The sequence below is a fragment of the Megascapheus bottae genome, chromosome 9, assembly GCF_031878675.1.
Source record: "Megascapheus bottae isolate mThoBot1 chromosome 9, mThoBot2.hap1, whole genome shotgun sequence".
In the NCBI taxonomy this organism is placed as follows: domain Eukaryota; kingdom Metazoa; phylum Chordata; class Mammalia; order Rodentia; family Geomyidae; genus Megascapheus; species Megascapheus bottae.
The window spans coordinates 6,827,445-6,971,623 of NC_143517.1; the positions used below are offsets into that span (position 1 = coordinate 6,827,445).

Sequence of the window (144,179 nt, forward strand, 5' to 3'; positions counted from 1 at the left end):
TGTGGCCTTCACAGGAGCTGGTGACTAAGTCCTGATCCACTTTCTGGCTGGCTTCATTTATTCTTCAAGCCAGTTATGATAGCACTCTTACCACCATGATGACTATGTGATAGTTGGAATTGTGTTTGGCTGTATAAAAACTGACACCAATAACTCAAGCTTATTGTCAAATTCAAGAAAATAATCGGTTCCTTCCTTTTGTTTTCTTTTCCTTCCTTTCTTTATTTTCTATTCATCAGATGGCTTCCCTTCATGTCTGAGGGCATAATTCATTCAGAAATCGAACTCTATCATCAAGGTGAGGATCTATGAAGCTATCAGGAGGAGAAAGTGCAAGATGATTTTGCTCCATCTGGACTTCATGGAAAATGAGTCTCCAGTTGCACTGAAGTGTCTCTTTTGCTATTTACCTTTTGTGTCACATGTATGGTTATTCTGCACAATGAAAGTACACATTTATGCAATATCTGCCTTGGAATTGTTACATGCCCTACTCTATATTAAAAGGCAGTGGAAGAGGAACTGGAAGCTTCACTCAAGTGATATAAAGTGCCAGCTGTGAATGTAAAAGCTAAGGGCAAGAGAGATTTCAAGCTGGGCATGGGTGTCTCTCTCCTCAAAAAATCAGTGGGTGAGGACAAAAGCATGAGAAGGGGTATCAATGTGTGAGAAGTAATGTACCTACTACCTGGCGAATGTAACTGTAACCCCTCTATACATTACCTCGACAATAAAAAATAAACAAAAATCATTGGGATAGCTGGGTTGGGGAGCATTTGTCTATAATCCCCAGCAGCAGAATATGTTAATATTAATCCGAGTTGCATAACAAAATGGAATAATAATAATAATAATACTAAAACAGCCTAAGAATTCACTGTTGATAAACAGTTAAACTTAAATTTGTACTTCTTTCTTCTTCACTCTATAATATCATCAGACAGATCTATTATTAACTACACTTCACTTTTATTTTTGCAGAAATGCAAATAAATCATCAGCCTAAAATACAAGAGGAAGCCAATGGTAAATGTTGCCGCTGCTTTTCTCTTTTAATCACCTGATATAATCTGTTTCTAATTTTACAGTACATTCTTATTGAGTTGAAACTGCTGATTAAAAGTACTGCAAGTGAATACACTTGTAGTCTGATTTATTACAAACTAACAGGAGCAACTTTAGTCTCAAGCAGTTTTTTTTCCTTATATTTCCTTACATGTATGAAGGAAATAACTATCCTGCATGTGATTAATTTCTACGAAATTATGTTTTATTGATATGCATATTGGTGTCTATTTGAATCTTTTGATACCATTTTTCAATAGGTACTCTTCAAATCAGCCTACAATTGTGTAGTTAATGTGTTTACATTTTAAATTTTATTTTAATGAGATGGATAAATACAGGGTGATAATAAACATACAAGGCTAGGCTAATAGACCTCTGTTTTTTTTTTAAGCTACGTGTACTTCGATCAGTAAGCTGAAACTGGGCAAGGATTAGTGCTAATATTGCAATATTCTTGGTGTTCCATTGACTACAGTGCCCAATGAGATATTAATTGCCCCTGTCCTCTGTGATGACTGGCATAACCTAATACTTGCTTTTTCTTATATTAGAAATTGCACTTCAGCTTACATTTCATCATGTCATTTGTTTTATTTGGAAATAATTGTGTGGAATCTGTTTCTATGAGCATAGTTTTCCGAATGTTGTAGACGGTCATAGTATTCCCATAGTGATGTTCTAGTAATGTGTAGAATTGTGTCTTACAAAAATATCATTAGTCTAAGTAGAATAATGATCTATCACTTAGAATTTTGTGGAGAATTCTTGAGTGGTAAAGATCAATCTTTTCATTCTGGAAATGATAATTAAGATGGAAAATGTTGAAAGGATTCCATCAGTAAAATAAGCCACGTAATCAATCAACTCTAAAATGAACGTATTGAAGTTACATTGAACAGGAGAGGTATTTTCCTAGGTGGTTAGTTGTACTTTATCAAATGTAATTTCAATTAAAATAAATTGTTTGACATGTTTTATTGTAATTAATTATATCTGTTGTTCATAGCCTCATTAAAAAATTGTGGCTTTATAGTATAAAGTGAATTAGTCACAGGCCTTACATGAGACAATATTGTTTGTAAGTGATTCTCTTTTATTATGTTTTTAAGTTCTGAGGAATATAATTTTTAATATTTTGGCATATACGTTTTGAGTTTTGGGGTTATACAGTTGAGCTAAGTTGTGCTGGAGAAAGTTAAGTAGCAGAGCCCATTGAGGCTGAGACCATGAAGCAAGGTAAAGAGTGCTGAAAACAAATTTGACTTACAGGCTTTGAAGACTGTGTGGAGAAAAAAGACCACCACAGTGCTGTACAGCATAAGAGTAGAAGAGAAAAAGTCAGGCATGATGGCTCACGCCTGAAATCCTAGCTACTTACGTGGCTGAGTTCTGAGGATCATGGTTCAAAGCCACTTTGGCACTAAAGTTTGTGAAACCCTTTCTTCATTAATCACCAGAAAACTGGAAGTGGCGCTGTGGCTCAAGGGGAGCTGAAGAGCTCAATGACAGTGCCCAGGCCCAGAGTTCAAGCTCCATGACCAACAAAAAGTTAGCAAGTTCATTTTAATTTCATCATTAACACCAAATATAATTATGAGTCATTCCTAACTCATAACCATGCTTAATTCCTAGGATTATCCAAAATGTATTTCTTAACTTTGACAACATGTAATCCTATTTATCTACATACTTCACATTAGAACTAACTGCATTAGTGAGTTACACTGAACTTCATTGTGAGCCAATATTTTTCCTGTGTAACACTGAATTGAAGCAATGCCTTTTGCATATTGCCCTTGTATCTTGCTACGATACTAAGCCCTCTCATTGAACTTAATAAATGTATGTTCTATAATAGATTTACCTGGCTTCCTACACTAACACAAATGGCAAATACAAGACTCAGAATTTGAATGCAACTAGTTTGTGTTGTTTTTAGGCTTTCTAGTCTGTATTGCCTTATGTTGAAGGAACTTCCTCAGACTTGGGACATAGATGGTATGTGTAAGTACTCATGTTCTATGTGGTTGTCTTTTTTTTTTTTTGCCAGTACTGGGGCTTAAGGGTCTGGGCGCTGGCTGTCCTTGGGCTTTCTCAAGGCTAGAGCTCTACCATTTAAGATACAGCACCATTTCTGGCTTTTTCTATGTATATGTGGAACCCAGATCTTCATGCATGCTAGGCAAGCACTCTACCACCAGGTTAAACTCCTGGTCCCCATGTGGTTGTCTTTATTTCACTGTGTTATTTTTTTTATATAACTCATTGAACTAGATATTTAGAGCTTTGACTTTCTGCTTTTGTCCTGCCCAAATAAAATGTTTTTAATTGCTGTTCTTTCCAGATTCACTTTTTATTGTTAAGTCATTCTTGTTCCTACAGAGACTGTATTTTTGCTAAGCTTCCCTTGCTATCTCTTACTTGGAATCCATATTTTGTCCAAGGGTTCACCCCTTGTGGTTTACTTCCTCTTATGGCCCCAGCTTCCACTTTTCTAGGTTGAGAGCCTTAGTATTGTTGACAGTGGTGATCCCAGTTTTCTGAAAGCTCATAATTTCTATTTCTGCTAATAGTACATGTTATGGTTATTATTGTTTTGGCAGTAGGGGATTTTTCTTTCTTTCTTGAGGCTGGATGCTCCAGATTCTTTTATAATTTATGAAGATTGAACTGCATTACATAGTGAGGAGGGTCAGAAATGCTATCCTAGGAAACTGACTGAGGAGCGCAAAACACTTGTGTGAAGTGAACAAGTCTGTATGGAAGAACCAGTACTGGAGTTCAGCTTTTCCCCACAATGCAAAGCTGCTTTGTACTCATTCTCAGGGATCTCTGACTTAAGGAACTTTAAAATTCTTAGCACACTAACCCATATATTTAAGACAATGAAAGACTCTTTGTAGTAGGATTAATAGTAATTTGGTGGATTGTCTGTCATAAAGATTGTTAAAGTAATTTCTTTTCATTCTTCATTCTGTTTGCCCATCCATGCTTGGCTGGCCTCACTACCCATTCTGCTCAAGGAAGGAAAACTGAATTCAGTGATTAGTCGCAGCTAAATATAAGAGCATAAAAATATCCTAAACTAACATCATGCATTCCCAATCAAATGTAGATGGCTTTGTGTTACTCTTTAAGCTCACAGTTTGCATTAGTGATATGGAGAATGACCAGATCACTGCCTGGCCTCCTGGGTTTTGTGTCTTATGCCTATTGCATCGGTCTTGTTTCCTGCCTAGAAACATACCCCTGTGGATGCCTGGAACCTGGGAGAGTCCAAGGTCAGTGTCCAAAACTGGAGAGCCAAGAGCTAGAGAAACATTTTCAGAATTGTCTCATCAGTCTCAACATGCATGCCTGAATCTAGGTTAACAAATCTAATGGGGCTTCATGTAGAAAAAAGGTAATTTGTGAACAAGTTGGAATCAAAAGAGAAGGTGATGCTCAAGGAATTCTTAGCAGGAGCCAGTACTTTGCTGTGGGTAAGAGTTGGAGCTTTTGGCATGGGTAGTCAGCAAGGGTTAAGTGAGATACCTGGAGGATATTCAGTGTTTCCAAATCCCAACTTAGCTTTGTTTTTTCCTAATATTAAATAGCTAGTGCTTATATGAGTATAGTATACTAGTATTCTATATATACAACTAATATACCATATGTATACTATATACATATATATATATATAGCATCCTAGCTAGTTTTTACTAGCATTATACTACTTCTAGAACTAGTGTTATACTAGTGTTCTAGAACAGCAGTTCATGAGTTTTCTTGTTTTAGACAGCATAATTCAACATAGTAGCAGGATGTATGGGTTTGACATTGTAACTATGATGCTATCCTCTCAGAATCTGCCCAGTATGCATAGCCTTGCAGAAGTTTTGCCACAGACAGCTACACCTCAACCCAATTTGCATTTACAGATAATTCACAAAAAGGTGATATGATATGAAGCAAATAAGATTACTCAATGAGAATGAATCGAAGTCAAAGTTTCTCAACTTTTGGACTGTTGACATTTTACTCTGGATAATTCTTGGTTGTAGAAAACTGTTAACCTTATAGATGTCACAGCATATTTGCAACATGCCTGGTTTGTGCATACTAGATACTAATGAAGCACATATACTCTCTCTCTCTCTCTCTCTCTCTCTCTCTCTCTCTCTCCACACACACACACACACACACACACACACACACACACACACACACACACACACACAGGAGATAAAGGAGAGAGAGAAAGGAGGTATGTAGCTTGACATCATAAAATGTCAAAGATTGGTGAAGACATCTCCAAAAGATGCTGAATGCCTGTGAGGTAGACTAGCCCGAGACTTGTTTATTTATGTCTATAACTGTAACAGCACTTTCTATCATGTGCTCCTTTAAGACCTTGACCATTCTGAATCAAAAGATGGAAAAAAACAGGCTGGGATTGGGGTTGTGACTCGAGAGATGAGGTGCCTGCCTGATAATCATGGGGCTGTGTGTACACACCTTAGTACTGCCCCCACCATAGTGACAGTGTATCAGGAAAGATAGAGGGTCACATAAAGGTGATACCATGCCTGGCTGGCTCACTCTCTAAAAATGTTGCTCCTGGGCTCATCCTCTGAGGAAGCCCAGATGATATGGAGAGGTTGGTTTGGAGTAACACCCAAGGCCATCAGCCTGCACACAGCCAGCAGCCACCCTACCCAGCCAGTCATGAGACAGGGTCACCGTGGAAACAGATCATCCTGTGCACAACTGAGCAGCCTCAGTTGACACTGTAGAGCAAAGAAGACCCTTGCCAGTACTTGCTACACTGCAGATGCATTGGTAAAATGAATGTCTGTTTGAAGTAATAGCATTCAAGGCTGTTTTGTTACACAGCAGTAGGTAACTCTAGTGGTAGAATTGGGTATGTCAGTGAATGTCAGCACATAGACCAAGACTTGGATCCTAAATAAGCTGAGTTGTGTATTGTTACCCTGATGACAAATGCATCGTAACAGGATTCTGAAAGTAGATTGCTTATGAGTATGGGGCACACATAAAAAATATTTACAAGAAGATCAAGGAAAGTTTGGTGATCTAAGAGGAGGGACCTGAGGAAGGGTAGACATTAAGTAGGAAAGATAAACTTGAGGTAAAGCAAAGGTAGAAATGCCATTGCTGAGAAGCTGGAATCCAGATTGAGGGAAGTCCCTGGAACTGGAGAACTGGGCAGGAATTTTGGTATGTATATGCTATCCTCCCTAGCAGCAAGATTTGAAAAGGAAAGGAAAGCACTAGGCAGAGAGGCACGTATTACATGGTAAATGGAGCCAAAGATTAAGTATCCTACTTCAACAGTGATGTATAATAAGCTGCCATGTGTGGGGAGACTACTGGATGTCCTGGTTAACCGGGGCTTAGTTTGGGGAATCTCTGTGCCTCACTTTCCTCTGAGTGGTAGGCAGTATTGGAAACTCTTAGGTGCTCAATAATCGTTAGCTGTATGGATTTCACTGTGTCGTGATGTACTGTGGTCTTTCACACTTAGTCATGGTCCTACTACATGCACAGCTGGGCCGAAGCAGGCAGAGGTGCCGTGTGTTGCTGCCTTTACCACTCATCTTGGTGTTCTCTGATCCCTGTAATGTGGGTTATCTTTCTTCTCATCATAGAGTAATAAATAATAAACTATATCTCTGGGTGATAAGGGAACCACCTGAAGTCATATCTAGATAGATTATTTTCTCATTGTGTTTTTGTTTTCTTTTGGTTTTTTGTTGGTCATGGGACTTGAACTCTGGGCCTGGGCACTGTCACTTAGCTCTTCAGCTCAAGGCTACCGTCCTATCCCTTAAGTCACAGCACCACTTCTGGTTTTCTAGTGGTTAATTGGAGATAAGAGTCTCATGGACTTTAGTGCCCAAGCTGGCTTTGAACTATGATCCTCAGATCTCAGCCTCCTGAGTTGCTAGGATTACAGGTGTGAGCCACTGCGCCAGGCTCTCTCATTGTGTTCTTAATGATTGTTTTCTGGGAATAAACTAGAGAAAATTGAGCATTGTTGTCAACCATTTTAGGAAGCATAATCGTTTCAAATTCCTTGTCAAATTTCTTACTCCCATGGTCATCAGCACATAATTTCTCTATCACTTTACATGGATAATATGATTATTGTTATCTGTATTTTGAGATAGTAAAATTATTTGTAAAGTACATTATTTGTAAAGTAAATCCCTTGGTTCTCTTATAAGGTTTTATTTTGAAAGACTTGTGAGGTTAGATACATCGGATTATATAAAGATGAAATTATTTAAAAATAGAACAAATTAAAACCTACATTTATGGTCTTTGCTAAAATCTGCCTGAAAGGTATTTACATGCCTTTCAAAATGTGGTGATACAAGGCCAATCTCGCTTCCATTATCTTTGTGCTAATAATACAACTGATTATGAGGCAAATGATAATATCCTTGTCCTTTGTTTTGAAAATGACATTGATGACACATCATCTGAAAGACCTATTCTTTGTTACTTGTGAGGTAGTTGTATGTTGTGCTGAAGATCTCAGTCAGATCTTGACCGTTCTTCCTTAGACGGTAGCCTGTGTTGCTCAAAATACTGTGTGTGTGTGTGTGTGTGTGTGTGTGTATGTGTGTGTGTGTGTGTGTGTGTCGTGGGGCTTGAGCTCTGGGCCTGGGCTCTGTCCTTGAGCTCTTTAGGTCAAGGCTACCACCCTACCCCTTGAGCCTCAGCGCCACTTCCAGTTCTCTGGTGGTTAATTGGAGAGAAGAGTCTCACGGACTTTAGTGTCCGGGCTGGCTTTGAATAGCAATCCTCAGATCTCAGCCTCCTGATTAGCAAGGATTACAGGCATGAGCCACTGCGCCTGGCTTCAAAATACTTCTTAACAGCCCCCTTAATGTTCTTTGTACATCTTCACTGATTCCTTAAGAGGCTGCTTGTGCACCTCTTGCACTTGGCACTGGAGGTGTGGAGACACATTAGGGCAGAACTTGCTCTGGGAGTTGCTTCCATTTTGTGGATCGGGAGGAGAGGTGGACTGGGCCCAATCTCTGATCTGCAGAGTGCTTATTTGCATGGATAAACCTGGAAGTGTGACTAGGTGACTGGTTCTAGTTAGAGGAAAAATGTTTGTAAGTGCTTTTATAGAGGAGATGACCTTTCAAACTGTACATGCAGACTTGAGGTACAAAGTCCTGGAGGTAGGAAGGCACCCTTCAGGATGTGAGGAGGTTGTCACATGGCAGGTCACTGTGTGGGAAGGAGAAGGCAGAGAGACAGGAACTGCTCTGTGATGCATCAGTGTTATAAAAAGGACTAGAGCAGGTAAGGTAGCACACATATCTACACTTCCAGCCTTCCAGGCCAGCCTGTCCTACCCGGCAGGAGACCCTATCTCAATAAAACAAACAAGTACAAAGCTAGAATGAACTTTTGACAGTTATGCTAATCTGGCAGTAATGTCAAAATATTTCCGTGGATACACTGAAGAATGTTTATCTTGACCTCTCTAACAGAGCAGAGTGTGATGGGTTCATCAGCTGACGTCTGGGGGACTCTGGAAAGGCTTCTGTAGCCTAACTTTAGGGCCTTTCCCTCCCGAGTTCTTCATCTTTCCCCACTGAAGCACTCAGCTTCACCAGCCAAGTCCAAACAAACATTTCATGCACAGTGATACTTCTCTTCTCAGGCTGCACCCCCGCTCTGATTTTAATCAGGAGGAGCAGGTGGGCAGATGCTGAGGCCCAATTGAGAGCACACAGGACCCCGCCTTCTGTCTCCTGTGAGTGTGGCAAAGCATGGCTGTTCTGTAGTTTTTCCTAGATATTCTGGCATCTTAAGGTAGGCACCAAACTATACAATTACTAAACTATACAATTACCAAACTGTACTAAACTATACAAAATTGTACCAAATTGTACCAACTATACACTTACCAAACTAACAATTACACAATAAGAGCTTTATTTGTCTGAGTTGTCAGTGGGTCATTGCCAATTAACTGAAAATGTTTCTAGACACAGGATGTTTTGTATCTAACAACAGCCTTAATTTTCCGAGCAAAGGCAAATGCATGTAATCCCTGCAGTGGAATGTGTAGAGTAAGGTACAGATACAAAGTGAAGAGTTAGGAAAGGATTCTAGAACTTTCAGCAGCTACAGGGATCCACATAACTCACCAGTAACACACTGAAATTCAACAACCTCCAATGCACTGAAGGAAAAGGGTTTCTCCTTTGCTTGGGACATATGAAAGAGGGGATTCAGTGCATATGTGCTAATATTCAGATCTTGTGGTGAAATTACTAATGGTATTCATAAGTTAAAGAAAAGGAGAAGAATGAATCCCTATCAGCAAAATGTTTTTCCAGTAACTATTTGAATTACCCCCAAACTTAGTGTCTCCACCTAATATTTTGACGGGACCTTCCTATTTTCCATGGGTTGATTCATCAGGGCCTCTTGCTTGGAGCCTCTCCTGTGGTTTTAGTGGGGGTGGTGCCACAGCTCTGGACAGTGACGGAGGTGGTCAGGCTTCCCACCTGCTTTCCCAGTGTTGTCTGTTGATGGCCTGGCAATACACAGGGCTTTGGCATGTGCCAGGGTTTTCCACAGCTTGGTTGCTGAGGTCGAGGATTGTCACTGAGAATGGGTAAGGGATTCCCTTCATGTATCAGTTTTTATTCAAAAACCCACTCTGAGATCCACTCAGAAAAAGCATTACTAGGTGTCTCACAAAAAGGAGAGTCTCACAGCATAAAAAAAGGTTTAGCAAGGACTTATGTTAGTGTAACAGAAGATAGGGAGAAATGGCAAAGAGAAACAGTTCCTTTCCCACACGGGAAATGGGAATTAAGGAATGAAAACAGAGGCTCCTATCTGCACACCTTTATACTTTTTTTCCCTGCCAGTCCTGGGACTTGAACTCAGGGCCAGAGTACTGTCCTTGGGCTTTCTCAAGACTTGAGTTCCAGCACAACTTCTGGCTTTTACTATGTATGTGGTACCAAGGAAAGGAATGGAACCCAGGTCTTCATGTATGCTAGCAAGCACTCTACCTCAAGGCTAAACTCCCTGCCATAGCCTTTATACTTTCTAAGCTGGGAGCCACCCCTGGTCATGTCCTCTAGTAAGCCCAAACCATCAAGGAATGGCTCTGGGTGGCCAAATTGGGTGCTGTATATTGTTCTAAAATATGGTGATGTGTTAGGATACAAAGCACAGGGAAAATCAGTGAGTAGTGGGGCTTTCTTTGCCCAGATCTGATTATTACTTCTCCACCTCTATTCATAGTTTGCAGCTCTTTATAGTTCTAGAAACAAGTCTGATTCAGTTAATCTTGTAAGCCTTCAAGTTCCTGTTATTTAGCTTTTAAAAGGCTATTTTTCAATTTATTTCTTGATTTCTGCTTTTCAGTCTGGCCATGTTGATACTTGTTAAAAATAATATACTTTCCTAGTCTCCTCATCTGTCCATCTTTGTCAGGAGGAAATGTTTCAGGAGAAAGAGGTCTCTCAAACCCAGGCAGACTTGGGGACTCAGAGAATGAGAAGTAACTTCTGCTGCATTGAATTGAGCAAGGACAGCCCGGAGTCTTCAAAACGGGGAATAGATTTCACTTCTGCATCTATTAGTAAAATGGCCACCTTGAAAAAGAGCAAATGGGGTTGGGAGATATCAATGAGGATGGTTTTGAATAATGTAACCTGTCACTGCAGAATAAGCCTGGTGTGTCAGGTTGCCTGTGGTAAAAAAAAAAAAAAACAAACCAACCTGGTATTTATGGTTTGACAGGGGCATGGCTAGAGACTTCTGTGAGCTGGAAAAATCAATAGCATTAAACCTTTGCTTCCATTACATAAATCCTGCATAGAGAATCTGAACCAATCCCTGCTCTAGTGCATAGTAGAGGACCTATTTTGAGGTATATGTGTGGTCTGAGGGATGGATCAGAAATCTTATAGGCTGCATCATATGCATTTTAGGCTTTGTGTATACTACATGGTTTTATTTTTATTTTTTGGTAGCACACAAGTTGGAATATAGGGCATTGATCAACTTGCTTGCCCAGCTGGTTCTACAACTTGAGCTATGCTTACTGCTTGGCATTTTAGTACTTAATTGGAGATAATGTTTCACAGATGTTTTTACCAGGGATGGCTTTGAACCTAATTCCATTACTGTTATAGCTGTGAGTTGTGTAGTGTTTTTAACCTTGCTGTGATAGTGTGAGAAAACCCATAGCACCAAAATATAAGCAAATGAGTATAGCTTTGTTTCAATAAAACTTTGATTACAAAAGCAAGTTACAGACCAGGTTTGGCCCAAGGAACATACATTGTCCAGTCCTAGTCTATGATCTCTTCAAAGGAAGACTACTTGCCCTTGTCTGGCTCCTGAATTGTTAGTAATCTTGGTATTAGGTAAGATCTCACAACTGTGAAATGTCTGATTTGACAATGGAACTCACATAGCCCCTCTGACTTCTTGAGTAATCAACACACTACTTCCTCAAAATATGAACCCTTAACATCAGCTGATAAGTCAGCTGATCCATATGTATTAATTAATGTCCCATGTTGACATAACAATATGCACTGGCATTTAGGATTTTTTGCCTGAATTACACTTACACTGATTGCACTTTGCTCCATGAAGATGGAACTGGCAGAGAACCTTCTTTTCATTGTAAAAGTGAAAGTTCCTGTTCAACTTTACTACATTGTGGAGAAGAAATCCAAATTTGTTATGAGACACCTGGAGGATCTGTCCAAATGAAGCTACTGCCACAATCTCAGGCTTGAGAGCCAATAAATTAAAAAATGAAATGGGACAGACTAATGTAGATTGGCGGAACCAACTGTCTTTTAAAAACCCTTTCAGAACACAGATAAGTATAAGATAAATGTTTAAAGTTCAATTACAAGGATTTTTTTCTTTCTTCCTTTGAGAGCTGTAAGTAATTTTCTAAAGAGATTTATAGACAACAGTCCTTTTTGATATGAGGCCTTGGGACTGAAGAGATAAATAGCTGTTTGGACAGTGAAAAAACAAACAGCAGAAGCTTGTATAGACAAAATATTTGAACTTTTTTCTCTCTTTCTCTTTCTTTCTTTTGATGTGTGAAAGTTTTACATTAGAAAGTTACCAGCAAAACGTAACTTTGAAACATAAACAAGTAGTAAAATGAGCTGCAAACATAATTTAGCTGTTATAAATAGATAGTGGAACTGTTTTACTTAAATATATACTTAAAAGGTTTTCCTGTGTTATTGTCTGCAAATGTTATGTTATTCATTTGAGACAGAATCTCATGGCTTGGGCCAGGCTGTCCTTGTGGAGATTCTATTGCATTCGCCTTCTGAATAGTGGGATTTCCAGTGTGTGTCGGCACACTCGGCCACAAATGTTCTTAATTATTTTGTATTGTAAATAGTGAGACACTAAAAGTGTGTCTAAGCTTTCGAAGTAAAGCTTTAAATTATAGTTTTGTAACTGTGCAGACTGGCTTTGATTTAACAGGGCATTCTGTGGGGATGGTGCATCCTGCTCAATGTCGCCCCTTTCATTGTTCTTCCCCATCTCTCCCAACCCCGTCCACTCCCTCAATTTACTTAGTTCAGTTTTCACACATGTATATCTAATGAGAACTCTTTTTTTTGTTTTTAGAAATCTGGAATTTGTTATTGTTTTGTTGAATCAATTATATAGGATCAGTTGCAACAAATTGGAAAAATCATAGATAAAATAAATACCTATTAACGTGCAAAATTGTAACTTTTTATAGTGTTGCAAATCCACATAGCAATTTGATCTCATTTTGTGAATTTATATGATACATTGTAGATACAATTCTATATCAATAACAGTTTGAAAAGCAAAACACGTTTGATCTTAATAGGATTGATGGTTTTTCCTCTCATTTCATTTTTAATTTTTGTATAATTAAATACCTAGATTCTATAATGCTAAAAAGTTCCTCTTAATATATAAAATAAGATAATTCATGAAACCCAGAGGAATAGCCCACACTTGCAATCCAAGCTATTCTATAGGAAGCAGAATCTGAGCTAAGTGAATGGAAATAAAAGAGGCTGGATGAGGGATGTCTGAAGTGGTGTATGGCTGGTCCAGTATGCACCAAAACCTAGCTTTAGTCTCTACTACCACATAAATAAAATCTAATGAGAACTCTTAAAGGGGAGAAGTAATCTGATTTTTAAAAATACATTATACAGGGGCCGGGAGTTTGGCCTAGTGATAGAGTGCTTGCCTAGCATGCACGAAGACCCGGGTTCAATTCCTTGGTACCACATACATAGAAAAAAGCCAGAAATGGTGCTGAGGCTCAAGTGGTAAAGCTCTTGCCTTGAGAAAGTCCAAGGATAGTGCTCAGGCATTGAACTCAAGCCCAGGACTGGCAAAAAATACATTATACAATGTATGGAAAATAACATATTTTTCCCAGTTTCTGAGAAGAAAAATATGCCTAGAAATCTGGGAGATCAGCCAAAGTGATGGTTGAAAGGCTTCTTTAGTTATTCCTGCATTATAGGAATGGTGACAGTCTCATTTCAAGAGGAGGAACACAGAAGTGTGATGTGAATCAGTGATCTGGCTCTTTGTGATTCCTTTCTAGTTTAGTGAACAAGACATCCAAGCCTCTATGCAGGCTCATGCCTCTCTCTTCCCATGCTTGCAGAAGATAATCCAAGGGCTGGCCCAGATGGCAAGGAAGGAGATAAGGAGGAAGGAGGAAAGGAGACCTAAAAAGGGGAAAGAGATTCTTTAGCTTGAATTATGCATCAAATCACAGGTGTGAGGTTTCCTGTAAGAATGAATATCATTTTAAGAGTCTCGATGAGATCATAGTTTGAAAATTTCAGGATTCCTCTTTTTCCACAAGAGTCCAACTTTCTTAAAGTGAAGTGGCTAGGAGGTAGAAGCAAAGGAGATTACTCCTTTGGGTTCTATGATTCCATCTGAATTTTGTTACCTGATTTGAATGCAAAGTTTATTATGATGTGAGTTTTAATCATACTGATCATAGAGATCTTTGAAAGACCAGGTAGGGTGATCCAGGCCTATAATCTCAGCTCCTGGGGTGGTAAAGCTGAAGAGGATCAAAGTCTGAGATTAATCTGGGCGGGGATTTTTAATAACAAGCTGGTCATGGTGGTGCATATCTGTAATCAGCTACTCAGGTAGGAAGATCTCAGTCCAAATTTCCCCAAAGGCAAAAAAAACCCCATTGAGACTCTACCTGAAAAACAACTGAAGCCAGAAGATCTAGGACATGGCTTAAGTTATCACCCTGAGTTCAAAACCTAATAGTGTTAAAACAGAAAAGCAAGCAACAAACAAATAATGATTCTTATGGATATATGGGAAACAGAAAGGAGTAAAATCAGCGTAGTAAGAGGAAAGATGACATCTGTGTAGAGAACTTCCTGAGACCCAAGTGTTTGGAAATGTAAAATTTATGCACATGGCAGCAGGTGTTTATAGAGCCTCTGAAAATAAGAGTATAAGTGACTTCAGATTGCTTCTGCATCCAGGGGTGATGTGTGATGGGCAGAGAAGCGAGTGCTACATAGAGTTCTAGCAGGTAGGCCTGGATTCTGGTAATGCTTGATTGAATGATAGTGATCCATTGCAGGGGAAAAGGGGGAGTTCTTACTGCAGGGTTTCCCCCAAAAGTACACCAAATGCTAGAATGAAAATGATCTCACTTTATCTTTCTAAGTAAACCAATCTTAGAACAATGCACAGATAATTTTAAAACATGCTTTCTGCCATGTTCTGCTTGCCCAACCTTTCTATGCTTCTGGCTTCACCGAGGCAAGAAACTCAATTATTTATTCTGCTTACACAAAACATTGTCTTTCTCTATTTCCAATGTGCTCTCTCTTCATCCTCCCTGCCCTAAGCTTAACTCCTTCTGCTAGATTCTATTTATCTTGTAAATCATTCCCCCTTACTTGATTCATTCTAACTCTAGAGGAATTCCAGCATTTTTCATGAAAAAAAAAACTTAAGTCCTTTTTTATCTCTTGTAAATGTTACCATTCTTCTGCTAGACTCACCAAACTGTCACTAACCCCACATTGACAGGGCTGTCCCCTGGTGTAGACAATGCTCTGACATCAGGCTATTAACAGGCTATTTACCTTAAAAGTTGGACAGCAATGCCTAATCGTTCAGCTGAAAACCAGGTTCTAAATATCTGCAAGTCAGTTGATTTGCATCTAATATCTTTGTTTCTCAAGAGTTCACTCCTATGCATTTTGTAATTAAAATGCTGAACTATTCCCTAAACTTTCCTACATGCTAGCTTCGAAAGAGAAGGTTCATCAAAAGCAATTATTTTAGTACTTCTTGATTCTACAAACTATTCATTTCCTAACCAAGCCGGCAGTGTAGATTTCTGCATTTTCCTATCAGTGGGGCTTTCCTTTGTTACTACCTACTGGTTTTCTTTTTCCTTTGCAGATGGAGACTGGAAAGTGACTGTTATCACTGGAGATCTTGAGAATGCAGGCACCACAGCTACAGTATCCCTTTATGTCTATGGAGGAACAAGATGTTTGGGGCCTATTATTCTGGGATCAGGAAAACACCAACTGTTTAACTCCAACAGTGCAGATATATTCAAGGTAAAATTGGTGTGAACTGTGAACTTCTTGCTAAGGTAAATTACAATACACATTCCTAAAAATGGAACTGAGAATAAAACTTTGTTTATTTCAGTGTCTTATTTGCATTAACATTTCTTTCCTATTGTGGGCACTAGAATTGTGGTTTATGCTTTGCATACAAGCAAAAAGTGTCACTTTTTACCACAGACCCATGCCTTTGAGAAAGGATCAGGCATCTTTCCCCATAATGCACCTGAGTCTGATTTGCTCATTAGTTTTCCTTGTAGGTTAGGATTATAGTTACATTCAACTGCAGCTGCTCATTATTGAGAGGGGATCTCATAAACTTTTTCCGTCTAAACTGGCCTGGAACTGGCGTCTCAGCAATTTCAGCCTTCTAAGTAAGTGCCCAATTAAATTGTCTTGATATACATGAAATCTTTTATCCTATATTAGTTAGAAATAGTAGTATAAATAGAAATACATGGTTTTGGTTCTTTCCTCTATTAGTATAAAGCTAAAAAAGTCAATCTTATAAAGTTTAAAGACTAGAATGGAAAAACTTTACTACTAGTGCTGCCAGCCAGTTTTTTTTTTAAACATCTGTCTTATTCTTGTTTAAATCCATGCTCACATTTTTTTCTTGTTTTATTTTTGAACTAGGGCCTTAGCACTGTCCTTGAGCTTTCTCACAGCTAGAGAGCTCTATCACTTGAGTCACAGCACTACTTCTAGCTTTTCTATGTATGTGGTACTGAGGAATCGAACCTGGGACTCTGTGCATGTGAGACAAGCACTCTACCACTAGGCCAAACTCCCCACCCCTCTATGCTCATTTTACATAGCACCTTTATACATACTGTACATGAGGGATCATGATGCTAAGTGGAAGGGTGCAGCATATTCTCAAGGTGTTATATAAACTCCAAATTACCAAGGTTTCAAGGCTACTACTCAGAATCTTCATGACACACATGTGGTTAAATGTCTCTGTGCAGCCATTTCCTCAATAGCCTTTCCTTCAAAGGCTTCTAATGAAGATTCACTGAATCAGTCCTCATTGTAGGGTCTCAAATGCTCAATATACAGTTGCATATATTACAATTTATACAAGGAGCTGTATAGTCTGCCTGGATATACCTTTGATTTATTAAATATTGAGTATAATGTCATAGATTAATGGGATATTTTGATATTATCCAACATGTAAATTGTTTCTAGGTTTTTCTTATTATAAATATGTGTGCAAGCATAGTTTTAATCTTCATAGCCTTATTTTTCAAACTTAAGCTTTCTTATTTTCATATAGTAAACTCTGAGAAATGGGATTATTCTTGATCAGTTTTGACAAATCCCTTTTTAGAAGCATCTGCATTATATAGCACAGTGCCTATCAAGACACCATAAGCAACAGGTACATCTTAGCTATTACTAGTCATTACAGCACAGTAGATCTTGGTCTATTCTGGCCACATATAGTAATTAATACCTTCTAGTGAAAGTTTCTTGGTCATCATGCGAGTTCAAGTACGTGACAAATTCTGGAAGTTATCTTTTCATTGAAAGAGCTTTTTGAGATTCAACACATATACTGTAATATTCACTCATCTACAGTGTCCACTTCATGGTGTTTAATACATTTATAAATTCATGCACCTATCGTAACTAATATTAAAATATGTTCATCGCTAAAGAAAGGCATATTCACTCCCCATTTTCCAGCTTTTTAAGAAACTAGCAATGTGCTTTCTCTCTATGAATTTGGTTATTGTGGATATGCCATATAAATGGATGTGTGCAACATGGAGTCTTTTTTTTTGGTATTTTTTACAGCTTTATTAGACAGATAGTTTAAGAACCAATGACAAACCTCAGTAATGACAAAGGAAAGAAAACAGGCTTTCCTTAGGAGAAACCAAAGAGCACAAAATAAGACTATTTCCTTGTGTATAGTCTCACAAGATTAGGCACTCTGACCGGATTAGGCAAGATTCTTGGTGTAAGATAAGACAGAGGCACTTTCATTTGTAGAGTATTGTTGATTCTAATTCTGAAGGTTAGGTATTATAAAGGTCTTTTAAGAACTTGCTTATCACTTCAGATTTCTGGCCCCAACACAAAAGTTTTATTTCTCCTGATCTTTGTTCATATACACATTGAAAATAACTTAAAAACAAGAATCTAGAGGGAACATGGAGTCTTTTGTACTTGACTTCTGGATTGTCCATGCGCTTTCAAGGTTAACTTATGTTGTAGTTGCATCAGTAATTTTCTAAATGTCTAAATAATATTTTACTGTGTGGAAACATTGCATTTATCTATTGATTGACATTTGGGTTGTCTCCACTTTCTAGCTATGATGAATAATATATGAATAGCCTCATGCAAGCTTTTGTGTTGGCATACATTACCATTTCACTGCGATATATACCTGGATTTGTTGGCTCATATAGTAATTGAATCATATGATAACATTTTGAATTTCTTCCAAACATTTCCAAAATGGCTACACTATTCCCCATACCCACCAAGACCACACGTTCACCAGCATTCACTATTGTCTGATTTTTTGTTTTTGTTGTTTAAAAAGACATCTAGTGGGTGTGAAGTGAGATCACAATGTGGTTCTGATTTGCATTTTCCTGATGACTAATGGGGTTGAGCATTTTATCTTGTGCTTGCTGTACATTTGCTTATCTTGGAGAAATCTGTAATCACATCTCCTGCTCATTTTAAATTGGAATACTTATCTTTTTGTTAATGAGTTTGAGTTCTGTTCATATTTTGGGTAAGAGTCTGGAGTTCTTTCTGTATTCTGGATAAGAGTCTGGAGTTCTTATATTCTGAATAGGAGTCTTATGAATATTTTTTGTTTGTTTTTTTCTCACTTGTTGAAGTCTCAGTGATATACATGTGTATTATTTTCTAGTGTTCTTTCAAGTAAGTTTAAAACATTTTCTTTAGGATTTTTTTTTGCAGCACTGATTTGTTCATGATGAATTATGGTTTTCTTTGTTTGGGAATGACTTGTTTCACATATAGAATGCTTGACTGGTAGTTTGTTTATTTTCAGTACTTTGAGGGGACCAGCCTATGGCTCGTTGGACTTCATGGTTTCTGATGAGAAGTCACCTGCTAAGCTTATTGATGATCCCTTGTATGTAACAACTTATTTATTTACCTGCTATCTACAAGATTCTCTGCTTAATTTTGTTTTAGCAATTTGACTATTATGTCTGACTGTATATTACCTTCCTATTGTTTGATTTTATATGAGTACACAGTTTCTGCAAAGGGTATTATGGAGTTGTGGATGTGGGAAGTAGCTCAAGTTATAATGCAGAACTCTTCTTATCTTGTAGTTTCCATTGAATAAATGCTCCTCAGAATGGTACACACTTTTGACTAATTTTTAGATGTGTAGGAAAATCAATTTCAATAATATTTGTCATTGCATTTGTGAAAGAGCAGATGGATGGACGGCTTCAACCAGCCACTTCCAAAATTATGCTTGACTTCTTATTTTTAATCTGTGTGTGTGTGTGCGTGTGTATGCCCGTGCTCACACATGCATGTGCGTGTACCCCTGGATACTCTCTCTAAGGTTTTGTTCTACCACTTGAGCCACAGTTTCACTTCATTTTTTTGGTGTTTAATTACAGATAAGAGGTTCATGGAATTTCCTGCCTGGACTGCCTTTGAACTGCAATCCTCAGATTTTAGCCTTCTGAGCAGCTAGGATTATGGGTACAAACCACTGGTGCTTGGACGATATTTATTCTTCCATTAAATCTTTTATTTGTGAATATGACTTCTATAATCTGTTGAATTTTGGTTAGAACTGACCCTAAATAAGTTTAGCTTTGATCCTGTTATGTGTCCAAATATTTGAACTATAAAAGCAACTTGTCAAGGTGTTGTGGAGATTTTGACTATTTAGTTAATGTTAGAACTGTGAGAAATTGCCTTTGACGTATTTGGTTCATACAGCATGTGGCAAAGTAGAACAACTGCCATGTTTTCCAGATTGTGAAGGGTATCCTGATTGGTGGACTGGACAGTGACTGAAGAAGGATGTAAACTTCAAACGGCCATGAGTTTGGCCTAGTGGTTAAAGTGCTTGCCTAGCATGCACGAAGACCCAGGTTTGATTCCTTGGTACCACATACATAGAAAATAAGCTGGAAGTGGTACTGAGGCTCAAATGGTAGAGCTCTGGCCTTGAGAAAGTCCAAGGACAGTGCTCAGGCCCTGAGTTCAAGCCTAGGACTGGCAAAGAAAAAATGGTTTGCAAGCCAAGCACTGGTGGCTCATACCTACAATCCTAGCTACTTGAGATGCTGAGTTTGGAAAGATTGTGGTTTAAGGCCAGTCAGTACAGAAAAGTTTCCAAGACCCTCCCCCCTCTCTTTTCAATAAAATCTGGATTCTGGTGTACATTTGTTACTCTAGCTATGACAGGAAACCGAATACAAATACCCACTCAGGCACCTGGGTAGGAAGTGCGAGCCTATCTAAAAAAATAACAAATTGAAAACAGGACTGGACATATGGCTCAGTAAATAAGAGAGCCAACACAGAAAATGTGAAGCCCAGAGTTCAAAAATAAGTTAAAAAGTATGATTGAAAATAATGTCAGTGGCTTTGTAATCATTTTGATAATTGTCCTTGTCAGATTATAGTCATCTATATGATACCTACAATGTCACCAAGACTTCTCCAGGCTGAAGGAAATGAGACATCATCCAAAAGACAATTAAGTCCAATTAATGTAAGATGAAAAGGTCCATTGCAGCAGGAAATGTAGAGAGACCAGGAGAAAGGAGTTCCTAGAGGTCAGGGACTGGCCTTCATTCTGGTCCTTGCTCTTGAATCTTATCCACTGCTTGGTATAGACTGGAAATTAATGAGATATATTAGATATTCAATGCATGAAAATGACTTGTTTCATATTTATTGATTTATCCTGGGACATTGTTGAATTTCTTGTATAATCTTTCACTTTGAGGGTCGCGTGAAGGGATCTCAGGTATCTTACATGGTTGCCATTTACTTACATGCATGCCCAGAGATTAACTGAGGTTATTTACCACACTTTTGCAAGTGGAAACACCACTTTTTTATTGCTTGGAAAAACAGCCTGTCTCTGGTTGTACAAAGTCAATTTTGTACATGAACTAGTTAAAATTTATGATGAGCTTATGGAGAAATTGTATATTCATTTGATATAGATCTTATATTCCTTAGGATAGACTGAATAATGCCTTAGCAGGGCACTTCTATATTATAACATCACTCATGGATTAAACAAAATTATTAATACGAGCAGATTGGTCTCAGGAACTTAACTAGAAGTGCGAATGTCTATCTTGTCGTGTACCATATGATTGAACGGGTCTTATATGGCCTGAAGGTTGACTATTCCCTACCCCTAAGGGGAAATGGACAAATGACTTACTTTTTCCAACCTTTACTTTCCTTTGCAAAACTAGGGACAATATACCATGTATATCGAAAGATTTAGACATTAAGACACCTTATATGAAGTCTAAAACATCATTATACTGTTGAGACTAACTCTTATGATCCTGCCCACAAATTTGGGTAGGCTTCCAATGGAGTAGAAGTCAAACAGTTTTTCAGATGAATGAAGGCGGGAAGGCAGCTCTGGCAGATGGTTAGTAGGTGGCTATTGCTGGCACAGGATCTGAGTAGAAACGTCTGGAGGCTAGAGTAGGAGGAAGGAACAGAGAGAGCCAAGCCTCAGTTGGCTGTGCTAGAGCAAGCCAGTGAATGCCTAAAGTAATTTCAGGAACATTTATCCTGGGCCTTTGAAAAATGTTTAGAAGTGAGATGTCCATGTGTACCTACACATTGCTAGTCAATAAGAAAATGCATGGCAGCATGTCATTCTGATTTTGGTACAACTCTAGCTTTTTTTTTCTTTATGTGCCCTCTTTTCCCTTCTTTATTTTCCCCCCCTTTTAATGTTTAAGTGGACATAAAACTTGGCGTTTAGTAATATGTTACTTCAAACCGTTCAGCAGTTTAGAAATAGCAGCAGTCGGCAGTGTCGTGCTGACACAATGACTTTTCTGGGGATGACAGATCTTAAGGACGATTTAACTTCATTGTTTTCCCCAGCCACACCGTGACATCTTCTAAATCTGAACCGCCAAATTTTAACTTACAAAATCTTTTCAAAAAGAGTCAATGAAACTGTTCCTCTTCAATATATGATGAACTTGGAAATCAAAACCAATGCAGGCAACTTCAGAAAGATGGCAGGAGATTGGCAACTTCAGTACCCTTCCAGGAAGACCAACTAGGAACCACCCACATCCAAGAATGGTTGTGTGAAAATTCTAAAAGTAGGCTGAGGGGCCCCTTTGGATATAAAGCTCTGGAGCCACCACAGTGGGGGAAGTTGGGAGGAGCTTTTACTCCGCCTCAACTGACTCTGCCTCAATTGAGCTTCATTGTGCTAGGACATTTTGTAAGAGATGCACATTTGTCTTGCCTCAGAGGGAACACCAGGTCTAGAATAAGCCAGGAATAGATGCAAAAAGCATGGCTTCCAGTGATTAGTTCACTGACTTTGACAATGCCACTTCATTGTAATCAACCAACCAGAGAGCTCAGCCAGTGGCTCTGCTCACTCATCTTGCTGAATGATCAATTTTGTCCAGAGATTACCATATCTGGTTCTACAGCTTGAGGCCCCAGTCACTGGTATGGGCTGGCCCCAGAGCCCAACTCACAGCCCTGCTTGACCAAGAAGCCCAGGCAAAGATCCTGCCTAGTCATAGATCTCAGCCTGAGACTCTGCCAAAAAGAGAGCTAAGCCAGCGAAGTTGCCATATGGTGGGGTTACCTTGTGGCCTAAGTGCCCACCAAATCTTCCAGGTCATGGGGCCAGCCTACGGTCTTGAATGATCACAAAACCAAATCAAGGGACCTGGTCATCGAAGCATATAGTCCACAAGCTCAGTAGGTTAGAGAGTCCAACTAGTGACACCATTCTGCTGAAATACAGGCTACAGTCTGTAGACACTTCCTCTCTGGGAGCCCAGTAGGAACACTGACTGACTATACAGTATTGATAGGAAATGTGTAGAAAGAGAGTCTAATTAATGGTCTTATATATTTATAAGAAACAGACTTTAGCCCTGCTTGATTGCAGAATGCAGTGTATAGGTAAGCACAGCATCAGAACCCATCTTGTAATTCTACTTGAATGTAAATATCAGCAAACAACACTGCTTGGCCGGTAGCACAGCTTAGGGTCTTACCTAGCTAAACATAGTCATACAGCCCAGTTTGCCCCAACCATTCATGAATTCAATGAGTTACACTATTTAACCAGTGGTTCTGTCTGACCACAGAGTCTGACTAATGGCTCTGAATGACCAAAGAGCACTTCTGGCAGTCCTGCTTATCCCAGAGCCCAGCCAGTGTCCCTAACTAAAGCACCAAGGTACCATTCCTACTAATCTCAGAGAGCTTGATGGGGAGACCCACATGCCTGTAGTTCTACAAGCTGGTTCATCTAGAAACCGAGACAACAGTCAGTAATCTTTTTCTGCCAACATAACCTTAAAATAAAATGCACAGAAACTAATATAATGATGTAAAGATCAGAAGTAATCAGGAAGTACAATGTCACCAAAGGACGCTGAACTGACTAGCAAAAAAAAATTTTAAGTCCTAAAGTAATTCAGTGAATTTCAAGAAAACAGACAGCTACATGAAATTAAGAAGAGCAATATATGCACAAAATCAGAGGTTCAACAAAGAAGTAGAAATCATAAACTAATCAAGGTGCCTTGTATTCTTATAAACTGGCCTGTAGAATTAAAACCCATTTTGTATAATTACTTAGAGATAATAAATAAAAAAGAAACCATAAACAAAGAAATCATAGAAATCATAACAGTGAAGAATAAAATAACAAAACAAAACTGCAAGAGAGCATCAAGAGTCAATGAAGGAGAAGAGTAAATGAAGTGAAAGACAAGAGATTTGAAGTCACCAGTCAAAGGATTAAGAAAGAAAAGAGGATACAACATAATGAAGGAAACCTAAGGGATTTATGGGACACTATCAAGTGGTAGTGATTATATATGCATTTTCGAAATTCTAGAAGGTAAAAAAGGGCAATTTATTTAACAAATGCCGCAAGTTTGAGTATTACACAGCAACATTCATGAGACCCCAGTGTCACCTGGAAAGTTATATAATGAGAAATACTATAATTAAATTGTCAAAACTCAAAGATAGAACTTTAAAAGTAACAGGAGATAAATAACTCACTGTAGACAGGATAGCCACCATAAGATAAAAAGTAAATTTCTAAGCACCTCACGTTCTTGCTACATCTCTTTTCAAACATAAAGTAATTTTCTTATGGACAGAATTTCTTTGGATGATGTTTTGTGTATGTATTTAGCCACCCTCCTTCTGTCTTCTCATTTCAAGGATATCAAGGTTTTTCTTCTGACCACCAGTGTATGAACTAAAAATCAGTAACAGGAAGATAATTGGACATTTTAAATATGTTTGAAAATTAAACATATTATTAAAGTAGATCAAAGAAGAAACCAAGGAGAAAATAAATAAACTTGACCAAAATGGAGAAAATTTACCAAAACTTAATAAAATAAGATAAATAACACAACAAAGACAATCTTAAGCGCAAACTATATAGCTGAAGTCTTGCATCTAATAGAAGAAAGATGCATAACCCACCTCCAACTTCTTTCTTTCAAGAAACTAGAAAAATAGAACAAATTCATCCCAAAGTTAGTAAAAAAACAATGCAAAAATTGCAAAAAGAGAAAGGTCAGTAAACATTTTAACAATATCTTTACCTATACGAACCAAAGAAAAATAAGAAGAATCAAATAAAAAAATAATAAATGAAAGTAGAAACATTATAAATGAAACCATAGAAATACAAAGGAACATACAATTCTGTTGTGAACAACTGTGTGCCAACAAATTGGATAATCAAACAAAAAGATAAATTCTTATACACATGCAACTGATCACAACCAAACAGTGAGAGATAGAAAATGTGAGCAGACTCAAATTTGACTCATTAGTCAACAAAGAAAATCTCAGGACTTGAATTGAGATTGTTGAACTCTCCCAAAGAGCCAAAGAATTAATGCCAGTCCCTCTCAACTTCTTTTGAAAACATTAAGGTAGAGAAATCAGAATTAGAGTAAATATTTTCAAAAATATCAGGCAGAAATGGCCAGTATATGAGCAGAAAATCACATACTGACATCCTTGAAGAACATACATGTAAAACTCTCAACTAAATACTAAAAACCAAACTCTATCACACAAATTGAGTCAGTGGAGCTTATTCTTGGCATGCCAGGACAGTTAATATGCACAAATCTCTAAGTGTAATATGATCCATTGAACGAAGGTAACAATCACGTCATTTCAATAGAATTTCATAATTCTTTTATGATAAAACTCAATGCAATTTATTTCAATTTAATAAAAGGTAAATATGACAAATTCATGGTTAACAGTTATGATGAAAATATAAAGCCACTTCTGGTGCCACATGTCTATATTTCAGCACTTGGGAGGTGGAGGCAGAAGGATTTAGAGTTCAGGACTAGACTGTGCTAAAAAGTTCTAGGCTAGTCTGAGCTACATAGTGAGACACTGTCTCAAAAGTTTTAAATGTTGAATGTATGTGTAACTTGGTGATAATGTATTTGCCTAGTATATGCAAGGCCCTGTGTTCAAGTCTCAGCCATGGATAAAAATTCTGAAGTCTTTAGGATCAGAAACAAGACAAAAGTATCTAATCTTGCCATTTGTATTCAATGTAAGGTGGCAAGTTCTACTCAGAGCAATTATGTAAGAAGGGATAAAATTAAATTCATGCAAGTAAAGTTGATTATGTTTGCAGATGACATGATCCTTATATGGATAATTCTTAAAATTTCACGACAGCACTGTTAAAATGAATTAGTAAGCATATTAACTGGCAAGATACAAAACTGACACTGAGAATCAGTTATATTTCTATATGCTAAATATAAACTATTTAAAAACATTCCAGTGTTAAATACCATTAATCATCAGGAAACTAAGTCAAACTAGCTTCCCCCCAACCCTGATAGGACAGGTGACATTGAAAAATAAAGAGCGATCCAGGCATAGTATATCAAACCCCTTGGTAGGATGAAATCAGGAGGATCATGGTTTAAGGATAGCCCCAGATAAAAATCTGTGAGATCCTCTCTCAACCACCATTGGCATTTCAAAAGTGTACATGGGAGGATTTCAGTCCAGGCAAAAATGAAGACCTATCTCAAAAACAACCAAAACAAGAACTGAACGGGTAATTCAAGTTGTACAGCACCTTCCCAGAAATCCCGAGGCAAAGTTCAAACAGCAATATTCCCCCAAAGAAAAAATGATAACAGGTATCAGTGAGGGTGTGGATCAAAAGAACCTTTGTATACTATTGGTAGAAAGGTAAATTGTACAGTGACCATGAGAAACAGTAGGAACAGTCCTCAAACAATCTATGTACACATCACAGGATGAACAAAACAAAATGTAGGATATATACATAGCAAAATATTATACAGCCATAAATAAAAGTATGGATACCTTTTGTTAATAACATAGAGGAAACTTCAGGGCATTGTCCTTAGCGAAATCATGTTGAAAAGAGAAGGACGAATGTATGATCTCATACGTGGACTCTAAAAGCATTTTGTGCATAGAAACATAGTACAGTGGTGTCTACCAGCATTCAGAAGGATAGGAGAAATGGAAGATATTAGTCAAATGATAGATGTTTTTGGAATAAATGAATAAATTCTGGATATCAAGATGTATGGCTAACGATGATAGTTAACATGTGTTGCATACATAAATTTTACTATGAATCAATTGTACTTGAAACAATTGTACATGATATGCATAAAAGGTATAATTTGTCAATTATGCATAAAATAAAGCTAAACCTAATTTAAAAATAAAACCACCAAATAAAATACTCTAAGTTGTGGTAATATTTTAAGTTAAAAATATTTGGCCTTAAGCCAGGCACAGTGGCTCACGCCTGTTAATCCTAGCTACTCAGTAGGCTGAGATGTGAGGATCGTGGTTCAAAGCCAGCACTAAAGACTGTGAGACTACAATTACCACTAAAAAACCGGAAGTGGCACTGTGGCTCAAGGGAAGGGTGGTTGCCTTGAGTTGAAGAGCTCAGGGACAGCTCTCAGGCCCAGAGTTCAAGCCCCACGACTGGAAAATTTTTTTTTTTGCCTTAGATGACAGTCTTTTATATTTGTTCGAGCATCTTGAAAAGAATTTGGCCTGCATGGCCTGGCCTACTCTTTAAGGAGCAAAAATCCTTTATGTGGAGAAAAGATTAAGAATGCTGATGGATAAACTCTCTGAAATGAATGCTAGAAAATTAGTCCAACTAAAGCCTGAAAGAGAAATAGTGCTCTTTTCTAATTCTCTCCACCCCTTTTTCTGACCACTAACTTAACTTCATTATATTCTGTCAAGACTATGTATCATCACTCATTTTTGTATTCTTTTGTGCAGTTTGAATGGTTCTATTTAATACTTGCCTTCAAAGAACCAACATATTTACATCTTTCCTGCTCTAAAAACGAGCCATACTCTAGTCTTAAACTGCTGAACTTTCTCCCTTCTTCTGTGAAGTCTGTAGTTGTTTCTGTTTTGTCCTGTATCTTTTGGGATAGTTTTGCTATTGTTTGCTTCCACCCTCTCCTCCCTCCCCCATCATTATTAAACCATGGTTTCAAAGACCAGCAGTGAAATCCTAATTATTACACCAATTCAATTGCTATCTGGTGTTGATAGCCTCAGACTGACTGGGAAGGCAAATGGTGACGTGGTAAGTGGGTACTGTTTTCATCTATTGGCTGGGTGAGTATCTTGAGTGTTTATGAAGTGATACTCTATCTCTTTAAGCCCTATGAAACAGTCAGAAATAGTTTAATCTCTCTAGGACAGATGCTGTGGGGATTACCCCTCAGATACGCTGAGAACTTAACTCTTCTTTCTGTGGATCTGAACTTCTTGGGAAATGGGCTCTTTACTAGATGTCCTTGGCCTGTAAACTAATATGTGGTCATACTGAAGGAAAGGTCTTTAACTTGACATGTCTGGTGCCTGTTAGAAGAGAGCCCCAGCAAGGAGTATCACATAATCAGTGATTAGAAGCAACCCCCAACTACCACTACCACTAGAAGCTAGAAATGGGCCAACTAGGATCTCCTCAAAGCAGCACAGACGGCCTGGCCCAGTGACCCTTTTGGACTTCCAGCCTCCGGAATGGTGAGAGAGCACATTTCCATTGTTTTGAGCCACCCAGGAGATGGACCTTTGTTAGAGAAGGCCTAGGCAACGAATGCAAGAATCAAGTGTCAGGTGCTAATCTGACAGGGGAATGAGAGCTGCTAAGAAGGACAGATTTCAAGTGAAGGCATACTAATGCCTTTCTTTTTTCATATATTTTTATTGTAATTAATAGAAGGGTTACATGACATTTGCCAGATAGAAGGTGTATTAATTCACATACATTGATACCCTTTCACATGTCTTGATCCCCATTTCCCTCCCCCATACTAATACCTTTCTGAAGAGCCATGTTACAGATCTTGGAGTGATTACTGGACATTAAATCATCTATTATGGTACACAGATAAATGGGGCCCTAGACATGAGTTACTTGAACTTCAAGTTACTAAAGAGAGACAGGTGACTAGAGAGAGGACTCAGCATAGTGCAAGGTAGGACTTTACTCAAAGGAAGAAAAATCATGGAGTTTTGAATGGAAGGAGATGGTGGCAGTGAGAACATTATTGGAGAAATGAGGTAAATATTAGAATCAGGTATGTTCATTTAACTATTATCAAGTATATAGTTAAAATAATACTTTTTTGCCAGTCCTGGGGCTTGAACTCAGGGTCAAAGCACTGCCCAGGGATTTCTCAAAGCTGAAGCTCTACCACTTGAGCCACAGCACCACATGCGGCTTTTTTTCCCTAGGTATGTGGCATCGAACCCAGGTCTTTATGCATGCTAGGCAAGCACTCTACCACAAGGCCAAACTCCTGGTCACAAAAAGAATACTCTTTTATTAGAAGAGTCCTCCTCATCATCTTTGAGACTAGAAATGAAGATAAGAAATAGATGTAACAACAGATGTTAAGGTCAAAATAAAGTACAATTCGTTTGGCTGTAATTTTGTTTTGAAATGAATTCATTTGAACATGGTTGATGTTTTAAAGTAAAATTCGAGCATAATTGGGATTTTCCAGTTTCTCATGGGTGGTCCATGAAGACTTGCCCAGCAGAGCCAGGTGAAGTAGAGCTGCCCAAGCCCTACCTATGCACACAAATGCACATGTATGTTTACACTTCAGAATCCATGAGCTACTTCAGTTTATTATGTGTCTTGTAAACTGTATTTTTCCTCCTTCCTTCTAGTTCCAGATAGATCTTCTGCCACTTAACAGTAACTCACAAACTTCAGTCCATTCCATCTCCTTCATAGACAAATGTTGAATCTTTTCTAGGTAAAATACCACATATTTGTAGTCTTCACATATTTTGTTCCTTCCTTCCTTCCTTCCTTCCTTCCTTCCTTCCTTCCTTCCTTCCTTCCTTCCTTCCTTCCTTCCTTCCTTCCTTCCTTCCTTCCTTCCTCCCTCCCTCCCTCCCTCCCTCCTTCCTTTCCTTTCCTTCCTGTCTCCCCCTTCCCTCCTTCCTTCTTTCTTTCCTCTCTTCCTCTCTCTTTCTTCCCTTCTCACTTCCTTCCCCTCCCCTTTTCTTCCTTTCCCTACTTCCTCTTTTCTTTCCCCCTCCCAGCCCTGTGTTGTCCTGTCCTGCCATCTTTATGCTGGAGAATTTGCCCAGAGGCCTTGTGTTTGCCTAGCAACTACTTTACCACCCTCAGCTCCTTGTTCCTCCTTTCTAAAGTTAAAGACTCCAAAAGATGTTTCTAGAGGCTATGAAATAAATGAGATGACAAGAATGAATACATACACAATGGGGATTACACAACGTTTCCAATTAGTGCACCATTAAGGGTTATGGCTGCAGATGCTATGGGGGCTCATGAAAAGTATTTACAGCTCTTTCCTGGGATTGGATGAGGCAAAATCTATAGTAGTTAGGTTAGTAGATCTTTCCACTGGGATAAAGATAAGTTGAAGGTGTACTCTTTGAAGTAAGGTGACTACCTACTCTTAATCTCAAGAGAAAAAAGAGCTTTGACTTTCATTACACACATAGCTCATCTTTTTTCTTTGTGATTTTAAATAAAATCCTCAACTTCAAATGCAGACACAATTATCCCTTTGTGACTGTTTCCTATGTCATCTTAAATTTGCCAGGCAACCCAGGTTACAAAATATTATTTTAAAAAATCCACCAAACATTTTGTTTAATCTAATCTGAGCTCAGTTTTCAAATGAATTTTCAAAGATGCTTTGGTTATTTATATGATGATGCACAGAGTTAGACTTGTGTGTTCCAAGCTGTCTCACAGAGAGGTCTAGATGGGGATACCTGCATAGGGTTTTGAGGTTGTTGGTCAGATAATTAGATAGTGTAGATAACCACAAAAAAAGGCTTGGGGAGCAGGGTCTCCTGAGAACTGTGAAAAACTAATGTGATTCTTATAGAAGTCAGCTGAATTGACGTGACTATGAGGACATATCAAAGAAATTTGAGTGTCCAGGGAAGTGTGACCAATAATGGCATTCACATTCATTGCTAGTTAGGGAAAGTGTTGGATAATTTCTTAAAATGATTGCTTATAACAATTGAGATATATTCATATGCATATATTCTTTAGTGAAAAATTAGAGAAAACATGCAATTTCTGTAAGAAATGTATTATCTGAATACACACATACATTACACATAAATGCACCTATAAACATGTATTTATATGAAAGCCTGTTATATATAAATACATCTATATATTTATATATAAACTAAATTTATATATAAACTAAATTTATATAAAACTAAAGTTGTACATATAATAAACCATATGATAGTAAATAATGGGATGTATGAATGATAGGAACTAGTTAAAGAGTTGGGAATATAAGTTAGACTGAAAAAATAAATTTATGGGCTGGGAGTTTGGCCTAGTGGTTGAGTGCTTGCCTAGCACGCACGAAGACCTGGGTTCAATTCCTCGGTACCACATAAGTAGAAAAAAGGCAAAAGTGGTGCTGAGGCTCAAGTGGTAGAGCTCTAGTTTTGAGAAAGTCCAAGGACAGTGCTCAGGCCCTGAGCTCAAGCCCAGGACTAGCAAAACGTAAAAATAAAATAAATTTATGGGTCTGGAGTTTGGCCTAGTGGTAGAGTGCTTGTTTAGCATGCACAAAGACCCAGGTTCAAGTCCTTGGTACCACAAACATAGAAAAAGCTAGAAGTGGTGTTGTGGCTCAACTGGTAAAGTGCTAGCCTTAAGAGAGCCCAAGGACAGCACTCAGGCCCTTGAATTCAAGCTCCAGGACTAGCAAAAAAAATTGTTTTGCCACTTTGATTTGTAAACATATCCATTTAATGTAATATGTTTGAAGTGATTGTATGTACATCTGAAAAAAGTCTTAATAAAATCTACTTAAAATTATTTTAGGAAAGTTCAATAAAGAAGGGTTAGGAAGATGGAAGCAAAGAAGGAAACAGAATCAAATACACAATGAAATATCACAATGAACCCCTTTCTTTGTAAAATTAATATATGCAACTACTTCTGGAATTAAAGAAAAATAATCTTTACAGGTGAAAAAAGAAAAGATACAGATAAACCTGTATGTATAGGTGATGCTGACCATGCATTCAGAATGTATTTGGAATCACACTGGAGTATGTAACCTAGTGTTAGTAGTTTGATATGGGGAATCTGAGACTAAACTTTGTATAGTGTGGGGTAGATTGCATGAATAGTTAATTATGTTAATGCAAATGAGGACCATTTCCAACTTTTCCAATTAGTTCAGAAAAGCTAACAACTAAAGCTTGTGGACAGTGTTTGCCAGGTGAAAAGAAACAATAAAATAAGCAAGAATTGTAGTTCCAACAACAAAAGGTATTTAATGTGAAAAACCACACTTGGTGATTCTAAAAACCTTTCTTTGATGCAGTACCAATAAAACTACAGGATTTGAATAGAAATCCAATAATAGTAAAAGACTTTAATACATAAATCTTCAAGACAGGTCAAGCAGAACAAAAAAGTAAGAAATTATATTTAAAAATTAACTACGTAATAAATAAGTTAAATCTTCTGTTTCTATACCAAATTTTACATCCCTAAAAACAAAGGATATTTGCTTTGTAAATCCACAAGTTGAAAAAAATTGGGTACCAGTAGGAACATTGGCATTTTCAAGTACAAATGCTTGGGTTTTGCCCTAGCAGGACTTGATTCCTGGTCTGAAAAAAAAAATCTCATGTTATTCTTTGCTTCATTGACAATGGGAGTTCACCCACAAAGGAGACAAAATCAATACAGTACACGGCAGTACCTGAGCTTTGCGAGAAAACTTAATGGCATGTTCGATGCAGAAGCATCCCTGATTATTCTCTGCCAATGTTATTTAACCATTTGAATACCCTTGCATAACTGTGCCCACATATTTGTTTTCTATTATGGATTAGTTGTACCTGGGTGGTTATTTCTAATTTCTAGCTATCTCCTAGGTATAATATCCATCTTTTGACAGAATTATTGACATCCTTTACAAAGTTTGCATATTGTGTTCTAGCATCACAGTAAATAAAACTTGTGCTCTCAAATTTTCCACAAAAGCAGAAGAACAAGCAAAATGCAATAATATGGCACATAACCTCTTCTACCCCATGGCTATTCTTCTAAAGGGTTTTCCTCATATATTATAATCAGGGAAAGATAATTGGATGCTGTTTCAAGAAGTGACAGATTATACAACTCAGCAAGATGCAAGACAACCTGGTTGAACCCTGGGAGTTTTGTGGGTCCATTAGTCATAAAATCCTTGCAACGCCACTAAATGCACATTCAGTGGTGGAAATGTTTCTCATTGCCCCAGACTTTGCTCATTATCTGCTGGTGACACCGAAGGCAAGTGACTACTCTCAATGATTTCCAGGATGCTAGAGAATCCAGTCCTTGCATAAGGCACCTGAAATGTTGCAAATGATGGCTCCTTATAATTAGCTAAAATACAGAATGTGAGGGGCAGAGTCCCTGTTAGAAGTGATGGACATGCATGTGGACTGAACTCTGTCAAGAGTCTCCTGTTTCTCATTGTAGACCAGGGCAGGGCGATATCACTTGTCTTTCAAAGGATAAACATTGCTTAACTGGGAATGATGTCTTCCTCTTTGTACTTAGTGGAAATTATGGCAGCTACACGGTTACAGCCTTACATAAATAATTGAAAATATAAGATAGATGAGTATCTTACTATATCCATTTCCTTCTTCAGGCACATCAATGTAAGTGCAAGACGAATTTGTATGCCTTTCTAATGTTTGTCTAGAATTTGGTCTTATCTTTTTTCATATGTTTTATTGTAATTAATATAAGGGTTACATTATATTCACCAGATAGAAGGTATATTACTTCACATACATTGGTAGCCTTTCTCATGTCTTGGTCCCCATTTCCGTCCATACACCCCACCCCTCATCTTGTTTTCCTCCCTTTCCTATCCTATTTCAAATAACCAAATAAACATATATACAATATAACAGATAGCAAGGTAAAATACTGTAACCCTATGCGATAACCAAGGGACAGCAAAAGAGATGAGAGATAACATAGTACAGTAAGGACAACGGTCCTTTCATTTAGCATCATTCTATATGGCCTTATGTATCTAGGTTTTTCTCTATTGTAAATCTCTCTTAGGAGAGCCCAAAGTTTCTACTGATTATGACAAATGAGGGAAACCATCGAGCCTACGTTCCTTTGAGTCTGACTTACTTCACTTAATATGATTTTCTAAGTCTTTCCATTCCCTTACAAATGGGGCGATGTCATTCTTTCTGATAGCAGCATAGAATTCCATTGTGTATAAATACCACATCTTGTTGATTCACTCATCAACTGAGGGACATCTGGGTTGGTTCCATATCTTTGCTATGGTAAATAGTGCTGCAATGAACATTGTTGTGCTAGTGGATTTAGTATGTCCTTGTTTCTGGATGATTGGGTAAATGCCAAGTAGTGGAATTGCTGGGTCATAGGGGAGTTCTATGTTTAGCCTTTTGAGGCACTGCCATACTGCTTTCAATAGTGGTTGAATGAGTTTGCACTCCCACCAACAGTGTAGTAGTGATCCCTCCTGGCCACATCCCTGGAATTTGGCCTTATCTTTAAAACATTTTTTTTAATTAAAAAGAAATTTTTGAAACATGATCCTTGAATATCAAGTTCCTGATTAGATAATATTATGGGTGTAAGATGCCAGTGTATGGCTCATATAGAACTTTATATTAAAGAGATGTCCCTCAGTTGATGAGTGGATCAACAAGTTGTGGTATTTGTACAAAATGGAATTCTATGCTGCTGTCAGAAAAAACGACATCTACCCATTTGTTAGGAAATGGAAAGACTTAGAAAAAATCATATTAAGTAAAGTAAGCCAGACTCAAAGGAACATAGGCTCAATGGTTTCCTTCCTTTGTCATAATCAGTAGAAACCTTGGGCTCTACTAGCAGAGACCTGCAATAGAGCAAAACCTTGATACATAAGGCCATATAGTATGAAGCTAATTGAAAGGACCTCCAGGATATTGAAACAAAAGCCATATAACGAATGAGTGTTGTCCTTAATGTACTATGTTATCTCTCATCTCCTTTGCTGCCCCTTGGGTATCTCATATTGTTACAGTATCTCACTTTGTTATCTGATATATTGAATTTATTCGTTTTTGGTTATTCGAAATTTGATAGGGAAGGGAGGAAAACCAAGACGGGGTGGGGTGGGGTGGGGAGGGAGGGTAATGGGTACCAAGACATATGAAAGGGTATCAGTGTATCTGAATTAATGCACCTTCTATCTGGCAAATATCATGTAACCCTTTTATTAATTACAATAAAAAATATAAAAAAATTCATTTTATTTGTAAAAGATGTAGTTGCAAGTCCAAAATGTATAGGGTAGGCTGACATACTTGAGATGCAAAGCCAGTCTCTAGCAGAGTATCTTCTGGCTTGAAAAAGGTGAGTCTTCGTTCTGTTAGAGCCTTGAGCTGACTGGATGAAGCCCACCTATATTATGGTGCAAAATCTGCTTTATTCAAAGTCATCAATGTCATCTAAACATTACTTTTACAGCAATATTCAGAATAGCCTTCCACCACATATCTGAGCCATGTGACCCAGCCTGGTTTACATAAAATTAATCATCATAAACTTCCCTCAAATATATATTATATATGTATATAATATGTATATATACATATAATATATACATATATTATATCTATCATATACATATATTATATATATCTCCAAATGATGAGAAGTTTAGAGGATGTGGGGTTAATCGATAAACCAGAATGCCTCCTAGAATCAGGATGAGGAATATGGTAGCTACTTAATGATTCTTCGAGAAGTTCTTTGTCCTCAATAAACTAATGTCCATTGCACAGAGCTTTACTTCTAACCAACTAACCAGAGTCGCCCATAACTCTTTAGCAGAATTTTGTAGACTGTCCTGGGTGAAGGGAAGATTATATTCAGGTCATTGTGTACCCCTCAGCTATGAGCATAAGAATGGACATCCTATGTCCTGTCACATCCTTTTTGATTTCCAAATTACTAAGCTTCAAGTGGCTAAGATTTAATGCTGGGTGATTGGCTTGTAGGAGTGGCAGAATTGTAGCTATAATCCTGTCTAAGAACCCTTGGCTATATTTTATGGAGCAAGTTTTTACAGATCATTAATATATTACTAAAATTCCTAATATATAAAGAAAATATGAGCACAATTTTATTTTCATTTTAACTTGACTATTTCTTTCCACTTATTTTTTTTTTGCCAGTCCTGTGGCTTGAACTCAGGGCCTGAGCATTGTCCTTGGACTTTCTCAAGGCTAGCACTCTACCACTTGAGCCACAGCACCACTTCTGGCTTTTTCTATGTATGTGGGGTGCTGAGGAATCGAACCCGGGTCTTCGTGCATGCTAGGCAAGCACTGTTACCACTAGGCCAAATTCCCAGCCCTTTCACTTATTTTTTTTAATGTTACTTCTCCATGAGTGGATTCCCAATAGAATTTGAGTAAATGATGGTTATTCCCAATTTTCTAACTTAATGGATGAGAGCTGTGTGAGAGATGAGTAAAAGACACCTCCAGGCATGTCTGTGAGAGGGTTTCCCTCACAAGGACTGACTAAGGGGAAGACCTACCTGAGAATGGGTGGCAGTGTCCCAGTGTCCCATAGGCTACAGCTTGGATGGAATATAAGAGAAAAGAGAGAAGTCTTTCTAGCATAGGTATCCTCTCTGCTTCATGGGCACGGTGAGGTGAGCAGCTCCTACTTCCATATGTTCCCACCACCATAATGTTCATCCTCACTTTGGGCCCCAAGTAATCTGCTACCATACTGAAACCTGCGAAACTGTAGCCCAAACTAAATCTTCCCAGTTCTTTTTTAAAATTGTTCCAGTGCAGAAATCTGGATACCGCAGAAAACTTCTACCAAGAATAAGACCATTGTTGTGACTAAATCTGACCACATGACTCTGAAGCCTTTGTAGGAAGAGCGAGCTGGAGAAGCTGTAGAGTGCTGTAAGCAGAGATGAATGGGTCATGGTGGAGGGTGTTCAGAAGACCAGAATGTCATAGGAATAGGCACTGTGAAGTATAATTTCCTGAGGCTTCATATGGGAATGAGTACTCGCCTGGGAATTCACTCTGAGGCCATTTGTGTTATATTCTGGCAAAGAACTTGCGTACATTTTGTCAGTGTCCCGAGACTTTGTAGGAGGCTCAGTTTAAAAGTGATTGGATTATTTATTTGGTGGAATAAATTTGTAGTCTGTCTAGCATCTAAGTTGTGTTATAGTTGTTCTAATGTCCTTTAGCCAAGTTTATAATGAAAATTTGGAACAAAAAAGCAGATTAAACAGACTTGTGAATTGGTTGGAAAGATCACGTAAAATGGGGATGAAGGAAAGCATGACTTGTAAAGAGATTAGTGCCATTATAAAAGTCAAGTATTTTAGCTCAGCACAATACGAAAGATGCTCCCTGCCAAATGGAATTGTCATCCTCCACAAAAATGCAGGTATAAGGGTATGATCAAGTAAACTCATTTGAAAGACTTTGAAAAGGGAGCAGCTTTAGAATGCCTAGCTCCAGGACACTTACTTGTACAAGGAAGTTGTTCCCCAAATTGATTCTACCGTAAGCGGATGCCTAGGCACTCAGAGATTCCTACAGCGATGACCTGGGGCTTCCAAGTTATTGCTTGGCTGGGGCTAGTTTAGCATTGTGCACATAATGTGGATTCTGCAAGCATGCAGGACATGAGAATTCTGGGATCATGGACGTTACCACTCAGACTTCAAAAGAAGGCCTGGAAGGGCAGATGATGTGTGATAAGGATGGAGTCCCTATGGACAGTCTCTGAGAGGGCACTCTGTGAAACTGAGGGGGTAGATCCTAAGTTGCAGTTGACATTCCAGAAAGTCAGAGACATCAGCAAGAAGGAACCTCTGATAAAGAATTACAGGCAACAAGTGGAGACAAAGCAAGAGACAAGACGTGGTACCAACAGCTATTCCATAGGGGAAGAGGCGTCCAGTTCTGTAGAAGCTCATAGCATGCTATTTCATGCACCAAATGCCTAGGAGATTCATAAGGCATACCCCGGTGTGTCAGTGAAGTTCTTTCCACACAGTAACGAGAGGGGAAAGATGCCATCAATATGAGCAACCCCATCCCATAGGTTGGGAGCCCAGGTAGAATAAAAGGAAAATGGATAAAATTAGTTGGTATAGCATTCTGTCCTTGCTCTCTGACCACTACCATATAATGAGCAGCTTTCTCCCACATGTGCTTTTGCTGCCATAATGCTCAGCTGTGCCTCAGTCCCAGAGTAATGGAGGCAGCTGATCAGTGAACCTTCTGAAGCCAATTTTCTTTCTTTAAGTTGCCAGGAGTTTTTGTCTCAGGGATATAGAGACTGATTGACGTAGGGTCTGGTGAATGGGTAGAGGAAAACAACTAGAGTTACTTCTTTATTTTTGTCTTCCTGGAAACTGCTCATTATTCCTCAATGAGCCTCACTTAAGTTTGAAAGTTTTCTATGGATTCCAGTATTATCATAAAAATGAATTATCTATGTATATGTGTTTGTGTGTATGTTGTGTATATGTATAGATTTTATTTATTTTTCTTCTGGTTCTGAGCTTAAACTCAGTGCCTGGGTATTATTTATTAGCTTTTTAATTTCAATTCTATGCTTGCATTCTACCACTTGAGCCACATTTCCAATTCTGAGTTTTTGGTGGTTAACTTGGAGATAGAATCTCAGGGACTTTCCTTGCTGGGCTGGTTTCAAACCCATTATTTTCAGATCTCAGCCTTCTGGTTAGCTAGTATTACAGGCATGAGCTATCAGCACCAAACTAACAGTATAAAATGCTAATAAAGATGAGATACCTAATTTATACACAAAGGAATTCTATGCAGCCATCAGAAAGAATGATATCGCCCCATTTGTATGAAATGGAAAGACTTAGAAAAAAATCACATTAAGTGAAGTAAGCCAGGCTCAAAGGAACATAGGCTCAATGGTTTCCCTCATTTGTCATAATCAGTAGAAACCTTGGGCTCTCCTAGCAAAGATTTACAATAGAGCAAACCTAGATACATAAAGCTATATAGTATGGTGCTAAATGAAAGGTCCTCCAGGATAGAGAAACAAAAGTCATATAATGAGTGATTGATTGTCGTCTTTAATGTACTATGTTATCTTTCATCTCTTTTGCTGTCCCTTGGTTATCTCATATTTTATAGTATTTTACCTTGTTATTTGATATATTGTTTATATGCTTATTTGGTTATTTAATAGGATATGGAAAGGGGAAAACAAGATTAGGGGTGGGGTGCGGGGAGGGAAATGGGGACCAAGACATGAGAAAGGATACCAATGTATGTGAAGTAATGCACCTTCTATCTGGTGAATATAATGTAACCCTTCCATTAATTACAATAAAAATATATGAAAGAAAGAAAATAGACCTTCCCTACGATCCCACCATACCACTCCTGGGCATCTCTCCTGAACATCATAACCCAGGATATGATAAGGACACCTGTTCAGCTATGTTCATCTCTTCTCTATTCACAGTAGCCAAGTGATAGAAACAATCCGGATGCCCTACTGCAGATGAATGGATATAAAAATTGTGGTACATATATACAATGGAATTTTACATAGCATTCGCTGGGAAGTGGATGAAACTAGAGCAAATCATGTTGAGTGAGATAAGTCAGGACCAAAGGAACAAAAGGCGCATGGTCTCCATGATATGTGGATATTAGATCCAAACAGTACAAGAGTGATGACTCAATATTTGGGTACCCAAGTTTGTGGACATAAGTACATAGACATAAAAATATATGATAGGATATAGATTCTATAGACATAATATTATAAAGATTGATATGCATCTATGACATAAAAACCCTCAGCTTAATTTTAATTATGTTCTAAAATCTAAGTGCCGGTGATTGCCTATAGAGATTCCCTTCTTGAATACTTGTTTGTCAAACATGGCATTTGAAATACCATCAAAAATCAGTGCTAATAAAATCTTTTAAAGAGTAAAAAAGATGAGATGCCTTTTCAGTTAAAAGATCTAATTCTAGCAAATATTTAAGTAAATCACTATGTATCTAAATTATTTAAGTTGGTACTTTAACCTTTATTATTTAATTGTATCACTTATTGTGTAGCTTTCTAAAATCTGAGCAATATTATTTACTTCCTTCATTACCTTTATCTAGAAAAGAATCTAGGTTAACACAAGATTGAATTTGATTTTATTTAACGTGCATATCTTTCTAAAGTTTAGGGGTTCATACAACTTAATGTCACAAACTCTTATGCTGTCATAAGTAAAGAAATCATAGTATTGTTTCTTCATTTGCAATGTTTCACTTGGGTCACTGTGAGTGTCAGTAGGAGTTAGATTTGTGTTTCCAAAAGAGGCCTCAGTCTCAAGTCTATCAAAGTAGTCTGGTGAGATGGCCTCTGTAATAGGGGCTCAGCATAAGTGATATCTGAATAATGGAAAAGTTGGACCTATGTAGTATATAAGTAGTTGGGGCCTGCATTGTTCATAAATGCCTTTTGTCACAAATGTATGCTGACATAAAGATAATTATTGATTTAGCAATCTTTGTACTGTAAAAGAAATAAGAATCAATTTTGTGTTTAGTAGCTTTTCTTAAAAAAAAATGGTACTGTCTGTTAGGGCACCGTGTGTACAACATACCCTTAGTGCAAGGATTACAAGAATGCCATGTCTAATGCTTAGGTCAATGCGGAAAATGAGGTGACAAGTTGTATTACTTAAGGTGGGAAGGAGAAAGTCATTTGTGATGCAGTGTGATCATGAGAGCATTTTCTTCTAAAGTACAGTGTTGAAGGAAAAGCTGAAAAACGTTTGACAGTATTCCAGTTGGCAGGCGGTAGCATTTTAATAAGTCAATACTGCCGAGAGTTCTATGTGAAAGAGAAATATGGATGAATGTGCAGAGCAAAGAGCACTTTTTCCTCCTCTAAACAGGGTGTGCACATGTGTTTGGAACACATGTGAGCAACCTTTTCGAATAATGCATATACCTGAACATATGCTCTAGGAAATGTCATTAAGATCCTTGCCACGGCTTTTGGAAAGAAAGAAACATCATTTACATATGGCACCAACATGAATTTGTAGTTATTTTGGAATTAAAAAAATGACACTAAGCAATATTTTAAAATGTCTTGCATACTGGAAAAGACTTGTTTCTCATAAAGCAATCTGTGGTGGAGGATGGGACTTAGCTGGATTTGTTGATCTCAACACCAAGGCTTTAAAAATACACTGAATATTTGCAGCACTTGGACCTTTCCTATGGGCAATCATTTCCTTACATGTAGTAACTGTATAAATAAATTGTTAAAAGTCTACCATTATGTTCTGATTCCAACCTATTATTAGTAGTCTTATTCATTCTTGAACTTGAGCAATGTGGTCCCCAGAGACTGCCCAAATTCCTTTCCTAGACGTGAAGTCCCTCGAAATTTATCATACACCGAATTAGTTTTTTCCTCTGTTGCGAAGTATTGTTCCAAGTAAGTTCCACCAAGAGTGTCCTTTTGTAGAAAGATAAATTTCACATGATGGCAACAAACGAGTTGTGATGCTCACTCTTTTGGTGAGGAGAATCCAGGCATGGATACTGGCACTGGCACGGCTGTTGAACCTGAGTGAGCACTAGAGAAGAGGATGGATTTGACAGGGGTGATAGAGACTCTCAATTGTAGATCACCACCGTTGAGCCTAGAAACGACACGTAGAGAAAAGCTCTGCTTTTTTGGTGGCTCATCCTGTAATTCTAACTACTCAGGAGGCTGAGATCTGAGGACTGACTATATGGTTTGAGGCAAGCCTGGGAGAGAAAATCCATGAGAGTCTTATCCAATTAACTACCCCCAAACCAGAAGTGGTGCTGTGGCTCAAAGCACTAGAACTCAGGCCATAAGCAGAAAAAAAGCTCAGAGTAAATGCTTGAGTTCAAGACCACAATTGACAAAAGAGAAAAGAAAAGAAAAAAAAAAAGAAGAAAGCCCCATGGTACCACTAGCTTTAGGAAGAATCTCTGAGCAGGCCAAATGTAAGTGGTTTGAGTCCATGAAAACCTGAAAAAGACTGAAATATGAGCTGAGGGCCAAGCACAAAGTGGTAATTTGTGAGTATTGTGAAGTACCTGATGGCATAGAGAATTCAGAGATAAATGTGAATACAATATGGAGTTCTTTCCTCCTTTCTTCCTTTCTTTCTTTTTTCCTTCCTTCCTTCTTTCCTTCCTTTCTTTCTTTTTTCCTTCCTTCTTTCCTTCCTTCCTTTCTTTCCTTTCTTTCTTTCTTCCTTCCTTTCTTTCCTTCTTTCTTTTTTTTTCTTTTGTACTGATACAAGGGCTTAAATCCAGGCCCTCAGGCTCTTGCTTGGCCTTTTCACTCAAGGCTGGTGCTCTACCACTTGAGCTACACCTCCATTTCTAGCTTTTTGCTAGCTAGTAGGAGATAGGAGTCTCTCTCAGATTGGTCTTCCAGATTTAGCTTCAAACAATGATTCTCAGATCTCATCCTTCTGAATAGCTAGGATTACAAGCATGGGCTACTGGTACCTGGAAAAATAGTGGGTTCTTATTACATACTTCAAAGTTTAGATATGCTAGCCTTTTGTTTTTAATGGTAAAATACAGGGATTCTAATGGCTGAGTGGGGGACACAATCTCTAAAGTTTGCATATTCTAATTCAAGTTTATACTTTTCCCTTGACCTTTGGACTTTTTCACTAGACTCAGAATCATAAAAATAAATTCAAATTGGTAACTCACAATGTATTTCCTTCCTTCCCAGTCGTCTGCAAAGTTCAATTTCTTTTTCCTTTTTCTTTTTTGTCAGTTGTGGGGCTTGAACTCAGGGTCTGGTTGCTATCCCCGAGCCTCTTTGTGCTCAAGGCTAGCGCTCACCACTTGAGCCACAGAGCCACTTCCCAAAGTTCAGTTTATAATAGTTCCTCATCAAAGGCCAAAGACTCCACCTAGAGTCTTATGAAAGTTGCTGAGTTATAATAACATGAGAATAGTTTATCAATGGACATTACTTGTGGAAGTTTTAGTATCCTTATCTCTAAAGTTTGCTGATGCACAACAGACACAATCATACTATATCACTTATGAATAAAACACAAATGCCGTTAATACAAAGAAAAATGCAAACTTCCGCTATTTTCTTGTTAAAAATGAGAATATACTCAGAAGGCTGAGATCTGAGGATTGCAGTTCAAATTCATCCTACGAAGGTAAATCTGAGATTCTTATCTCCAATTAATCAGTAAAAAGTGGAAGTGGAGGTATGGCTCACATAATAGATTGCAAGCTTTTGAGCAAAAATGCTCAAGGACAAGTCCTATGCCCTGTGTTCAAGTCTCAGGACTGGCACAAAAAATGCATATGTTTTGTCAGCTGTTTTGATCAAAGCAGACCACACATGTATTTATGTCCACATGTCTCATCCACATGTATAACTTTACAACATCAATGTAGGAGGACAGAAAATGTTTGATTTTATTATGAATACTTATTTCTGAATCTAGTGGGTTTTTTCCTTTTTCTTTTTGTACTCGTCCTGGGGGGGGCTTGAACTTGGGGCCTGTACACTTTTGTGCTCAAGGCTAGTGCTCTACCACTTGAGCTACAGCTCCATTTCCAGGTTTTTGATGGTTAATTGGAGGTAAGAGTCTCACAGACCTACCTGCTTTGGCAGGCTTTGAACCAAGATCCTCAGATCTCAGACTTCTGGAATAGCTAGAATTACAGGCTTGAGCCACCAGCATCCAGTTTTCAATTCGGTTTTCCTTTGCTTCATAAGTGTATGTTAATTTTACCTTTTTGAAATTCTGCTAGTATAAGAGCTCATGCCTTATGTGTAAGCAGATTTTCATTTACTTAATTCTAAATCTCTTTTCTCCTCTCCCTTTCTGTCTTCCCTTTCTCATCTCAGGTATTTACTGAATTAGAAATTAAGAAAATAGGAATAATATTTCCAACAATTCTCCTACAACTCATGCAACTCCCTGCTACAGTAATTTCCATTTCTTTACCAACTGGGATAATTCAAGTCCCCTAATCTATGTAGTCAACAGCTTTTTATTGGTATTAACCCTTTTGTGCTGCAAGTCAAAATTGAGCTTTTACTCTCATTTTCTGGGAGAATCTTAAGGGTAATGAAAATCGTGCAGGGGAAACTTAGGGCAGTGCAACCTTCATGGCTTGTGAGCCAAGCAGATGAGTTACAGTTCAAACATGAAAGTGAAGCCTCAGGCATTGAACTCTAATCACAGTTAAATTGTCCCCAGCACATTCCTAAATCAAGCTGTAGGGAATCACAACAATCCCTATAGGATTCATATGGAATATGCCATCTCCTTTGGCTGGATTCAGAGCACGTTACTTGGCAACAGGCAACCAAACTAAGAAAGGAATTCTGGTCTTGAGTTTGTCACATTATGGTGTGTGTGCAGGGAGAGGAGAAGAATTCTACTATCATCTCCCAGATTCCAGAGATGCACTGCTCACTGCCCAAATGTGCCTTCTCCTTGAGAGCCTTCTGCTGCCCACTCCTTCTCGACAAGCCTGGAGATCTGGTTCAGAAGGTTTCTATTGTGTTCATTTAGTTTAATTTTGGCATCACCATGACTATGTTTTGAAATGTGACACAGCCTAGTGTCAGCATTCAAAAAAATGGTCAATCTTTGCCAGTAATTCAAATAGTCATATGTTTCTTTGTAAAACCAGACCACTGATAGAGAGTGAAAGAGTTGTTGAAGGCATATTGCCAGCTTACCCAGGAAAAAGGTGGGGAAAACCCCAACAAACTTTACCGTTCTGCAAGAGTAAAGGACATTTTGAATTTTATCAGTTCTAACATTACTTTATCACTTGCTCTTGTAAATGAAACATGACATTCTATGGAGAGCTCTAGAATATTGGCAAGTCTTTTGATGGAGTCCTGTATACATCCTTGTTCAGAGCATTCCTACACATTCCTCTGAGCGACACAGACTGTTTCCTCATGTGAATGACCATGTAGGAATTTCACGGGCGAAAAGGATGACTCAGGGAACTATTTAACAAACATCTATGACACATGGAGATTTACTCTTCCAATTTTATTTCTTTTCCTCTGTGGCAGGTTCTGATCTTGGGACAAAGATGCTGTTATGTGCCAAAGGATTGAGAGGACATGGTTGTAAAATCTAATCCCAAGATTAGATTTTGTTCTGAAACTTAAGGGACCTAGGGCTTGGAGAAAATGATATAATTTTGCAGAAGTTGTGTTTGTTCTTTATTCTAAAGAGAACTGTGTATACCTCGATGTGCTCCTGAAAATTTTCAATAGCATCTGTGATTATTTGTTAAGATTCCTTCCCTTCACAATTATATCTGTTACTCTTACACTTTGATTTTTATTAAACTATATGTGTATCTTGAGAGAACACTGAATCCTAAACATTGGACCACCAAGAACCTTTCAACAAACACATTAGCTCTGAGCCTGGTTTTGTTATTGGCTGGGTTAGTTAGAAGTGAAAGGCCAATATTCTTTCTTTTTAGTTTTAATTTATTTATTAAAGAATTCATTAACATTGACTTTTGCATCATATTTCAAATGACATCTTTAACAAACAAGTATTCAAGAAGAGAATCTCTATATACAATCACTGGCACTTAGATTTTAGAACATAATTAAAATTAGACTGAGGGTTTGTATGTCATAGATACATATTAATCTATGTAATAAAATATTTTGTCTATAGAGTCATAAATTGTTATGTCTATGTAGTTGTGTTTATATTCCCAGTACCATGTCCATAGCATTGGGTATGCAAATATTGAGTCCTCGCTCTTGTACTGTTTGGATCTAATAGCCACATATTAAGGATACTGTGTGCCTTTTGTTGCTTTGGTCTTGATTTGTCTCACTCAACATGATTCATTCTACATTCATCCACTTCCCTGCAAATGCCGTTATTTTATTTTGTCTGTTGGCTATGAAGAATTCCATTGTTTATATATATATATATATATATATATATATATCACATTTTCTGTATCCATTCATCTGCAATAGGGCATCTGAGTTGTTTCTATCACCTGACTATTGTGAATATGCAAAGATGAACATAGCTGAGCAGGTAGGTGTCCTTATCATATCCTGGGTTATAATGTTCAGGATAGATGCCCAGGAATGGTATGGCGGTATCGTAGGGAAGGTCTACTTTCAGTTCTTTAAGAAACCTCCACACTGCTTTCCAGAGTGGCTGAACTAGCTTACAATCCCACCAGCAGTGCAGTAGGGTTCCTTTTTCTCCACAACCCCACCAGCATCTGTCATTGTCTGAGTTCAAAATCTTTGCCAGATGGTAGGTGCATTATTTCTCATGTTTTTGTCCCATTTCCCTCCATCATCCCCTCCCAATCATCTTGTTTTCCCCCTTCCCTTTCCTATTTCAAATAAAGAAATAAACATATATACAATATGACAGGTAACAAAGTTAGATACTGTAACAATATGAGATTAACCAAAGGGCTACTGAAGTAAAGAGAAATAGCATAATACATTAACAACAATCACACATAATAAAGCTCTGTTCCCCTATCCTGGAGAGCCTTTTATTTAGCCTCATCCTATATGACCTTATGTATCTAGGTTTTACACTATTGTAATCCTCTGCTAGGAGAGCCCTAGGTGTGTAGTAATTATTACAAATGAAGGAAACCATTGAGCCTATGTTCCTTTAGGTCTGGGAAATGCCAGTATTCTTATCTGCATCATGCACATATGTAAAAGCATTTTTTCCTCTTTTTCTTTGATGGTCATGGGGCTTGGACTCTGGGCTTAGGCATTGTTTCCTATGCTATTCAGCTCAAGTTTACTGCCCTATCCCTTGAGCCACAGTGCCACTTTTAGTTTTCTAGTGGTTAGTTGGAGTTAAGAGTCTCATGGTCTTTAGTGCCCAGCCTGGCTTTGAACCACGATCCTCAGGTCTCAGTCTCCTGAGTAACTAGGATTATAGGCGTGAGCCACCATACCCGGCTAACATTTTCTTTATGTAATTCTGAAAATGAATGGATCCACAAAACTGTCTATGATGATCATGGAATTCAACAATGAGCCTGTTAGTGACATCAGTCAGGAATGAATGAATGCTCACTTCATTTTTATAGGAAAAACAAACAAACAAAATTCAGAATAACTCGTAGTCACCAGATTGTCTTTTGGAAGTATTTCAGACTACTAGAGTTTGGATATTGAATATTGCCTAAAGACTAAGGCGTTAAAGATTTGGTTGTAATGATATTATTAGGAGGTATGGAATTAGGAGGGAGTAAGGCCTAGTAAGAAATGCCATATGGAAAATCATTAGAGCATATAAAACAGAGTTTATCAAGGAAGCTCTGTTGTGCATTGGTCCTGCAACGCAGTGTATGATGTTGCCAGAGGTATGGGATGTGGAACGTAAATTTCTGATTTGCCTGTGTAGTAAAGGCCTTGGTTGTGGTTCTGGTGTGCTGGTTACTTAAACCCTTTCATTGGTAGAGTGCTAACTTTGATAAGCTGACATCAGTTAGGGCATTGCTTTGGGCATTTTATTTCTGTTTTTAGAGAAGTTTACCACTGAGCACAAAATGATAATGTCCATTAAAAAAGGAGGGCTGGGAGCATGGCCTAGTGGTAGAGTGCTTGCCTATCATGCACAAAACTCTGGGTTTGATTCCTCAGTACCACATATACAGAAAAGGCTACAAGTGGTGCTGAGGCACAAGTGGTAGAGCACTGGCCTTGAGAAAGCTCAAGGACAGTATCCAGGCCCTGAGTTCAAGCCCCCCAGGACTGGAAAAAAAAAGTAGAAATTGCATATATGAAAAAAACCCTCAACATATGGCTTGTGGATAAGTACTTTAGCAGGCGCCAACTGCTCTTCCTTATCTAATTTCTCTATCATGAACATTGCCATGAATTTCTATTTTTTTGTGATTCAGTTGTTCTTTTATAAATCAGATGTTTTACAGAATTATGTTCAAGATGTTTTTAAAACATGCTTGTTGAATGACTCTTAGTCTTAGAAAAATCACTTAAAAGTTTGAAGCTTTAAAACGCACTTCTTTTTAAAACGATGGGAATGTTTATTAGTTTGATATGGTAGTGACTTCATGGATATAAACATATTCCTGTGTTCAACAAACGATATGTGTTAATGATAGACAGCAGTATGTATCAATTCTATATCAATAAAAGCTGTTGTGGTAAAAAAAAATCTCTGGGGGATTCTCAAACGGTGGTCTGCAAATGGCACTAGAGTTCCCAGTGTCTCCACAAAATGGAAGTAAAACTGCAGAAATGTGAGGCCAGAAAGCAAACTAGAGGAGAATGCCTGCAAATGTCTAGTTAGAATGTCGCTAAAGAAACTCTAAATTATCAAACTTTAAGTCTTTTTTTTTTCTTTTTGCCAGTCCTGGGGCTTGAACTCAGGGCCTGGACACTGTCCTTGGCTTTCTCAAAGCTAGTGCTCTGTCACTTGAACCACAGCACCACATCCAACTTTTTCTGTGTGTGTTATACCAAGGCATGAAACCCAGGGTTTTGTGCATGCTAGGCAAGCACTCTACCACTAGGCCACACTTCCAGCCCCCCAGCTTTAAGTCTTTATAAGAAAGGAGAAAGGTAAGCTTCAGTTCAACATAAGTGGAGCATGATCTGTTTCTCTTACTCCTCCTCTTATCCTCTTTTTTTTTTTTTTTTTTTTGCCAGTCCTGGGCGTGGGCTCAGGGTCTGAGCACTGTCCTTGGACTTTCTCAAGGCTAGAGCTCTACCACTTGAGCCTCAGCACCACTTCTGGCTTTTTTCTATGTATGTGGTACCGAGGAATTGAACCCGGGTCTTCATGCATGCTAGGCAAGCACTTTAACCACTAGGCCAAACTCCCGGCCCCTCCTCTTATCCTCTTATAACAGGGATTTTTCTTCTTTGTTGGCTTGGACTTGTTTTCCTATTATGTCTCTATTTTTTCCTCTCTTCTTCTGTCTTTGTCCACACATGGCACCTCATAATCAAAACTTCTTTACAAATCTCTAGAATATTGGACAGAAACTGAAACAGAATGGCCGCTATGTACCTCTTTGAGGTCAAATCAACACTGCAACCAATCAAGTCTGAAAATAATGCTACCCAGTTCAACATAAAAACAGGACTATCTTAAGCCCACAAAAACAAAACCTCGAGAGCAACAGCTCTGGAATAAGAATCTGCTCATCTGTCCTTGGGCCTGTGAGTTGAGTGCAGCTGACATGGCTACGAACACCATAGAGGAGATAAAGGATTACATGATTGTAGCTAGAGCACAGCATTTTGTGCTTCAGACATACTCAACCTTTTCCCCATCCAAAGGCACAGCTCTTGAAGGCTGCATCAGCTTGGGCACTAAAATGTCCATGAGACTCTGATTTCCAATCAATCACCAGAAATTCGGGAACAGCACTGTGGCTCCCACTTTCACATCTTTACTTTTTTACATTTTCCTTTCTCTCGTCAATCACTAATAATTATTCCCTCATCCATAATTTATCTATATACTGTTACACTAGTATTTTGTACTTTTTACTATCTAAATTTTTTAACTCCTACACAATTTTTTAAAATTTTATTTATATATTTATTTTGTTTGGGTGTGTTGGTCTTCAGGCTTGGTGTTGGTCTTCAGGCTTGAACTCTAGGCCTGGGTAGTGTCCCTGAGCTCTTCAGTTCAAGACTGGTGCTCTACCACTTGAGCTACAACACCACTATCAGTTTCTGGTGATAAGAGTCTCATGAACTTTTCATGTCTGGGCTGGCTTTGAACCACAATCCTCAGATCTCAGCCTCCTGAGTAGCTAAGATTACATTGTAAGTCATCAGCGCCCGGCTCAGATTTTTTAAACCACTTATTATGTCATGTAAGAACGTTAGGTTTCATTATATATAGCATGATTGGTTGTGTAGCTAAGGATAGAAATTATATTTTACTTTATATAACTATTTTGTTTGGAATCGAATTGGGCAATTTGTTACTTTTGAGCTCTATATACAGACCAGTGATGAGAAATGATATATCAACCTAACCAATTCCTAATTCTGCGACAGCATAGGAAATAATTCAACAAGACATCAGACAACTAAAATCTTAAACCACAAATTGAGTTCAAGTGAGAAAATCTCAACACAGAATAGACATATGACAAAAAAGACAATATGACCCACCCTGCCCAAGTTCAATAGTCAAACAACAAAGGATCAGAATGACAAGGAAGGGGATAAAATCTTAAACATTGAGCCCTAAGGAATGATAACAGGATCACTGAGAAAAGAGAGGGGACACATATAAACAACAATGAAATTGAAGAGAGTGCAGTAAACAAACTAAGTAAAATCCAAGTCAGTACAAATAAACAGCTGAGTGGATTTCAAGAGGATACAAATAAATAACTAAAGACAATGAGAAAGTCAATAAAGACATGGAAAGGAACTAAATAAAATATAGAAATCCTAAAAAAAATCCTGCATCCCAGAGATGAAAAAATACAGTTGAAAGCCTCTCCAGCAGACTAGAGGAAATAGAAGAAAGAATTTTCTATCTTGAAGATGTAATGGACAGAAAAGTCAGAAGACAAAGAAAAGATATTCAAGAAGTTTGTAAGGAATCTTGAAGACCTTTAAGACTTTTTAAAACAAATGTATAAATCATAGACATAAAAAAGTATTAGATCAAGGCAATGAATCAATGAAACTAAAAGTTTATTCTTTAAAGAGATCGAGGATAAACCCTTAGCTAATCTGACTTTAAAAAGACAATAAAAATAATACAAATAGGACTAGGAGTGTGGCCTCTTGGTACAGTGCTTGTCTAGTATGCATGAAGCCCTGGGTTCAATTTCTTGGTACTGCATACACAGGAAAACAAAACCCCAGAAGTGCAGCTGTGGCTCAAGGTGTACAGTGCTAGCCTTGAGAAAGCTCAAGGACAGTGCCCAGGCCCTGAGTTAAAGCCTCAGGACTGGCAAAAAAGAATTCAAATAAATAAAATTAGAGATGAAAATGTACCCATTTGTATACCATGACAAATCAAAGTGAAGTCTAGAAAGATCAAGGGGAAAGACTGTACTTTACAAGTTTACAATAAAAGAAATTGGAAAATGTAGAAGACATGGATACAATTCTGGATGTATCTGACTTACCAAAAGTGAGTCAATAGATCTGTGGTAACAAAAATAAAAATTCCCTCAAAAATGGAAAGCTGAGGGCCAGATATATTCATGATTGAATTCTACCAGGCCTTCAAAGTACAACAAATACAAATGTACCATAAATTCTATTTCTATTCCATGAGATACAAAGGGAAGGAATGTTAGAAAACTCATTATATGAAGTCAGTATCTCACCTATTTCAAAGCTAGGAAATAGAGAGAGAGAGAGAGAGAGAGAGAGAGAGAGAGAGAGAGAGAGAGAGAGAGAGAGAGAGAGAGAGAGAGAGAGACAGAGAGAGACAGAGACAGAGACAGAGACAGAGAGAGACAGAGAGGGGGAGGGAGGGAGGGAGGGGGGAGGGAGGGAGGGGGGAGGGAGGGAGGGAGAGAGAGAGGAAGAAAGGAAGGAAGGGAGGAAGGAAGGAAGGAAGGGAGGAAGGAAGGAAGTAGGAAGAGGAGGAGGAGGAGAAGGAGAAGGAGGAGGAGGAGGAGGAGGAGAAGGAGAAGGAGAAGGAGAAGGAGAAGAAGAAGAAGAAGAAGAAGAAGAAGAAGAAGAAGAAGAAGAAGAAGAAGAAGAAGAAGAGGAAGAAGAAGAAGAGAGGAGAAAGAGGTTTGATGAATATAGACCCCAAAATTCTGAAGAACATTTCAAGTGTAATTCAAACAATATATCAAAATGATTGTGCACAATGAAAGCATGGTTTTTATTGCAGATAGACAAGATTGGTTCAGCATATGTAAATCAAAACAAGTAATACAGCACATAAACAGAATTAAAGACAAGAATCACATGAAGGTCTCAACTGATGCTGAGAAACCCTTAGATCCTTTAGGATAAAAAGCTCTGAATAGAAGTAGTATACCACAATACAAAAAAAAATCAATAAACTTTTATCAAACATCATACCAAATGCAAACACAGGGAATCCCATGAAGTCAGAAAAGAGCCACCTTTATCTTTTGGAAACATATTATTTCAACACAATGAAATTACATATGTGTCTGCATGTGAGTATGATAAGGAGAAAGACAGTTACAAAGAGAAGGAAAAAAAAATCCCATGTCAATATTTTAGATTTTAAGAAGTGGTGTCTGTACTAGTGTTCGATTTGCTAATGTTAATTTTTTTTCTCAGAAAGAGATCTCATATTTGACTCAATTGTAGCTAGTTATTATAATGGGGATTAACTTATGTCTAGACATGCACATTTTGCCTTTGCTTCTTAGAATCTTATTACTTCAGAAATTTTAAAACAACATGAATATGAGCCAGACAATATACAGGCTTCTCCCACTGTGACCATAGTACGACTTGAATGTTAGAGTCCCATCGTCTGATAGCTGTGTGATGACTGCTGCGTCTGACTCTGCTCTTTCACAGGTGTAAATGTGAAACCTTGGGGGCTTTGGCTTACAAGGAAGGTAGAGTCTTAAAAATGAAACGCTGCTGCTCCAATTATAAACAGTTGCAATGAGCAAAAGGGGAACAGTATTTAATAGAGGCTGTAACTATATAAAGATTTCTTGGACAAACTAAAACTTTGAAAATTGTTTTTTAAAAAGTATACAGATGGGCTGGGAGTTTGGCCTAGTGGTTAAAGTGCTTGCCTAGCATGCACGAAGACCCGGGTTCGATTCCTCGGTACCACATACATAGAAAAAAGCCGGAAGTGGTACTGAGGCTCAAGTGGTAGAGCTCTAACCTTGAGAAAGTCCAAGGACAGTGCTCAGGCCCTGAGCAGAAGCCCAGGACTGGCAAAAAAAAAAGTATACAGAGGCAATGTTTAAAAGCTTTCAAAGATGGTTCATTGTGAAGTTAGGAAACATTTATACAACAAGAGGTATGTGGAAACAAAGAGGGATGTGATGGAGGAAGAGATTTCAAGAGATTGTGTGACAGGAAGAGGTACTGAATCCTGATTCGAACTTCAATAAACAGTTTCTAACTTAGAAAGCAATGGCATTTTAGTCTAGGAAGAGTCTGAGTGTGCACTTAGATAAAATAAATGTAGATTGACTCAAAAACAGCCAGATCAACATTTTGCTTCCTACAACACACTTGGGGTCAACATCTTCTCTCACCTAGATCAATGTATCAGTCTCATAAATATTTACTGGTTTCCTTGTAATCCTTCTTTGAAGAATATCAGGAATCACTTCTAAAATACACAAACCTAATGATAATTTCTCTTGCTTAAAGCTTGGACACTCCAAACTCTTAACAATAGTGCCTTTAAAAGATGATGGAAACAGGTCCTTCTGTGTCTAATAGTTCGGGTCCTAATATCTGTCAACTGCAGATTCTCTTACCATTCAGGTCTTATCCAGAATATCAACTTCCTTGAGAGACCTTCTCTAGCCATCCACCTAGCATGATCACTTATCTACGTTCTGTAGAGGACTGCAAACATCATTGCCTCTTCTCTCATTGGAATATGTTATCTCTCTCATCCTATTAGAAGGTATCACCTTATTTACTTTACTCCTTACTCTCTTCTCAGTGGATAGAATGCCTGATAATATTATAAGCACTCCAACTTTTTATTTACCATTATTGTAAAGGTGACGTACAGACTGCTTACAGTTACATAAGTCGTTTTTTTTATTTTCTTTTTCTCGATCTTATTTATTTACATTGTCTTTTATTGTCGTGGTGATATATAGAAGTATTACAGTTACATTCATCAGGTAGTAGATACATTACTTCTTGAACATTGATACCCCTTTAAAATACAATGTTGCCTGTTTCTTTGCTCTCTTTCAATTTTTTCCTCCCATCCCTACCTACGAGTTGTATAGTTCATTTTCAACATAGTGTCTAGTGAGTACTACTGCTATATTTGCTCATACTTTGTCTCACTATTTTTTTTGTCTGTCATGGGACTCGAACTCTGGGCCTGGGCACTGTTCCTGAGCTCTTCAGCTCAAAGCTACCACCCTACCACTTGAGCCACACACCACTTCCGGTTTTCTGGGGGTTAACTGAAGAGTCTCACAGACTCAGTGCTCGGGCTGGTTTGATCTGCGATCCAGAAATCTCAGCCTCCTGAGTAGCTAGGATTCTAGGGGTGAGTCCCCATGCCCAGCTTGTCTCACTATTTCTGTGCTCCCCTTTAACCTCTCAAAGAAAGGTAAATGAACAAGCAAAAGGAAATGGGAAGCAACAGCAAAAAAGAGGGGAAAAAACCCTCTTATCTCCATTTCCTGGTGTTCATTTAGATAAAATTATTTTATATGGTTAAATGCACACAGCTATGGGCCCTGTGTGTTCCTCTCCTAAGAATCCCCTCCTTTGGTCTCACAGGCCTCGAGACCTGTATCATTTATCATGTCCTACACCACCCAATATGTTTACCCAATAGATGTATTAATAGGCACATTCTAGTTACTGAAAATGAGGGAAACCATTCAACCTATATTTTTCTGGTTCTGGCTTACTTTGCTTACTATAATTTTTTCCAAGTACAAACCTTGAATAAGGGCTTGAACAGAAGATTAGTAACTGGAAAATGTAGGCTAGAACTATGGTTCAATGGCAGACTACTTCCCTAGCATGTGCCAAGCCCTATGCTTGACTTTCTGTGCTATCAAGACACACAAAAAGCCAGGTGCCAGTAGTCTACACTTGTAATTGTAGGCTAAGATCATGGTCTGAACCCAGCCCAGGGAGGACACACTTGTTGAGACTCTTATTTCTAAATATGCACCAAAGAGGTCAGAAAGCGAGCTGTGATTCAAGTGGTAGCATTTTAGCCTTGAGCAAAGAGTGCTCAGAGATAGGCTCTGAGTTCAAGCTTCAGGACAGGACTGGCACACACACACACACACACACACACACACACACACACCCTATCACACACACAAAACAATAAAAACACAACCCCATGAATCCAAAAACGAAGTACATGATGACAAGTTAGGGCTGGTGTCTGTGGGATGTGTTCGGAGGTGGTGGAGTTGAGCTGGAACTTTTGTGCTTGAAAAGGTATAGGAAGGACCTAGGTACCACATTGTGGGAGCAGACTGCGGGCCAGAGAATGGGAGCACAAAGATACTGGTGTAGAAAGTTCATAGTGTATGTAGCTTGTGTTGAATAAGACATTTTAAAATGCTAAATGGGTGGGGATTTTGCATGGTGTGAGGTGAGAGAGGTCAGGGGCATTTGAAAACAAGACAGAAAAACGTTCTTCTGTGAATATATTTTTCATACAAAAAGCACATATTTTCATACAAGCTAAAAGTAGGTTCTATGAAAAAGGAATTATGTCACAATTTGTTCCGAATTATGTCACAATTTTTAAAACAATGTCCTTACCAATACAGTACAATTTTGTGTTGTTGTTCGATGATTCTCTAAAATGCCTTGTTTCACTCCATTCAGATGATAGTCATACATTTATCATGGGGATAATAATTTTCTCCTCTGTAGAGAAATAACTTTCATTCCCTATTTGAACTGATTGTACTTAGGTTTCAGCATTAGAAAATTCTCTCAGAGAAAGTTATGATTAATATCAGCATACTTCCATTTATTTTCACAAAGGAACCAGGAAAATCATTTCAAAAATTCAGGAATGTGACAATCCCTTTTAGAGGTTGTATTTCCTATTATGAAGCTTGACCCAAACTAAAAACTATTCACACACAGAGTTTTTCTACAAAATAAGAACAATAAAAACAAGAAAGCTCCACAAGCCATAAGTCCAAAAATCTTCAAACTTTTAAAAACTTCACAGATTCCTTTTATTCCCAAACGCTTAGGTCATTTTTATAACAAGGTCACTTTAAGCTACCATGCTTAGGCGTGAAGTTAACTAACACTTTTGAGCTGAATTTCACTGGAGGCCAGGATTCTTCTTTTGCTTGCTTCCTGTACAATCTGGAACTAGCTACTTTACCTCAATTTGCTCAACTATGAAATGGATTCGGTAAATAGTGTCTTTACAAAAATACAAGCTGAAGTTAAAATAAGCCTTATGCTAATGATGGCCTGTTCTGACAGATTTCTTGTCTTCTCACTTCCATCGACTCTAAGGGATACTTTAAACAAATACGATTTATTTAGGTAGAGAATTTTTGTTCAAAATGGCCTCTGTTTCACATCAAACACACAAACAGTGAAAATCTCACCATAAGAATCCCAAAACAGACCTCTCTATACAGAACTTCTAAGCAGAACTGAAGAGTTCAGGCTCTGACAAATGCCTCCACTGTGAAAGTGGTGGAGAGCTATCTTCCTGCTCAGCTCCTATGAGCCTGGAGTCTTAGCATCCATGCCCCTGGGCATGCATGAACACCTTTTCCTATCTTTCTCCCTAGGAAGAGCTATGTTAGCAGGTGAATTGATACTTGCTGGGTTGTTGTGACAGTACTGGGGCTTGCATTTGGATCTGGCACTCACCCTAAGCTTTTTCACTCATAGGTGGCTATCTTCTAGTTGAACTTCGCTTCCAGTCTGGCATTGTGCTGGTTAATTGGAGATAAGAGGTTCAACAACTTCTTCATGAAGTTCATCTTTGAACTTTGATCCTGAGAGCTGAGCCTCCTGAGAAGCTAGGACAACAGGCATGAAAACTGGCACCTCTCCTTACTGATTTTTTTTTCAAATCAGGCTGCAAAATATGCAGAAAGCAGATATCACAAATCCTACAAACCACACAGACAAAACTAGGAGGAAATTGACCGGGACAACCACTTTTCTATCAGGCCAGGCCTTTAGGAGGAAAGTGAAAATCGGGGGTTGAAGAGAGAAGTGAGAAAGCAATGCTCATTGCCTTAGGATCCAGCAGGGAATCTGGGCATTGGAGAGGAGTCTGGAGGGGACACACAGGAGTTCAGTAACATTCACTTACAACCAGGATCAAAGGCCACACATCCAGAGACATGGTGGTCAAATTTTAGATACTACAATTTCCCATCCAAAAAAGAACACATCTTCCCAGGTGTCTAAATAATTTACAGAAGGTGTGAAGGGGCTTTCATTGGATAAATACAAATATGATAATCATAGCAGTGATAATCATCACTGTAGATAACTGAAGCAAGTTGAGACTGTGAAAAGCCATCAATACTAGTAATTATGTTCAAGAGAAAAAAGTGAAGGTAAAAGGTAAAAAATGTAGTTGTAATATAATGAAGGTTATATACAATAGTATATATTTAATTATTTATTAATTTAATAAGTAAAGTTATGTTAATAAATGAGATTCCTATAAAGCTTGGTGCCATTTGAAATTTTCATAAATCCAGTTACACAAAAGGTGTAAACAATCTGCAAAATGACATAGAGAAAAGTTACTCAGAGAGAAGGATGTCTGATTGCAGAAATCTCATTTCTCAATAGAACCACTGGGATTCTGGATAATGATCCTGCTCTTAGCCATTACTGCATAGTTTTTATTATTGGAGTATAAGAGAAAGAGATTTAGAAAATATGATCATTAACAATTCAGTTTAAATAATGGGTAAAAACCCCTCTCCTATGTTTTACAAATTGTTTATGTATTCTACATATGCAAAAAATCAGAATGCACATTTCTTTTTGAATAGCTTAAATATGTATTTTGCTTCTCATTTTCATTATGTTTCTGCTTAGGTGTACTAAAGTGTATCTGTTTATAAGTACAAAAGTTATCTGTTTTAGTCAGTACAGTGACATGGATCAAGATCTTTGCACTCATAAAAACTGCTTTGTGGAAGAGCGGTTTGATACTCTCTGTGACGGCAGGGAGGGAAAAATACAGTTGTGAGCAATTTAAGTAGTCTAGGCAACATTTGCAATTATACCAAGTTGAAATAAGACTAACCCAGCCCCTCACATATCTATGATAGTCAATTGGAAGGCATTTCCTACCTGATCAAAATTGGTGCCTTAGCCAGATAGATAATTAAAGGGGAGATTGTTATAGGCCCCGTCTCTCATCTCCCAGAAATGAATCTCCAGATGGCACTATGACTTATAATAAAATACTAAGAAATACTTTAAAATTTTTATTATTATTTATTTATGAGCTTCTTTAAATTTTGTAAGTTTTACTAATGTATTAATATTTATTGCACAGTTACTGGGGCTTCAGCTTAGGGCCTTCTCATTCTTGCTTAGCTTTTCTGCTCAAGGTGGGCACTCTTACATGAGCCCTACTTCCACTATGGTCTTTGTGGATTAATTGGAGAGAGGAGTTTCTTGGATTTGCATGCCCAATACACTGACTCTGAACCTTCACTGTCATATCCCAAGCTTCCCAAGTAGCTAAGATTGCAGGCATGAGTTAACAGATCCTCATGTCAACTTTATTTTCACTAGTGCAAAAGCACAAAAAGCAAGCATATTATCTGGTGACAGTGGCTCACACCTGTAATGCAGCTACACAGGAGGCTGATATATCAGGATTGAGACAGCCTGGGCAGGAGTCTGTGAGACAGTTATCTCTAATTTCTACAAAAGCCAAAAAGAGATCTGTGGCTTAAGTGGTAGAGCACTGGCATTGAGCATAGAAAGCTCAATGATATTTTGGTACCTGGTGTCTTGTATGTATGTTTATTTGAAATAGGGAAGAGAGGGGAACAATAAAATGGTGAGACAAAGGACGAAGGGTGAACCAATGCAACAGGGATACTCACGAGACAATCTGTTGGAAATGAACTATACAACTTGGGGTTTGCGAGGAAGGAAAATGGGAGAAAAACATGGGGGGCAGTAAACAAAGTTGAACAAAAAGTTTACTCTATACCTTGCATATGTACCTGTAACCCCTCTGTACATTATCCTGACAATAAAATTAAATTAAAAAAGAAGAAAGCTCAGGCCTGACTTCAAGCCCCAAGATTGTCAAGAGAATAAAAACAACATACTCATGGACAAATGATGTTTTGACACACGGTCACATTGTGCAGAACCAGAGTAAACATAGTTACCTTTTCAAACATTCATCATTGTTTTGGGTCAGAAACTTCCAAAATCCTTTCTTCTAGCTTTTCAGAATATATAATTCTTTGTGTTAATCCATATTCACCCTGTGTACAACAGCATACCACAACTTCTTGCATGCTTTTGGGTAGTAGCCAGGCACAGAAAGACAATGCCTTATATTACCTGTGAAATATTATTACAGTATTTCACTTTGTTATCTGATATATTGAATATATGCATATTTGGTTATTTGAAGTTGGATAGGGAAGGGAGGAAAACAAGATGAGGGGTGGGGGTGGGTGGAGGGAAATGGGGACCAAGACATGAGAAAGGGTATCAATGTATGTGAATTAATGCACCTTCTATCTGGCAAATCTAATGTAACCCTTCTATTAATTACAATAAAAATATATGAAAAAAAGAAAAATTCAGCCAGGTGGTCAGTTTTCTCCCTCAAAGTGTCTGTTTTATAAACCGAATCTAAAAGTAGATATTGCCCAAGCACCAATGATGCATACCTATAATCCTAGTTACTCAGTAGGGTGAGATATGGAAATCCATGAGATTCATTTTTTTTGCCAGTCCTGGGGCTTGAACTCAGGGCCTGAGCACTGTCTTTGGGCTTTCTCAAGGTTAGAGCTCTACCACTTGAGCCACAGCATGATTTCCGGCTTTCTCTTTGTAGGTGGTACCAAGGAATCGAACCTGGGTCTTTGTGCATGCTAGGCAAGCACTCTACCACTAGGCCAAACTCCCAGCCAAATCCATGGTTTCTTATTCCAGCTAACCAAAAGTCTAGAAGTAGAGCTGGTGCCGAAGAGGTGGCCTTGAGCCAAAAAAAAAAACCTATGCTGGTGCTGGCATTTCAAAAAATGTACAAATAAATAAATAAGTAGATATTTAAAGAGAGAAAACTTTTCCCTATAAACTGCTTATATGAATATTCATAGAACATGTTATTTGGCCAGGAAATATAGTTATTCCCCTACCTATATCAATCCATCTACAACTGAGATATTTGGAAATGCTATTGAAAATGGGGAGTGTACATTATACAGTGTCATTGAACAAGGAAATGTGGTTTATTGAAGTTAATATTTTTTAACTTTTGAGAGTCATTGCTCCTATTACTTGCATTAATACTTCACTTTTCACTAACACATAAAGATGTCCTTTTCTTTGGTTAAGTTTTTTGGAGTTTCCCTCAAATTACTATGTGATTTTCCCAACTGGTTCAATCAAATGAGCTGGATGAAATGAAAAGTTCTGGTGGTCTGAACATGATACACCAGAATGTGTATGTTTGCTGGCTCCTCCCCTCCCTCTGCCCCTCTCTCTCTCTGTCTCTGTCTCTGTCTCTCTCTCTGTCTCTCTGTCTCTGTCTCTGTCTCTCTCTCTCTGAATTTTAAAATTTCAGAAACAAACCAGATTCAATAAGTATGATCAGTCTCTTTTACCGGGCTTCACGTATGCTAAGCAGCTCTGCAATTGAGCTACAGTCTCGGTCCAGGTTCCTTGTCACCTGGCTTGCACCTTCTTGCTGCTGCAGAGATCGGCTGCTTATCCTCAAAGTCCAGATGCCTACGTCTCTACTGTGTGCTGAACCATCTCCTCATATGTTCTTAGACCACTGCTCTGCTTATTTCTCCCTTTCAAATGTATCCAATCCATTTTTACATACCTGTTTTCGCATAGGGATTGTAAAAATCTGTTTTTCCCCATTTTTATACTTTCTTAGAGCAGGGTTTATCTATGAAATGTTCAAATGGTTCTATCTACTTACTATTTCAAATTTTTTTTATCTACTTACCACACTTAGTTAAAATGTTCTTGGAGTATTATTTGTACGAATTAGAATTACCTAAAATGTGATATACAAAATACTTCATTCCTCTCTTAAATGCAGTACAGACCTAACCACTTTGTGTCAGCAGTCAATAGCTCACGCCTATAATTCTTGATACTCAGGGGGCTGAAATCTGAGAACTATGAGTTAGAGCTAGCCAGGGCTGACAAATTCAAGAGAATATTATCTTCAAATAACCAGCAAAAACTGGAAATGAAGATTATAGCTCAAGTGGTAAAGTATCAACTGTGAGAAGCTAAAAAGCCAAGTGAGATGTGAGGCCCTGAGTTTAAATCCCAACATTGGTAGACACACACACACACACACACACACACACACACACACACACACACACATTTCAACCAATGAAATCCACTCATAATTCTTTTCTCCATGTTCAGGTTAGGTGGTGGAAGTTAATTGGTACTATTTCAGTATGTCACGTTAGAACAACAGGAACGCACTACATTTCCAGATTCCTCTGCCTCTCTCTTTCTGGCCCTTTGTTCCTCAGGTTGAAAACAAGTTTATTTTCATCTGTGCTCCTGCCCCACTTGCAGCGTAATTCTTTTTGTGGAGGATACCTGCACGATGGCATGGTCCATCTTCATGATGAAAGCTCTCCTACAGTTTGCAGCCACAGTCCTTTTATTTTCAGATGTTCAAAGTTCAGTGTGGGGATGAAGAACTTTAAAGTACAAGAATAATTTCTTGCCATGGCATATATTTTATTTGACTGAAACTGAGACAAAGCTTAGGTTGACTGTATACAAGTATAACTGAGCCAGTTTGGTTAATGTGCTAGACCTACTTGTGAGCAATCTGTTATAGCTCTAGCCAAGGGTATGGTCATCTTAATTCTAGCTTTAGTTGGTAGTCCCAGGTATATCATGACAAATTAATTATTTGGCTCCTATAACATTGCCTCATTCAGTTATTTACAAATTTCATTTCTACCAATAGTGTTAGACAGGACTAGAAATTTCAGTTTCACTTATGATGGCCAAACACTTTTATTTTATTCAGTAAGTGCTTGGCTAGTATCCTTCCTTGTCTTTATATTATAGTTACAGTATTCACTTTTAAATTAGCACCAATTTCTAGCATATAGCACATTACCTGCTGGCAATACTGAGTGATATAGTTTTTTATAAGAAACCAAAAACTTGGAATGAAATGTTTCAGATTTTAGAAAAATATCTCTCTCCACTTAAAGACAGATGAATAGATAGCCTAAACATGAAGTTCATTTATATTAAGTGATACATATGTCTGTCTTTATCTATCTATCTATCTATCTATCTATCTATCTATCTATCTATCTATCTATCTATCTCTATTTACCAGATATGTACAGATAGATAAAGATAGAAGCTAGCTGGATGGATAGATAGAGAGGGATGGATGGATAGATAGATAGATAGATAGATAGATAGATAGATAGATAGATACTCTGGAGATGGAATCAAAGCCTAAGAATGAAGCTTATTTATATTTTATTTGCATCATATATACTAATATAGTATTTTCATAATTTTGTGCATGAAACAGTTTCATGACATATAATTTTTCACTTGTGTTGTCATGTAAACATTCAGAAAATTTTGTATTTGGAAGCATTGCAGATTTTGAACCTTTAGTTTAGGGATTCTCAGGCTGAGCTATAGTGTTTGGATGAACACACTGACACTTAAGTGTTGAGAAACCTGGGTGAGGTAGTAATCCTACTACTTAGGAGACTGAGATCTGAGGCTCAGTGGCTCAAAGCTGGGCAGAGTACTACAGTATGTGAGACTCTTATCTCCGATGAACCACCAGAAAATCAGAAGTGGTACTGTGCCTCACAGGGTAGGCTGGTAGCTTTTAGCTGAAGAGCTCAAGGACAATGCCCAGGCCCAGGGTGCAAGTCCCATGACTGACCCTCGCCCCCCCCCCAAAAAAATTGAGAAATGTGATGCAGCTTGAAGAATCAGCAGGGAAGGAGAAGCTTTCAAAAACAATTCTGCCTTTGATATCAAAACTGGAGTTTTGTCCACTATGTGACTTTTCCTTTGTGTGTCTTGTGGGTTGTGGCTACTGATTTATTTCCTATTTCCCACCATCTGTGACTTTGGAGAGAATATCTGGAGACTGCTGATAGTGGTAAAAAATTTCTACATAGTGCAATTTCTGTACACAATTTGTTCTAGCAATAATAGGAGAGGACCAATTATGTAGCTGGACAGTTGACTTCTGTGTCTATGCACCCTGACAAAGAGCTAAAGAATAGAACATGTATCACTAATAGATTAGCATGATTTAGTAGTACCAGGTATGCATAAATTCTGTGGTAACTTGCTACTGTGAATATTTGTGGTAATATCATAAGGGAGAAAAAGATGTAGTGAATGGATCTGGAGACAAACATGACAAAGCAGATCTAATTTTTTAAGTATAGTGTATGTTAGTAAGATTATTACTATTATTATTTGAACGGAGCTAGAGTTTGCATTCAAGACCTTATGCTTGCTTGGGTTTGTTTAGTTTGGTAGTGGTAGAGACTCTAACTTGACTTTGCTAGTTATTTCAGAGATGGAGGTCCACACATCTTTCTGCCCAAATTGACTTTACATTGTGATCCTCAAGATCTCAACCTCCCCAGTAGTTAAGATTATAGTGTCCTGAGCCTGGCCACAAATTTTGATCTCCTGATCTTTAGGCTTGTTGTTAATATGATATGATTGATGACAAAGAATTTAATTATTATAATTAAGATTACAAATCATGTGGCTGTAAAAGGCCTCCTTAAGGCTGGGCATTGGTAGCTCACACCTGGTAGCTCACACCTGTAATTTTAGCTACGTGGGAGGCTGAGGTCTGAGGATTGGAGTTGGAAGCCAGAATGAGCAGGAAAGTCTATGAGACTCTCATCTCTAAGTAACCATCAAAAGCTGGAAGAGGAGCTGTGGTTAAGTGGTTGAGTGCCAGCCTCAAGCAAAAGAAGCTCAGGGAAAAAGACCAGGCCCTGAGTTCAAGCCTAAGGCCTGGCAATAAACAAACAACAATAAACAAACATAAAAGGCTTCCTGAAGTTGAGAGTTAGCCTGTTAAGCTAAATCTCATGCAACCCTAGAATTTTTCTCCTACTGATAGAGTTCTAAGCATGAAGTTTGCTGTGCCCTTGTTCTGGGAGGAGACAAGGTCCAGGTGCTAAGGAAACAGGGATTCCCTCCTATATTCACAAGGATCTGGACTCTTAACAATAATCGAAATATATTCAGGGACCACAGTCCCTGAAGAGAGGCCAATCTAACTACAATCATGACCCTGGCCCTGAGCCACTGTGCCCAGAGTTCTGTCTCATGGAACTGAGGAACAGTGTAGTTCTGGCTTTACGCCATTAAATTTGTGTTGGTTTCTATGGAAGAAAGAGAAAAATGAGTGACATATTACTTTTTCATGTTTTCGTATGACCAGTAGGAATTTTCAAAAGAAAATAGTTGCTTATTTCGGGTATTGAATAATATGCTACAACATTTATTATACCCTCTGATTAGTATTTGGAAGGGGTGAATGGGATTTAGTCACATTGCTAACGCTACTGCAGAAATACAGGCTTTCCAATAAACACTTTGCCTGTTTTAGGTTGGGCTGATGAATCCTTGTTTGGATCCAGTAGAAGATTTGATGCCTGTTCCCTGAGATCTTACTTAAACAGCAAAATTTAATTAAGAATAACATCAGATAATTGGATTATCTTATTTTTCAGCCTCACCATGGAATAAGTAGCATATATCACCAATGATAATAAAACATTTATTTTGAAAGATAGTAATGGTGACTTACTAAAAATATGATGTCATCAGAGATAACTAGATTTATTCTTTTGCTTTATTCATGGTCAGAGGATCTATTTTCTCAGTGACAGAACATTATTTCATGATGGTATAAATAATGAGTTCGATGAGAACTTAATTGTGATCTTAAAATGTAGGTTTTGAGTTCAAGGTAGAATATAAACGTGGAATTTGAAAAACCAAGTCAGAGACACAGAAGTTTACATTTCTTCCTTGGTTTTTGCTTACAGATTAATCTTCAAGACACTGGGGACATCTACAAGATACGCATTGGACATGACAACAGTGGGAAGGATCCCAGGTGGTACCTGGAAGAAGTTAGACTAGAAAACATAGCCACATCTGAAGTCTTCTGTTTACCTGTTGATAACTGGCTGGCTGAGGATGAAAACGATGGAGACACATGGAGAGAAATGCCCATTGTGAGAGCTGGCGCAGTGCCATTGCCAGGTAGCTAAATTCAACTCCTTTGTGAGGTTTGCTTCAAAATTTGAATAATTGAGATGGTTCAGAAGAGCGGGTGGCCATATTTCTGTAAAGTGCCAGGCACTCCATATCTTGCAATCTATGGATAAAGTCTTTATCAAAGCTACTCCAACTCAACTCTGCTGGCACCACAAGGCAGCAGCTGTGTATGATTTAGAAGCAAACAATGGAATTGGGTGCCAATAAAACTTTATTTTGTAGACATTGAGACTATAATGTTGTATAACTTTCATTTGTCAATAAACATTATTTAAGCTATTTTGACAAATAAAAAGAATTTTTACCTCCTGAACTGTACAAAATTAGGTAGTTGGCAGATTTTTGCTCACAAGTAGTGTATAGTTCTCTATGCCTGCCTTAGAGCTGGAGGCTTTGTGCTGTATAAGGTGGAAAGGTGTGTATACAAGTGTTTGTGTATGGCCCACTCATCTTTGTTTAAACTGCCTTGCTATCATTTAAATGTGACTTTCTTCTTAGTTAAATCACATTAATGAATGTCATCAGTCATGAACTTAGATGTACCAGACTTCTCCTCCTGAATATTCTTTGTTGTTGTTGTTGCTTATCTCAAGTATTGCCTTGAGTTTCTCCCTCTTTTTTAAACAAATTTAATTTTATTGTCAGGGTAATGTACACAGGGGTTACAGTTACATGCATTGTTACTCCTATCTCCCTTTTCTCCCGCTACTCCCCTCCCCCAAGTTGCAAAGCTCATTTCCAACATATTGTCTTGTGATTATTGGTTCACCCTATGTTGGTTCACACTTTAACCCTTTCTCATCGTTTTGTTGTTCCCCTTTCCTTCCCTAATTCAAATAAATGCGTATACAAGACAGTAGGTATCAAAATCAGAAACAGTGACAATGAGATAAACCATAAGGGGAAAAACAACTTCATATAGCACATTAAAAGCAACAACCACAAAGAAAAACCTCTTTGTTTCCATATCCTGACCATTCTTTCCATTTCTGGTAACCACCTTTTCTCTACCTCCAAAACCAAAAATGTGTCTGTCAGTAGACATCGATTCCATCATTATTAGAAATTAGATGAGGCTATGTGCATGTAGGTGTACATGTTTGCATTCATGGATGTATATTGTATACATGTATTTGTGTATATGTGCATATAAGTGGGTGTACATACCCATTTATGTATATTGTATGAGAGTATGTGGATATGTGGAGATAAGTTTGTGTACATGTGAGTTCTGAGTATCTCTGGCCTCTCTGTTGTATTTGGCCACTCCGATGATCTCTCATCTGAAGAGCCAAAGATTTCTAAAAGCTCTCAAAGCAGACCCACTGGGTTCTAGTTTTGGCTTTGTTATGTGCTCAGCTGTACTCCCATTGATTAGTGACCAAGCCTTTATTTGTCACCAATATGCCTTATGTGAAGTGAGGATTTAAAATAATGCCTACATCATAGGGTTGTTTTCAGAAAAAAAGATAATGCACTTAGAATACCCAGGAAAACATACACAGCAGTGTTTCTGGGACACATAGTAACCACTCAAGAAGTGCTAACCATTCCCACTGACACTTTACTATCTCTTGAAATTTCATCTTCAGCAAATGAAAGCAACCTGGTTCTTGGGCTGTTTCATTGTATTTGTGTGTGTGTGTGTGTGTGTGTGTGTGTGTGTGTGTGTGTGTTTTAAAGGTAAGCACAGTCTTATTTATTTGTGTGTTGCAGCAATCTAAGAAATATTGTGTACTTTTAAAATCACTGTTTCCATTTGCTTCTCTTCTGGGAATTTAAATGTTTGATTCTTCCTTCTCTTTTCGCCTCTTCCTCCCTTGTGCTGTTTCCACAGAGAACCATGTCTTTCTATTTCATCCTTGTCCTCTTTTGTGTGAATAACCCACCTAATTCCATTAGATGCCTTACCAGTGTGCCGTCCACATGCACCATAGTTAATACCCTTCATTCACCTGCTTTGTTCAGATGAAGATGGGCACCTGCAAGCATATATTGATAGTGTCAGGGATACAGCGTATGCCACAGTGATGAGCAGTGGAGGAAAGAGTGATGGTTCAGAGAGTGTTCTAGATCTCTGGAAGTTACTGTGTCATCAGAGTTCCAGTAATGATCTCTTCTTTGTGCCCTAAGTGAAGGTAATTTTTGTCAATTCCCCCACAAGTCTTCTTTCTGTGGCTTACTGAGGCTTTGGGCTCAACATAGTCCCAAACTCAAGTGATTCTTCCAGAGACTCCACTTCATGCTGGTTTATTGTAAACTTCAATTGGGAGTCTAGTTTTCTCCCTGACACCTTATTGATTAGGCAGCAGGGGCTCTGTCCTATATAGTCTCAAACCTTGTTAGAAAGATTAATGGAACTGGGAACTTGGTTATGGACAGGAAAATATGTGCTGATTAATTTAGATATGACAAGAATGATTTGAACTAATACCAGCTTAATGAGAGAAGAAATCTATAACAACACAAATTCTTTATATCTGCTTATATGTTAATGGTTTACATTTTCTTATATAAAAATTTCACTGCGGCTGGGTACCAGTGTCTCATACCTGAAATTTTAGCTACTCTGGAGCCTAATATATTTGCAGTTTAAAGCCAGCCCAGGCTTCAAAGACCATGGGAATCGTATTTCCAATTAACCATAAAAAGCCAAAAGTGCAGCTCTGGCTCAAGTGTAGAGTGTCAGCTTTGAGTGAAAAAGCTAAGGTTCAGCATTTAGGCCCTGAGTTCAAGTCCCAGTATTGCCCCTTGCCCCCTCCTCCCTGCCACACACACACACACACACACACACACACACACACACACACACACACACACACATTGAATACATCAGGTTCCAGAAGCCTCTAATTCTGACTGTCTTAGAGAAGCCATATAAGGGTCACAGCATTATTCAAGCATGTTCAGAAGAAGCTGAGATGGAAGATGTGCAGATGTCCTAAAATACAGAGCACTCTGGTTTTTACTCAAACCTATTGTATTCATCCAGTGCTAACATCTGCTATGAATTTGCCTCTACTTTAAAAAGTTCTATTTATATATTCAGAAAATGTTTAGATGTTGAGAAGAAAATCGTACAGATAGAAACTAAAGAAAGAAACCTTTTTGGCTTGTTATATCATGGTTTCACACTTTCGTAGCATCTTTAAAGGCTACATTGTTTTAAAATGAACTTTACTTAAATTCCGTTAGGCAACTATTTTGTATTTCTTCCAATTGCCTCTTATTTGATGTATTCATAATTCGTTACATGCAAAACCGTGTGGAAAACAGTCACATAGGTTTAAAAAAAACTAACCTACAAAGGAAACTACATTGTACTTTAAATTAACTATTGATTTTGGGCTCATTTAACTTGAACAGCAGTAAAGGCTCAGCATGTCTCCTTGAATCTTTGTTCCTCCTTTCTCCAAACTAGCTAATGAAACTGCATCCATTAGCATTTCCGATTTCAGGGGGTAATTTCTGAGTGGAAGCACACTAACTAGTTCATAAGGCATTTGTTCCAACAAAATAATATAATGATACTTAGACAGAAGCTGATCCAGTCTTAGTTTTCTCTGTTTCTGGAAAAACAATTCAGCCATCTCTTCCTTAAATTGAATATTTACTCATTTAGATGAAAATGATTAAAATAAAAAAATGGAAAAAAGTAATGCCACCTCAGTGTAACTACAGACAACCACTGAGACATTTAGACATGTCAAGGCGACCTTCTTGGTGCCACAAAGGGCTTCATTTACCATTCCTTTGACTTCAAGAAAACCCACAAACGATTCACGCCATTGGCACTGAACTGTAACTTCCTCTGGTCTCTGAGTTCAAGAGAGGGAAGGTGACTTCACGACATCCATTATCTTGAGATTGTCCACCATTCAACATTGTGAAACTGGTTCTGAGAAGAACATAAGAAATGATGAGGAGAAGGAAATTTGTTTTTTGTTTTTTAACATGAAACCATTAGCGCTTATCTCTGAGCTTAGTGGAGAGAGTCCTAGGCATACACTGGAGAGTGATAGTTTTTAAGTTTAGTGGTTAACTCCATGGAGGTAGCACTTTCCTCATGAGCTGATTTTGTGACTTTGCCTCCTCTTTTTGAAAGATAACTGAAATGTTTTTTTTTTTTTTAAAGGAAAGGCTATTCAAGACCATTAGTTTATAAATCATCATACTTTGGTAGCTGATCCAGCTTGTTGGTTGTTCAAAGCCTCTCCTCGCAGACCTAGCACTGCTAAGCTAAGCTTGTTTCACACTTTCCTCTGATTTATTCCACATCTGCCATGTTGGCAGGCTCAGGCACCAGGTCGCCCTTGGCCTGCTGTCCTTAAGAATCTTTAGTTTATGGCCTGGCAAGGGCACCCAGGACTGGTAGAAATGCCGACTCAGCTTATGGTGGTCTCCATGCAAGTTTTAGCTCCAGCTCTCAGCAGGAGGGATGGGTGGTAATGGGAAATGATGTTTGAGGCTATATTTGTGGGTGAGGAAATGTTTGATGCTAGACTTTGGCAAGCTGGCAGAAGGTGTATTTAGAGGATTATTCCAACTCAAGAACTCACTCTCTGAAAATACACAGAAGCACTACTGTAATTGAAAGGTACTTGTTTCAAAATACTTGACTTTAACAGTCTTTAAGCACTTATAAGAACATTGGAAGTTTCCCAGTATAAAACAGTGGGGACTTTTATTTGCTTTAATTTTTTTTCATTAATTAGAAAATATTATTTCTAGGAGCCGGGAGTTTGGCTTAGTGGTAGAGTGCTTGCCTCATATTCATGAAGACCTGGATTTGATTCTTCGGTACCACCCTACATAAAAAAGCCAGAAGTGGTGCCATGGTTTAAGTGGCAGAGCTACAGCCCTGAGAAAGCCCAAGGACAGTGCTCAAGCCTTGAGTCCAAATCTCAGGACTGGCAAAAATATTTATTTTTAAAAGTGAGATTTCCTTTTTTTTTTTTTGTCAGTCCTGATCCTTGGACTCAGGGCCTGGGCACTGTCCTTGGGCTTTCTCAAGGCTAGAGCTCTACCACTTGAGCCAAAGCACCATTTTTCACTTTTTTCTATGTATGTGGTATCAAGGAATTGAACCCGGGTCTTCATGCACACTAGGCAAGCACTCTACCACTACGCTAAACTCTCGGCCATTCCTTTTTACAGTTTTAATTTAATTTTTAAAAATATCTTTAAGGAGCTGTACAAAAGGGATTTTTTTATTTGACCTCTCTGTTCATAAGGACAATGCATCTTGATCACTGTCACCTACTTATTCTCCCCTGTCTCTCCTAACCCTACTCATCTCTTCAAGTCAGCTGGTTTGACTTTCATATACATACACTGAGTATTATGAGTACTCACTCACCCCTCTCTCAATTCATTTTTTTCCCTACCCCTGAGCGAAACAGGTCTTTCAACTTTCTGGTATTCAGTTTGTTAAATCATAATTGAGTTGTTCAAAGGAGTTATATTTTTGGAGTCCTCCTCTAGAGATACCACAGTGTAGTCGTATATATTTTAACAGATGTTTATAATACAGATCTAACTTCCACATATGAGAGAAGGAATACACCCATTGTCTCTCGGAACCTAGCTTGCTCCACTTAAGACAATGCTTTTTAGGTCCAACTCTTTCCTTGCCAATGACCTAATATTATCCAAGTGAGCATTCTTTAATGCTTTTGCCATTATCACCATGTCCATCCATGTCCAAAGGCAGATATGACTTCCAGGTGAAACATACCTTGGCATCCAGAGGACAACTGTGCCTCAGATGAGTAGAATCTGGCTTTGCATGCTAGTCTCTGTCCTTGACTTTGAGACTTGGGTGAAATGACTAAGATTTCTTATTTGATTTCCCTGTCATGTATCATCCAAGCCTGGATCTTTGTGAGAGTGAAGAAGGCTCTATTAATAATCACACCAACCCAGGAACATGTTGAGACTATTTCAGGAAAACTTGAATTGTGATCATTTTTTGGGGTTCCTTAAGAGCAGGTAAGGTGTGTGTCATGAAGGAAATTCTCAGGCTAAACTAAGTTTTTCTCCTTTCCTGTTATTTTTTCTTCTTCCCCCTTTTCTTTCAGATTACTTATGGTCAATCACAAGAAAGTGGTATCTCAAAGAATACTTCAGGATTAGTGCTTGCTATTCTCAAACACACAGCCCTAGTACCCAGCTTAAAATCACACACTATGACATTCTTGGCCTTCAAACATTAGACGTTTTCTTATCTTAGAATAAAAGCCATAGCTGTCACACTACTCTACAAGGCCATACTCAAGTCCCTGCCTGTTCCCCACTCCAGTCTCAGTGTTACTTGGGGATGTACATGTTGTTCCCAAAGCCTTCAGGCCTCTGCCCTGCCAGTCCTATGTGTAGTCCATCTGTCGGCAGGCCTCTGTGTGACTGGCTTCGGTACACTCAGCCCAGTCTCTATCCCAGGGAACTTTTCAGCGATGCCTTCTTGGCAACTTTTTATTAAATAGGAAGACATTCCAATCCTTTTCTGCTGGCCTTCTTTTTTTTTTTTCTTCATAAAACCCAAAGGTACTTCCTTTTTAGCAGAAAGATAAATATTGCAAACAAGAGACACAGGCAGCTTTGTCCCTGGATTGCCAGCCATCACATACAGTTTTGAGCCACAACCTTCAGTGCAGGCTGGAACTCAAATTGTCTGTACGTGTTTAACACTGACTTTCATTTACCGTCTGTTTCTGAGCTCTGATTTCTTTGGGCTGTTTGTATCAACAGGATCACACCACAGTGAGTGCTGAGAAAGCTTAATTCTTAGAGACTGAAAGAAAGCACTAAAGCAGCTCATTAATTAAATCAAATGAAAGATTCTGCCCAGGAGTCTGACTGCAGGAAGTCCATCATTACTGTCCCTTCCTAGATAGTATTGTGTATCCCCTGGTCCTCGGGCACTGTGTGCAGCTGCACATATACAGAAGAATGATCCCTTGCAGGGAACCTGGTAATTTAAGGTATCTATAGGACAAAAATCATTCAAAATTTGAGCATTACAAACTGAAGTGTGAAGACTACAAACAAGGGTATAGGGTACTTCCCCTAATACAAATAACCACATTTTCCCTGCCCCTTTTTTTTCTGATTATGAAAGTGTCCCAGATAAAAAACAGCCCCTGAAAATACTGTGTGTTCTATAACAAAGATTAGGTCATAAATGAGTGCTTGGCTTTCTGGCTATCTCCTTGGACTTCCTCATTAAGCGATTTTTGTCAAGTGGGTAGACTTGAAATGTGTTCAGAGCTGGTCTCCCAGGTGGAGCAAAGGGTATTTAGTGGTCATGGCTCAGAATAATTTGCCATCTAGAGTACTGGAAGGCTGACTGGCCCAGAGAACCTTTGGCGCCAATCACCATTTCTAACTTGAGGAGCTATTTAGAGGAGGGCCTGAGAAAAGACTCTTCCAGTTAGGGACCTACTTGAAATATGATTTCCACTAAATGGTAATTGTGATTTTCCCTAGCGCAAGGCTCTCAGTTATGGAGTTCTTGTGTGTGTGTGTGTGTGTGTGTGTGTGTGTGTGTGTGTGTGTGTGTGTATGTGTGTGTGTGTGGACTATGACTATGCAACATATTTGTACAAGGTTAGTATCTTCATGGGTCATTTCCCAATGAAATATGAATATGTACCTTGTCAGGAGAACGTAAGTCTACAACATTAGGGACGTTAGTTAGATTATTATTTTTTATGTGCTGTGCATTGAAGCCAGACCCTGCTTTTGCTAGAGAAGTGCCTTACCTTAGAGCTATCTCACTTTACCTTGGAGCTATATCACTAACTGGCCTTAGAAGGATATTTTTATGTGCTTCCATTGTTTATTTGAGAAATAATGACATTTTTGAGAGCAGATTGGGAGATCTGCTCTGAAACGGGAGTTTTATACATCCCTAAGTCCTACTATCTGAAGAAGATGAGAACACATTTTAAATGAATTCCTCTAGGTGGAACAGCTAGGCTTGTGACTGGTGAGTAGGGAATGTTGTTTATTCTAGTTCCTCTTCATTCATTTATTTCATAGGTTAGTGAACAGCAGTTATTTGAGACAGGTAAAGTATTGTGTGTAGTATAACAGTAAAAATTATAACAATAAAAATTATAACAGAAGTAAAAATTATGATGTCTACTCCACTAGCACATAAGGACCTGAGATTAGGAGATGCAGCCTACAGGGCAGAGGCTAGAGAGACTCTTAGATAAACTAGGGAGCAAGTGAAAGTTGAAAATGAAGAGACAAGTGTGGGTTACTTTCATGATGGAGATTGCTTTGATTTGAGCTATCCTTTGAGAATAGTGTTTGGCAGTCCTGGGGAAAAAGCCGCCAGAGAACACTGGATGATTTCCCTTGTGTAAGTCTTTGGACAACCAGTAGAGAGCAGGAAGCAACCCTTCATGGTGAATAGATGAATAGCATTTCTTTGCATACTCATGGAGGTCAAGGTTCAAACCTTTCATAAAAAAGACATAGGCCCTGCCTATGAGGTTTAGGAATGGAAAAACCAAGATATTGATTCTTCCCAACCGCGGCAGGACTCGAACCTGCAATCTTCTGATCCGAAGTCAGACGCCTTATCCATTAGGCCACGCGGCCTCCCGCAAGATATTGATTCTTAATGCTGAGTGAAAGCAAAGACACACACAGGAGTGGCGGGGGGAGGGCGGTGGCCAGATGGGGGAAGGACTCCTTCAGTTCCACATACAAAGTTGTGATGTATGAGTATTTATCCCCCAGTCCGCTCTGTGCGTGGTGGACCTTATTCTTACTTACTTGCTACCTTCACTTCATCTTAAATGAGAAAGAAATGGGTTATGGAGGAAGTGAATTGGTTCTTGACTGTATGGGAACTTACGGGTTGAGCTTTTGAATGAAATTTAAATTCAAATCCCACATCTATAACAAATATAATGCATGTAATAAATTCCATTCAACACAAGTATCTCATATGAGAGAGTGTTTCTAGATGTGGTCCAGGTTTCACCCTAACTGCTCTGTATTTGCCCTTATTCAGTAGATATTAAGCTTCACAAAGGTCACTTTTAGGGAAGCCAAAAAACATACCTTTTTAAAATTCTCAGTTTCTTGTGAAAATACAGCCCTTGTGAAAGAATGCTTTGATGGAAATATCTATCTACCTATCTATTGATTTACCTGTCTATCCATCATGTATCCTGATTATGGTAAGAGTTACAGGACTATATTTACCCAAATGCATCATACTATACAGCTTAAAAGAGTAAATTTTAGAGCTGGGAGTGGTGGCTCACACCTGTAATCCTAGCTACTCTGGAGGCTGAGATCAAAGATCAAAGCCAGCCTGGGCACAAAAGGACCTGAGACTCTTATTTCCAATTAACCTCTAGTAAATGGGAAGTGGGGCTTGGCTCAAGGGTAGGGTGATAACCGTGAGCTGAAGAGCTCAGGGACAGTTTCCAGGCCAAGTTCAATCCCCATGACCCATCAAAAAAAAAAAAAAGTAAGTAAATTTTACTGCATGTAAGTTTTCCTTCACCAAATCGACTTCAAAATAATCAAAGCCCTTATAACTACTGAAGCTTGAAATTGTAATGAATTTAACTTACAAGCCACTCAGTCATTTCCAATATGAGGTTTACTTTCTTTTGATCTAAAGCTGCTCCTTTCAGGCTCTTTCCTTCCTGGTATGAGGGTCACCTACTGTTCTCAGTGAGTCTCCACAAGATGCTTCATTCTAGCTGCCCTTGGATGCCATGTCTCCTCTCTGTGTGCTGAAGGGAAGATGTGGCTCATCGTGGCTTTGGTTTCCAGGCCCATGAGCTCGTTTTGTCAGAATGAAGGCCATGACTCAGTGAGCTCATTATTCAACCTCAGCCATTTGAAGACTTTTCCTGGGAGCAGGACTGATAGGGAGCTTGGTTGCCTTTTCCACATTCCTCCTAGCTGCTCGGACCACTGATTAACCTATCACTCAAACTTTAGTCATCCAAGAGAGAAGGGATTCTGGGGAGAGGGGATAGAAGCTGGTGAGTGGAGAAGATAGAAAAAAATGTTTTGTGGAAAACAGAAATTTTTCTCAATAACTTCAAATTCAGGTTGGTTCTGGTAGCTTACACCTGAAATTCTATTTTCAGAAGACTGAGATTGGGAGAATCATGTCTATGGGCCAGCCCAGGTAGAAAAATCTATGAGACTCAGTCTCAGCTGAAGAAGTTGGGCTTGTTGGCATGAATTTGTCTACCCTATAGGGAAGTAAGCAAGAGATACACAGGCCAGGCACGTAGCTGTGCAGGAAGTGAGAACCAATCTCAAAAAACAAACAAACAAAAATCAGTTCCAAAAAAGAGTTGCAAGCTGGGCGACAGTGGCTCATGCTTGCAATCCTAACTATTCAGGAGGCTGAGATCTGATGATTTAGTTTGAAGCCAGCCTAGGCATGAAATTCTGTGAGACTATTACCTCCAATTAACCAGCAAAAAGCTAGCAATGAAGCTATGGCTGAAATGTTGGAGAGCTGGCCTTGAGCACAAAAGCTTAGAGACAGTGCCTAGGTCCTGAGTTCCAACCCCAGGACAAGCACACCATACACACACACACACACACACACACACACACACACACACACACACACACACACACATACACCACAAGAAAAATCCCTTTAATCCTGTTCAGAAATCAATGGAATTCTGTTCTAGGCTTTCCAGAGGACTACCTTCTCTCAAGCAGTAAGTGTCAGTCCATGGAAGGTCTCAAAGCCCTCTGGGCAAAACAAACAAAAAAAAAGAATGTAGGAAAATCTTAGTTACAATGTCACGATAGTCTCCTGATACATTTGCTGGGATTATGATAAATAATGCCCTTTTGACAAATCCAATCCAATTCTTTTTCTTCTGGTTTTGTACAAGGCTGGAACTCAAACTTGGTATCTGAGGCTTTTGCCCATTGGCTGGCACTCACTCTACCAGTTGAGCCAACCCCCAAATTCTAGTTCTGAATGGGGAGAAACAGGGCTTCGTCCTCTTGTTTCAGTATGATGTGTTTCTTCCTGGCCTTATACAAGCCAGGTTTGGGGATGAAGTCTAGGAAGCATTAATGCCCCACTATGAAAAACTGGGAGTCTTAATTTCCCCTCGACTGGTGGACTCCTTGAAGTCTAATAAGTACCTCCTGGTACATCTCTTCTCCCTGTATTTGAAGACAAGGTCTGATCAAGTGCCTATAAGAGCTGTAAGAAGAGATAAACTATGGTTTTCTGGTGATTGGCTAGTCATGCCATGAGTTCTGTACCTATCTTATTTGGTAAGGCCAAAACACATAGCTATACAAGACAAAATTTCTGGTTTGGAGCTCTTTCCTCACCCACAGTTTTGGAGAGAGGATTGGACCATGCAGAATTTATGAAGTCTCTGCTCATACATTGCTATTTCTTCATAAAACAATAGCTCCAAAAGAAAACCAAGAAACTGGATTATGGATCCAGTGACACTGTGGTAAAGAAGCACAAAGATCTCTTTTTTTCCCACATGTTTTTATTATAATTAATAGAAGGGTTACATTATATTCACCAGATAAAAGCTGCATTTCTTCACAAACATTGATACCCTTTCTCATGTCTTGGTCCCCATTTCCCTCCCCCCACCCTTGCCCCTCATCTTGTTTTTCCCCTTTTTCTATCCTATTTCAAATAACCAAATAAGCCTATATACAATATATCAAATGACTAGGTGAAATACTGTAATAATATGAAATAACCAAGGGACAGCAAAAGAGATGGGAGATAACATAGTATATTAAGGACAACAATCACTCATTATATGGCTTTTGTTTTGATATCCTGGAGGTCCTTTCATGTAGCATCACACTACATGGCCAAAGATCTAGAATGAATATTGTAAAAGAAACTGAGATGTTTGTTATCAAGAACAGCTCGACCCTCCTCCCCGAACTAATTTTCTAAAGAGGCTTTCTAAAGACTAATAAGAGATCAGTAGGTGGGAACAATGCACATCTCAGCTTAACATTCTTGAGTGGGCCAAGGCTGCCCAGAATGCAGGCAGGGGTAAGGAAGTAGGAAAGGTGGATGCAACTCATATGTGCACTGTTACATAAACAGGAAAACCAGTGTGTGTGCTGTTTTCCGCCTTCTAATTCTTCCCCCTTCAACAATGAACCGAACTTTAATCAAGCTTATTCATTTCATTGAAGTTAGCCTGGACCAAAAGAAAATTAAGTTTTTCCTGGAATAATGTTTTACCAATCTCCTCCTACAAATTTCTCCTATTATGAGAAAAATATGAGGAGAATTTAATTCAGCTCATTCCCTGACAAGCATGTAGCATATTGAAAAGGTCCTGTGATTAAAGAATGATATGTCCCCAGGAAAAGTATGTAGTATGTATAAGTTATTTTTTGAAACTCAGCAGTTGCTGCAGTTAGCAGAGACTGAGGAATACAAGAATTAAAGGGGGCTATTTATAGAGATGTTAATGCTTTAAGCTGATGCTGATAAATCATCATTAACAAACACTTGTCAACGATTCTAGTCCACAATAGTATTTGAAAATAAACCCACAAGTGAAGATTTTGAAAGACTTTTTTTGTCACCAAGATGTGTACAATATTACTGTATCAACTGTATTTATAAGCCTGAAGAATAAAGAAGAGAAAGAAAGCAGGCATAAAAAAAATGCTGAGCTTTGACACAGAACCACCTGCTATGCTATGCTATGCATTGCTTGAGTGATTTGGATGCTGTTGTGATGAAAATTAGTAGTAGATAAACAGAAAAGTGAGAGGGTTGAAGATGATGACATTGCAAACATCAGTGCAAACTTGGTAAAACTGTGCTGATGACGGTTGAGTTGGATGACATTGTGATAAGAAGAAAAGCATTTTGTTTTGTGCTCTGTAGATATGATCAAAGTGAATAAGCAACTGAAGTTTCTAATTGTCAGAAAGAAAAAGCTATGGCAAAACGGATATTAATAGCTGAATGCTTCTGGCTCACACCTACAACCCTAGATACTCAGGAGTCTGAGATGTGAAGATGGCAGTTTGAAGTCAGCTCAGGCAGGAAAGTTTGTGTAATCTCAAATATAATAATAATAATAATAATAATAATAATAATAGCTATAAGTGCAATTGTGGCTCATATAGTAGAGCAAAAGAAATCTCAGAGATAGTGTCCAAGGTTCAAGTTTAAGACTCAGACTGGTACAAAACAAAACAGAAAAACAAAACCCAAAATATAATATTTCAGGTGCATACAAGTGGACATGTTAACTAAGGAATTTTATTTTTATTTTTTTCTGGTATCAGTGAAGCCAGGGTCTTATGTGTTTGCTTGTCTTGCTTGCTTGTCTGATGCTCTACCATTTGGGCCACGAGTCTCTCCTGGCACTGTACTAGTTGATTGGAGATGGAGTCTCTCAAATGCTTCTACCTTGTCTGGCTTCAAACTGTAGTGCTCTGGATCTCAGTCTCTTGAGTAGGTAGGAGTACAAGTAGGACCTGTTGTATGTGACTTAACTAAGCATTCTCTAAAATTTCCCTTTGGCTTAATCTAGAAAAGGAAAATTTTTGTATGGTCTTAAAGATCATGAAAAAGTCTAGAGTTGGCTTTTTTTAAATCATGAATTTATCAGTTTTTTTTTTTTTTAAAGAATCTACGCACTGTTGTTGAAGTATAGCAACTACTTCTTTCTAGAGTTTTGTCTCATTTGCTGCTGTTTGAGTTTAAACTGGCCAGTAACTACTTTTGAGTATGAGCATATTTGACCTGGTCAATTTATAATTTATGGTATATTCTGGGTAGAGGCTGTTAGAAAATGCGAGATCAACTGCAGATCAGCAGAGGCCGTTTAGAGCATCTGGACCAGGCTAGGTGTTGTTCTTAGTACTGTGTAATATGGTTTATACCCTGCATTATTTTCAGTGTGTGTCAGTACTGGGATGTGCTGGGTCTTGTGCTGTCATTTGGCTTTTTTGTTCAAGGTTGGTACTCTACTATATGAGCCCCACCTCCACTTCCAACTTTTTGCTTTTCATGACTCTCATGGGATTTTTTTTTTGCCCTGACAGACTTTAAGCTATGATCCTTAGATCTCAACATCCTGAGTTACTAAGATTACAAGCAGTTGTTAATTATTTGACTTTATATGCTTTAATTTTTCCTTTTAAAAATTATAAATAAATTAATTTTCTGTTTCAGATAGAAAAAGTTATCAGTGTTAGGAAGCTTGGTAGAAATTACACTTGACAGAGAACTACAAGGATATGAAAACATACATTTGCTTTTGTGAAGATTTCCAGTTTTCACTTAATTTGTGGCAGGCTTGTTCTAGTGGTTTTCTGACCAGCCCTTCTCTATCAGTGGTTTGAAAATTTCTTTGCTTGTCCTAAATTCATGAGAAGTGTTCTAATTTTCTGCTTAAACTCTGCTGGGTTTCATCTGGGGTATTTTGGAATATGTAAGGCTGTACAAAGAAACTGATTTATCTTTTCTGCTTATACCATTTCCTGATATACCACATTTGTCTTTTTAAAGGTCAAATGTGTTAGAAACAGACGAAGTCTCTCACTTACCTTGTTTTCTTACTTGCTAGATTTTCATGTCTGAGTACTTTGGAAAATGTGAACATGGAATTCTATAAATGCAACTGCTCAGTTGCATAGAAAATGATTTATAAAATGCTAGAATTTTGAAATACAGTGCTCTTATTGGTTTTATTAGCAAGAACAATCTCTTTTCTAATTAGTGACTATTACCCAGTGTTTCAGAAATAGCCTTAATTCTAAGGTCAATTGTAGTGGGTTATAATTTGTTAGAACCTCACTGGGCTCTTTAAAAAAATATATTTAAATTTGTATCTCCATAGGACCTAGTAATTTTTCTTTCTCAAGAGAGTTATTTTTTTTCATGCTCATTATTGGACTAGTAATCTCCAAGATCTAGCAGCATGAGTGACCAGCTGTGATTGGAACAACCAAGCTTTATGGTAAAATTTGCCACATTTATCTAATTAAAAGAGAGAGAGAAGAGTTTAAAAGAAAACACACATTCTTTTTTTTCTTTTTTTCATATATTTTTTTCTTGTAATTAATAGAAGGGTTACATGATATTTGCCAGATAGATGGTGCATTGATTCCCATACATTGATACCCTTTCACATGTCTTGGTCCCCATTTCTCTCCCCACCACCCCTATCCCCGTTCCCTATCCAATTTCAAATAACCAAATACAAATATATCCGATATATCAGGTAACAAAGTGAGATACTGTAACGATATGAGATAACCAAGGGACAGCAAAAGAGATGAGAGATATCATATTACCTTAATAACAGCAATCATTCATTATATGGCTTATGTTTCTATATCCTAGAGATCCTGTCATTTAGTGTCCTATTAATGGCCTTTTGTATCAAGGTTTTGCTCTATTGCAAATCTCTGCTAGGAGAGCCCAAGGTTTCTACTGATTATGACAAATGAGGGAAACCATTGAGCCTAAGTTCCTTTGAGTCTGGCTTACTTCACTTAATATGATTTATTCTAAGTCTTTCCATTTCCTAACAAATGGGGCAATGTCATTGTTTCTGACAGCAGCATAGAATTCCATTGTGTACAAATACCACATCTTGTTGATCCACTCATCAACTGAGGGACATCTAAGTTGGTTCCATATCTTTGCTATGGTAAATAGTGCTGCAATGAACATTGTTGTGCTGGTGGATTTAGTATGTCCTTGTTTCTGGATGATTGGGTAAATGCCAAGTAGTGGAATTGCTAGGCCATAGGGGAGCGTTATGTTTAGTCTTTGAGGAACTGCCATACTGCTTTCCATAGTGGTTGAAGGAGTTTGCACTCCCACCAACAGTGTAGTAGTGATCCCTCCTGGCCACATCCCCTCCAGCATCTGTTGTTATTAGTTTTCTTGATCCTGGCCATTCTAACTGGAGTGAGGTGGAATCTTAGAGTTGTTTTGATTTGCATTTCTTTTGTGACCAGAGATGTTGAGCATTTCTTCATGTGTCTATAGGCCATTTTTGTTTCTTCTTCAGAGAAGACTCTCTTTAAGTCTTTGGCCCATCTTTTAATGGGATGGTTGTTACTTTGGAGATTAGTTTTGGATTGATTCAATTTTTTGAGCTGTTGATATATTTTAGATATGAGGCATTTGTCTATTGTGTGGTTTGGTGAAGATCTTCTCCCACTCTGTAGGCTTCCTAATTAGTTTACTAGCTATGTCCTTTGCCATACAAAAGCTCTGCAGTTTAATGTAGTCCTATTTATCCAGCCTTTCTCTGATTTGTTGTGATTCTTAGTCCTTATTCTGATTATAATGTGGTGGTGGGATGTCTTCTGGTCAGGTCTGTTTGGCATTCTAAAAGCTTCTTGTATCTGGATGGGCCTGCCCTTCTGGATGTTTGGGAAGTTCTCTGAGATGATTCCCTGAAGTATATTTCCAATACCATTGACCTCTTTTTCTAGACCCTCCTCAATACCAATTAGCCTTAAATTAGGCTTCCTAATTGTATCTTGGACCTCCTGTAGAGTTTTTTTATATTTCCTAGATTTGGATTGACTCATTTTCTGTTCTTTTTCTATAACAACTAAATCATCTTCAACCCCGGAAATTCTCTCTTCTGCATTGTCTAACCTGCTATCAAAGCTATCTACTTTATTCTTCATCTCCCTTGCTTCTAATTGCTCATTTTTGATTCCTTGCATCTCTTGTTTTAGATCATGTATGGATTTCTTTAGCTCCTTGATTTCCATTTGAGTGGTTAGCTCAGTAGCTTTATTCTCTTTGGACATTTGTTGGAGTTCAGTCACCTTTTTGTTTGTGGATTCTATGAATTTGTCCATTTTTCTTTGAAAAACCTTTATTATGGCTTCCTTTATGGCTTCCCCTTTTTCACATATCACCTTGTTTATGGTTTCCTCTTGTTTGGCTGTGGCTTCCTCCCTTATCTCTTTCTTTATGTTTTCACATTTTTCATTAATGATGTTAATTAGTTGCATTTGTATAGCACATGGAAGGCTCTCCTCTAGATTTGCCACTGACTGCTCTATTGCCTGTTTATGTTGGGTGGGAGATGCTATTCCTTGATTTCACATTTTTCTTGAGTTTCTTGTTCTGCCCATTTGAGGATGGGAGCAAGATTAATACTAAACAAGATTATAATTTTTCAGATATAACCAACCTAGATCTTTTTAGTTGGCTGACAATAGATATTAGCTCTTTTAGATTGGTAATAACACTCTCTCTTTCTTTTTGTACACTTACATACAAATCTAATACAATCACAGATGACCAATTTATGACCAAAACAATAAGCCCCTCAATCCATTCTCTATTGTATTTAAGTCCCTCTGGACCTTGAGTATAATTGAACACCTAGATACACAGATTGCTCACCAACCATCAAATGTAGATCCATGCATTATAAGAGTTGAAGGATGAATAGAGGACCAGAGATAGAAAAATAATATGAAAGATGGCAAGGGAGGTAGGAAAAGAATAATACAGGAGTGTAAGAATATTATAGTAATGAAGAAAGGGTATCGTCTAAGGATAACTGACCTAAGGTGATATACAGGTAGAGTATTTGTGTAGAAAGTTTAGATCAACTTAGATAAAACTTATCAAAATAAGAAGAGTAATAAGAAGAATATATAGAGAAAAGAGAGAGGTTGATATAGGAGATTTCAATGATACCAATTTAAGAAAGAAAGAAAAAGAAAAAAGAAACAAAACAGCAACAAAATAAAAGAAAACAGAACACACACACACACACACACACACACACACACACACAAAAAAGAAAACAAAAACAAAAAAAAAAGAGAAAAGGTGGGGGGAGATTCCTCACTGTTCTGAGTTCTTACCCAAGAGATATTAGGGTTGAGAACCCAGAGTTTAAAAAGCAGGTGACTGTATCAATATGGATATCATTTTTATTCAAACTGTACCCAGAGCTGACCACAGTGACAGCAGGATTGTGGGAAAAGAGAGGAGAAAAAAAGAAAAAAAGAAAAAAATAAGGAATGAATCATAACATTAGAAAAAAAGGTGTAGGTTAAGTGGCAAAGAGAAAAATAAGAACATTTAAAAATGCAAATGGTGGGGGGAGAGATTAGGAAACTTGTGTCTCCACTAAATTCTGGATCTAAACACTTCACAAAGTCTTTTTCTCTTGTGATTTGGCTTTGCAGTATTTCGGATGAGATTGCTTGATTGGTAAAACAAAGCTGAAAGATCCATGGGCGGCTTTGTTTACCCAGTCTGTGGTGGGTGCAGGGGACAGACTTCAGCAGCACTGGGGTAGATTTCCAGCTAAGGGAGTTCTGGGAAATCCTTTGCCAGTTAGAAAGGTGGCGCTGTCAGCAACACCTCTCAGGCTCCAATTGCTTTGGCCTGGGTCGTTGCCAGCAGTCAAGATGGCGCTGCTATCAGCTGGTGGGGGAGGGGCTCCCTCCCAATGCCGTTCCCGGAGCAGAAGTGGAATCTTCTCCTTGGAGGTACTCACAAATTGCTGGATTGTCCAGTTCCGTGAGGCTGGCAGGTCCGTGCATGGCCGGGTGTTGGCTCTGGGCTCGCGCAGGCTCTGTGTGGCTCTGTCTGCAGCCGGCGGGTCTGCGCCACTGTGGAGAGCTTTCTCTGCTCTGATTCAGAAGAGCCTTTGTCTCCTGGCTGCTCCATGGTGGAGCTCCAGGCTCTCTTTTTGCGCTGGTGTTTTTCCTTTTTCCCTCTCTGTCTGAGTTCTCTGTGGTCCTAAAGCTTGCTTAGGATCAATTTCTGGTAGAGGACTGTCTCCTGCACTGCCAGTACATGAATCTTGGCAGGAGCTCAGTACGTCTCACCCTGAACCCCCGCCATCTTCCGCCGATCTCCAAAACACACATTCTTATAATAAGTGTGAATATGTAGTGGTTCATGAAAGTGCATAATTGCTAACAATAATTATTTTGAAATAGTAGTTTGGGGAATAGCTGAGAGCCTTATGAATGAGGAAACAAGGCAGTCAGGAGTTTTTGTGTATGGAGGAATATTTAATAAAAAAGAGTCAGGGCAAATATGGTAGTGAAACTCCCATTAGCTAGATTAAAGAACGTTCTCATTCCCTTTTAGTTTCTAACAACATTCAAGTACAAATGAGAATGATGATACCCTATTTCTGGCATTTCAGTTGTGGTTTATGAAATTCACATCCACACTGGCAGAAAACCAGGAGCAGAAACAGACTCCAATGTATTTATCAACCTCATTGGAACCAGAGGAGACTCGGGGAAACGAAGACTTCACCAATCCAAAAGCAACAAAGCCAGCTTTCAGTGTGGACAGGTAAGTAGAAGAGTCCCATTAATTTTCACATCCTATCCTTGCTCTAATTTCTTCCACAAATGACATGTAAACACAATTTCCCAGATGATACCAACCACAAGGCAGGTGGAATCCAGGGTTGTGAATATTTATTGGTACTCATAGTAAAATTGTGGAGTTGATAGGACATGGATTTAATCAGAAATAAGGCAACCAGAAGTAAGTCCAGAGTACTCTATTTTGATTTTTTTTTCTGTTAAGAAAGAAGAGCAACAACAACATCCTAAAGGCTATACTTCTAAATAGGACAGACTAGCTTGTAACAAAATGAGTGACCTGCTGAGAATGCATGGAAATATTTAACAACATATCTTACCATATCTTTTTTTAAACAACATATCTTTCACCTGGGTTTAAAGGCTTTAGAGAGTCAAACAAGAAATTAGGATTTGAGAGTCCAGGATTTTGGAGGAAAAGGCAATGCAGAAGAGAGTCTGGTATCAGCAGACCTCATCATTTGTAAGAAGGAACTTAGAGGAAAGAAGCCAGTGAGATAGGCCATGGTGGGGGGGCTTAGAAAGTTGTGCAAAGATTGATAAGGTAAGTGGGTCCTCATAAATCACCTTCTATAATGTGAGACCTTCCTGAGAGGCCTCTCAAATGAAAGGGGAGATAGGTCCTGCAGGATCTAGAAGAGGAGGTGACATCAGGAAGCACTGAAGGAATGAGGGGGAGATGGGAGAAAAGAACCACACAAATGTGCATTCTAGAAGCTATGGAGGTTCTCAGCAGGGCCTGGATCCCTCTGAGACCCCAACCCACAGATAGGAAACCATAGCAGATGAGCTGGAGCAGCCTTAGGGTAGGACCAGAGTCCTGGAACCATAGATGACAGTCTCCATCCCGGACACCACACATACTCCATCTATGAATCCACTGCACAGTAGGCTGTGGGATGGCCAAAGCCTGACTTTCACATGGAACATTATAAAATATTACTGAAGACATTTTAAAAAATGTAGATATATAGAGAGATATGCTGCATTCCTTGATCAGATGACTCATTAATATGGAATACTTACTTCTGTCCAATTGACCTGCAGTTTTAAAACAAAGCCAGTCAAAATCCCAGGAAGGTTTTCTTAAAATAAGGTTTGGCAACCTAAATTCTAAAATGTGTGTAGAAATGAAGAGTCAAAAGCCCACAGAGTGGGAGATCTTCACTAGCCATACAATAGACAAGAGCCTTATATCTAAAACATACCTACAGCTCAAAAAATTGAATCTCTCAAAAACAAAACCTCAAAGAAACAACCATCTCATTAAAAGGTGGGCTAAAGACTTACAGAGAGACTTTTCTGAAGAGAAAAAATGGCAAATAGACATATGAAAAAATGCTTAACATCTCTGGCAATAAAAGAAATGCAAATCAAAACAACTCTGAGATTCCACCTCACTCTAGTTAGAATGGCCATGATTAAGAAATCTAATAACAACAGATGCTGGTGGGGATGTGGCCAGAAGGGAATGATACTACTCTGTTGGTGGGAGTAAAAAGTCATTCAACCACTCTGGAAAGCAATATGGCATTTCCTCAAAAGACTAAGCATAGAACTCCCCTATGACCCAGCAATCCCACTCCTTGGCATTTACCCCAAATGTCCAGAAACAAAGGCAAACTAAACTTACTAGCCCAACAATGTTCATTGCAACATTATTTATCATAGTTAAGATATGGACAGATGCCCCTCAGCAGATGAATGGATCAAGAAGTTGTGGTATCTATACACAATGGAATTCTATACTAACAAAGAAAAAAGAATATCACCTCATTTATAAGGAAATGGAAAGACTTGGGAAAATCGTATTAAGAGAAGTAAGCCAGACCCAAAGGAACATAGCAATGGTTTCCCTCATTTGTAATAATTATACACATCTAAGACTCTTCTAGCAGAGGATCACAATAGCTCAAAAGCTATGTGCATATGGTCATATAAGATGAGACTAAACAAAATGAACTCTAGGATATGGAAACAAGAAGTTTATCTTTGTCTTTGTCGTTCTTATGTACTATGTGAAATTATTTCTTTTCTGTTTTATCCCCTTATTGTTAAGCTCATGTGGTTACTGTATCTGACTTTGTTGCCTGGTATATTGTATATCCATTTATTTGTTTATTTGAAATAGGGAAGGGAACGGAGAAAACAAGATGATTGGGAGGGGTGGGGGGGGAGGAAATTGGGAGAAAAACATGGGAAGGGCTATCAGTGTTCAAGAAGTAATGCATCCACTACCTGACAAATTTAACTGTATCCCCTCTATACATTACCCCGACAATAAAATACAATAAAAATACTCCTAAAATTATCTTGCAAAAATAAGAAAATAGAGGACACACAATACTAGATCTCAAGAGTTAAACAGTTATGATCGTTAAGGTGGCACAATTTGTAAAAAGCAAAACAAATAGAATACGGTCTAGCACTGGATGAGCATCTGATGTGCAATATCAAAGATTGTAATACATTTTTAAAGTAACTGGTGTGTCATAGGAAAAAGAAATCATGACTGCACTTTGTACCAACCCGCCCAAAGTTTAATACAAATTTAGGTCTAAATTTGAAATGTGAGAAATAACATATCTGGGAATAACAGAAAATCCTCACGATCTTGGTGATGGTGGGCTGGAATAAAATTTAAAGCTTTTTAATATGCTTCATACAAAATGCATCTCTTTAACTAGTTTTTATTTGTGTTTTTATCTGTTAATTTTTTTCAGTGCTGTGGTTTGAACTTTGGGCTAACATATTTGCTAGACAGACACCATACCTTGATCTATGCCTTCAGCCCATAGCCACATTTTAAAATGACCTAATATTGACACATACATTTTAAGCATATAGTTCACTGATGTTAACTGTATTTGCATTATTGTACACTTATCATCATCATCCTCTTCCACAATTCTTTCACCTTGAAAACTTGAAACTCACTTAGCATAATACCCAAAAGTTCCATGCATGTTATAACATGAAGCATGCATAAAGTTTAGTCCTTTCTGTTTTCTTTTATCATGCCTTTCTGGGATCTTTGAATTCAATGCCTCTCATTCCTTGCTTTGTCAGTCATGGCTGGTACTCTGTCACTTCAACCACTCCTCCAGTCCTAGCTGGTTAATTATGGATAAAAGTTTCTCAGGCTGTTGCAAAGTCTGATTTCAAAAATCAATCCTTGTATCTCAGACTCCTGAGATTATAGGATTGGCTGGGATTATAGACGGATAATTCCAGCACTTGGCTAGGATTTTCCCTTTTATAATGCTGGATAATATTCCATTGTATTAACACTTATTTGTTTAGGCATTCATTCACTAGTGGACAGTGGTATTTTTCTATCTGCTAGCAGTTGTGAATAATTTTTTTCTGAACATGTTGGACAATTAAAAACCAAAAAAAAATAAAAGCAAAATAGAAAATACTAAGCATAAAGGGGGCGAACGATAAATTACACTATTTTAATGTTAAAAACTTCTATTCCTCCAGACACTTCAGGCAAGTCAAAAGGCTTGTCATAGTAGGGGAATGTACTATACAATATGTACTGGAAAATTCTTGCTTATACATCATAAAGATTGAGATTCCAGTGCAATCTATGGGCACCACACTTTACTATATACTTTACAGAAGCCATTTATCCACACCAGCAATAAATATGAAATGGTACTCTTTCTAATCAGTAATCAGGAAAATACAATGAAGCCTGTAATAAAATGTCTTGTGCATACCCAAAGGTACAAACTTAATAGGAATGATAATAGCCAAGTGTGCAAAGGAGCATTTAAACTTTCAGGTACTTTTCACACAGCATGTACATTGGGGTCAGTGTTTTTGAAACAGATTTGCATGAACGCTGAGCATATGAATTCCCCACAATCCAGCGCTTTTACAACAGAAATGAATACAGATGTGAGAAAGCATGTTCAAGAAACTTCAACGGGGCCAGATGTATGCATGCCCATAATATCAGCTCCTCAGGAGGAGAGGCACGAGGCCTGTTTTCCAAGTTATCATAGAGAAAAATGCAAAAGTCTAACTGTGAAACAAATAAAAATGGACTAGGATGGAGATTCATGTGATAAGTCCCTTACATAGGAATAACATGGCCTCTCATTCAATTCCACAAAAAAGGAAACAGATCCTGAGAGATATATTCCAGGAACAATATTACTCATAAATGTCTATGAATTGTTGAATACATAAATATTTGGAAAAATAATCATGAAAATGAACCAATTGCTTCAAACCAAGTAACACAGAGTGAAACAAGCCAGACAGGGAGAGAACATGCTATGTAACTTTATTGACGTTTGTTAACTTTGTTGACTGGGGGGAAAAATATAAGGAACAGTGTACAAGGTACAAACTAGTGGTAGCACTTGAGAAGACAGAACCATGGTGCAAAATCATAGATGCAACTGTGCCATTTCTACTTACAGATGAGAGGTGTGGTTCCTTTCCTTAACCATCACAAGGTCACATCTTACAAAGATAAGATGATCAAAACAGTACATTTATTTCAAACCTGATGTCACACTCAACCTTCAAAGAAGACCCAAAGGCCCTGAGGAAAATCATCCTATTTTATTTTTAGATTATGAACGGACATCACTCATACAGAAATACGAGTAGACAAAAACTTGAGATGGAACGGGACTCCTTTGGCACGATGGGTCTTACAACCTATCTATCAGACAAAGCAGAATTTCCTCATCGTCAACTGCTGCACAGAAAAATAGAGAAAGCTAGAGCAACAATTTGGAGTTTTTATAGGTAGCTACTGGGGAGAAAACTTCAGTTTCCATTACCTTACTTATGAGAAAGAATTCTGGTCTTTATACCTGTTTTGGGTAAGAGGTGGCAAGAAATGGGAGGGAAAGACACGATCAGAGAGAACTTGTTCTGAAGTTTCTCTGAGCCTTTTAAAGTAGTTTTCTTTGGAATATTGTGCTCTGAGTTCTAACAAGTTCATCTATGTGTTTGTTGGGTGTGCACTTATAATTCAACCACCTTCTCTTTGTAGTTTAGTATAAAGCTTCACATGTGTACATATGTGTATATACCTATTTGAATGCGCATCTATATGGAGAGACAGGACAATGGTAGCAAGGTTACGTCCTTGGGGAGGCTTCCTACCTCTGTCACCCAGTAGACAGACAGTGACATGGGGCAAGCCATTCTAGACTGTATGTGTGCTGTTGTCTTCCCCGTAAGAGGTACAGGTGAGTTGTGTTTACCTCAGTGGTGATTCTAAAGTTTCTGTCAGTTAAGGCATGAAGATTCTCACAAGAGTCTGGGCAATATGAATAGTTACTGTTGTTAGTAGTAATAGATATTTTAATAAATGTCTTGACTCAATCTCTGAACTCTTTTTACTGGACTTTTGTCTGAGAACAGTAATTATAGGGAACATATTTGTGGGTCTTCCACAAAGTATATTATAGAACCTTCCTCATCAGTAGAAATAGTAATTCTATGGCAGTTGTAGTAATATTAGCATAATGATAAGATACAGCAATATAATAAAGTAGTAATGAAGCAATAATAGTAATATTGGGTTTTTTCCCTACAGAAAGGAAAGATCCTAGTGGTAATGAATTTACTTTTTTCATTGCACAGGTTGATATTTTTTCCATTAAGGCTGTGTCTCTTGGAATATTGAAGAAAGTTGTGATTAGTCATGATGGAACTGGTCCAGGTAAGACTTGGTTTCTTGGGAAGAAATTTGTTCTGTAAATTTATTTAGAGAAGGAGGAAAACAGGGATAGATGTACAGCTGATGTAAGACCCGAGATGGGCAAATATCTTTCTGTTAGATAATATGCAGACTTTGCCAATAACCAGGCAGATGTCCAGGTACAGGGAACAAAGGAAGAAGGTTAATGCCAGGGGGAAGAGGGACAGGCAGGACCTTCTCACATATGTGCACATGTGAGAAGAAGTGCTGCCTATTGTATGGGGTGACGTATATAACCCTTGGAGTTTAGGGGATGGAGAGAAGGTGCAGACTCTAGGGTGGACATGAGGACCAGGGATCATAGTGGACTAAGATTTATGGATACTTTCCAAATGGCAGATAAGGCGTCTGCAGCTGGCCAGGTCAGCTGCCCAGAGAAGGGCCATCTCAAGCTGAAGGGGAGGAGGCTGGCTACTTATGGCCCCAATGAAAGGGCCTAGTGTTGCTTGTGCAAGGAGCACAGCAAACTATGGGAGAGGAGGTCACTGGCCTACACCATCACCATCTCTTTAACAAATTGTAACGAAGTGAAATTGTGCTAGGTTAGCTTATCACAGAATTTTCAAAAACAGATTGTTATTATTAAGGGAATTTCCTGGAAATATCCAAGTATAGGAGAGTAAAAGAGAAAGCGGCAAAGGGAGAGAGAAAGGGGGAGGGAAATGAGATGCAGGAGAAGCGGAAGATGGGAAGGGGGAGAGGAAAAGATGGAGGGTGGGACAGTAAGAGCTCAAATATTTTGGACAGTATTCACAGATACCTCTTCTCTGACCATCATCCCACAGCTCTTAGCAAGCTTCCAGCTTGGGGATCATCCTTGGTCTTTTTCTCCTCCTCTTTATCTTTTACTTCTGCCACAGCTGTTAAGCAACTCCTAGCAATTCTATTCCATGACTACCATCTATTTGCCATTTTCTTATGTTAAAAATAACTTGCAACGTTGGGGTGTCACCTAGGGATAAAGACACCATCTCCAAAGTAACTCGGCAAGCAAAGTTTATTTCTGCAGAAGTGTGTACCATCAGCCAAGAATCTGTCAAGCAAGTCCCCAGAGCCCGCAGGCTGTTCCCTTTTTATCCCTAACACAGCAGGCCCTGCCCCCTAATCACATTGGTTGAGTTCACGTTCACAGTCTGCAAAAGGATGTTGCTTAATTAACAGGAAGTAATTGATAGTCAAGGAGCTTCTAACAGGATGTCTTAATTGAAGTGCTCAGAAAAAAAAAAAGATGCATGTAACTGCAAAATAATTATGAGGGCCAAGCCAAAGCAGCAACCCTTCAGGAAAACCATTCTCTCAAGATTAATAGAAAGGATGCAAACTACTTTTATAGAAAAGATGTTTTTCCATGCAAAGGGGTATCAATGTTCAAGAAGTAATGTACCCACTACCTGATGAATGTTAACTGTAACCCCTCTGTACTTCACCCCAACAATAAAGTTTTAAAAAGACAAAAAAAAGAAAAGATGTTTTTCATCGTATTTCTAACCATTAAATTTACTTTGGTTTGATGTTAGAATATACAATCTTTAGAGCTAGCTACAGCACAATTGAAAGTATCAACTTATAGCATTTACTAATGTATGCTTTTAATTGTTGTTTTGTGTTTGGAGACAAGGTCTTTCTATGTAGCTCACATTGGCTCCAAACGCACAATCTTCCTGCTTTTGCTTCATGAGTATGGCATCCCAGGCATAAACCAAGAATTTCCCTATTTACAACTTGAGCCTGCTCCTCAGTCCTCTCTTCTGCTTATGTTTATGTCAATAGTCTCTTTAAATTAGATTTTGAGTTATAAAAATCTGGAATTATTCAGGTTTTAACCTTATTTTCCTGGTGCCTGGTATAGAGCGTGGCAGTATAGACAGTTTAATTAATGACCATTTATTGAATGAATGGTCCAATCATCAAACAGACTTTCAGTAATGGTTTCTAAAAGGAGTTAGGAAGGCATACAATACTTATCTTGAGCGGGAAAGAAAAAGAAGCATGTATATTTTTGACAAGACCCAAAGAGAATGGAAGCAGGAAGGGGAAGGTAGAGGTCAGTAGAAAGAAAAGTGACCCAAAGTAAATGAGTTCAAGGTCATTTGCAATAAATTATTAGAAGGAAGCAAGAAATGGGCAATTGAATAAAGACATTACCTGGCATGCTGCCTTCTATTGGCATCACAGTGGGCGATATCACTGAGAGGTATCAGTCACTGCAGTGCATTGTCACTGTGGAGTGCTGAGCCATTACATTGTTTTCATGATGAATGGAAACTTAAAGTAATTTCCTACTCTTGTCTCAGATCCTTTTGTCAGTCAGGACAGGACTGGGTAGAGTGAGGGCTGGGATGTGGGCATGGATCTGAACAGAGCAGCTGGCCAAAATTTTAGGCTTAACTAGCTGTCCTTAAAAAAAAGTCATTGAACCCTCTGTTGGAGATGAGATCAGGAAAAGTTGGTAGAAGATCTAACCCATGCCATGAGGACACAAATTAAAGTACTAAGTGACAAGAGACTCAGCCATCTGAGTCCTGACAGGAACTATTGCAGGTGAAGGAAAGATCTGTTGATTTATGACAAGAAATAGAATATTCAAAGGAAAGATGCTATAACTCCAGGACTGGCAAAAAAATAAATAAAGAGTTTTGATAGAAAGCAAGCAACAAATTTCTAAACTACTGATTTTTTTCTTTCAATGAAATAATCATCCACAGAAGTTTGCTGCAGGTATGGGAAAGTCCTCAGTAAAATTCTAAAGGTTTAATGTTTTTCCTTTTTATTCATTTATGTCTTTCCTCGGATAAGTCTACTTATTCCACCAAAGCTGTCCTTGAACTCTTGATCTTTTTGTTTTTACCCCCTGTATTCTGGAGTGTACCATCATCACTGGCATCCTTACTACTCTTTAAAAAGCAGCCATGCACATGAACACAGCCTGTCTATAGGTATCTGTCCAGAAAGTGGACAAACTATAAAATTTCAGAATATCTAGGCTTTTTTTTTTGCCAGTCCTGGGGCTTGAACGCAGGGTCTGAGCTTTGTCCTTAGACCTGTTTTGCTCAAGGCTAGCTCTCTATCACTTGAGCCACAGCACCACTTGGGGCCTTTTCTGTGTATGTAGTTCTGAAGAATCAAACCCAGGGCTTCATGATGCTAGGCGAGCACTCTACCACTAGGCTGCTCTCCCAGCCAAGAATATCTAGGAACTATCTGAGTTTCTGAAGCACCGAAGATAGCTATGTGGACCCACGTGACCCAGGGAGTTGGATTCAGTCAGTACTGGGTAAGGAGAAGTATGCAGCTTTTGTTTGTTTGTTTTAATGCACTAGAGATCCTGATTCACGTGGTCTTGGACTGAGTCCCAGAGTTGAGCTGTTCCTAAACGACTGCTTCGTGCCAGGCAATTTGCCAGGGGCCGGGCTTGAAAAGGTGGACAGAGCCTATTGGTGACAGACACAAAGGAAATAGTTATTAAATTTATAAAGTATTTAGTAAATATTTGCCATTTGGTTAGCTCAGAAGAACTCCCTCCAGAAAGCCTGGGAGGCAGGCTAGAAAAAGAGCTGGGTGTCACTGGACCCTTGAGATTTTGACATGATTCTCTGTTGGGATTCGGCTATTTGAAACTCAGGGAAAGTTGCCAGTAATTATATAACATGGCCATTCAACTTTTTTCCTTTGGTGGCACCAGGTTTTGATCTCTAGGTATTGCACTCTTGAGGCAAATATTCTACCATTTGAGCCTTATCTTCAGCCCTTGTTGCTTTAGCTGGTTTTGTTGTTGTTGTTTTGTTTTTCAGAAGAAGGATTTCTTGGGCTTGAACTCAGGGTCTCAGTACTGATACTTTGCTTGAGCTTTTTGCTCAAGCTTATACTCTACCACTTGATCCATAGTTCCACATCTGGCTTTCTGTTAACTGAAACTGAGTCTCATAGACTTTCTTGTCCAAGTTAACTTCAAACCATTAGCCTTAGATCTCAGCCTCTTGAGTGGCTAGGGTACAGGCATAAGCCACTGGCACTCAGTACTTTAGTTATTTTTAAGATAGAATCTTGTGTTTTTTTTTTATGGGTTGGCCTCAGGAGACAGTCCTCCTAATTCTGCCTCCTACATGTCTGGGATTACAAACATGTCCCATTACTCTTAGCCCTCGCCCCCAATTTTAACTAGTATATATGCCCTTTATTTTGCATACTATATGGTAAAAGAAGAGTTTTGCTAAAATAAGCAGAACATCCAAGATAATTTAAATTTTTTTTTCTTTTCAAAATATATACTAGTTACAAGTTCTAATTTAAGATTAGAACATTACCATCTCAAGGGATTCAAACTGCAGTTGCTTTTCTTATTCTTTCCCAATATATCCATTACTGATTTTAAAAATAATAGTTTGTTTAAAAATATCTTTACAGCTAGGTGTGGCTCAGGCTTGTAATCCTAGCTACTCAGGAGGCTGAGATCAGAGGATCAAGGTTCAAAGCCAGCTCTGGCATAAAAGGACTTAAGATTCTTGCTTCAGTTGACCTCTAGAAAATGGGAAGTGGGGCTTGGCTCAAGGGTAGGGTGGTAGCCTTGAGATGAAGAGCTCAGGAACAGTGCCCAGGGCTATAGCGTGGTAGCCTCAATTTGAAGAGCTCTGGGACAGTGCCCAGGCCGTGTTCAAGCCCCATGACCCACCAAAAAATATCTTTACATGAAAAAGGTTTTATTAGTATTGTTGACATCTTTAAAAACATTTGTTTTGCTTTGTGAAAACTGTGATTTGTGGTAGTCTTTTATGACTTGATTTTTTTCCCCACTAAGTTTACATTTCAGAGATTCATTCTCTTTCATGTGTAGTACTTCAAATCTTCAAATGATTTATTTGCTCAACGGTGTGATATTCTACTCCATGCTTATACATAATCAGTAGATCCAGCTCTGGTTAATGGACAATTCTTTTGCTGCCAGTTCAACGCTCATCAAAGAGCTGAGATGTCTCAAGCACTGAAGTAAAACTTCTGACATACTCAAGTGGTCATGGCTTCTAATTGGGGGTGAATTTGCCACTTCTAGTCCTGAGCCACTTGGCAATGCCTAGAGGGGTGTGTGTGTATGTGTGTGTTCCAACATTCCTAGGGACATGAAATACTGGTAATTATCTTACAGTGCATAGGATAACCTCATAGCAAGAATTATCAGGCCCTAAAAGTACCAGTAGATCTGGGACATTAAGTTAAAAATCATTGAAGTCAGTTGCTAGGTTAAAGGATGTTTTTCAACTTTGTAAGTCATCTGTTTCAAATATAAGCTGCTTCTGCTTCTTTTTTGGTTTTCAGTACTGAGGCTTGAACTCAGGGTCTGGGCACTGTCCCTGTGCTGCTTGCTCTTTCCTTCCTTCTTTCTTTCCTTCTTTCTTTCTTTCTTTCTTTCTTTCTTTCTTTCTTTCTTTCTTTCTTCCTTCCTTCCTTCCTTCCTTCCTTCCTTCCTTCCTTCCTCCCTCCCTCCCTCCCTCCCTCCCTCCCTCTCTTCCTTCCTTCCTTCCTTCCTTCCTTCCTTCCTCCCTCCCTCCCTCCCTCCCTCCTTCCCTCTCTTCCTTCCTTCCTTCCTTCCTTCCTTCCTTCCTTCCTTCCTTCCTTCCTTCCTTCCTTCCTTCCTTCTTTCCTTTCTTTCTTTCCTTTCTTTCTTTCCTGCTTGCTTGCTTGCTCCTCTTTCTTTCTTTCTTTCTTTCTTTCTTTCTTTCTTTCTTTCTTTCTTTCTTCTTCCTTCCTTTCTTTCTTCCTTTCTTTCTTTCTTCCTTTCTTTCTTTCCTGCTTGCTTGCTTGCTTGCTCCTCTTTCTTGCTTGCTTGCTTGCTTTCCTAAAGATTACTGCTTAAGCCACTGCCCCACTTCTGGCTTTTTAGTGGTCAATTGGAGATAACAATCCCACGGACTTTTCTGTCTGGGTTGACTTCTAACTCTGATTCTCAGATCACTACCTCTTACTAAGTAGCTAGGATTACGGACTTATTGCAAGGTGTAAACATATAAACTTATTTCATATCAAGTAACAGCCCAAGGTGCTGGATCATGTGCTATTTCTGTCCAGCCTGCCATCGGAGACACAGAGTCCTTTCATCTTGTTATTGTCCATTACTTCTTCATTATCAGGGAAGGTCACAACATACAGAAAAGAAGGAAAGCCCCTGGCAACCATGTCTCTTAGTCAAAGGAGATGGGCACTGGCCACTTTACTTCCACAGTTCACCTGCAACTTGGAGACACTTGGAGAACATGAGAACTAATTTCACAGATGTAGAAAGGCTGGAGCCAGCTTGCTGGACTGCCACAGCAATTCTGCTCTGTAGATCTTTGGTGATGAGATCTTTAATTCTAATGCTGCTTAACTTAGCAGCAATGTTTTAAAGTTGATCAATACATTCTGTATTATGTATTTGTATTTTGTATTATCTATCTTCTCTGTTCCTTGATCCCATTCCTGGTCAAATGTTTATACACAGAGATCCTATCTATTTTAAACCTAATATTTAAGATTTAAGTATTTGATCCACCTGTAATTGATTGTTTTGTGTGACATGAAAGTGGAAACTACTTTCACTTTTTCCAGAAAATATGGGAAAATACCAACGATACCAGCACTGTTAATGAGTTACTTGTCTTTTCCTGAGCACTCTGCAAAGTCACCTTCGTCATAGGCGAGTAGTTTGTGCTTTGCATGGCTTCTGCATACATAAATTTTAGTTAGGAGGTTTTCGTCACTTGAAGCAAGTCCAGCCACCCCATGGTTCAAACTTCAGTTACTGAACTCCACTAATTTTAAATATTTAATGTATCTACACAAAGTACAATCTGCTTCCAGCATCTCAATGCACAAATGATTACATGAATAATATACGCCTTTCCTGACCAAATACACTGCCTCTTTCAAAGCTCATCTGTTAGTCACTCCACTTGTTATAAGACAGACTCAAGGTATGTAATTGTATGGCCTTCTTGTCCACTGTGGTAAAAGCAGGACACTTTGTAATGAGGTCTAACTGGAGGATAAATTCCCATCACAGAATGAAAATGGTAATACAAGAAGTGAAGTGCCATTCTAACATAAATGGAACTATAAAAGAAAATGATGACCTTGGAAATTTTGACTGTACTATGCTTAGGCAGCTAGTGAAAAATTTACACTACAAATGAGAAAAATAATCATGACAAAAGGATGAAAGTGTTGCTAACACATGTAATTAAAGGATTCCCATTGAATTATCTGTCACTGTAAATATAAAGGATAAGATGTCAAACATTGATACAAACTTAACAAGAGGCTTAGCACATAGGGAGATGCTTACTCAGCATGGCAAATTAATTGACAAGAGAAATTACTATTAATTCAAATTACTATTAAGTGTTTTTGTTCTTGCTTTCCCTTTAATGAAGAAATAATACCTTTTGATTTTCAGTATGTCTAATGTTTTAAATGACTATATATTGAATATTAGTGCTAGTTTAAAATTCATATACATTTTAATTAACAGCAAGGGTGTTTTTGATGCATCTACAAAAATGTTCCAAGGTCATCAATTTTCCACATTGATCATTATGTTCATTGGCATGATTTCCACTTAGAGCTCTGTCAATGGGTTCACACTAGCTAGGCAAAGCAAAGACTGCCTGTGTCTAGTTTGAGTGATGGGGTATATCAATTTCAAATCCTTTCCTTTGTTCTCTTGTCAATTTACCTGTGTCAGCACTAATTTCACATTGCTGTGATTACTAAAGATGTCTAATACATTTTGTTCAGTTAACTCCCAATACCTTACTCTAATTCAGATGTTCTCTTTATGTTCTTGAGCCTTTACCATCCACATAAATGTGGTCATTAGCCTGGTGATTTTCTTATAAAACACCCTGGTGAACTTGGTTGTTAATTATATTGAACTTATAGTATAGTTCATGTGGAGCTGGCATCTCTATTATAATTGCTAATTATGAATGTGGGATAGTGGTTTCATTATGCTTCTTTACTGTCATTCTTTAAGTAAATTTTACATATATTATACTACATATGTTTCATATGTTTTAAGATTTGTTCCTTGATTCTTAAATTTTCACAGAAATTTGATATTATACCTTTCATTGGGTTATATAAAAACATAAAATAGAAATGCACTGGCTTTATATGTGTGTATGTGTGTACACATACATATTATATGATTTACCCCTCTTTTCTCTCTTATTCCACTAGACTCAAATTCTCTGGGTTTTTAATTTAGTAAGTCATATCATTTCTGACTAATGACAGTTCAGTTTACGTCTTTCAAGACGTCACTTTTATTTCCCCTTCCATTTCTTTCCTTTCCCTTGTCCTCTATACCCTCCACTCTTCCTTTCTCTTTCCTTCTTCCTCTCTTCTCTTATTGTCCCCTTTCCTTTTCCTCTCTACCCCTTCTTTCTTTATTTCATTTTTCTTTCTCTAATTGCACTGACAAGTGCCATCAGCAGTGTTAACTTCTAAATGTTCACATTAACAGTGATGATTGATTATTACTTCCATTATTGCTAAAACATATCAATCTTCTATACCTGAACATAGCTGACATCCATTTATGTGCGTATGCTTTTCTCTTTGTTCTTTTCTCATGTGCATTTAATTAATTTTAAGAACTTGATAGAGAATTGGTTTCCGTAGTAGGAAATCTTTTCCTCTATTTTTACTACTCTGAGAAATTAGGTCACTCATTGATGCTTTCATTTCTCTACTGGTATAATGAAATGTACAGACTTCTATTCCCAAATCACCTGTCAAATGTACTTTAGAAAGACTATTTGGAGACTGCATGAATAAAATCACGATACTAGTATGTTTTATACTGAAGATTTGAAGTAATACCTTCTGTCCATTTACACAGGTAACGGATGGTTTCTTGAAAGCATTGTTGTTAAGTCTGAAGAGGAAGAGAACAGTTCAGAAGTGCTGTTTCTGTGCAACAGGTGTGCTTTTATCTTTATGCACAGCCATGCAGGATGGTGTCCCCTCCATCCCGCTCTTCCACCCTCATCCAGTGTACTTCCTCCCAGCTGCTGAGCTGTAGTTCATCCTAGATAACCTACTTTACTTACGACGTGCCCCTATCAACACTAGTCATTCTCTTTTTGTGGTACTCAATATCCATCTCTTCTAGAGTGAAGTTTGCTGAGATGGAAAGAAACTTGGATGAGTACTAGAAAGCATGTTCTTGATTTCAGACCTCAGATACTTGCAAAGTCCCTTACTAGTTCTGAAAACTTGGAAATTACTCTCGATTTCACTGAGATTCTATGTCTTCATGTCTTAGTTTATTTGAATCACTTAACATGCAAATTTAGTTATGTGTTCGAACTCTAAATTCTCATCTTTTGTAGTAAAATATTATAGATCTAGTAAGATAATTAAATTCCTTGGCCAGATGGTCATATGTGAGTCACTTAAACTCTGATCCTCAGTTTTCAAGTTTTCATGATAAAGACAAATATTCTCTACATACTTTAATGAGTTGTCATGAATAGAATGTCAGAAGTACCTTAAAACTAGAAATTATAAATCAATATCCATGCACTACCAGAGCTGATCCTCTCATTCAATCTCTGTATAACTGGTCACCTATTCTGTTCTGTCATGAAGTAGAGTAAACAAGGGAGGCCCAGCAAGAAGGCAGTTCTAAGCTGCCTCACAGGGAACCGACCCCTTACAGAAGCACGAATGCTACTGTCCTCAGGGCAGTGATAAAGAGTTGCATGGGCCGTGAGGACTCAGGAACATATTCCTTGAATATAGAGAACTTGTGTATTGAATTGTATGCATTAATTGATTCATTTGTTTACTTATATAAAGTTATTGTAACCTGACTAGATAGAAGGTACTATCCCAAGCCTGGATATACAGAGATTCAAATCATAATAAAAAGCGCCTTGTCTTCCAACATCTCTTCCTTGAGAAGAGATATAAGCTCTAAGTGAAGCTGAAGAGTCATGTGTGCTGACTTGGCAGGTGTTTTGACAACACTGTCCCCTAACTTGGTGTATACTCTGATAGAATTTAAGAGAGATATATCGTTTGACAGACTGGATTTTATTTTGTTATTATTTTTTTGGTCTTGATACTTGTTTTGATTCTAAGAGATATCCATTCATTTGAAACTTAGTAAAGAATTACCATGAGCAAAATTTACAGCACATCACTGATCTTCTATTTGCTAAAATGCATGTACATCAGAGCACTCATCACCACTTATGAAATTAAAGCTCTAGGAATAAACCTCTTATTTTTATTTTTTCAAGAATTTCTTTTTTAATTAATGAAAAATAGATGGAACAAAGATTGACAGTTTTCAAAAACACATTTGAATTACAATTCATCATCAACTACTTCTAAGGTCATTCTTATGTAAAATGACAGTAATGATTTTTTATTTTTCTGGGCTTTGTTTGAAGATGTCAAAGCATAGCATAATGTAGTTACATAGATGTCTTTCAGTTATTAGAGACTACAGGATGGTAAATGTCGTTGTCATTAAAGCAATATCAAAATAAAGAAATTTTTTGACAGAAGGCCACACATGCAAATGTTGGAAGAAAACTCACTTTTGTTTCTAGATTATATGTTAAGTATTTTGAATTATCCAAAGAACTGACTTTTATTTACTTTAAAAAAATCTGGTATCTTAACAATCCAATATGGTAGACATTAGCCACATACGGCTAATTAAACTTAAATTAATTAAGGTCTAATTAAACTAAAAAAAATCAGTTACTTGGTTATACTAAGCTACATTTTAAATTCTCAATATACACAGATGGTGGGTGACTACTAGATTGGCCAATATTCATACAACATTTGGTTCTATATTACTTCTAGATATTGTTATCATGTGAAGCTATTTTTATTATACAGTATAGTCTTATTGCTTTACATGTGAAAGGGAATATGGAATAAGAGAAAAATAACTAAAAGATAGCTATTTCTCTCAATGTATGATACTTAACAAAATCAAGAATTACTCAACCAGTGACAAGAATCATATTCTCATCAGAACCAAATTTTTTTTGCCAGTCCTGGGCCTTGAACTCAGGGCCTAGGCACTGTCCTTGGGCTTTCTCAAGGCTAGATCTCTACCACTGGTGCCACTTTACCATTTCTCACTTTTTTTTTCTATGTATGTGGTACCAGGGAATCAAACTCAGGTCTTCATGCATGCTAGGCAAGCACTCAACCACTAGGCAATACTCCTGGCCAACCCAAATTAAGCTGGGCATGGAGACCTTATGCTACTAATACTAGCTTCTTAGGAGGCTGAGATTTGACAATCTTAGTTCAAAGCTAACTCAAGCAGATCAGTCCTCAAGACTCTTATCTCCAATTAACCAGTGAAGAGTGAAGGTGGGTTGCAAATGGTGGATTGCCAGCCTTGAGTGAAAAAGCTAAGCAAGAGTATTAAGCCATGAGTTCATGCCCCAGTATTGAGTACAAAAAGAAAGAGACAGAAAGACAGAGACAGTGAGAGAGAGAGAGAGAGAGAGAGAGAGAGAGAGAGAGAGAGAGAGAGAGAGAGAGAGGAAGAAGAAGAAGAAGAAGAAGAAGAAGAAGAAGAAGAAGGAGGAGGAGGAGGAGGAGGAGGAGGAGGAGGAGGAGGAGGAGGAGGAGGAGGAGGAAGAGAAGGAGGAGGAGGAGGAGGAAGAGAAGGAGGAAGAGGAGGAGGAGGAGGAAGGAGGAGGAGGAGGAGGAGGAAGGAGGAGGAGGAGGAGGAGGAGGAGGAGGAGAAGAAGAAGAAGAAGAAGAAGAAGAAGAAGAAGAAGAAGAAGAAGAAGAAGAAGAAGAAGAAGAAGAAGAAGAAGGGGAAGAGAAGGAGGAGGAGGAGGAGGAGGAAGGAGGAGGAGGAGAAGAAGGAGAAGAAAAAGAAGAAGAAGAAGGAGGAGGAGGAGGAGGAGGAGGAGGAGGAGGAGGAGGAGGAGGAGAAAAAGAAGAAGAGGAAGAAGAAAGAAAAGAAAGAAAATCAAAATTAATTTCACTGGTAAGACAAAGAAATAGAAGTAGAGGTGACCTATTTCTAGTCCTATATTTCAGATTCAAAACATTGAGCATTAGATTTAATTAAATACCAGATCATCACTATCAGTGCAGTTATCTATCCAACTATGGCAATATTTCTATTTTCCTTACTCACTGCCTTTGAGATCGGGGGATTAGAGAAGTACCAAAGAGGAATGTGTTCTTGTTTGTCCTTCAGAGATGGAAGAAACTAGAGTTAACATTTGGTTTCATACCTTTTTTGACACATGGAAAAACTGCTGTAGAAGAGTTGAATGAGGTGTGGCTACTGGCAGATGCAGCTGGGAAGCCAGGTTTCTAAGTGCCCTAAGTACTTTGAAAAGTTTAATTCAGTATGTATCAATCAGTTGTTTCCATCATAGTTTTGTGAAGTATTCATTCCACTAGGAAGAGATTCCTTAAAAAATGTTGAATTTGCTACAAAATCATTTTGTCTGAAAATTATCCTTAGATTTTGGAGATTTTAGAACACATGAATTTTACTATTTTCTCAAGATAGAGGATCAGATATTTAAACTCAACTCCCTTTCTAATTAGAGCAAAGAAAGGTCTTGGGGCAAGAATTTCTTTATCACTTTATTGTAGAGTTTAAAAACAAAAATACACAGAGAGACCCATTCTATGATGCACCATCTAAGTTTTGCTTACCTTTGCTTGGCTTCGTCTGTAAGCTAGAAGGAATGTTCTAAGAGCTCTGAGCTCTTCCTCAGAAGCTGGCTCCATGGTGGAACCAGAATCCCACCTAAGAGCTCACTTGATTGTCTCAGCAAGACTAAGGTGGCTCTGTGGCACTTCTACCCACAGTCAAGGAAGTACAGAAAAAATAGAGAAATTTCTTAGTCAAATACAATTGGTAGAGTTAGGATTCAGATCAAAGCTTGTCCACTTCCAGAATTATAGATCCCAGCAGTGTATATCTACTGAACTCATGCACTGTGGTCAATGTGAATTCAAATATGCTACAAAGTACAAAGCGTACACCATGTTTCAAAGATGTAGCACTAAAAAGTCATACTATTTTATGTTGATTGCATATTGAATTAATCTTCTGGAGTTATGACAATAAGAAATATTGAAAGGTGTACCTTTTCTTACCACTTTTTACATGTCTTACTTCATGATGTAGTTTTTTTTTTCAGTGAGGAAGATTTATTTTTCCATAATTTTTTTTTGTTTTTTTTATATATTTTTATTGTAATTAATAGAAAGGTTACATGATATTTGCCAGATAGAAGGTGCATTAATTCACATGTAGTTTTTTAGTGTTTTAACAGACTCAGTTTAGCACTGAGTATATACCAACAAGTCACATGACTGGAAAGGAATAAAATCTACTGCAAAGAGCATACCAAATGAGAAATATTTACCAGTGTTGTATGTGGGCATGTTGTGTGTGTGTGTGTGTGTGTGTGTGTGTGTGTGTGTGTGTGTGTGCTAGACCTGGGTCTTGAACTCAGGGCCTGGGTACTGTCCCTGCGCTCAAAGCTGGTGCTCTAAAACTTGAGCCATAGCTCCACTTCTGGCTTTTGTTAATTGGACATAAAGGTCTCATGGACTTACTTCCTGGGGCTGGCTTCAAACTGTGGTCTTCAGATCTCAGCCTTCTATGTAGCTAGGATCATGTGCTAAGCCACTGGTGCCCAGCTATGTTCACCAATTCTAAGATATACTAGACTATTTGCAGAACTAACAGAGGAGTCTTCCAAACACCAATATTTTAATGTAGAGCAAACTGACCTCACCAGGTGAGTACAGAATAAATATTTCCTAATTATAATTTAGTGTGTCTATAGGTCTTCATTTTTAATGCTACTACAGGGTCTTAAAGTCAGTGCCCCACCACTGATCTCTTGGCTTTTGCATTCAAGGCAGGTATTCTACCACTTGAGCTATACTACCAGGTCTGGCTTTTTGCTGGTTGATTGAAGATAAGAGACCCTCCTTTCTGGGCTGGCATTAAACTAGTGAACAGCAATTCTCAGATCTCAGCCTCTCGAGTTTACAAGCATGAGCCACTGACAATTTGGCTTCAAGTGCTTTTTATAAAAATTAAAGTGCCCATTAATCTTTCGCATATTTTACTTTTCTTGTCAATAATCACACCCTCTTTCAAAATTGTCTCTCTTTCATTGTTTTCTCTTTCCATGACAGATGGCTAGATGAATATCAAGATGATGGCAAGACAGAGAGAGAGTTGATCTCAGAAAGGCATCACAGGGTAGGTAGAGGATTCCGACCAAATAATTCTTTCATGCAAAGTAACTGTCATTAAGTATCTACTTAATTACATGTAATACATTTAAAACTCTTTAATGATTATATATGTCAACTTCAAAGTGTAACATTAGATGATGATTTTGATGGTAGTAGCAATAAGAAAATGTAAAAAGAAGTCAATCAATTATGTTGTGATTGCATTGTCATTCAAGCTGCCCCTCAGGGGACTACAACTCACTACTGTGAGTTGATGAATGGGTCCTGAGGCAGACAGGATGAGTGCCATGCAGGTAATGATTTGAGGTAGACTCTGGAGTGCGTCAGCCATGGTTTTCCACCCAGTCTCTAGTCCTTGGCAGCATGAGTCTATCGGCAGCTTCCTGCAGTGCTTCATACTTCCAGGGTTTTTTTTTAAGGTTATTTTATTTTTTATTTTTCTCACTACAGGAGTGTGAGCACAGGGGCCTCACATTCACATTCACACCTGGCTGCCTTGCTTGGCTTGGTGATTTACCACTTGAGCCACATCTCTAGCCTTGATTTTTGTGGGCTACTTTGAAGATGGAGTCTCATGGACTTTTTCGATTGCTCTGTCCTCAATTAACTATCCTCTGGATCTCAGCCTCCAGAAATAGCTGATTACAGAAGTAAACCACTGGTGCCTGCTCCGAATGGCATTTGATATCAGAGTTACCTGTGCTTCAGTCTATTTCACCACCACAAGGTAGATTGTTAACATTCACATTTTTTAAGGTAAGAAGACTGAGACTTGGAAACAGCAAGTGACTTTCCCAGGCTAATGGAATGAAATAAGTAGAAGCACAAGGATCTAAACCTAGTGGCCTGGCACCAGCCATTGTTCCCCACCAGTTGTCACTAGCACTGCCATCTTCCTGTTCTGTCAGCATCCCCTGATGTCACACAGCTGGCTCAAGAGTCAAATCTCCAAAAAAAAATCCACCTTCATGATCTTTGACATATGCAACTTTGGCAAACCAACTGTATGCACTACTATATATTCATGTTTTTGTTAGTATGTGGTATTTAAATCAGATTACATAACAGTAGAAAGGAGCTTCTTCATCCTAAACCATATTAAAAGTATCCATGAAATCAATGACTTCACAGCTCATTATAATTTTTCCTATAACATATAAAAATGAATATCTAACAAAAATTTAGGGCTAACCTATATGCTGGAACCATACCACTGTGTCCATTTCACCATTTGGAAAAGCACTGAGAATATATGTCTATCACTGTATCCATGTCTATGTATGTGTATATATTACATATGAGTATAGCCTGAGCCTAACATGTCCTGATGAACAAGTTACTTTCCAGTTATTACCATGGTTTACCTAATATTAAAGATTACTCTCATCTTGGAAAGAATGTATATTGTATCTAAGAATGAATACACACTGAGAACTTTTCACAGTTTCATCTTTAATAGCTTGTTATAGTTTAGTAACTTGAATATTTCCCAATGTCCACATTTTAAAGGCTTGGTCCTCAAGCTGGCACTATTTGGAGGCAGTGGGAACAATAAACTGAGGATCCTAATTGGAGGTTTTGGGGAGTGTGCACTTGAAGGTGATTGTGGGATTCAACATTTTATTTCTGTGTCATTCACTTCCAGGTCATGAGACGAACAGTTTTGTTCCACCACCTGCTCTACCATGAAGGCACAAAGCAACAGGGGCCAAAGATCATGAACTAGATCATTAACTAGGGCTTAGAAAAGCCCTCCTTTCTTGAATAGACAATTCTTGTTCATTTCTGAAGGCCAAACTTCAAGTTCTCCACTTGAATCACAAATAAGAAAATTAACCCCTCCTCCCGTTTTGCTGCATTAAAATATTGCCTGTCTTCCTTCTTAGTGTAATGGTCATTTGCATCATGGGTGTGTTTCTTAGCTCATAAACTCAGAAATGTGGTCAATATTACTTCTTTTATTTTCTATGTATCTACTTAATGGCGGGTTCCAAATGCCTATTACTTAGCCTGGTAGAAAACCCTTCTGGATCTTACTTCGCTCATTCTCCTTCATGAAGGGCAACAGAACCCTAAAGGCTTATCTTCTGTGTGGAAATGGAAGGAAATGCCCCTCTTCCTAGAATCTAACGTCTCTCCTGAATATGCTTTCTTCCATTTCTAGGTCACTCACAAAGTGCCAGAGGGGATTTGGTGAGGACTTGGTTCCCTCTAAACAGCCTTCTCCTCAGAAGCCTTTGTCCCTAATGTTTCCATCTCCTCTGATGCCTCCTCACACAGACACAACAAAAAGAGGCGTGAGTGGCCAAGTGGTGCATGTCTCAGAGATGATCACCAGAAGAAACTTCTAGAATGAGTGGGGCCAACCAGAAAGGACAACTGTGGATTTTATTTGTACAGGCACCTGAATGAAGGCTGATGAGGCCTGAGAGAAGCTGGGTAGTGGGAGAAGTTAAGAGTAGGAATTGAGTTGAAATGGATGGATTGAAGAGGTTTAAAGGGAATATCTCTTTTATGATGTCTCGGTATCCCCACCAATAAACTTGCCAAGGAAAACAAACGGAACACAGTAAATACAAAGCTAATGTGTAAATGAAAACGAAGAAGCAGAACCAGCTGTGCTGGCTTGCACTTGTAATTCCAGCTACTTTGGAGACATGCATAGAAAGATTGTAGTCTGAAGACAGTCTCTGCAAAAGTATGAGACCGTATCTGAAGGATAGCTCAAGAAGGCAAACTTGCCTAACAAGAAAACCAGGAAGCAAAATTTAAGGAAGCATTAATGAATAGCATTAAAACTAACAAATAGACAACAGTAACAAGTGCTTCCTCTATAGAAATTGTCAACAGAGATGAAAAAAAAATCAATGGTGCTGCATTAAACAATAAGCAAGAGGTTTATTAATATATGCTAGAGTAGAAAACAATAAAATTAGCCTAACCAACTGAAAAAAAACCAAACATACACAAGACTTATAAAAAAAAGATCACAATGCTTAAAATTTCAGTCTAGTTGTTTGTTTGTTTTTACCAGCAAGTTGAGTTCAGTGGAAAGGAGAACATGTTCACCACAACATAGATCAGATGAAATTTTCCTGAATATGGTGGAGAAGGGTAAAGAAATAACAAATGCAAATTAAAGCATGTCAAACATGACAAACCACAGTCACACAATGTGTCCATGTCCTCACTGAAGGAAGTTCCAAAGGAGGCACATTGGGCAGGAAGAATGTGAATCTAGAAGAAAAGATGGCAAAGCAGAGGGAATTATGACTCCAAAAGTGGAAAATATGCCAGCAAATTTAAAATAACATTGACTACATTGAAATAATAATCCTGGATTAAATCTAAAATGAATTAAGTTGGATGGGGTCAGTGAAACTGTCTTCTAAAGAAAGCCAGTGCATGACACAAAAAGGAAGGAAAAAGGAAGGAGTGATTGGGTGAAATGTGTTAGAATTTCTGGTATAAACACTGAAAGAATAAAAACAGAATAAACTTTCCAAACAAGTATAGTGGGATTGAAGTATTTAATTCACTACAAATATATAATTTTAGGTTTACGTTATTTGTAATATAAGCTCAGATGACAAGGAGTCAAAATAAACAAATACAAGTCAAAATAGATACATAATAATATTGGAAGAGTTTTTAAAGTACATACAAACTCTCGGTAGTTGAGATAAATAAGAATAGAAAGGGGGAATTCAAAATATTAAAGGTTTTCCTTGGTGAGATTACTACTGTATTAGGATGTCTATCTGTTTAAAGTGTATGCTGGAACCCTAAATCTCTGTTTCGTCAGAGATACCTATAGAGTTTACTTGTACCTGTTTCATGTAACTGTAACCCCTCTGTATATCAACTATACAAAAAAGTATATATATATATTTTTTTTTCTTTCCTAGTACAGGGACTTGAATTCAGGACCTGAGCATTGTCTCAGTTTTTCTGCTTAAGGCTAGTGTCCTATCACTTGAACCACAGCTCCATTCCTGACTTTTTGGTAGTTAATTGAAGATAAGCATCTCATGGGCTTTCTGCTCATATTAGCTTTAAACCATGATTTACAGTTCTCACCCTTCTGAGTATCAAGGATTGTAGGTGTGAACCCCTGACACCTAGCTCAATAACATAAAAGATTTATATGGTACAATTAACAGATGACCTAGTCCATATGAAACCCAACATCCAACAAATGCCAAGGTACATTTTTTTTTCCTGAAATGTATGTGGGACATCAAAAAATGTGGAGATATATATTGGGCTATTGTATAAAATTAAAATTGAATGAACGGTAGCTGTATCCATAATATTGTTAAGTGTTATAAAATGATGCTATACAACAAGTTGACATGAAAAATATACAATTCACAAATATAAATAATCACACTTATGTAAATGTAAAAAGCATTTATATTCATAATGCATATTATTATATAGAGAGATTAAAATATTTTTAAGGTCTAGCCAAAATGGGAAATTTATTGCTCTTGAGAAAGTCTGTGGCCTGGAGACAGTCACAGGAATACCTGCCATGCAACTCAGATGACTCGCTCATGGTATTTTTGGTAGTTACATGAATATTCATTATACAATTATTCTTTTAGCTGTTTGTACCATTTTCTGATAAAATATGCATAAGAGGGAATGTTGAAAGGGTGATATTGATCAAGATGCATTGCATTTATAAATGACTTTGTTAAATAGCAACTTATTTGTACAATTACTTAAAGATAATGTCTTAAAAAGAATGAACAGAAAAGAAATGTACAGCTTGAACCATTTTTAGTTGTATAATTCAGGCAAGAATTAGTCACAGGCACAGTGCTGTGTGACCATCATTTTACCACATCCAGAATATTCTCATGGAATATCCGTAAATGGAGGATCCATGTCCATCAAAGACCCCAATTCTCCCTTTCTTCCAGCCTTGGAAGGCTCTGGCCTACTTCATGTCTGACCAATTTCTCTATTCTGGACACTTGGAATAAATGGCATCTTTCTTTTTAATGTCTTTCTGGATTGAGTTTTTTTTCTTTATTAAAGGTAAATCCATATTGTACCCTGTCCTAGACTTTCATTCTTTTTTCCATGCTGTATAATAATCCATTGTATTGTTAGGCCACATTTAAGTATTATCAGGTGTACTTTTTGCACCTTATTATTATTTCTTAGGATAGAAGCATCAGTCATTCATTCCTGTAACTAAAGCAAGGAACTAATGACAGAAACATCTGTTATTCATTCAAGGAACTAATTCAAGTGCTTTATTGAGCCAATGCTCTTGCTCGCTCTGTCCTCTTCCTCCCTCCTGGAGTTCTCTTAGACCGCCCTGTTGACCCTGTCCCCCACTTTCTATCACCCCAGCATTTGGTATGTATGCTTTAAAAACAATTTCTTAAATAATAAGGTCAATTTCTTTTTTGCTGCTTTTAAATTTTTTCTGAAAATTATATGAAAATAAGATTATCTAATTAAAAAAAAAGAAAATGGTACCTACTGTATATTTGCCATAGAGCCAAGGAGTAAGTTAGCTTCCATGTGTGGGCAGAGGCTTGAAGCAAGCAGAGAAGTTGGAATGCCTTGCAGTGGAAAATGGGAAACGCCAGATGTGCCCTTCCTGAGAGAACTACACTTGGACGAAGCTGGAGACAGCTGACTAGAAGCAGGATGGCCTATGGGGCTGGTTAGAGCTGGGTGTTTGCCTTTACCTGGTTACTAAGTTACAAGGAAAGACTGAAGTATAGAATCTGGACTTTTGGAACCATTGTCTATACTTGGCTTAGGTTTTATTTGCATTTAAAACATTTTATTTGTTCTTATTCACAAGCTTTTCCTTTTGCTGCAAATGCAAAAGTGGAAAATGCTTAGAAATAAATTTTCTTCCTAAACTACCTGTTAAAAACAGGAATGTGGCCTAGTGGTAGAGAGCTTTCCTAGTATGCATGAAGCCCTGGGTTCGATTCCCCAATATCACATACACAGAAAAAGCCAGAAGTGATGCTGTGGCTCAAGAAGTAGCGAGCTAGCCTTGGGAAAGCCTGAGGACAGAGTGCAGGAACTGAGTTGAAGTTTTGTTTTCATAAATGAGAACTATATTTTGGTTGCTGTCGGTAATCTGGGGTTACACATGAAAAAGATTGTTAAAACCCTTTGGAATCTGTTTTCTGCTTCTGAATACCTTTAAAGGTGAGTCTGCACCAAGACCATACAGGTTTTCTCCCTCCCCCATGTGTTTCTGATCAAGGCATCTTCTCAAATGTGTGTGTGCTGCAGAATAACCTTGAAAGATTCCTTAAAATCCACACCCTGTGTCCTACTGCAGAATTAGTGCCCCAGCCTTGTGGAGGCAATCCAGAATGCTTTGAACACTCACTGGCATGGAAGTGTCCTGAGTGTGACACAGCCTGGCATGTATGGGCCCCTGGGCAGGCACTTAGAAACTGCTGAAGTCAGAATTTCCCTGCTTCATGTTGGGGACACTGACATGGTCTCACCTTACATTTCTTTCATAGATGCGCCTTCATAGGCATAGTGTGATGTTTCTGACATTTGGAAATTGTACATGTGCAATGTCCCATTTAGTGTGTGTGTGTGTGTGTGTGTGTGTGTGTGTGTGTATGCGCGCGCGCGCGCGCACGCGCGCGCGCGCGCGCGAGAGAGAGAGAGAGAGAGAGAGAGAGAGAGAGAGAGAGAGAGAGAGAGAGAGAGAATGAGAATTAAAAAAACCTATACCTTGTAAGGGAGATAAGGTTCAAACAAAGCATGAAAGGGTGAAAGTTCACACTGGGCCAGGAGCATGACTTAGTGGTAGCACTGTGGCTTAAAGTGGTAGAGTACTAGCCTCGAGCAAAATCACTCAATGCTAGGGCCTGGGTTCAAGCCCCATGACTAGGAAGGAAAGTGCATAAGGCTCATCTCTAGCAACCAAAATGCAAGAAGTGAGCTATGGCTCCTGTGGTAGGCTGCTAGCCTTGAAGAAAAAGAAAAGCTCAGGGGCAATGCAGCCTCTGAGTTCAAGTTCCAGGATCAACACACACGCACACACACACACACACACACACACACACACACACTTTAAAATAACGAATGAAAACTAATCATATTAATTCAGGTTAATTAAAAAATGTAAGACAGAAGAATGCAGTTGCTTTAGCCTATCAGCACACTAAAAGAACAAAATAACTGAAAATGAGCTGGGCACAGTGGCTCACACCTGTAATCCAAGCTACTCAGGAGGCTGAGATCTGAAGATCAAGGTTCAAAGCCAGCCCAGGCACAAAATTTGGACCTGAGACTCTTATCTCCAATTAACCTCTAGAAAATAGGAAGTGGAGCTTGGCTCAAGAGTAGGGTGGTATCCTTGAGCTGAAGAGCTCAGGGACAGTGCCCAGGCCAAGTTCAAGCTCCATGACCCACACACAAAAAAGTGGAACACGGAAGTTGCTTGTTATTATTGTGATTGTTTCTCCCATTAATTCTGTCAATGTATGTACTTTGATACTAGGTTCATAAATAATCATAAATATGGGTTCCTGATGAGTTACCTCTTTTGTCACATATAATATCTTTTTTGAGATAATCTTATTTCTTGTGAAAACTTTGACTTAAAGTGTACTTTCATATAAGTACAGCCACTCACTTTCTTTTTAAATTCTCATTTATATGGGATATTACTTCACTGGCATGCACTATGCTTATGTCTGTGTTCTTAGATTTAAAATCAGTCTCTTGTTATATAAGTAAGTCAGTCAGAATATCATTCGATCTTTTTTTCTAAAACAATATTATTCATAATATTTATAATCTATTTTTGGCAAGATTAATTTATGTATAGTTAAAATATTCACTCATGGTAAAGGAATTGCTGTTGTCTTTTAGTTAGCTTCTGTATGCTTTGTAACTTTCCCTATTTAATTTTCTTTTAAAACTTCTATTAGTGTTGCCTTCTTGTTTTCATAGTGACCTGCTTTGGCTATCTCTTTCCATTTTATATATTCTATAGATATTTTGTAGATCAAAAATGAACATATGAAAAGAAACCATATATTATTCTTTCTGTGTCTGGTTTACTTTGCTTAGTATAATGATCTCAATTTTTATCTATTTTCCTGTAAATGATATATTTATACATTCCAAAGGTTCTTGTAGCTTCAATTATGGAAAATTAATTCCAAACACTGTAAATAAAAGGAGTTAAATAAATGGATAGATATTCTCTGGGCCTATTCTCTTTGGGGTATACTGTTTGCCCTCATTTTACTTTTCTTACCATATTGTATCTGATGCTTCCAAAGTGTGCTTCCTTTCAAGGAGAGGGATGGCCTGTGAGTTTTCTCATCACACAGCTAAGCACTCACCGTTCTGCACCACGGGTGTGGGGAGGCCCTCACCCTTACGGCATCCAGCCTCTGCAGAGGCACATTGTGGAGGCTCTGAATTTCATCTCTTCTACAGTAATGGTTGCTTAAAGCTGGGACTGGCACACTGTAACCTGAAGGCTGAAGTTGACCTGCAGCCTATTTTTGTGTAAAAATGGTTTTTGGCTTTTTAAAGAGTTGCAAGATGAATATATGATCCAAAATGAAGAATATGTGACAGACACCACATGTGGCTTGCAAAATCTAAAATATTTACTTTGTATCCTGCTATAGACTGACACTTGCCAATTCCTATTTAAATTTCCTAGAACAAGTTAGTCACTATCTTATTTTGTTTTAGTATACTGTAAAAATAAAATCAGGCAGCACATAGTGATATTTTGGCCAATGACAGGCTGCATAAGTGACAGTGACCCCATAATACTGGAGCAGCACTCTAAAAATTCCTTTTGTCTAGCAACATTGTAACCACCCAACTGTCAAAACACACTGAATTACTCACATTGGTGAAAATAAACCGACTGTAATCCAGTACTTTAAAATCCAGCGTGCACACACACAATTATGTACAGTGTAGACCTCTGAGTAATGAACAATTATGTTGCTTGTTTATGCATATGCTGCACTAACCATTCTTCATTATTTCAGAGTATAAACCTTGTACTTATTATAAAACACCATGCTGTACTTAGCCAGCAATAGTTCTGTGCATCTATGTTTTCATTGTTACATCAGTTTCTCTTGTGTTTCTCTTTGTTATTTTTATTTTTCTGGTCCTGGGATATGAACCCACAGCCTGGGAACTGTCCCTGAACTTCCTGATCCAGAGCTCCACTTCTGATTTTCTGGTAATTTATTGGTGATAAAAGTCTCATGGGCTTTCCTTCCCAGAGTGGCTTTGAACTTAGATCCTCATGTGTAGCTAGGATTAGAGGCATGAGTCAGAGGTGCCTGGCTTTGTTTGGTTTAATCTTAAACTGTTTTGTTCACTATGGCCTTTGGAACACTATGCAATATTGTACTCCCTCCCTTCTCTGTCTCTTCTCTCTCTCCTCTCTCTCTCTCTCTCTCTCTCTCTCTCTCTCTCTCTCTCTCTCTCTCTCTCTCTCTCACACACACACACACACACACACACATACATTTTTCTCTTTTTATATACATACATATACACATATATAGATAGCTATAATCTAGGTATCATCTGGCTTCTATCTACCTACCTATCTTCTGTCTGTCTCTCTGTCTGTCTCTCTGTTTGTCTCTCTGTCTGGTCTGTCTGCATATCTACCTACCTATCTAGCATCTATCTACATAATATCTATATAACACACTAGATATATAAGAGACAATCCAAATACTTTTCAAGAATGTAGATTCTATGATACTCCATCAGAGCAATTAAAATGTTTCATTAATATCTATTTGAGAATTTGTCTATATTGTTAAAAGATGAATGATTGTAGTTTGATAATAAATATGGAGAGGGGTAAGGCTAGTGGTGCATGCTTCTGGTCCTAGGAAGTTAAAAGTGGCATAGAAGGATTTTTGTCTGAGTTTGGACCACGATAAAGCATGACACTGTCTTTGAAAAACAAACCAAGTGTTGATGGCATTTCTCTTAGCAGTTCCCTTTATACAGCAGGATATGCCATTATTCAAGGAAATCCAGAGGAGCCAGGAACGAATGAGTATGAACTTTCGCCTCCCAGAGAATGATAGAATTCTTCATGGCAACAGGACACCTGCCCCTCAATGGAGAAGAGATGTCCTCAGAACTCCAGCCCTTCAACAGGATGATCTGATGGGAGTCTGCACCTTAAAATAATGTCCCATGGCAGCAAGAAGTAGCCAGAAAGACAACCATCGACCACTTTCCCTTGTCTCCCATCTTGGCCCAACTATTTTATGTATCCAAAAGACCAACTATTTTATGTATCCAAAAGACCAACTATTTTATGTATCCAAAAGACCGTATAAGAAGGATCTGCCTCTTCTCTCTAGGCCCAATCGTTTTATCCATCGAAAGATGGAATATGAAGGATTGAGTCCTGTCTTATTCCCCAAGGTCAAGCAAAGCACCAGGTGCATGCTCATTTGCTTATCGGCAGTCAACCTTGGTCCGCGGGAATAATGGCCCCCACACCCCAGGTGGAGCATTCCACTGTGAGCCGGCCAAAGACACCACCCAGGGGCCCCAGAACCATGACCCATTTTTCATTTTTTGCTTCCTTGTTTAGCCCTATATAAGCCTACCCCCAAATCCAGTCCCAAGAACAACCTCCAGTCCAGAGGGAAGGTTTGTGCCCTTCCTGTTCCTCAATAAACAGTCCTCTCCTGTTAAACAAAAACAACAACAACAACAAAAACCAAAACCAAAACTGAGTTGGGAGCAGAAATCCTGTGTTAGTGTTTTCTTAGCAAGTTTGGGGCTTTAGGAGTTCAAATCCCAATGCCATCAATGTGTTGACAGCAAAGAGGCATTGCAATACAACACAAGACTGGGAGTTCCACAGGAGGTGACGACTCAGTCCTGCCATCAGCTTGCTCAGTGCCTTATACCAGGATAGTCGCATAACTGAAAAGAATAGTTGGACCATACCCCCTCTACTCACTTAGGGGGTGGGTCCAACTATTCTTTTCAGTTAACTTCAGAAATTCCAGTGCAGGGCTGGGAGCATGACCTAGTGATAGAGTACTTGCCTAGCATGAAGGAAGTTCTGGGTTCAATTTTTTGGTACCACATACAGAGAAAAAGCTGGAAGTGGTGCTGTGGCTCTAGTGGTATAGTTCTAGCCTTGAGAAAGCCCAAGGACAGTGCCCAAGTCCTAAGTTCAAGCTCCGGGAGAGGAAAGAAAGAAAGAAAGTAAGAAAGAAAGCAAAAAAGAAAGAAAGAAAGAAAGAAAGAAAGAAAGAAAGAAAGAAAGAAAGAAAGAGAGAGAAAGAGAGAGACAGAGAGAGAGAGGGAGAGAGAGAGAAAGAAAGAAAGAAAGAAAGAAAGAAAGAAAGAAAGAAAGAAAGAGAGAGAGAGAAAGAGAGAGACAGAGAGAGAGGGAGAGAGAGAGAAAGAAAGAAAGAAAGAAAGAAAGAAAGAAAGAAAGAAAGAAAGAAAGAAAGAAAGGAGGGAGGGAAGAAAGAAAGGGAAAAAAGACAGGAGGGAAGAAAGAGAGGAAGGAAGAAAGAAAGGAGGGAAGAAAGAAAGGAGGGAAGGAGGGATGGAGGAGGGAGGGAGGAAAGGAAGGAGGGAAGGAAGGAAGAAAATAAAGTAAAATAAAATCCAGTGCATTTTGAAAGATGGCTAGTTCAGTTTGGATAATGGTGTCTGACACTGTTATGATTCATCTTTTCAAAACAAGATTTCTTACAGAATAATTTATGTAAAGAATTGTAAGTGTGAAATCTACTGAGTGTTCAGATCAGTTCATTATATAAGCACTGCCACAAGGAATACATAGAATACTTATATTACACACAAATTTTCCTGTGTCTGTCTGTCCCCTCATTCCCAGCTTTTGACAGTCATCATTCTATTTCTGTCTCTGTATGTTTGCCCTTTAATTACTAGCTTATCAGTGGAATATACAGTGTGGAGATTTTTGTGTTTTTGTTCTTTCACTTAAAATAATGCTCTGGAGATTTGTTTATATTGTCTAATGTATTAATGTTTTTTGTTGCTATATTACTGTGCATTATATGGCTATACCTTAGTTTTTCATTTATCAGTTGATGGACATTGTGTTTTTTCTTTTTATTATTAATAAAGCTCCTATAAACATATGTGTATAAGACTTTCTGTGTTTATCTGCTTCATTTTTCTTAGATATGTATCTATGCGTGGGATTTATATGGTTTATTTACAATAGACTGCAGAGTTGGCTTCAAATGTAGCTCTGCCATTTTGCATTTTCAGCAACCATGAATGAGAGTTCTAGCTACTCTACCTTCTTGTCCACCTATTTTACTGTTAATTTTCAAATTTTCATTCCCCTAATGGCTAATAATACTTAGTATCTTTTGGATACTTAGTTTTATGTCCATCTCATCTTGGATCATGTATCAGTGCAAATATCATTCTCATTAAGTTAAAATTAATTTTCAAATGTCTTTTCTTATTTTCCAATATCAGTCAAGGAGAAGATATTATTTTCCTCTACGTCTTACATTTTTGTGAGGGTAAACTGAGCAGCTTTCTTTCTTCTAGCCCTTTTCTACTTATTAAGTAAGGATGAAACAAAAAAATCATGTGGAGTAGCTGGGAATATGAGAAGGAATATCCCTAATCATAATGCGTCCTGAGAAGCTATTTTTGTATCCTGTATTCTTCACTTACTCATTTCCAAAGGATGGAGTTTGACACCACCAACTAGTGGCTAACAGGAGAAGAGAATGACCTTCCTGCTCCTTGTTAGCAGGTCTGGTTTATAAGCAGGTGGTCCTTCTGCCTTTCTCAACCATCACTGTTACTTACGTCTTTGTTCTCACAACTCAGCCAAGAGAGATACAGTGAGAGATGACCACTGGGCTAGCTCAGGAGTGTTCACTGGAGATCACGTGGTTGAGATGCTGGCTGTGTGCCCAAAGTCATGCACTCCTTTCAGCCTCACCAACGATAAAGCTCATACATTGATCTTCATCTGCTGCTAATGTCTTTTTCTCAATGTTCGTGGAGAGCTTGAGGGTGCGGAGGGGGTACTTTAATTGACTCTGATAATCTCCAAACATGGTTTGGAAGTCACTTGCTACTGCTGGAAAGTCATCCACATATTTGCTGTCATTCATTCTTTGCACATTGGCCAACTACTCAGCATGGATAGGCATGGAATGCCTCAGAGCTTTGCCAGTTTCCATGCAAGTACTTGGAAGAGTCAAAAGTAGTCAGATGCGAAGGAAGGAGAAAACATCTATATTAAAGATTTCCTCCAACTAAGCTTTATGTGTGTCACATCTATTTCCTTGATACTTCCTTCGAGTAAGAATAGATTTCATTTAGCCTTTCTTCTCTTTAATGCTTAGTCCATGCTACTTTTCAAAGCATATCCTTTAGTAAAAAGTAGCTAAAGCTGCTGAAATGCAGAGAGAATTGTCCCTAGATTATTTCACAGATTTATGCTGGCAAATCTTTCATCACTACATTTTCAGGTCTTTAGAAGCAATGTTTCCTATTTGGCATGCGACAGTTACTTCTTGTTGACACTGCAGTTATACAGACCTTTTAAACAATTGGGTTTTAAGTGACTTCTTATAATTATAAATTAAATATATTTTTAAGTTTTTTTCCAGTCCTGGAACTTGAACTTAGGTCTCTTTTGCTCAAGGCTAGCCCTCTACTACTTGATCTATAGTACCACTTCTGTCTTTTTCTGTTTATGTGGTTCTGAGAAACCAAACCCAGGGCTTCATGCATGCTAGGCAAGAACTCTATAACAAAGTCACATTCCCAACTCTTTTAAATGGTTTAATTGCATATTTAAAGTTAAAAATTAATCTTACAGGGAGCAGTGGATCATGCCTGCAAGCCTAGCTACTCAGGAGGCTGAGGTCTGAGGATCGAGGTTCAAAGCCAGCCCAGGCAATGCAAAGTCAAGAGATGCTTATCTCCAATTAATCAACAGATAATTGGAAGTGGAGTTGTGGCTCAAGGGTTGGGCAGTAACCTTGAGCTGAAGAGCTCAAGGACAGCACCCAGGCCAGACTTCAAGCCCCATGACACCCCCCAAAATTAATCTGGGGCCCCATTACATTTTTATATGATTTTTTTCCTCCTCTTCAGTTTTCTCCAGTAACTGATACAAAATAATGCTTAAAAGGTCTTGATAGTGACAAACATAAACATTGGACCTGTCGAGTAGAGAATGGGTTGGCCAAGTTAGAGCAGTTTAAGAATGCATAGAAACTGAAAAGAGAAGACAGCTTGCTATAGTTCAAAGGAAATCACATCATTATCATCAGTGTTATCAACATCACCATATCATCACCAGTCATCATCATCATCACAATGGCCTTATAACCACCTTTGTCACCACCAACATTTCCACCACCATCACTACTCTCACAATTCCTATCTTAACACTATAATCATCATCACCATCATCACCTCCATAGCCATTATAATCACCATGGTTTTCATCATCACCACCATTTCACCATCATCCTTCTAGAAGCTACCCGCTGTTGTTTGTGTGTTTTATCGTGGACATTTGACAGAAAAAGTTCATAAGATGGGACCTGGAGCTCTTTCTATCCAAATAGCTTAGGTGTCTCTTGTGAATTTTTTTTAAAGAAAGTCTTTCCAGCATTCACTCAGTGTGTTTTAACTGGGAACATATTCAATGGGCACAATTTGCATTGTAAATTGGCAACATCATAGCATTTACCTGGCTCTGCCTCAGGGTCTTGGCAGCATCCACTTAGGCCTGCTTCTGTGGGTCTTTCCACCCCTCCACATTCTTACTCTAACCTCTGCCAGCTCTAAAGATATCTACCTAAAAGAGATACCTTTGGCCACTTTTAGTGGCCCCTTGTCTCTCTCCACCAAGACTATAGCTTATGAAAGTATCCTCCAAGATAGACTTCATCTACTCATGTGTTTGTTTACTGCTTCCTTCTCCTAGTATAACATGGACTCTCTAAGAGTCAACATACTGTTTAGTTCAGAGCAGAGTCCCCAGGGCAAAGATGCCTGGAGTGGGAGCTTCTAATTAAAAAAAAAGGATCAAATATGAGTTGATTGCTAATTGGGGCACCAGATCACGTGCTTAGTCATTAGCAATATCTTTATTTTTAAATGGCAGATATTTTTATATTGAGTCTAATAGTTTGTATAATAATCTTGTAAAGTTGCAAGCTGGTATCAAGGGCACATTCCCAAACCTTCACCGATGTGGCTGTCATTGAAGCCTATCATTCTTTGCTGAGAGAGATAAAGCTAGTTTTCTTTATTCATTTTTAAATTGATATTATATAAGTGATATACAAAGGGATTACAATTATATAAATCAGGAAAAGGTACACTTCTTTTTGGACAATGTCACCTCCTTCTCCCACTCTCTTATAATTTTGTTTCCAGTTCAAAACTGGATAGCTCATTTTCAACGTACTGTCTAGTGAGCACGCCGTTGCATTTGTTTGGCCTTTGCCTCTCCATTTCTGTCCTTCCTCTTATACTTTCAAAGACATAAACAGACAAACAGAACAGAAAGAAAAGAAAAACAGCAAAAAGGGAAACAAATCTTATTCCTATTTCCTGGAGTTCATATTGATAATTAGTATTTTATATAATCAGATACAGGCATTGTGCCTTTCTGTTCCCCTTCTATGAGCATGCTGCTTTGGTCTCACTGTGTATGAATACCTAAAGACCTGCATCACTTATGCATTTTAGATCTAGCCTATGCATATGAGAGACAACATGCACCATTTGTCTCTCTCAGCTTGTCTCCCTGCAAATAACGTAATGTCATTCTTTCTAATAGCTGTGTAAAATTCCATTGTGTTTAAGTATATACTTTATTTTGATCCCTTCATCTATTTTGGGGCATCTGAATTATTTCCACAATTGGGCTATTGTGAGTAGAGTGCAGCACTGAATATGAATGTGCAAGTGCCTTTCTGGTGTCCTGGCTTGTGATGTTCTGAATAGATGCCCCGGAACAGTTATGGGGGGTGAAAAGAAGGATCTGTGTTTAGATTTTTGAGGAATCCCCAGACTACTGTTCAGAGTGGTTGTATTAGTTGGTGGTGTAGTAGGGTTCCTTTCTCCCTGTACCCCTACCAGTAGGGATTGCTGTGTGAATTCACAATATTGGCTAATATAACTGGGGTAAGATGAAATCTCAGAGTTGTTTTGATTAGCATTCCCTCTATGGCCAAGGATATTGAGCATTCCCTTATGTATTTCTTTGCCATTCTTACCTCCCCTTCTGAGACTCTCATCTTTTGCTCATTTGTTTGGTGATTGGTTTATTAGCTTTGGCAGGGATTAGTTTCTTGAGCTCCTTGTGTATTTTGGATTTTCGGCCTTTTGTCTGATGTATTGCTGGGAAAGATCTTCTCCTAGTCCATCTAATGGCTGTCTTTTTAGTTAATAACTGTGTGCTTTGCTGGCAGAAACTTTTATTTTGATGTAATTCCATTTATCAAGTCTCTCCTATCTCCAAAGGCTAGTTTAAATCTTAGAATTTTCCCTGCATTTTGAAATTGATCTTTGCTGTGGAAACCAGAAAGTGTTCTCCTCCCCTAGAGTGAGAGTTAAGGGTTTCTTCATGATGCTAGCCTTGGCCCAGATACATGGCACGAGATAAAACCTCCCTTTCTCCAGTCATATTCTGCTTTTATGCTCATTCAGACCTGCAGAGTAGCTGAACATAGAATGCCTGCTTTCCTTCCCTGTCCCCAGTGTACCAAAATGGTCCTAAGTGACTTTAGGTTATTTCATGGTCTTGCTATCATATAAAAATATGCAACTTGAGAATTTCATAAATAGAATGGATTGAGAACATGATTAGATTTCCCCAGCCTTGCAATTCCCTGGCCAGAAATGTCTACTTCAGTTCTGCTCCACTGAATCATCCTTCAGGGGACACTGGTCAGCAACTAGTTCTATTTTTAGCTCTATTTGTGTCCTTCTTCCACACGTGCTAGAGTAGGTGGCTCAGCAGCCACTTAGGAAACTCACGACACTTTTTTTTTAAACAAGTTATGTTTGCACATAACTTTGCTAAAATATTACTATACTAATAACCTCAAAGTTATTTGTTAATGAATTATTTTGTTTATTTATGGTACTGAGATTTGAATTTGTACTTGTCAGGTAAGTACTCTGCTACCCAGTCATTTTTATGTGCCAGTACTTAGGCTTGAACTCAGTATATGGGCATTGCTCTTTAGTTTTTTATTTTTTGCTTATCCTAGGGCTTGGGCCCAGGCTCTGTTCCTGATCCTCTTTGAGTCAAGGCTAGCACTCTACCATTTGAGCTACAATGCCACTTCCAGCTTTTCTGAGAAGTTTATTGGGAATAAGAGTTTTATGGACTTTCATGCCTGGGCTAGCTTCGAACCTCCATTCTAAGACTTCAGCCTCCTGAGCGTCTAGGATTCCAGGTGTGACTCACAGGTGCCCGGCTTCCATTAGCTTTTTAATTTAAAGCTTTAATTTGCTTTAAAGTTTTCCTCCTGTATGAATTTTTATATTGTAAATCAATTGATAAATACCATATATAATAGAATAGCAGGTTACAACATAAAAAATTTATGTTTTGTGGGAAAAATTCTAGTTAGAAAGAATTTAATCTGTATGCTATATCATTGGTAGTTTTTCCTCTCTTCACCGACAGAGATTTTGTGGGAATTGCAACATTCATTTTGAAAAAAGAAGGAAGGGCTTAGCATATCATCGTTTTTTAAATTTTTTAATTTATTATTACTATATTTTGCCCATCGTGGAGCTTGAATTAGGGCCTGAGCACTGTCCTTGAACTTTTCTCAAGGCTAGTGCTCTACCACTTGAGTCACGGCACCACTTCCAGCTATTTTCTACATATGTTGTACCGAGGAATTGAACTCCACTCTTCGTGCATGCTAGGCAAGCACTCTACCACTAGGCCAAACTCCCAGCTCCTCATCGCTTTTAATAGTGGGGTGATAGCATTGGCTTGAAATGAGTGAGTTAACTCACATGGGAGTAGCACATTGACTACACATCCTGAAGAAAGGAACAACAATAGGATGCAAATTAGAGAAATATGTGGAGGTTCAATTATGAAATAAAAATTTGCCTTATTCTGAATGACAAGTAAGAAAAACTGTGGCAATGAAATGAAACAACCAACAAATAGAGGCTGACGCTCAAAGAGATTTAGCCAAAATACTTAACTATTGAACCAATGTCTGTTTATCTAAGAACAGACGCTCAAAGAGATTTAGCCAAAATACTTAACTATTGAACCAATGTCTGTTTATCTAAGAACACATTAAAATTGGTGAGTAGGAGGAGTATTTGATTTTAGATGCATCTCTGTTGTCCATGCAATGCAGTAAAAATATCATGGGAAAAAACCTTGATGTTGAGAATCTACTGTAAACGAAACCTAACAAGAAAAGTCATTTTGACAGTACTTAAAGACAGTAGAGCAAAATATTCTTCAGTATTTTCAGTGTCTATATACAACGTATGTGACAACATCCTTTTGTGAAAGATTGGAAATGTAACTGTGAAGACATTGATGTTTCAGATCTCTTTTATTAGAACAAACTAGAAGCCCAGGGCATGATTCCTAGCTTGGAAGTATTTCTCCATCTCCAGAGGGTTGAATTGTAAGAATCGTTATTTTTATAAACCAAGAAATTTCAAATATATCTCTTCTCAGCTGGGCACTGGAAGGTCACACCTGTAATCCTAGCCACTCAGAAGACTACGATCTAAAGAACCCAGTTTAGAGCTTGCCCAGGCAAAAAAAAAAATATGCTGTGAAGTTCTCATCTCCAATTAACTAGCAAAAAATTCCAGTGGCAGTGTGGCCCAAGGGTGAGCATCATCCTTGGGCCAAATAGCAAAGCACCCACAACACCATGACAAGTTGAATTCAAGTCACATACACACACACACACCACACACACACACACACACACACACACATACACACACACACACACACACACACACACACACAACCTTTTTTCTGAAGGATCTAGTATGGTCCTTGAGATGTAAGCTGAGACCTGAGTGTAATGAAGTGTAAGACAGGGGCTGTAAGGCCCTTAAAGAGTTCTCTAGATAGTCGGCTAGTTAACCCAGGGAAGCAAGCCTGCTTCTATGTGTTTGCTTTATATAGAAATCACATCCCTGAGAGAACAACTTGGTAGTCTGTATACTACTGCTAATTCACATAGCTGTAGCTTTGCAAGGTCACTATTAAAAACTACCTTGTTATTTTTTTATTCTTTCTCCTTAAGTTCCTAGAACACTTTTCAGATTTTTAGTAACAGAACTCTTATTAACAAACCCTATAATACTCTGTCTGTTACAATTTTTCTTCTATTCTGTGAACTCCACTAATCTTCTCTAACCAGGCACTGGTTCTAGCCTTCTCCCTAGCCAGAACTGGTGGATGAACTTAGGTCAAAGAAATAAGTCTTCAGCTTGTCCTTCTTTAGGTCTGAGCTGGTAGTTAAGAATGAGGTTCTAGTCTCTACATTGTGACTTGTCATCCAAATAGTCTTAGGTAAATCCTTTTCTCTCTTCAAGATCTGCTTTCCCCTATACAGTGTAATATTGTCCACCTGTCTGGACTTAGGGCAAGAATGGAATGAGATGGAATGTGTATAATTCCTCTTAATATGAATTATGTTGATAACCAACACAGTTTATTAGAAACAATTTGTGCTCTTTTTTGTGCTGGACACACTCAGGGCTTCAGCTACTAGTTGAGTGTAATCTGTTACCCTTCACCTTTCCTTCAGCGAATCCTAGATTGTAAAGCTTTTGTAGAATCAAAAAGGAGGAATGCCACACCAAGGAGCTTAGATGTGGTTGTTTATTGAGATGTGTAAATTTGGAGGTCAAATTTCCTAAAGGAGACCACAGTGAGTTCACCATTGCTGTGTGAGTTCACCATGGCCAAGAGGCAGCAAGACAAAGCTCTCTATACCCACAAAGATGCCCAAGCTTGCCAGGTGTCGATGGCTCACACCCATGATCCTAGCTTCTCAGGAGGCTGAGATATGAGGATCACAATTTGAAGTCACCCTGGGTAGGAAAGTCCATGAGACTTTTCTTGTTAGCCAACAAAAAGCTGGAAGTGGACCTGTGCCTCAAGTGGTAGAGCAGTAGCCTTTAGCAAAAAAAGTAAAATCTCCAGTTGACAGTGCTCAGGCCCTGAGTTCAAGCCCAGAGGCTGCCCAAGCTTTATTTTCTTCTTTTCTTTTTATTCCTGGAGCTTAAACTGGGTGCTGTCCCTGAGCTATTTGGCTAAGGCTAGCCTTCTACCACATGGAGCCATAACTTACTTCTAGTTTTTTAGTGGTTAATTGGATATAACAGACTTTCCTGACCAAGTTGGCTTCAAACTGTGATCCTGAGATCGCCTGAGTAGCTAGGATTGCAAGTGTGAGCCACCAGCCCTAATACCAAACTTTTATTTAGTCCTAAAATCAATGGACCAACACAAGAAATCCAATTTTAGGTCATATATGTGTGTATGCCTGTGTAATTTAGCATAATAATATGATTAAGAACAACCTGTTAATTATTTAATATGAATTAAGAAAGATAAAACACCCCTTCAAAGTATTCAATAATTTTTATTTTTTAAAACAATAACTTTTCTTTTGCACAAGAGTAAAAGCTATCATTGAAACATCAATAACATTGCCAGAATTTCTGCTCTGATATTAGGACAGGGAATAGCATATATTTTCTAGGTGATTCCAAATCCATATCACAGATATTTTATTAATGAGAAAATGCTGTACTAGAGCTAATTTTTACCTAATAAGTGAGATCTGGCTACAATGATATATCATTTTAGGGACATTTGGAACTAAAAGGCCCATCGCTGATGCTTTTTGTCTTCCTTGTAGACATGATGACATTGAGTCCCAAGCAAGGTGAGAAATGGTAGTTCAGAGTTATTTGGAATCTTGTGCTTCAGAAACTACAAAGACAATGGAACCACTTACAAGATCTGTGAGGAAGGGGCACTGTGGGGTAGAGCAGCAGCCTTGAAGAGCTCAGGGACAATGCCCAGGCTCAGAGTTCAAGCCCCATGACTGACCCAAAACAAACAAACAAACAAACAAAGATCTGTGAATAATCCTGGAAACTGACATCATCGTTGCTAACTAGCTCTGTGATTTTTCAAGGCCCGTGATGTAGCACATATTTCTGGAAGGAGTTGAGGGAACCAGCCTGTAGTGGCATGCTGTCAGTTTAGCATCCAACTGGAGACCACAAACCCGATGGTCTTTATGAGTTCATATTTGTTTTGGTTCCTTTCCAGTAATTTAAGATTCAAAGTGTCCAGATGGTTTGTTACATGGATAAGAAACTTAAATCTTGTCAACCATTAAATAGCTTGGCTTTCTCAGAGCTTTTCCTTTAATAAAAACCCTTAGTTGGGTAAGTAGTGAAGTACATCGCTTTAACAAATTTCTACAATATGTCTGTAAGTCACAACGAGCACCATAGGGTAGTATCCTGGTCTGCTCAGTAACTTCCAAGGAGTACACAAAGGCCAAGACTAAACTCTTTTCCTATCTGTTTATGCAGAAAAGAAAGATTCCCCAAGGCAAGCACGAGTTCATTGCAAACTCTTTAGAAAGTGGCTTTTTCTTTGAGTTGAATGATTCACTGACTTTTATTCCTTTTTCTCTCTATTGCTTATGTCCTGGGACACATAAATATTTGTGAGAAGCCAACTTTTATAATGCTGCACTTTAAAGCAAAAACCTGCTACTGGAATTTAAGTACTTCATGATAACAACATCTGAGAATGTGTAGCTTCTCATTCATTAACTAATGGCCAGGTGCTATTGACTGTTATCTGTAATCCAGGCTTTCAGGGGAGCTGAGGATCATGATTAGAAGCCACCCTAGACAGAAAAATCTGAGAAACTTTTAAGTGGCAAAAAGGCAGAACTTGTGTGGCTCAATTGGTTGAGTGCCAGTCATGAGCACAGAGCCCTAGAACTGGTACACACACACACACACACACACACACACACACACACACACACACACAAAGAAGATGAAAAAACAAGTTTCCCACTTGTGTAACTAGCAATAGACAGTTACCTACTAGCAGTTTATTGGCTAATCAATTTTCCATAATAAGTCATGAAACACCCAATTGCACATTTCAAGCCATCAGAGCACACTGTTCACCAGAATACATGGATTAAAAATGTTTGCTGTTGCAATCTGCTAATCGAATATACTTTTTTAAAGAACAGGTAACCATGAACTCAATGAAGAGATGATGTTATACTAAATAACTTGTTGGATACCATCAATTGCTAATAAGAACCATAACTTTATACCAATCGCAATACATATCAGAATAATCAGGATATAAATACCAATTCTTCCACTTAAGAATGAACTCAAAATTATTCCCTTGTAAAATGGGCTTAATGGAGCTTAGACTGAAGGGCTACTGTGAGGATCAGAAGACCACTTATAGGTGGCTCTTACATAGCCTGATAGTCCAGTGTTTTAAAATACCATTACTAATGGTACACATGGCATAGTCAAGTGTGCTCCTATTCCTCTGTCACTCATGGCTCTATTCTAGGCTGTATGCTCGTAGTGGGGAGAGCTATACAAAGCTCAAGCTTACTGGGAGCCCTCTGCAGTCTTTGAGAGCTGACATTTAAAGTCTTTTCATAATTTTTAAGAAAGGAACCTACAAAACATGATGTGAACTTTGACTGTAGCTGCTGTTTCTCTCTTAAGAGAGAGCAAGGAATTGGTAAAACTATTCGTTTATGTGATATTTTTATCAAGTAAAAATAAACTAGGAAGAGAGAACAGTGTCAGCCTGGCTTTGAAATAGTGCAATGGAGACCTGTTGTACTGTCTTCTTCCTCTCTTGACCTTCGCTGGTGCACATGTATTTTCATAATCACTGTGACATGGCACTTCCAATGCTAATAATGGGTCAAAAGTCAATTTTCTTACCATTCTATGAGGAGAAAATCCCACATTTAGTCTTTTAAATTTTATTTTTTTTGTTTCTTTTTCTTTCTTTTCTATTGTATAAGTGATGTACAGAGGGGTTACAGTTATGTAAGTCAGGTGTTGAGTATATTTTTCTGAACAGTGTCACACCTTACTTCTTTTCTCCAAGTTTTCCACTCGTAATCCCTTCCCCCCAAGTTGTATAGTTCATTTCCAACATAGTGTATAATAGGTTTCATTGCTGACTTGGTTTACCCTTTCCCCACCATTTCTGTGCTTCCCCTTCTCCTCCCCAAGTCAGATAAACTTACATACAAGATAACAGATACAGAAATTTAAAAAAATCTATAGACATGTCTAATTACATAGATTAATATATATATCTATGATATACAAACCCTCAGCTTAATTCTAATTTTGTTTTAAAATCTAAGTGCCAGTGATTGTATATAGAGATTCCCTTCTTGAATACTTGTTTGTTAAACATGACATTTGAAATATGATGTAAAAATCAATGTTAATAAATTCTTTAATAAAAAAGAAAAAACACAACAATGAAAGGGGAAAAACAGAAACAAACAAAACCCCCACAAAAGTCTTATTTTTTATTTTATTTTATTGTCAGGGTAATATATAGAGGGGTTACAGTTATATTCATAAGGTAGTAAGTGCATTACTTCTCACACATTGATACCTCTTCTCATATCTTCATCCACATTTACTTCTCCCACCCCCTCCCAATCATCTTGTTTCCCCCTCCCTTTTCTATTCTAAACAAACAAATACATGTATATACAATATGCCAGGTAACAAAATCAGATAATGTAACAATATGAGATTAACCAAAGGACAACCAAAGAGATGAGAAATAGCATAGTACATTGAGAACAACAATCATACAAGAAAAAGCTCTTGTGTCCATATCCTAGATCCTTTCATTTAAAAAAAGCCTTTTGCTTCCATTTCTTGGAGTTTATTTCAGTAAGCATCATTTTATATGATCTAAGTGAAGTAAGCCAGACCCCCCCCAAAACATAGGCTGCATGGTTTCCCTCATTTGTAATCATTAGAATGTGTCTATAAAACTATAACTAAACCCAAGGGTAAGAAAAAGTAAAAAACTACATGGCATGATAAATTAAACAGCATTAAACTTTCATACAGTGAGACCGAAGGAGGATATTCTTTTTTTTTCTGACTTTGTTGTTTTATTTCAAATACAGAAAATAAATTATGGCATTACAAAGACAGAATTACTGGCTTTTCAATTTATCTACACAATTGCCATTTACCCAAGTTACATATTAATGCTCTTTCTTCTCAATCTAAATAATTATAAGAAGAGATATTGTCAATGAACTCCCTCTGTCTAATTTATTTAGAAAGTTCCCGTTTCTCCTTTTTTTTCCAATTCTCTTTTATCAGAAATAGATTATAGACAGGCAGGATTTTTTTGAGGGACTAACATAATTCATTCCACTTCTTCAAGTCCGTATAAGTTCTGATGGTAAATATACTATTTATTCTTATTTCTCTCAGAATCCTCATATTGTCCTTGGTTTTTAAAAGCTAAATTACAACAAAAATAGTTATTGTTTTTGAGTGTGTACTCATAGGAATTTATGAGAATTCTTGTATTTTTAAACTGATGTAACTCATTAAATTTGCTAAATGTACATGTCATATATTTCAACATTTTCATTGTCCATAAACTATCTCTTTGGAAGCAGAGACATTTCAGTGATAAACAAACACAAATTCAGCTCTTTCATATTACACAGAAGAAAAAGAGAAAAATGATATTCACACAAAAGGACAACAAATATATTTGTCACATAAAAAGAAACCAAGTATAAATTTTGGAGCTAAAAATGTAGAGTAGTAGGAAAAAGAAAATTTGTGAGATGTGCTTAACAGTTGATTTGAGCAGGTTAAGAATCAGAAAATACGATAATTGGCCCCCAAAAAAATAATCCACCATGAAAAGAATTTTTTATTTATTTTTAATTAATTTACTTTTTTTTTTGCCAGTTCTGAGCCTTAAACTCAGGGCCTGAGCACTGTTGTTGGGCTTTCACTAGGCTAGAGCTCTACCACTTGAGCCAGCTTTACCACTAGACCAAACCCCCGGCCTGAGAAGAATTTTTTTAAAAAGAGAAAATGATCATGTCATAAGATACCTATGAAATATCATCAAGCAGCCTACATACAAAATATGAGAGGAGGATTTTCTTAACAGAGAATCACAAGGGCTCAATACCTATAAGCAAATTGTCATATAAAATAGTGCTTATCAAAATGAACCCCACATTTAGTGTTACAACTAAGTGACATTATGCAAGGTAATACAAGCCAGGCATAGAAAGACAAATGTCTTCTTATTCTTTTTAACAAGTAAAAGATAATCAATGTTGGTTTCATCCAAGTTAAGATCTGATGAACCATCAAGGAAGGCATAGATGAATAGAGGTGATAAATTAGAGAAAGAGATTAGATAATAAGTACCTAAACAAATGGGAGAACTTAATTATTTTTAAATGTATAATTTTTGAACACTTTTTATTATCTTTAAGTTGTTGTACAAAGGAGTTGCCATTCACTCAAGCAGTTTATAAGTGTAGTGCATCTTGGTCTATGTTTTCCCTTTCAACATTCTTTCTCATCCCTCCTCTCCTATTCCTTCTATTACTTCTCTTAATTTTAGATTATGGATTGGATTTTTTTGCCCCTTAACAAGGCAGTTTCTGTACATAGTACATATTCATCTGTGTCCTCACTTCAAATTCTTTACCCACTTTTGACCCAACCCTTTCTTTATATTTCTCAATTCTGTGGCATATACAATAAATTTTTGTTCCATACCACCTCAGGAAGACTACAATTTACTAAGTGATATGGTATATTTAACAAATTACAAAGAACTAAAAGCTTCCCAATAGAATGGAGGAATGAAAATGTTAAGAAGAAGGAAATGTTATTACTCTGATGCTGTCATTATGCAATGCATTCTTGTATGGAGTGATCAGAATGTGTCCCATTATGTAATCAAATTATAACAAGAATTGGAATAAGAGACATAGTAGAATTCATAGGACCATAGCAGCAGGAGTAAAAGTATAGCTTCTCCTATCAGATAACAACTGTTAGTATTATTGGGTAGAATGATGTGAAAAAAGTCATTTTATTTTAAATCCTTGAAACTATTGTGGTGATCTACAAATAGTGATTGCATATACAAAAATAATCTGCAAAAATAATGTGTTGTATAAATAAGCAAAACATTGTTAAAATTTTGCACTTTTATGTTCTTAGTTCAGATATACTTACGATAATTGAATAATGAGTAATTTCAGTATCAAGAGTGTTAATATACCCTGATGCATGTTCTTGTTTAGAACATTAAAGCAGCATTTAATTATGATATCTGACAAACTTAAGAAAAACAGAATAGTTACAAAGAAAATGAAAGCTATTGCCAGTGGCTTAATGCTTTATATGTAGAATAAATTGCTCTTATGCATTAAAAAAGGATTAGTGGTTGGTTGTCTGGGGTCAGGAAGAAGGAAAGGAGTGTTAGAATATTGAAACTCCATGATACCTTATTGGTAAATATGTGTCATTATACACTGATGCAAAACAACCTCAGATATAGGCCACTAGGAGGGAGCTCTAATATTGAATATGAACTCTGGGTGATAATGATGTCTCCATGGATATCATCTCATAACAAAGGGTAGCAGTCTGTGGAGTGGAGGGGTGGAGGGCAGCATGCATATTAAGGAGTCCTTCCACTTGTCTCTTAATTTGCTGTGAAACTGAAAATACATTAAAATTAAGCTTTTACTAAAGCCATTCCCTCTAAAATCAGGAACTAGACAAGGATGCCCACTCTCTCCACTCCTCTTTAACATAGTATTAAAATTCCTAGCCAGAGCAATAAGGCAAGAAGCAAGCATAAAGGGGATCCAAATAGGGAAAGAGGAACTGAAACTTTCCCTCTTTGCAGATGACATGATTCTGTATTTAAAGAACCCTATAGACTCCACTCCCGAGCTGATTCAAAACTTTGGAAAGGTAGAAGGGTATAAAATTAACCCTCAAAATCAACTGCCTTCCTCTATGCCAACAGTGAGAGGAATGAGGCAACAATCAGGAAAGCAACTCCTTTCGCAATAGCCTCAAAGAAAATAAAGTACCTAGGAATTATCTTAACTAAGAATGTAAAGGAACTTTTTGATGAAAACTTTAAAACCCTGAAAAAGGAAATTAAAGCAGAACTGATGAAATGGAAAAATCTCCCATGCTCCAGGATTGGAAGAATTAACATAATGAAAATGACAACCTTGCCAAGGGCTATTTACAAATTCAGTGCAATACCCATGTCATTCTTTAAAGATAGAAGAGGCAATCCAAAATTTCATATGGAGTAATAAAAGACCCCATACAGCAAAAACACTTCTTAACAGAAAGAACAGCGCAGGAGAAATTTCAACACCAAACTTCAGATTGTATTATAGAGCTATAATAATCAAAACAGCTTAGTACTGGCACAAGAACAGGCCGGAAGACCAATGGAATAGAACTGAGGACCCATATATTAAACCACAGACCTATGGCCACTTAATCTTTGATAAGGGAGCCAAGAAAATAGAAAGAAAGGAACACAGCCTCCTCAACAAGTGGTGCTGGAAGAGATGATTAAGCACCTGCAGAAAACTAAATTTGTATCCTTCTTTGTCATCCTGCACCAGGATTAGCTACAGATGGATCAAAGACCTCGAGGTAAAACCAGATACACTAAAACATTACAAGAAGGAATAGGAGATATACGAGGTCTCCTTGGCACAGGTCGAAATTTTCTTAATAAGGACCAAGAAACACAACAAATCAGAGAAAGTCTGGATAAGTGGGACTGCATTAAACTGCAGAGCTTCTGTAAGACAAAGGGTATAGCTTGCAAACTAACTAGAAAGCCTACAGAGTGGGAGAAGATCTTCACTAACCATACAACTGACAACAGCTCCAAAAATTGAATCAATCCAAAACTAATCTCCAAAGTAACAACCATCCCATTAAAAGATGGGCCAAAGACTTAAAGAGAGTCTTCTCTGAAGAAGAAACAAAAATGGCCTATAGACACATGAAGAAATGCTCGACATCTCTGGTCATAATAGAAATACAAATCAAAACAACTCTAAGATTCCAATTCACTCCAGGTAGAATGGCCAGGGTCAAGAAAACTAATAACAACAGATGCTAGAGGGGATGTGGCCAGGAGGGATCACTACTACACTGTTGGTGGGAGTGCAAACTTGTTCAACCACTATGGAAAGCAGTATGGCAGTTCCTCAAAAGACTAAACATAGAGCTCCCCTATAACCCAGCAATTCCACTACTTGGCATTTACCCAATCATCCAGAAACAAGGACATACTAGATCCACTAGCATGTTCATTGTATCATTATTTACCATAGCAAAGATATGGAACAAACACAGATGCCCCTCAGGTGATGAGTGGATCAGCAAGGTGTGATATTTATACACAATGGAATTCTATGCTGCTGTCAGAAAGAATGACATCGCCCCATTTGTAAGGAAATGGAAAGACTTAGAAAAAAATCATATTAAGTGAAGTAGGCCAGACTCAAACATAGGCTCAATGGTTTCCCTCATTTGTCTGCTCTCCTAGCAGAGATTTACAGTAGAGCAAAACCTAGATACATAAGGCCATGTAGAATGATGCTACATGAAAGGACCTCTAGGATATCTAAACAAAAGCCATATAATGAGTGATTGTTATCCTTAATGTACTGTGTTGCCTCTCATCTCTTTTGCTGTCCCTTGGTTATCTCATATTGTTACAGTATCTCACCTGGTTATCTGATATATTGTATATATGCGTATTTGGTTATTTGACATTGGATAGGGAAGGGAGGAAACAAGATGAGGAGTGGGAGTGGGCGGAGGGAAATGGGGACCAAGACATGAGAAAGGGTATCAATGTATGTGAAGTAATGCACCTTCTATCTGGTGAATATAATGTAATCCTACTATTAATTACAATAAACAATATATGAAAAAACAAGAATACCACAGAATTAAAATGGTCTATGAAGGAATCATTGCAGAACAACAGTTAAAGGTATATATTCAGAAGAACATGAGATCACAAGGCAGTGAATGTGGCTGCTAACCTCTTTCACCCATGAGCTCTATGGGTTTGGAAAAATGTTTATCTGATCCATACCTTAATTTCCTTCTCTGAAAAGGGGATGTTCATGAGTATTGTAGATGGATTAAAGGGATTCACAGTTACAAAGTATTAGATCAGTTGGTGACACAGTGTAAGTACTGTATCTGTGACTAAATAAAACAGTCTTGTACTTTGTATGACTCTATCCTTTCCATTTTTATTAGCATCAACTAGCTGTGCACGGTGGTTTTATTCTTTTTTAATTTATTTTTTATTGTAATTAATAGAAGGGTTACATTATATTCACCAGATAGAAGGTGTATTACTTCACAAACATTGATACCCTTTCTTATAACATGGTCCCCATTTCCTTCCCCCCTCCCTCTGCACTTTTTGATTTCCCCCCTTCCCTATCCAATTTCAAATAACCAATTAAGCACATATAATATGTTAAAAGCTCTGGAGAAACTAGGAATCCATGGAACATTCCTCAGGATAATAAAGGCTGTGTATGACAAACCCACAGCTAGTATTATACTTAATGGCGAAAAGCTAAAGCCATTCCCTCTAAAATCAGGAATGAGACAACAATGCCCACTCTCTACCCTTCTCTTTAACATAGTATTAGAATTCCTAGCCAGAGCAATAAGGCAAGAAGCAAACATAAAGGGGATCCAAATAGGGAAAGAGGAAGTAAAACTTTCCCTCTTTGCAGATGACATGATCCTGTATTTAAAGAATCCTATGGACTCTACTCCCAAGCTCCTTCAGCTGACACAAAACTTTGGAAAGGTAGCAGGGTATAAAATTAACCCTCAAAATCAACTGCCTTCAGTTGAGAGGAATGAGGCAACAATCAGGAAAGAAACTCCTTTTGTAATAGCCTCAAAGAAAATAAAGTACCTAGGAATTATCTTAACTAAGAATGTAAAGGACCTTTTTGATGAAAACTTTAAAACCCTGAAAAAGGAAATCAAAGCAGAACTGAGGAAATGGAAAAACCTCCCATGCTCCTGGATTGGAAGAATCAACATAGTGAAAATGACAATCTTGCCAAGGGCTATCTACAAATTCAAAGCAATACCCATCAACATACCAATGTCATTCTTTAAAGAAATAGAAGAGGCAATCCAAAATTTCATATGGAATAATAAAAGACCCCTCATAGCAAAAATACTTCTTAGCAGAAAGAATAGCATGGGGGAATTTCAATACCAAACTTTAGACTCTATTATAGAGCTATAATAATCAAAACATTGGTTTTATTATTATATTTACTTTTTGTTTAATTTTTTCAATCAGTCATGGGGCTTGAACTCTGCGCTTGGACACTATCCCTGAGCTCTTCAGCTCAAGGCTATACTACTTGAGTCACAGTGCCCAGGCTGGCTTTGAACCATGATCCTCAGATCTGAGCCTCCTGAGTAGCTAGGATTACAGGCGTGAGTCCCCGGTGCTTGGCTAAGGTGGTCTTATTTTTACATGTTCATATATGCCTATAGTGTTTCTTGATCAGTTTCACCCCTCCATCCCTCTCCTTCATCTCTTCTTCCCTCTTCTCACCAGTCCCGACAAGATAATTATTCTATTACAATATGTATGTATACTGTTAAACATTTGTGTCTCATGCTAGTAATCCTATCTACTTGGCATGCTGAGGTTTGAGAATCATATTTTGAAGCCAGTTCTGGCAGAAAAGTTTGTAAAACGCTTACCTCCAATTAAACAGCAAAAAGCTGAAAGTGGAGCAATTGTTCAAGTGGTAGAATATTAGCTTCAAGGGTAAAATGCTCAGGGACAGTGTGTAGACCCTGAATTCAAGACCCAGAACTATCACACACACATGCACACACACACGCACGCACGCATGCACACACACAAATACTTTGATCATATATATTTAACTCTCCTTCACCATCTCATCGTCCTTCTCTGAGCCCAGTAAGCATACCCAGACAGTATTTGTTATACATTCTTACGATTCATTTAAAAATGCATAGTAATAATTCATATAAGTTCACCAAGGTATTTCATTACATGCATCACTCCATTTTATCACATGGACCAGTCATTTGCTCTCATTTTCCCAATTCTCTATTATTCCTTATTATTCAACAGCTTTCAGTAGATTTCATTTTGTCATCTTCATTTACTCATAGTATTTCAGTATTCAGTATTCTCCCCCTCCCAATTAATTCATTGGAACAATCCTATAAATGTATTATACATGTACATATATTATATACACTTTAGAAATGCATACACTCATATAGACATACATATTATACATATTCCTTATATACATTCATACACATATATGTATAGTATATATGTATATAATATGCTATATATCCACATAATATAATTTGTGTATTCATATGCACATGCACTTATATACATGCACTTGCATATATAAGAGAAAAAATGTATGACTTTTTTGAACCTGGCTTGCTTTGATTAACATGACACTCTGGTTCCATGCACTTCTTTGCAAACATAATTTCACTGTCTTTATGGATGAGCAATACTCCATTGTAAATTTATACATTTTATTGCAATATACAATTTATGCATTTTATTGCTCCATCCTTTAGCTGTAGAGCATCTAGGCTGTTTCTATAGCTTAGCACTGTGAGTACGCTGCAGTAAAAGTGGGTATTACGAGTGCCTCTGTTATATTCTGTCTTGCATTCCTCCAGATATATGCCCAAGAGTGGTAATTAGATGGAGCCAAGCATAGTGCTATTTTCAGTTTCTAGGAGCCTCCATATTAATTTCCATAGTGCTTGCACTACATTACATTCTCTCTCACAGTTGTATAAGAGCTCCTTTCCTACTGTCTTCATCAGCAATGAGTGTTATTTCTAATCTTTAAGAGGGTCGCTGTCACTAGCATGAGATGAAGTCGGGATGTGTTTTCATTGCATGAGGAAGGATGTTGATCACTTCTTTAGGTAGGGTCCCGCCGTTTGCACTTCTTTTGAGAGAAACAGATTCATTCTAAAAGTCCATACCCAGTAAGACAGTTTTTAAAATGAAAGTAAAATACTTTTCAAACACAAATGTTGAAAGAATTCATCACGCGGAGATCATCAATGCAAATGTTATTAAAAGAGATTTCTCACATGTGGACATATGTCTGGGTAAAGAAATGACTGTGGAAAATGTCCAATATTTGAATTAATATAACAATATCGAGGTCTCAAGAAGCTTTCAAATGATAAGATTAGTTATGAATTGACATTTAGTACAGTTTCCTCTTAAGTATTTTAAGAATTATTTGTGTGATGATTAGACAAATAAAAAAAGGTGAAGATCATTTCTTCCACAGCAAAAAAAAATGGGTTTAAATGCCAAAATGAAGATTCAATAGCTAAGCAATAAACAGTTTTGGAAGATTTTCTGAAGTTTACTTTTAATCTGAACTCAATGGCCCTTGTTTACTGGTTCCATTTCATAACTCATATATGAGATTTTCTTTTTTAACTTTTCTAGTTTCTTATTTGTACTTTCCCATCTTTTCTTCTTGGATTCTAATTTTGCCTTTTGCCTTCTGCTTTAGTCTTTTCCTTTATTCTTTCCACCTTCAGGTTTTTTCATCCCTTATGTCTTCATGGCGTCTTTCCCACTTAGCATAATATTTTGGAAACTATCTGACTTTTTTCTTCTTTTTAATTATCTTTAAGTAGTTATACAAAAGGTTTTCAATTCAACATATCAATTTATGAGTACAATGTGTCTTAATGCCACACCATTATCAGTTTCCCTCAAACCCACCTACCCCTTTAATTTTTTGTAGATCTATTTTCTCAAAAGTATTCATAAATTCAGAAAATTTTGAAGTGCCTTAGTACTTTTAATATTGACCATCATATGAATATTTCTTGAGTATATACAACTTCCTGTTCTAAGAGATGGATATTTTTGTGATTAAGAAAAAAATCTCATGATCTCTTTATATCAGTCTAGAGATAGGGAACAGTTAGTTAGTAAATAGTAACTATAAATTATACATTTCTGTTTTACATTTAAAAGTAGTAACAGATTATGGGAAAAAATGAAAACTGAAAACCAGATGACAATAGAAGACAAAAGGGCAAATTAGATTCCTTTGAAAAAGCGAGATTTGGAAGCAGACCTGAAAGTAGACTTCCCAGCAGAAGAAATGGACAAGAGCTAAGCCATAAAAAAAAGAGCAGAGTCAGAGAATATGAGGAAGACTTGGATGCCTGGGATTAAATGACTTGGAGAGTCAGAGGATAAGAAGTCAGACCAGCAACAGGGCCTTTAGATAACAAAAGCCTTTGTAGATCACCAAAAGGCTTTTACTTTTATCCAAGCACAATGGAAGACCTTGCTGAGTCTAGCAGACAACTGCCACAATCTGTCTTATGTTGTAAAGGGAGCATTCTGACCACTCTGTGGAGAATAGATTCTAGGAAACAAGGGGTCCAGATAGAACCAGGAAACCTACTTGTAGTTATTCAAGCAAAAGATGCTGGTTGTCTAGGTGAAGAAATAGAAAATGAGATGTTCAGGAGTGATGTGTTCTGAGTTAGATTCAATGAAAGCAATTTTTTAAAATGAGGTATAAGAAACGTAAAGGGGAAAGGATTCATGATGGTGTCAAGATTTATGTACATGACGAGACATTCAGGTTACTTTCAACCTGAGGGTAGAGATGAGTAAATATGGACATATGTGTGAAATTAGTGGAGAAATGAACATCTCACAGGAGGCATCTGGGTGGGTGGGGTAGATTTGTATGTCAGCAGCATTAGGTGGTCTACAAAGCCAGAGACTGGATGAGGTCATGAATTAAGAGGATGGGTGGAGAATACAAGCTGTCCATAGATTAAGCTTTAGAATTCTCCAACACTAAAAGACAAGAAAAAACTAGAATAACAACTTGTAGAAGCAATTCTCCTAATAAGGATTTATACTTAAAGACAAACCTGTACCTGGTTTCTCATGGGGTCGACATCCACATGCAGGGTTGAGGTTGCCATATGGGATTTCCTATAATGGATTCTACAGGAGCCTGGAAACACTTTCTTCACTACAGTGCCCTAGGATTGTCACTGTACACTCAGGTCCAAGACTGGACAGCAGGGGTGGGTGCTGTTCATTAAGACAAAAGTGGATGGAGCCCACACCTGTCACTCATAGGTGAGAGCACTATACTTGCTCAAGTGTCTCCCCTGTAAAATAGAATTGATGATCCTGCTGTACATCATTGATAAGATTAAATAAATTGATGAATTCCTGTGCATCAAGTGCCTATATAAAGTAATCACTCAATAAATCAATATGAACCAGGTGCTGGTGGCTCAGGTCTGTAATCTTAGCTACTTAGGAGACTGAGATATGAGGATTACAGTTCAAAGCCAACCTGGGAAGGAAGGTCCATGAGACTCTTATCTCTAACCAGCAGAAAACCGGAAGTGGTGGTGTGCTCAAAGTGGTAGAGTGCTAGCCTTGCACAAAAAGACTCAAGGATAGCACCCAGGCACCAAATTCAAGCCAAACACACAAATAAATATTCTCAGTTCTATGTTGGAGCTGAGAATTTGATTGCACTGTAAGAATGGGCTCCATCCTTCTCTTCCTCTTCTGGGATACAAGTGAAAAATGGGCAGACATGAATAATAAAATTGGAAATGGTATAACATAAAAGTGGGGATCTTAGATAAAGAAAAGATGGGGGAGAAATTGTTATTCATGTTTCCTTCATGGTTAACTTTCATGGCAACCCTGTGAGGGGGAGCCTTACCACTATTTCTAGCTGAGATACTTGTAGGATGAAATAGTGAAGTTCACTTGCCCGGAGTCTTCCAAAATGTAGACATCCCCAGAATATCTGCTACCCTTCTGTTGCCAAGGTCATGCCATCTGTTCACTCTGAAATGCTTTGTGATAAATGAAGGGTGTGAGAAACTCAGGGTCAGGAAAATGAGAGTTCATTCCATGGAGTTCCTCTGTCTCCTAATCCCTTTTGAGTAATTACTGGGGATACTGTTGTAACTTTTATTTCATATCATTTGATCCTAATGTAGACACAGTATTATTCCCATTTTTCCAGGCAATGGGACTAACACTCAGGTTTCAATGCTCCTGACTTAATATGACAGTTGGTAGTCTCACTGGATTGGCAGGTATGTCACAAGGCCCCAGTGTTTATTATGTAAAGATGCTTTGCTGTTGTGACAGAGGAATTGACGCTATATGAGCTTTACAGAAGCTATAATGTTTTCCATATTGGTTCTTTGTAAGGAAAAACTTTTGTCTATCTGTGTATGCATGCATCTGTGTATGTATATATAATAATCTCGTCAATGTTCACAATGAAAATTGTTCTTTAGAGATTTTTTTTTCTTGAGTTGGTAGGTTTCTTTCTCAGTGCTCAAGGTTAATAGCGTGCACTGTTTGAATTATCTATTTCAAGGTAATCCCATAATCCTTCCAACCATTTTGTTTCTGCTGCCGGTATATTCTTGGGAGAAATCTGTTTCACATTTTGGACTTGATGGAGAAGTTCATGGGGATAGGTTGAACTTGAACATGGTAGATATTCTGGGGTAGGAAAATGCTGTCATGGGTGGCTTTTCCCACCTTCTTCCTAGCAAGAGACTTGTCTGAGAGCTTGTGAACTTGTGTCTTCTCTGAAGATGGATGAAAACAACCATAACATTGGTCAGAACAGGAGACTCCTTTTTTTTCTACAGAGGACAGAGCCCAGTGTAGGGTAATGGGAATCGTTATAAAGGCCTTTCTAGACCTTAACTCTAAGACCTAACCTGAATAGTTCCAAGTACAATGAAACAGGATAGAAAATCACATTTTCAAGCATAAACATATGTTATACTATCATATGAATGTATTCTCCCCTCAACAAGCATGAAGGAAATACTTTTACTCTGTTTAACAAATAAAGATCTAATATATGAATCAAGGTTTAATTCCAGAGGCTTGCACATGGCTTCACTTTGCCATGACTGGGTTTCTAGGGGAAACTGTGGAGTGCAAACCAGGCAGTTAGAGCTGACACCCACTTTAAATCTGAACATATCGCAGCCTAGTTACCAACCGATTTGCTAACAGAAAGCCAAAAGAGATGTGGCTAGTGTCTTTCTCCCAGACTGGTATAAACCTCCAAAAAATCAGTATAATCTTTAAAAGCTCATTAAGATTTGAAGATTAAGATAAGAAACAGTAGAAACTAGTTTCCACCTAAGTTAGGTTTGTTTGCTCAGTTAATGAATGGATATTTCTGTCACAAGGAACTGTCCAGAGGCTGAGCTTCCTGGTACACTCTAGTTCTTCTTGGTGACGTGAATTGAAAATATGGACAATGAAGATGATATTGTTTCTGTTCTCACATTAGTGTATCACAGTGTATAGGAGTCCAGAGGAGGAAGAGAGACATACTCAATTCAACAGTGAGAGAATGTACTAAGCGGGCAATTATATGACTGTATTCCAATTTTGGTCCAGAGTCCAAAAACACATTGAGCTAGAGAGAGTGTGTGTTCAGTCTATCAGAAACTAGTTGAGGAAGGGCTAGGAATGACAAATTAGAAAATATTGTCTGGTAACAGTAAGTGCAATAAAGAAAATTTAAGGATTAAGAGTGAGTGATGAAGGCCACTGATTAGCCTGTGTGAAGTTTTTCCTAAAACTAGGATGAGTTTACTACTGTTATTTTGTTTGTTAAGGTAATTTTTTTCCAGTCCTGGACTTGGGCTCAGGGCATGAGCACTGTCCTTAGGTTTTCTCAAAGCTAGAGCTCTACCACTTGAGCCACAGCACCACGTCTGTTTTTTTTCTATGTATGTAGCACTGCAGAATTGAACCTGGATCTTTGTGCATGCTAGGCAAGCACTCTACCAATAGGCTAAACCAAGTTTATTTTTATTTTTCCTTTGGTCACTTTGACCAAGTGAGTGAGAAGGCATGGCTCAATCAGGATTAAAATTCTTGTGTAATGAAAAATTGAGCCAGTTCTAACTTTTTGTTACTAAATTGTTAAGGTTCATTGTCTCCAACTCTTTTTCTTAGAAGTTTATTAAAACCTGAGTTCAAGCAATAGATAGGACAATGGATCAGATGGTGAGGAGAAGATTAATTCACACATGGGGTGTGCTGGGAGAGAAGAAGCGGTGGGGAAGAATGGTGTAAAGGAAAGGGAACTCTTTCAGGGAAATGGAAAATCTGGGAATCAAATTTCCTTAGAGATTCTTAGAACAGGAACTTTTGTAGAATTGTTTGGGGATATTAAGGAACAAGTTCTATGTGTTAATAAGATCGATAATATTTCTTCATAAGCTCAACTCTGTTCTGTCAACCATTTTTGAGATAAATTTTAGGAACAGTTTCCCCTTTCACAAGCAGTCCCAAAAGGAAGAAATTAAAGTAACTTGGCAACAAAGAAAATCTGTCTAGAAATGGTTTAAACAGCTAAGAATACTCAAGTGTCAAATCCTTGCAGGATTGACTATGCTTTAAGCAACATAATATGCAATGGTTTGTGAAAACTTCTATCAAAGGCATAACAATAATTTGTAAATAGTGGTTTGTTTAGACTGTAAAACATTCAGTTCTTGGTCCTTATACATTATGACTTCATCTAATATAGAGAAGTTAGAGTTTCATTCACTTCACATTTTTGAATGTAAAATGATTGTCTTTGGGCTCTGCTGCCTATTAACAATCACAGAGCATTTCCCAGGCTTATGGTGATGAACATTTTGGGAGCTCTGGTCACAGAACTAAGATGGTCTCATTTCCTTTGTGCCTGTCATGGAGCTTGAACTCAGGGCATGAGCACTGTCCTTACCTGTTTTGCTCAAGGCTAGCACTCTTCCACTGGAGTCATAGCTCCACTCAAACCTTTTATTTTGGTGGTTAATTAGAAATAAGAATCTCACTAACTTTTCCTTCCTGGGCTGGCTTCAAGCCATGATCCTTAGGTCTCAGCCCCCTGAGTAGCTAGGATTATGAGTGTGGGATACCTGCTCCCAGCTCCACTTTGTCTTTTATGAACACTTAAATCTCATGCAAATTACAATCGATAAAGCATAAAACAAAGCTCTGCACCTTTTGCTTATTACTTGAATACTACCTAAGACTGGAAAGATCTTCATTACTTTGCAGTTATTATCACCCAGGTGACAGAAACGAAATAGTTGTACCATGCCAGTCTCATGTCTCGTAATTTAGGCTCTGCCATTGGAAACTTACCTGCAGGTCTGATACAAATGCAGGAAGGTGGTTAGACCTGAAGGTAGGAGGGTTTTCATGGAACCAGAACCATTATCTTTACCTATATAACTACTCTCCTGTCTATTGCAATCCTAGACATATAGACAGGGAGCCCTCTCTTGCTACATATAATCCATGGCTATTATCCCTTGATGCAGACTCCATTACTACCTCCCAAATTGACTTCATATTTAGTCAGCATGCAGCCACTACTTTATCAGCTTCTTTCCGTTCCCTTTTTACTGCTGGAAGTTTCAATTCTAAGAGACATCTCTGAACTTGTGACAACACATTAAGTACAAAGTAAGCTCAAATACCGCAAGACTTCAGAGGCTCTCACTTTCTCCCTCATTTCACTTTTAGGATCAGCTGGCTATGGTTTGAATATATTTTCCCAAATATAAGTGTTAGAAACTCAACTCCCAATTTTAAGTACTAATGATATTTGGAGATAGGTTCTTCGGGAAATAAATAGGTAATTCTGGAGTTAGAGGCCTTGTGTTGATGAGGCCTTTTAGAAGAGAGGGCGAGTCATGAGCTTGCACCCTTGATCTGCACTAACATGTGATGTCCTTTGTCATGTTATGATGCAAATACGAGGCCCTCATCAGACGCAGAGTGCTCTTAGACTTCTCAGTTTTCAGAATGTGAATTAGCCAAATAAACTCAATATATTACCAACTAGCTGGCTTCTGTTGTTTTATTATAGCAATGAGAAGTAGACCAAGATAGTTCTTTTCTCCCTTCCCATCTGATACATTTAACACCCCAACCTCTGCATGCCAAACTCATTTTCCCTTTGCTGTGTTCCCCAGTGTTCTCCTGCTCAACTCGGGAATTACTTCTTGTAAAAGCTGTTACCGTGCTTCCACTAGAGTTCTGTGTGGGCTCCACACCAGCCTGCACAACTCTGCACCACTGCCCCCATGACAAGACCTTGCTGTTTTCACAGGGCCCTACGTCATCTGGACACACCTCTGTCCTGTCTTGCTATGGGGCCATCTGTTCCTCGCTGCTCAGCTGCGTAGGAAGCTTTACCATTTCTCTCACTCTCTCTTGACTTCAAGGATATGTGTCAGTAGTTTGACTTCTACATCGACCACATCTTGACCTGTGTTGTATATTCTGCTTTATTCCAAATGGTAGACTCAGTCCTGGCCAGAATCCTTCAAAATCCCAGATTTGGATGAACACAGACTTTTGAAAGTTTCAGACAGAAGTTGGCTGAAGTCACTTTGGTGGATATGCTTAAGACAAGATCCACAGTGGGGCCTGTCGCCTGGTCTTCATGTTATTCCCTGTGCTCCTAGACAAAGAGGCCGCTCTACTGCTTCCCTCCTTCCTTTCTTCACAACCAAGTTGCCTCAGGTCTACTGGAAAAAGACCATTTCTCATCTGTCAGTCATTTTTCACCT

The 144,179-nt window shown here is 38.1% G+C and overlaps 1 protein-coding gene and 1 non-coding gene across 2 annotated transcripts; one reads left to right on the top strand and one right to left on the bottom strand.

Moving 5' to 3' along the window:
- The first annotated feature begins 243 nt into the window (after positions 1-243).
- On the top strand, positions 244-106,098 carry LOC150058741 (lipoxygenase homology domain-containing protein 1-like). The gene is made up of 9 exons (XM_090338825.1): positions 244-298; positions 982-1,026; positions 15,563-15,726; positions 64,642-64,861; positions 84,064-84,218; positions 89,873-89,951; positions 98,866-98,947; positions 104,193-104,259; positions 105,901-106,098. Exons 1-9 carry the CDS (start codon positions 253-255, stop codon positions 105,979-105,981), a joined length of 939 nt encoding a protein of 312 aa, XP_090194951.1. The 5' UTR covers positions 244-252; the 3' UTR covers positions 105,982-106,098.
- Trnar-ucg (transfer RNA arginine (anticodon UCG)) lies at positions 73,414-73,486 on the bottom strand. Its single transcript has one exon. It is a non-coding gene; the product is annotated as a tRNA-Arg (tRNA).
- Positions 106,099-144,179: the final 38,081 nt, after the last annotated feature.

Excerpts from the sequence above, each read along its gene's own strand:
- LOC150058741 (XM_090338825.1), top strand. The coding sequence starts at position 253 with ATGTCTGAGGGCATAATTCATTCAGAAATCGAACTCTATCATCAAG. Across the intron at positions 299-981 it reads AATCGAACTCTATCATCAAG|AAATGCAAATAAATCATCAG; the intron begins GTGAGGATCTAT and ends TTATTTTTGCAG. Across the intron at positions 15,727-64,641 it reads ACAGTGCAGATATATTCAAG|ATTAATCTTCAAGACACTGG; the intron begins GTAAAATTGGTG and ends TTTTGCTTACAG.